The sequence below is a fragment of the Trifolium pratense genome, linkage group LG1, assembly GCF_020283565.1.
Source record: "Trifolium pratense cultivar HEN17-A07 linkage group LG1, ARS_RC_1.1, whole genome shotgun sequence".
Taxonomy (NCBI): Eukaryota; Viridiplantae; Streptophyta; class Magnoliopsida; order Fabales; family Fabaceae; genus Trifolium; species Trifolium pratense.
This window is the reverse complement of record NC_060059.1, coordinates 42,391,829-42,533,792: the sequence shown is the minus strand read 5'-3', so window position 1 is coordinate 42,533,792 and position 141,964 is coordinate 42,391,829. Positions and strand designations below refer to the sequence as shown.

Sequence of the window (141,964 nt, the reverse complement as noted above, 5' to 3'; positions counted from 1 at the left end):
TACGATGATAAATGCACGTAAAAAATAATACCTAAAAGAATCATTCAACATTAGTAACATCGGTCATTTGTTGTTTAAAAATGCAGTGGGGAATTTAGGTATTATTTTTTGTGAGAAATTGAGTTGGCTCATAAAAAAACTATGAGGGTCCAATGAACCTTTATTTTATTTTAATTTTTGAAGAATTTATTTTAATGCTAAAATAGCCTTCTAAATTTATTTCAAAATTACTTTACTTATTGGTCAAAAATATTAATTTTTTCCTTATAAAAAAAAGTTACTTTTGTTATTATTGTATTCTTTTACCCAAAAAAAAATTGTATTATATTTGTAGTCATTAATATATTCATGAATGCATGATAAAATCTGATGTTTTTTTCTTTCTTTTGATAGATATAGCAAAATCTGATATTCATGAACATGTTAACAAATAAATATCATAATAGAATGCTAGGGGGGTGGTATAATGGTGAAGAATTTTGGTAGTATACTAAAAGTCACGAGTTGAATCCTCAGCTCAATTGTAAACAAAAAAAAAATCATAATAAAATCGTGAAATTTAGGATAAAGTGCAACAATATTTCAATACTACAATTATCTCTATAAATATTTTATTGAAATTATGATTCTTAAATTAACATATTTATAAAAACATATGCAAATTAATATTTGGCTTGGGGTTAGGATAGGTGGATGTGAGGGTCATCACCGCTTCACACAAATTCTTAAAGGACTCGAATACAATTTTGGTCCTCATAAATTTATATGCTAATTTCTAACTAAAAGATTACTTGAGCAACAAAAACATCAAGTTGAAAATGTTTTGACAGAAGAACAAATGTGGCTAGTTTATTTTTCCATGAGACTACTTATATACTCCTGTCCTTTTCAAGAAGAAAATATAAAAGGTTTATTTTTATTTTTTTTTGGTTGGTTGAAAAGGTTTAAATTTAATTTTATTCTGAGTAAATATAATTATTTTTTTAAGTAAATCTTAGGGGAGGTCAATATAATTAGCCCTTTTTTTATCCAATCATGCAAATTTAAAAAAAAATATGTTTTTAGTCTTGTCGTGAGGTTATCAGGCCACATGACATTTTATTTTATTTTTTTATAAAAGAGAGGGACATGATTTTATTGGACCAAATATGATATTAGGGATTTAACAAAAGAAAAATAAAAAAAAATAAATGGGCGGATTCTACATTAAAAAAAAATTACAAGACTAATTCAAAAAATGTTATCAGACTCTTAAAACAAACACATTTAAACCAATTGGTAGAGATATTATGGTGTTGGTGGTGTGAGGAAGAAATTGAATCGAAAAATAATCTTCTTGTTTATTGTCCAATTGCTTAAATTGTTTGGTCAATGGTCCATGTGTGGTTTGGTGTTACGTCGGTGGTGCCTTTGACTATGTCCTCTGTGTGAAAGCTTCCTCAAGGTGTATGGGAAATGGAAACATGGAACAAAGGGTGTTCTTTTGGTTTGGCATGCTATGGTTTGGGCGCGATGACACGCGAGGAATGACAAAAATTTTAATGCAAACGTTGTTAAGAGGAAGAACTATTTGATGAAATTCAAATTTCTTCATGGAAATAGTTGGTAGCTAAGGGTCCGTTTGATTCGCTAAAAATAAGGGACTGGACAGGACAACTGTAGTTGTACTGTGTTTGATTGTAAAACTGTTTCAGAAACTGGACAAACTGGGAAGCAATGGACAGGACAAAAACAGAATTTTTTTGTACCTCACTAAACCACAGCACAACTTTTTGTCCGCAGTACAAGTTGTCTAAAATGCCAAAATACCATTTTATTAACAAAATATCGTATAAGACAAAAAAATGTTCAATATCCCAAAAGTTTGTTCTGTGCTGTTCTGTCTTGTACTGTTCTGTCCAGTACTTACCCTTTAACAAATCAAATACACCCTAAGAAAATTAGCGCTACATGTTTATTTTATAAATGATATATTTATCTTCTTGACGGTATAATTTGCTAGCTTTTGGGATATAGTATAGAGCTTAAGCTTTATTTTGTAGCTTTATCTTATATTTATCCGACAAATTGAGACGAGTATTACCTATACTTATTATATGATTGTAGGAAAAACATCTCTCATACTAATTTCATTATTTAGTATACTTCATATCTTGACTGTTAAAAAAACAAAAAACACGTTTAAACCAACAACAGAATAGTGGTTATTATTTTTTTGGCATTGTAAAAAAGTGGTTGATTTGTACCAAATCAAAATGAGTGGTTCTTGATATTTACTTTTGTCATTCTAGTCATTTCCTCGCGCGCTCTATGAATTTACCAAAATATCTCCATCCACTACTTAGGTAGCGGACACCCCCAAAACACCCTACTTTTATAGAGGACAAAATTTTTCAAAAAATTTCATTTTTATAACGTCCGCTACTTAAATAGCGGAAGAATAAAACGAAAAATGCGTAGGGCACACGAGAAACTGATAGGGTGATAAAAAGTAAATCTCACATTCTTATCAAATATAGATGTGTTGGGCCATAATATCCAATTCAAACGGTCCATTGGTCCAACCATACCAACTCGTCACCCTATCCTGTTCTATAAATACTAATGCAATGTTCAATCAAAACCCTAATTCCTAATTCCCCTTCCCTGTTTCATTCAATCAACCATCTATCTTTCTATTTTTCTCTATGTTTTCTTTCTAATTTGCCAAGTGATGAATCATTCGTATCATTGACTACTCAAACTTTGTTTTTGAGTGTGATGAGTACCAATGATGAACTTGAAAAGAATCTACATTTTAATAAATTAGGATTAGGCAGATTCTTCTCCAGTGCAACCTTGGTACTTATCAGAGTGCAATGAATAGTTTATTTGAATAGGAAGATCTGATGCTTCATTTTAACATTATAAATTTCCTCTTATGATTTTATTTATGTTTTTCTCCTAATTGTATTTGCAATTGTTTGTTTGTAAACCCTAGAAAATTATTTGATTTTCTGAAATTTTACATCATGTGTGAATGTTTTATTATCTTTGATATGAACTAAACGGTGTTGTGTATGATGAGAAATACCAATTTTACAGTTATCCCTGTCTGATACTGCAGTGCAGGTGCTGAAAATTTGTAATCTGACACATTGTTATTACATGTTATCAATTGAATTACTTGTTGATTTATTTAGTTTTTTGTTTACTTTTGGTTGCTTAAATTACATGTGTAATTGTTTTAAGTGAATGTTTTGACACATTTTATTTTATCACATTTGTTTTATACTGTCCAAGGGTTTTAGACAATGGCATTGGAGCAAAGAGGAATCTGCACAATTATTCTCAGCAATGTGCATAGATGTACATATGGTTTAAGCTTGGAACCATTATTTTCAAGCTTTAAAGCTATCCTATAATGGCTCTCAGCTTAGGCCAGATGTACACTTATACACCATGCATATGGTTTCTAGCTTAAATAAATATGTTGTCCTGGGTTGTTATGTCATATATTATATTTATATTTTGTAGATCAAACAGACCTTGGTCTTTAACAAGATTCCAAGTGAACACGAGCACCTAGTGGAATTAACTTATTAATGTAATGATTAGGAATTTCTTAAGTATGTGAGTCAAAATATAGTTGTATGTACAAACTGAGGGTAATATATATATTGACACACTAATGTTTCATCAAGTATATATGTTGATTCAGAACCAATCATTGATAGTAGATCAGAAAACAAAAGTTTGAAGTAACTAATCATTTCCATGTATATAGTTTAGAGGAATCTTAGTAGCCTAAGAAATGATGATATACAGAATAAGGTTTCTCATCGTTGAAAGATATAATTTTATTTCCCTTATTGCAAAAGAAATTTGTGTCAAAATAATTCTGCTTTGGAGAATCCTCCCTCAAAAGTTACCGATCGAAGGGGGAAGAACAAGAAAAAGGAGGGTATGAAACTATCAATGAAATTTGCTATTGACTAGTAATGCAAAGCAAACTCCAACAAAACAATTACATATTCAACAATAACAACTATTAAATAAATGGAAGACAATAATAAAAGAGAAATTTGATAGGTGCTGGAAAAGAAAATTGATCAATGATCACCACAACTATGCTAAATAACACCATTGCATTAATAATATACTAGTAAATCCTAGTGTCTTGTCCTACCTAAGGGAGCTATGCTAGGCACATACTCATGAACCCAGTATTTCTTAAAATTAACATCAATTTGAAATTTGCAAATTGTGTTGCCTTGACGGTCACATAATGTGAGGGGTTCTTCAATATACCCTCCAAAGAATTGAGCACCATTCTTCCAAAGACCGCGCAGAAGAAACTTCGTCGCAACTGGGCAAACACTGTACTTTTCATTCCATCCACTTTGATCCATTATCCAAATTTTCAAAATAATGCGATTTGGGAAGTTACACTGCAAAACATATGCAACATAAGCAAGGGAACCCTCGATCTCGGCAACATCATCCCATAGAAAGCTGTAATCTTCATATGAGAAGGCTGGCCCTGTAAGTTGTCCAAATTGATTATTTCGAAAGTCAAAGCATAGAATATTTGCGCCATTGTAATTGTAGTCGTCTGGATCGTTTGTAATCCAATGATAAACTCCGTTAACAAGAGTATTAAATTTGGAGTTATGTCGTCGTGTGATAATAGTAAAAGGAGGAGGATTTTGGGTAGGGATCCATGATTTAGTACTTAGACTATAAACTTCTGCTGTCATGTCATAAGTGGTATGTAGTTTAACAACTTTAAAGTCGGTGTTGTTGGGATCATCGGCACCAAAACCATACAAAGGTGATCCACAATTGAGGCGGGGAGTTGGAGGGATACGGTGGACCTCTCGAGTCACTGGATTCCACATAATTAACTGATCAAACCAACTACTATTAAACCTAAACAAGGCCTTGAGACAAAAAACGCCGTTTCAACTACCATATGATTTTATTTTTATGGCGTGACGGGCGTCGGAAAAGAAGAGGGATTTGATGTGTATTATATTGTCACTTGAGAGAAGGGTTACATATGGTTCTGTTTGATAAAATATGACATGACTGCGACGATCGGACATGTTCATGCGCCACTTTTTAAAAAAATTAGGAGTTTCAAAGAGAAGGTTCCAAGACTTTTGAACACATCTAAAACGCATCAATGATTTTGGTGGCAGCCATGCCAAAATCTCATTCTCTAAATCTATACCTAAACTCATCTTCTCTAATATTCCTACTATGCTCGTTTTTTCAAATGTTTCAATCGTTAAGGTTTTAATGGTGACGAGGAGTAATCAAATACCCCATAAAGTAGGAATGAATGAAACAAACTTAATTTTTATTTTTTTTTGACATAGAAACAAACTTAATTTTGATCTAAATCAAACTCAAATTGAACTAAAAGAGGACAATTAGTTGAATTATTCTATACATCTTATCTTATTTGGATAGCTATCACTTTTTTATAAACCGGATTTTTTTTGCTTTGAAAATAAATTTCGATTTCTAAAAACCGAAATTTACTCTGAATTTGTACTAGAAAAAATTCGGTTTTCGCGAACCGAATTTTTCTGCAAGGACAAAATTGAAATATTGGGAGTATAATAGAATCACGGAGAGTCACGAGAGAAAGCGTCTTAGAGAGATTCTCCCTCGTTGTGGTACATTTTCACTGAGGGCCAAGTTTGTTGCGATCAATGCATGAGGTTAAATGAGACTTAAAATTGATAAGCTTGAAGTCTCATTTTCAAACATTTCACAATAGCACGAGTACATGAATACATGTTTACATGGTATATATCTGCATTATGATATATTGTTGTTATTAACTTTAAGATCACTTGGTGTCACTTTTTGAGGACCAAAATGAGGGTTTAATTGTCATTTTTCACAGGATCCATATTTTAATTAAGCTGAAATTTTATTCTAGTAGGTATGACCGTAAGACAAACTTCCTTAAGTACAGTGCAACAGATCTATGTTATGTAAACACATTTATTTGACAAAAATACAATAAATATATTTTTTTGATTTTTTAAATATTTTTTGCATACCTTGTTTTACGTGTTTGTGAGTGGAAAGAGAGTTGTGTTAATTTTGTGTCTCAAAATTTGTGTTTGAATAACACACCTCATACTCTTAAGTATGTACAGTATATTGTGTATATTTTTGATAAAAGTATATTGTGTATACTCTCTCTGTCCCAAAATATAAGCAAAAGTTGGTCAACAAAAGTGAGTGTATTTGGTCCAAATCTTTAACCAAATACATCAAGTTTTTTTGACTCATTTTTGCTTATATATTAGGACGGGAAGTATATATATTGTTATTAGCGTCAGTTTTATGTATTAAATCTATGGTAACAAAGATTTTTTTTGTGTTTGACTCATTTATTTTTTTTTTTTCCTGTCAAAAAAACAAAGATGTTTTTTTTTTTTTTACGAAATGGTAACAAAGATGTTATTAGCGTCAATTTGAGAATTGCTATATGGTACGACACCTTTGTCGCGTAAAAAGAACGAATGTTGAATTGAATGCATTTGACATTAAAAAACACACCGCTTGAGTGCTATACTCTATTTTTTTTAACAAAAATATTACTCCATCAAAACCGACAAAGCTTTTTGGACCGAATCCTTGCAATACTAGGCAAGTATTCACTGTTGACCATTTGTCACTGTTTACCATCAGCAGTCATCTGTTTATGCAAGTGCAACCTATCATGGTGATTGATGAAAAAAGCTGGACTCAGTTTGAACTCGATTCTAGATCAAGAAAACTCATTTCAACTGTAAAACTTTGCCTAAAATATTTGCCCAGGAAAGTAGAAGGGAACGACAGGTGGCAATTATGGTGCTTTCAAGAACACGTGAATAGATTCAAAACTATGATTAACTTTGGGGTGGCCAATGTTAAAACGATGGGATTGATGTGGTGTAGTCTGTTAACAATTCATGTTATTTTGGGTTAGATTAAGTAGTGAGAAGTGGATTGCTGTTTTGGGTGATCAAATGGAAACTACCAAAGTCTAATAGCTTATTCGTGTGATTCCGACGAATTTACTGTCGTACCAAGTATCATTTTCCTTCCCGTCAATTTTTAGTTGATAGAGTTATTAGCGTCATATTAGAATTGTAGAAAAGTCAATACGAATTAATTAGTTTGATATAGCATTTTTCTTATGTGTTTTCGGTCAAACGAATTAATTAGTTTTAATATGTTTCTTTTTTAATATGTTATTTTTAGTATGTTATGTTATTTACCATACATGGCGAATATAATTTATCATATATACACAAACAATAATGTCAATTTTCTCATTCATATGCAATTGCAAAGTATCATTTTATGAATCAGAAAGAAAATACATAGAAATGGCTCACAAACATAACTTTTTCATGACAATCTTGATGGTAGTTCTTCTATTCTCAACAGGTATGTAAACAATTAGCAAAGAGATTAATATTCCTCCATTTATTATTTTCAATGTATTCATATATTTTGCAATAATTAATTATTTTATACCTCTCATTAGGTATTCACAAAACTGAAGCTGCTCAACCTGTCGAATGCGTTGGTACATGTTTAGGTGGTCTCAGTAGTTGTGAAGAGGCTTGCGCCCAAATTGGCTATAATGGCTATAAGAAGAATATGAAGTGTATCAATGATGTTACATGTTGTTGTCCTGACCCGATTCCTAGTAGTTAACTCTTGGAAAAAAATTATGCTTAATAAATTATTACTCTATGTTACGATGAAATATTAGTCAAAAAAAATGTTACCGTGAAATATTGAAATGCAATCATCATATATTATTGAGAGATTCTAGTTTTTATCCATTATATTGTTTTAGTATTATTATTAATATATTTTTTTTGGTTTATAAATGTTGTCAATGAGATTGAATTTAAGACATCGTGCATACTGCACAATATCCTCACCACTAGATCAAAATTCAGTGACTTTATTATTAACTTTTTTAGTTCTTTTTCTCAATTTTAAGATGAAGATTTTTTTTTAAGATGAAGAATTAACATGTCTATGTTATGTTAAAATTATGTCCATTAAAAATTAAAAACAAAATAAATTTTTTGAGAAGACAAAAAATCTCAATTGTTATTTTTATGGATTAAAATCAAAATTTATTATATATTAATGAAAAAAAAAACTTATTTAATATTTTAATTTTTTAAAAGCACTCCCATGACTTTGCTGATATTTGATTCCGGTAGGTAAAGGAAAGTTTCTTTAAAGTACAATTACAATTTTTTTTCTTTAATACCACTACAAACTTATTGAGGACTGAAATTAAAGAGATTTTTTCTCAAAAAGAAAAAAAAAGAAATTAAAGAGATTTCCTTCATATTTGTTTTGAATTTTGATGATAATAAGGGAGCTATGCTAAGGCATGTACAGTATTGTTGTGGCAAGTGGTTAAGTCATTGCTTAGAAAAGTGGAGGTTGAACACTTTATAAGTGAGAGGACCCATAAACCTAATACCTTAAGGTTTTGGGTAAGAGTGTGGTGTCCAACTCACTTGTGAAGTTGTTCTTGAACCCAATGTGGATGATCCTCCAACTGCCCACTCAAGACCCAACAGTGGTATCAAAGCCGATGGTTGTTGATAGACTCACACTTGAGGGGAGATGTTGGTATTTCAAGTGTGAGTTGAGTCTCACATCGAATGAAACAGTGAATGTTGAATGATTTATAAGTGAAAGGACTCATAAACCTAACACCTTAAGGTTTTGGGTAAGAGTGGTGTCCAACTCACTTGTGAAGTAATTCTTGAACCCAATGTGGATGATCACCAACAGGAATTTGATCAAATCGGCAAATTGTGTTGCCTTGACGGTCACGTGATGTGAGCACGTATGAAAATACGAAGCTGAGTTAATATTGTACACTCTTTGTTCCATCCACTTTGATCCGATACTCATTTATTTGCATATGCTGTTTTGCATAAATTCAAAAATAAGTCAATCCAATCCAAACACACCCTAAATCTTATAATGTTTCCCACAATGCAAGAACTAGTGTTTGCTTAAACCTCAAAATGTTGCCACAAGGAGATTTGAATTCCGCACAGAACGTTGTGCGCGCTAGGCCTGCTTCTGTTCCTTCCAGGGAAGGCAACAATACTTGCATTAGGGAAGACTTTCCCTAGCCAAGTCCTTCCTCAAGAGAACATTTGTGACACTAAGTGTGAAGATGTCACAAAAGGAGTAATCAATTGGACATTTTATTTCAGATGACAGACATTTTTTTCTTCTGCTAGAAAGCCAGAAATCAATTGTACCATTACAATATCTTATTTGCACTACAACAAGAGGCACTATAATTAATCAATGGCCAAAATAGTATAATTTTGCAGATGCTGCTAAGAAAAAAGAGCTACAAAATTTTGTGACTAATTTTGTGCTAGTTATATTCAATTGTTAAAGTGTGGATCCTATATACTTTTCCTCAGTCTAAACTCCTAAACCCACTTTTTATAGAATTTGTTTCAAATACATAATAAACTAATAAAGACATCATTTGTTGCATTTGTAAATGATAAAAACTATTCAATAATCAAAATACAATAATACAATAGAAATTTGTAAAGAAAATTGATCAATGGCCACAAATCTTGCATGTATTAATCATATATATATTGTCTTGTCCCTAAGGGAGCTATGCTAGGCATGTACTCATGAACCCAGTATTTAGTAAAACCAACAGGAATTTGATCAAATCGGCAAATTGTGTTGCCTTGACGGTCACGTGATGTGAGCGATCCTTCAAGATACCCTCCAAAGAATTGAGTACCATTCTTCCAAAGACCGCACAAATGAAAATGCGAAACTAAGTTAATATTGTACTCTTTGTTCCATCCACTTTGATCCAATACCCAAATTTTCAAGCTGACCCGTTCGGGTGAATTACACTGCAAAACATATGCAACATAAGCAAGGGAACTCTCGATCTCGGCAACATCATCCCATAGAAAGCTGTAATCTTCATATGAGAAGGCTGGCCCTATAAGTTGTCCAAATTGATTATTTCGAAAGTCAAAGCATAGAATATTTGCGCCATTGTAATTGTAGTCGTCTGGATCGTTTGTAATCCAATGATAAACTCCGTTAACGAGAGTATTAAATTTGGAGTTATGTCGTCGTGTGATAATAGTAAAAGGAGGAGGATTTTGGGTAGGGATCCATGATTTAGTACTTAGACTATAAACTTCTGCTGTCCCGTCATAAGTGGTATGTAGTCTAACAATTTTAAAGTCGGTGCTGTTGGGATCATCGGCACCAAAACCATACAAAGGTGATCCACTGTTAAGGCAGGGAGTTGGAGGGATACGGTGGACCTCTCGAGTCACTGGATTCCACATAATTAACTGATCAAACCAACTACTATTAAACCAAAACAAGGCACTGAGACAGAAAACGCCGTTGCAACTACCATATGATTTTATTTCTATGGCCTGATAGTAGAGGGATCTGATGTGTATTAGATTGTCACTTGAGAGAAGGGTTACATATGGTTCTTTTTCATAAAATATGACATGATCACTACGACAATCGGACATGTTCATGCGCCACTTTTTATAAAAATTAGGAGTTTCAAAGAGAAGATTCCAAGACTTTTGAACACATCTAAAACGCATCAATGATTTTGGTGGAAGCCACGCTAAAATCTCATTCTCTAAATCTATTCCTAAACTCATCTTCTCTGATATTCCTACTATGCTTGTTTTTTCAATTGTTAAGGTTTTAATGGTAACGAAAGAGTAACCTAGAAGCAGCACACAAATATATTAAATAACACATAAAAGTATATATGAATGAATGAAACAAACTTAATTTTGATGAAACTTACTTGAATTATTTGATGTACGGCGGAAGCAATAGGTTAAGCAAGAGCTAAACTTAGAATAATAAACAGACAAGTTGCAACCGCAAATCGAAATTTGAGAAAATCTTTATACTTTTTTTTTTCGAAGCAGAAAATCTTTATACTTTTTCAATCAAAAAGTGAACTCAAGGCTACAGTTTAGCTTATATAATAGAAAAAAAATAAAAATAACAAATCTAACTAAAATATAGTAAAATCAAATCTGCATGGAAAAATAAAATAAAAATAAAAAATCTAGTTAAAATAAAGTAAAATCAAATATGCACTGTTTTCGTTTACGTGCCGTTTAGTCTTCGATCCGTGCGGCCAGCCTTCCTACATCAGATGCACATCTTATTTTGATATGTATCAATTTAGATTCAAATAGATTTAAAATTTAGAATAATATTTTTAAATATCTTTGGAAGAGTTTAGATTTAAATAGATTTGAAATTTATATTTTGTTTAGAACTAATCATGAATAAAAGTATAATGAGAAACAACAAGAGAGAAAAAACATGAGTATTAATTTTCGGATAAAATATATCTCAAAACCAAAACATTTGCAACTCATTATTGTTCAATGGGGTCTTCTATTCCCTTCAAGTTAAAGACTTACTGCTTGAAATTCTATCAAGATTTTAAATTGACCGGATAAACAATTTTTGGAGTTGGTTGTTAAGAGGTCCACATCGATTGTGAGATGGTCTGAATATGTATTTATAAAGTTGAGACAATAATCACATTATAGGTCGTTTTGCAAGATGAGTTAGACAATCTTCACCTTTCAAGCAAGTCGGGTTTGTAAGGATGAATTATGCCTAATTCCTAATTTTAAGATGGTATCAAAGTCTTTTCACGATCCGCTGGGTCGTCTGCTATCAAGTTTCTGATCGAGTCATCCACCATTTATATCTGCGCCTCAAACCCAATAAAGCTGGACGCGAAAGGGTGTGTTAAGAGGTCCCACATCGATTGGAAGATGGTCAGAATATCCGTTTATAAAGTAGAGACAATTTTGACGCCAATTTTGTAAGGATGTGTTATATCCAACAATTTACTTTCCGACTTGTTAGAGTCATGCAATAAAGTTAAGGATTGTTGTAATATGAAATATGGAATTCGACTTCTATTGCAATGACATTCAATATTCTCAATAAACTTCTAAATTCTCGATAAACCCTAACCAGTATGTTAAGGTTGTCAAATGAATTCATCGAATTAACATCATATATGCAAGAACACAACAAATCATCACCACATTAATAGAAGTAGCGCCTAGGCTGAATATTTTCATGGCCAATTGTATCCCAAATTTAAACCCTTTTTGTCTCGTGTTTAGTGTTTATTAAGAATTTGAGGTTTTGATTTTTATATTTAGAAGATTGAGGTGAACATAATATAGATTCATGATATTTGAAACTATATTTGAGTGGACATTGTTTTAATTTAAGGAAGATGGCGAAGATTCACGAAAAATGATAAAGGTGATCAGGATGTATGTTCTTCATTTTTCTGGAATTTTTCAATTTTCAATAACAATGTATTTTAAAAAATAAAATCATATGATGTAGTTTGCCATATCAGTATTTTTTAATAAAAAAATGAGAAAAGTACAAGAGATAAAAGACCTAAACGGAAATATATATATATATATATATATATATATATATATATATATATATATATATATATATATATATATATAACTAAATTGTTATAAATAAATAAGATAAATGACCTATAGTGTAATTTTTCATATATAGAATATATAGATAGATTAATTTTTCAGTCAAACCAATTAATTAGTTTTAGTAGTTTTTTTTGTTAATAAACATTTTTAGTATATGTTATGATATTTACTATACATGTAACATATAATTTATTATATATAGACCGACAATATGACCAACTTTCTCATTCATATGTAAAGTATCATTTTGCAATTGAGAAAGAAAATACAAAGAAATGGCTCACAGAAATAACTTTTTCATGGCAATCTTGATGGTAGTTCTTCTATTCTCAGTAGGTATGTAGACAATATTTCTCCATTTATTATTTTCAATATATTCTTATATATTTTACAGTAATTAATTATTTTATTCTTCTCATTATAGGTATGCACAAAACTGAAGCAGAATGCATTGGTCCATGCTATTCTTCTGATGTTGGTAGTGTCGCTAGTTGTAAAAAGGCTTGCGAGAATAGAGGCCATCGGAGTTATACGTGTACCAATGATCATAAATGTTGTTGTACCGATATTAAGATTAATTTATAAGTTGGAAAAAAAATTATGTTTAATAAATTATTTCTCTTCGTTACAAAGAAATATTGAAATGCAATCATCATATATATTTTCAAGAGATTCGAACTTTTATTCATCATATATTGTTTTTATTTTATTATTAAATAATTTTTTTAAGTTCTTTTTCTCAATTTCAAGTTGAATAATTAAGAAATTCGATTAAGTGTGTATATAATATGATATCGTTAAAAAAAACACATCAATAACTTTGATGGCAGCCATGCCAACATCTCAGTTTTTTTGCTCTAATTAAATCTATCCCTAAACTCATATTTTTATTCCTACTATGCTCAACTGTTAGTGTTAGGAGGTTTTGAATTTTGATGATAATCAGAATCGACTAACATTAACTTAAGTAACGTAAACAAGCAGTCAATGAAACAAACATTATTTTTGAATAAAATCAATGAAATAAACTCAAATTGAGCTAAAAAAAGGTAAGTTATAAACTAATTTAAAATCCAATGGTAAACTCTGGGAATTTGTAATCTGAACCTTGACCCTTGCAATAATATTGCTAGTAATTATCAACTATGTTACCTTAACGAACAACAATTATATTTGATGTTTAAGTCACAATTTTTTGTTTTGATAATTTTGTTACATAAATATTTTATATACCTTTAACCTTAATTTAAATTTTAATTTGGGTCACGGTAATATCTCACATGATCCAGTATTTTAATTTTGAGTTAAATAAGTTTTAAGTTCTATTTTTTATTGGCTAAAAAACAAAAACAAAATATATTTGTCTACTAAAAAATTTCATTTTGCTTCTAGTGACCGATTTATATTCATGTTGATGTCAAAGATTATAGAACTTTTATGTTCAAGATATATTCATGTTACGTCCATCTATTATGTTAAACTTTTGCATGTTGATATTATGTTTTTTTAATCAACATGTCTATGTTATGTTAAACAATGTCAAAAACTTGTCAAAATTATGCCCATTAAGAATAAAAAATTGAGAAGACAAAAACATCTCAATTTTTAATTTTATGGACTAAAATAAAAATTTATTATATTTTAAAGACAAAAAAATTATTTAACCTTTAAATTTTTGAAAAGCACTCCCAAACTTTGCTGATATATATTTGATTCCAGTAATTAAGAAACGTTATTTTGTTTTTAATACCAGTACCAGTACAAATTTATTGAGGCCTGAAATTAAAGAGATTTCCTTCATAGTGTGTCTTAAAAATTCTTCATGGACAACTTTGCATATTCAATCACAATTTTATTTTATTTTTTGACGTGGAAAAAAAATTGTAAGGCTTATAATTTTTCCACAATGCAAGATAATTTGTACTACTGACATTTAGATGCGTTTAGCCAAAAAATAAATAAAAAATATTTTGGTTAATTATGTGAAACTTAAAGAAATTGCTGGAAATTATATCAAGATTTTAATTTGGCCGGATAGCAATTTTTTGTGTCGGATCTCAAACCAAGTTTCTTTAGGATGTGGAACAAGTTCTCAACACAGTGACCTCTCGGGAGACAAATGCCGGATAGCAATTTTTGGAGTTGACCAAAAGAGGAGTAATCACATAAGATGCAGATATGAAAAGCAGGTAGTACAGATCACAGTATAATTGCAGAAGAATATAAATAGATTAATTTTTCGGTCAAAGAATTAATTAGTTTTAATATGTTTTCAATAAATTATTTTAGAATGTAATTATGGTATTTACTATACATGTCAGTTATAATTTTTTATTTTTTTTTTGGTTACACATGTCAGTTATAATTTGACTATATATACACAAATAATATGGTCAACTTTTTCATTCATATACAATTGTAAAGTATCATTTTACAACTGAGAAAGAAAATACATAGAAATATGGCTGGCAAACAAAACTTTTTCATGGCAATCTTGATGGTAGTTCTTCTATTCTCAACAGGTATGTAGACAACTAGCAAAGAGGTTAATATTCTTCTATTAATCATTTTCAATATATTCATATATTTTACACTAATTAATTATTTTATTCTTCTCATTAGGTATTCACAAAACTGAATCTCGAGCTCCCTGCCCTGTTGATCTTGGTCCATGTTTAGGTGTAGGTGGTCTTATTGCTTGTGAAGATTCTTGCAAGAAAAGTGGCTATAAAAATTCTGACTGTAACGAGGATGCTAGATGTTGTTGTAACAATTAAAAAGATTAGTTAACATGGAATAAAAATTATGCTTAATAGATTATTACTTTTTGTTACAATGAAATATTGAAATAAAATCATTATATATATTATTGAGAGATTTGAGTTTTTATCCTCGTATATTATTTTTATTTTATTATTAATAATTTTTTTAGTTCTTTTTCTCTATTAATTTTAAGGTGAATAATTGAGAAATCATATTAAGTGTGTATATAATACTTTTTTTTGTCAAGTAATCTAATGGCAAGACTCGTGTTTAAATGTGGAAAAACATGAAATTCGGGGATCCAACTCCAACCACTCCAATAATGTCTCTGATAGTTATCATTTGTGTCACACTTATTAGACGTGTATATAATACTATGATATTGTACAAAAATGTATTATAATGTGAGTCGTTTAAATTGATTATTATGAAGGTCAAAAACATAAAATATTTGCACTGTCATAATCACTATTACATTTGGAATGATATTAGTTTTTCGGTGGGTCTTCAACGATTGATAATCTTGTGGATAAGGTGAAACTTTCCTGAAAATGGTTTCTAGGTAAAAACCTTGTTAGTCCCTGCACTTTCTATGAATGAGAGGTGCAACCTATATTATGTTGGTCCAATAAAGCGATGTGAGGATGTGGTGCATGGTTGTTTCTGGTTCTTGTTGAGCAGTATCTCTTGAGGTGTCCGCTCTTTGTTGACTTTTTCTCTTCCCTTTTTTGGTGGCTGTTTTGAGCAATTTTGTTGGTTTGTTGCTTTCAGGAGTTTGTTTTGGTGTTTGTTTTGTAAGTTTTTTAAACTTTTTAGTATTTCTAGTACTCCTACTCTGTATTCTAACTAATCTATCCGTTATCAGAACTGCTATATAGTACGAAATACCTCTCCAGCGAAATTCGACGAAACATTCCTAATGTTCATTTCTGTCACTCAATTTCTATGTTACAGTACAACGCATATTCTTCCCAAAAACCACCTTTTGTTTTAGGACACCGACCCAAAATTGATTCTACCTCAATTCAAAGCATCTTAAAGGCTTACACCTGTATAGTTGTTTTTTTTGACGCAGTTCATGATAACTAATTGAAAATTGGAATTATGACATACTAGTAGTATTGATTAAGATGCGTTGTATTATTTAATTTAATTTAATCTCATTTTAATTGAAAAATCAAGAGTATATAGCTTTCATCGAATTTTCGTTGGAACATACTTCGTACCACTAAGCATTTCCCATCGGTTATATATATTTATCTATTTGTCATTAAAAAAAATAACAAGATACTCCATGATAACATGCTTCTTAAAGTTTTTTTTTAATAAGATAATATTTCAAGTATAAGTATATTGTTTATATTTATTTTGTTTTTATTTTTGAAGGATTGTTTATATTTATTGTTACTAGCGTCAACTTTTAAGTATGTATATTAAATCTATGGTAACAAAGATGAAATATGCAATTCAACAACTACTGCGATGGAACTTGTCAAAAAAAAAAAAACTACTGCGAATGGAAAATCAGAAGAGTACTTTCTACTCATGGGGTATGGTATGGGTTAGATTCAGAGATACAAAATAGAGAAGCTAATAATGGAGGCTACTAGGGTTTCATAATATTACAATGAGATTGCCTAATTGCATAGTCTTACAATAAGAATATATACTAGGAAAATAGGTAAATTGAAAAGTCTAAATTACCCTTACTACTAACTAATAATAACTACTCTATATTATCTAACATCTCCCCGCAAACTCACAATGTCTTTACACGACATAAAGCATTGAGAGTTTGTCATACAAAATTAAAACCCAAAATAGAAGAAATAAAACCAAAACAACTAAAATTGTAATCAGCAGAAAGCAGCAACTAGCAACCAAAAGCGAGAACCATCCGAGAGAGAAGTAGCAGCCAAAGAGAGAAACCATCATCCAAACAGAAGGAGAAATCATCAGAGATAAGCATCAAAATAGAAGAGAAGTCAATAGAGAGAAGCATCCAAAATGAGTAACCATTGTAGAGAAGCATCAGCCAAACCGAAGAAGAGAACCATCAAAAGGAAGAACCAAACTAAACATAAAGATCATCCAATAGAGAGAGAACCAACCAAATAGAAGAACAAACAGAGAGGAGCAATCCAACAAAAGAGAAATCATCAGAGAGAAGCATCCAAATAGAACATCAGAGAGAGATAGGAGAATCAAATCAAACCAATCGAACATTCAATTAATCCAATTCAGTCCAAGCTAACCAAATTCAAACCAATCCAACAAACAGAATAATCAGTCAATAGAAAGAGAAGCAACCAAAATAGAAGAACAATCAGACATAAGACAATCAGCAGGGAGAGAAGCAACCAGACATAAGAAAATCAGTAGGGAGAAGCAATCAGACAGAATTCAAACAAAAGCATCATCAATGAGAAGCAATCGAAGAAATCATTAGAAAAGAGACAATCAGACATGAGAAACTATCAGAGAGAAGCAATCAAACAGAAGAATTGACAGAGAGAAGTGCAATGCAATCAATTAGAAGAAACAACAGAGAGAGACAATCCAAGATAAGAACCAAATAGAGATAGAACCAAATAAACAGAAGAAGCTAATGAGGGAGGATACCAATCAAACTAAGAAGAATCAAAAGGGAGAGAAGCAAATCAATCAGAAAGAGACCAATAGAAAGACAATCAATCAGAAGAAATCAAATTGTGAGCACTCACTCACCAAACAACCAAATCGTGAGTATTAAACCCACCAAACAAATAAATTGTGAGCACTAAACTCACCAAAGAAACAAATTCAAATGGAATTAAAACATAACCAACTCTACAATAATACTTGCAACAAACCGAAATTGCACCTAGAAATCACAACATTTCAACTCAAAAGCCAACTAAACTGTATCAAAACAAAGAACTTATACATCATGGAAAAACCAAAGAACCCCAGCAACATCGAATCAACTAAATCACCCCATCAAACTTATTAAGTCTTGTCCACTTAATGTTTAAGGAACTTGGAATACCATAGTGAGGCGGCCAGTGGGTTTCATTGAACTAAAATCCAAAACCAAGGAACAACAATGCAATTATCCAAACCATAAACTCCCAAGAAGAGAACCGCTAATATTAACGCCAAGCATAGACAAAGTAACAAGCTTCCAAAATTCCAATATTTTTCCTATCCCACAACCCAATACTTTCCTTTCCCACCACCGAACCATTGACTCTCCCTCTTACCTTCAACCACAACACTACCAATCAAATACTCCCACCAAAACAAATTCATTGAAACTAAATATAGATAAGGAACACACCTTCACAAATCTCGTTCTTCAAGCACGCGACGAGGAAGATTTGGATGTACAAAAATTGGTCGTCCAAATCAGAAACCAACAATCAACAAAAAATCTAACCACGAGAACCAAACCACAACCAATAGAATCAATTATAAGAAAACAAGGCAAACATTTTCCCAAACTCCTGGGAACTCGACAGCGGAAGCCACAAGTTGTCTAAGGAGGATCAAACCAAGCTCTGATACCATGTTAGATTCAGAGATACAAAATAGAGAAGCTAACAATGGAGGCTACTAGGGTTTCATAATATTACAATGAGATTGCCTAATTGCATAGTCTTACAATAAGAATATATACTAGGAAAATAGGTAAATTGAAAAGTCTAAATTACCCTTACTACTAACTAATAATAACTACTCTATATTATCTAACAGTATGGAACATAACAAGAATTAAAATCAATAAAGTCAAAATTATCAAATTTTCATTTAACAAATTTATTCAAAATTTCGTCAAAAAAATAAAATAAAAAATGTAATCAAAATTATTAATTTTTCGGTCAAACGAATTAATTAGTTTGAATATGTGTTTAATAAATTATTTTCAGAATTGTACCCAAAAAAAAAAAATTCAGAATGTTTTTTTTTTTTGTCAAGATTTTCAGAATATTTTATTATTTACTATACATGTTGGATACTTGCTTTATTCTTAATCATAAGCAAAAATCAATTTTTCAGATTAATTTAATAACTTATGTATCTGGACTATAATGTAGACCATATACATCATTTTCTCGATGAACTTAAAAAGTGAAATTTTTTTTTTATAATTAATGATGGATGGAGTATAATTTATTATATATACACAGAAAATATGGACAATTTTCTCATTCGTATTCAAAGTATCATTTTACGATTGAGAAAGAAAATACAAAGAAATGGCTCACAAACAGAATTTTTTCATGGCAATCTTGATGGTAGTTCTTCTATTTTCAATAGGTACATAGACAATTAGCAAATATGTTAATATTCCTCAATCTATTATTTTCAATATATTCATATACTTTACACTAAATTAATTATTTTATTTTTCTCATTAGGTATGCATAAAACAGAAGCTGGACGTGTAGTACAGCTTAAATGCATTGAGGTACATTGTTACGGTGTACGTGGTCCCTATCGTTGTGAATATGCTTGCACCGATCGTGGCTATCAGCATCATTGGTGTGATAAAACAACTAATCAATGTTGTTGTGCCAATTACCAAGATTAGTTAACATGGAAAAAAATTTGTTTAATTATTACTCTTTGTTACAATAAAATATTGAAATGCAAAAATCATTATATATTATCGAGAGATTCAAGTTTTTATCCATCATATATTGTTTTTATTTTATTTTATTAATAACTTTGTTTAGTTTTTTTTTTTCAATTTCAAGATGAATATTTAAGAAATTAGATTAAGTGTGTATATAATATGATATTGTTAAAAAGAAGAAAAAAAGTATTTATAATGTGAGTAGTTGAAACCGATTCTTATGAAAGTCAAAACATAGAATATAGAGTGATAAACTCCATTAACAAGAGTATTAAATTTAGAGTGATGTCGGTGTATGATCATAGTAAAATGAGGAGGATTTTTTGTAGAATCTATGATTTAGGTCACGTTTGTATTGACGTATTTTTGAGTCTATGTAAAACTATTTATGCAAATAAATAAGTTTATATTATTATAAGTTTTTTGAAATAGTTTATGAAAAAACAGTTTATAAAAATACAATGTTTGTCAGTTAAAACTTAAAAATTAACATAAAAATTTATTTATTTACGTATGTAAGCTATTTTCATACGATAAAAAATAAGTCAAATCCAAAAACGGCTCTTAGTACTTGAACCATAAAATTTTGTTGAGGCAGGGAGTCGGATTAAGTCATCAAAACAAACTTCTATGAAACCAATTTTCCAGGTTTCTACACAATTCAATAGTCTTTCCAAAAAGTAATCGTATAAAACAAATCTTTGAACAAACGGTACAAAAAAGAGTTTTAATTATGGATTAATACAACTTATTTTATAAACCAAAGTGTTGATAGGATAAAAAAAAAAACTAGGAAAGAAGATTATCATCCAGTTAAAAACTCAAATACAAAGAGTAAACGGTTTTTCTTTCCAGCAAATAAATGAGACTTACCAAACTAGCCTTCTAATTAAAATTGATTTGAATATAAGCAAAGGGGTATTCTTCCAAATAAAAAAAGGTGCGCATTGCTAATTTACACCTTAATATTTTTAAGTTGGTGTAATTAGCAAGCCCCATATATATAATTTATTATAATTTTTATTGTCTAAAAGAATTATATTTTTATGAAAATAAAAATGTCTAAATTATATTAGTTTCAAAATTATTCGAAATTAGTGGTGGACATCATCCACTCCAATAAACATGATGTTTCCGAGTTCAGTAAGATTATTGTTCATTGTAGAAGACTTTTATCTCTTTAACTCCTTCTGGTCATTATTATAAGTAAAAAATCACTTTTTAGGTTCATTGGAAAACTGATGTATTTAGTTCATAATATAGGCCAGATAAATCAATTTTTGGTCAAACAAATTAATTAATTTTTCGGTCAAACATGTATTGGACCATTTAATGAAGTTTATAAAATAGTCTTAAGATGAATAGAATATATAATAGATTAATTTTTCGGTCAAATGAATTAATTAATTTTATTATGTTTTTAATAAATTATTTTTAGTATGTTTTGTTATTTACTATACATGTCGGATATAATTTATTATATATATACGAACAATAAGACCAATTTTCTCATTCATATGCAAAATATTATTTTACGATTGAGAAAGAAAATACAAAGAAATGGCTCACAAGCAGAATTTTTTTATGGCAATTTTGATGGTAGTTCTTCTATTCTCAACAGGTATATAGACAATTATTAGCAAAGAAGTTAATATTCCTCAATTTATTATTTTCAATATATTCATATATTTTACACTAATCAATTATTTCATTCTTTTCATTAGGTATGCACAAAAGTGAAGCTAGACACGTAGTGCAACTTAAATGCATTGGTATATGTTATGGTATAGGTGGTCCTATTCATTGTGAAAAGACTTGCAAGGAAAGTGGCTATCAGCATTCTGAGTGTAACGAAAAAGCTCAATGTTGTTGTGCCAATTACTAAGATTAGTTAACTTGGAAAAAAATTATGTTTAATTATTACTCTTTAGTATAATAAAATATTGAATTGCAATCATCATATATTATTTTTATTTATTAATAACTTTTGTTTAGTTCTTTTTCTCAATTTCAAGATGAATATTTAAGAAATTAGATTAAGTATGTATATAATATGATATATTGTAAAAGAGAAGGAAAAAAAATTATTTATAATGTGAGTCGACGTTGAAGTTGATCTTATGAAAGTCAAAACATAGAATATAAGTGCACCCCATCGTATTCTCACTGTGGATTCTATAATTTTTCTCTAATAAAAAAATTCTCTTCGACTATTTCTTTCTCTTAGTCTTTTCCCTCTAGAATAAGATCGACTATCTTGTGTAAAATATAAGTAAAAATGAGTTAAAAAAATCTTGATATATTTGATTAAAAAATTGGACTAAATGCATTTATTTTTGTTGATAAATTTTTAATTATGGTTTTTGAAGGGATAGAGTATATATTATTGTGGGCGTTAGCCCTCTTTTATCACCAAAAAAAAAAAAAGAGAGTATATATTATTGTGTTTGTTCATGATCCTATTTATATGAGATCGAAGAGCATTGCTAGCATGCAAAATGTCACTTGTCATTTGCATGTTATCTTTTACATACATTTTTGCCACTTTGCATTTCATACAACACATCTAACATGTCACTTGTCAATTGTCATTTGCATTTCATGTGATACATCAAGTGTCTAATATGTCATTGAAATATTTTTTTAAAATCATCAATCAAAATCATTTTAACATTAAAATAATATATTTAAGTAAAAGATTTTTTTTAGTCAAACAAAATCATGCACGAAAATTTATTTATGATAATATTTATTAGGTCCTAATAATATTTTAATTTATTTATGACATTTTTTGTTTATATATAATAATATTTTTTTAAGGAATATATAAGTATAAAATTTGGAACGATAATGTTAGAAGCCCAAACCAAATAGGCCGGGCTGCGTTTGATCAGTGGAACGAGTGGATTGCCGTCCATAAGTTGCGAGGTAACGATGATCATGATGTTCCGCTTGTTAGCACCATTCGGTGGGAAAAGCCTCGTATAGGATGGTTGAAGTGCAATGTAGATGCAGCATTCTTTGTCGATGCAGGTAGGACCGCGATGGGTGCTTGTTTTCGTAATAATGCTGGTGAGTTTATGGCTGGATTTACGCAGTGGCAGCAACTTACTTTATCAACCGAGGAGGGTGAAGCATGGGCACTATTGCAAGCTATGAATGAAGCTAAGAGTAGAGGTTTTGAAAGCGTCCAGTTTGAAAGTGACTCTCAAGTGTTGGTTGATGCTATTCGTACCAAAAGGCGAGGCAATTCAGAGTTTCTTTCAATCGTTGATGAAATTATTCTTGTTATGTTATCATGTGTGAACTTTGAAGTTAAGTTTATTAGGAGACAAGTGAATTCGGTTGCTCACACTTTAGCTAGGGCGGCCAATTCCTGGACTAGTTTCCATAGATTTGAGATTATTCCTTCATGTATTGAACTTTTGATAATTAATGAAATGCAGTAAGTTTGTTTGGTTCAAAAAAAAAAAGGAATATATAAGTAATATTTATTAGGTCCTAATATATATATATATACATATATATATAATAATTTTTTGTTTTTTTTTAAAAAAAAATTGAAAATAAAAAGTCTAAACATATTAATTTAAAAATTATTTATTTGAAGTTTGAACTCTGGCCCATGCATATATAATGCAATGTCCCTATCAGTTTAGCTAAGATCACGGGACGAATTATATTCCTATTAAGTAGGCGAATTAATTACGATTTCATATTATGATTTGTGGTGAATGCCAAGTGTACTGGACCATTTTCTTTTTATAAGAGAAACTTCACCTGTTTAAAGTCATGAAATAATTAATGTATATGGTCTATAATATAAACCGGATACATTAATTATTCAATGAATTTATAAAGGTGAAGTATCTCTTATATAAAAAGGACCGAATGAAATAGTCTTCAAATAAATAGTATATAGAATAGGGTAAATAGTGTCATACCCCCCTGCAAAATAGGCGAGTTTTGCGTTACCCCCCCTGCAAAATATTTTTTTGAGATTACCCCCTGCAATGTCAAGATTCCTTGCGTTACCCCCCTGGCTCAACAAGTGGGCATATGACATGGGCGAATCTTGACGTGGCATGACACGTGGAAATTAATTTATTTTTTATTTATTTTTAATTGCCAACTTAGTAATTATTTATTTTTTAATTAAAAAAAAATGAAAAAAAACTTTTTTCTTTAAAGAAACTTTTTTTTTACGGTAACTTTTTTTTCAAAGAAATCTTTTTTTTTTAAAGAAACTTTTTTTTTTTAAAAAAAACTTTTTTTAAAGAAACTTTTTTATTTAAAGAAATTTTTTTTTTAATTAAAGAAACTTTTTTTTTTCGTTCCGTTCATATGCAGCGATTGTTATTCGTTTTCAATTTCAATTTGGGGGTTAGGGCAAAGCGATTGTTCTTGCGTTACTATGTGATTGCAGTTTTTTTTTTTTTGGTTACTCTATTATTATTAGTTATTATTATTATTATTATTATTATTATTATTATTATTATTATTATTAGTTTTTTGGTTACTATTATTATTATTAGTTTTTTTTTTCATCTTCATTTTTTTTTTTGTTACTCTATTATTAGTTATTATATATATATAAGAATTTTTTTATATATATATAATAACAACTTTTAGTCAAAAAAAAAAAATTTCTTTTAAGTAAGTTCATAAAAATGTAACAACTTTTAAGTTTTTTTTCATTTTTTAATTAAAAACCCACATTAATTAATGAGTTGGCAATTAAAAATAAATAAAAAATAAATTAATTTCCACGTGTCATGCCACGTCAAGATTCTTCCATGTCATATGCCCACTTGTTGAGCCAGGGGGGTAACGCAAAGAATCTTGACATTGCAGGGGGTAATCTCAAAAAAATATTTTGCAGGGGGGTAACGCAAAACTCGCCTATTTTGCAGGGGGGTATAAAACTATTTACCCCAAAATATTTTTTTGAGATTACCCCCCTGCAATGTCAAGATTCCTTGCGTTACCCCCCTGGCTCAACAAGTGGGCATATGACATGGGCGAATCTTGACGTGGCATGACACGTGGAAATTAATTTATTTTTTATTTATTTTTAATTGCCAACTTAGTAATTATTTATTTTTTAATTAAAAAAAAATGAAAAAAAACTTTTTTCTTTAAAGAAACTTTTTTTTTACGGTAACTTTTTTTTCAAAGAAATCTTTTTTTTTTAAAGAAACTTTTTTTTTTAAAAAAAACTTTTTTTAAAGAAACTTTTTTATTTAAAGAAATTTTTTTATTTAAAGAAACTTTTTTTTTTCGTTCCGTTCATATGCAGCGATTGTTATTCGTTTTCAATTTCAATTTGGGGGTTAGGGCAAAGCGATTGTTCTTGCGTTACTATGTGATTGCAGTTTTTTTTTTTTTGGTTACTCTATTATTATTAGTTATTATTATTATTATTATTATTATTATTATTATTATTATTAGTTTTTTGGTTACTATTATTATTATTAGTTTTTTTTTCATCTTCATTTTTTTTTTTGTTACTCTATTATTAGTTATTATATATATATAAGAATTTTTTTATATATATATAATAACAACTTTTAGTCAAAAAAAAAAAATTTCTTTTAAGTAAGTTCATAAAAATGTAACAACTTTTAAGTTTTTTTTCATTTTTTAATTAAAAACCCACATTAATTAATGAGTTGGCAATTAAAAATAAATAAAAAATAAATTAATTTCCACGTGTCATGCCACGTCAAGATTCTTCCATGTCATATGCCCACTTGTTGAGCCAGGGGGGTAACGCAAAGAATCTTGACATTGCAGGGGGGTAATCTCAAAAAAATATTTTGCAGGGGGGTAACGCAAAACTCGCCTATTTTGCAGGGGGGTATAAAACTATTTACCCTATAGAATATAGATAAATTAATTTTTCGGTCAAACGAATTAAATAGTTTTAGTATTTTTTTTCAATTTTTTTTTGGATACAATTAATAAAAAAAATTAGTATGTCATGTCATTTATTGTACATGTCAGATATAATTTATTATATATACTCCTTCTGGTCCTTATTATAAGAAGAAGTTCATTTTTTAGATTCATAAAATGTTAGATTTATTTAGTCAATAATATGGACCAGATACATCCCACACTCTTTGAATCTAAAAAAGTGAACTTCTTATATTAAGGAGCACATGGAGTAAAAAATAACATGGTCAACTTTCTCATTCATATGCAATTGCAAAGTATCATTTTACGACTGAGAGAGAAAATACATAAAAATGGCTCATAAACTTAACTTTTCGATGACAATCTTAATGGTAGTTCTTCTATTCTCAATAGGTATGTAGACAATTAGCAAAGAGGTTAATATTCCTCCATTTATTATTTTCAATATATTCATATATTTTACACTAATTAATTATTTTATTCTTCTCATTAGGTATGCACAAAATTGAAGTTGAAGCTGAACAGCTTAACTGCAAAAGCATTGGTCCATGTTTGGGTAAACTTGGTATTCTTACGTGTCCAGTGGCTTGCAAGAAAAGAGGCTATCACCATGCTCAGTGTACCTTAGATTTTAAATGTTGTTGTTTCTGAGATTAATTAACTTTGAAAACAATTATGTTTAATAAATTATTACTCTTTGTTACAATAAAATATTGAAATGCAATTATCATATATTATCGAGAGATTCGAGTTTTTACCGGTCATTTTTTTTTTTTTGACAAAATCCGTCATATATTTTTTATTTTATTATTAATGACTTTTTTTAGTTCTTTTTCTCAATTTCATCGAGATGAATAATTAAGAAATTAGATTAAGTGTGTATATAATATGATATTGGGAAATCGACGTGAGTCGTTGAAATTGATTATTATGAAAGTCAAAAGATAGAATATTTGCACATGTTGTAATGGTTGTCGTCTAAATTGTTTGTAATATAATGATAAACCCCGTTAACAAGAGTATATTAAATTATTGGTAAAGAAAAAAGTGATGTCGGTGTGTGATCATAGTAAGATGAGGGGGATTTTTGGTAGGGATACATGATTTAGTACTTAAGGCTTTCTATTCAATAAAAATTTATAAACCGTTAATCTTGATGGGTTTTAATAACACATCAAATGATTTTTAATTTTTTTAAAAATTTGTATGAATGATCTATATGATATAAAATTTCAATCAAACGGTAGATTTTGTAAAATTCGTATTCGTCATAATATTATCGATAAGTGATAGATTTTTTAAAATTTGTATTCGTCATAGTGTTATCGACAAGTGGTGCACCGTGCACCACTTGTCCCACTCTTTCATGATAGAACTCGCCTAACTTTTGTTTATTATATGGAAGCAAACAGTATATAATCCTATTTTATATTGAGGCCTAAATTGGGCTTAAAAATTTTATAATAATTGGACGCCTAAAGTCCTAAATTTAGTGGCATTACGAGAAAAAATGAATTTGATTTGTGGATCATTTTTGGTTGTGTGGTAATGAAGTATAAGAAGTGATGAGTTGATCTGATGGTTAGTTTCTATATAGGCATAGTTCGGTTAACAAAAACCGAATTATTAAGCGAGCGGTTTATAGCAACCGAATTTTCCAATCCTTCGATTCATAAAAACCGAATTTGCTGACTCAAAATTTTCACATTTTCGAGAGGCAAAATGAGATTTTAGAGAAATATAAGAGATACATGGAGGTCTAAAGAGAACAAATCTTTGCATTTTATGCAACACGTCATTGGTATTTCATGCGACACACCAAGTGTTTAATATATCACTTGTATTACATGTCACTTATCATTTATATTTCATTCAACGCATCAAGTGTCTAACATCTTGCTTGTTTCTCATGCAATATATGTCAAGTGTATGATCATGTAAACTACAAATTTGTCTTCAAATGTCTCATGTGACGATGGATGGACCCCATGCAAATGAGGTCAACTATGGTAATTACTCCCTCCGGTCCTTATTATAAGAGAAGTTTTCATTTTTAGATTCATTGTAAACCTAATGTATTTTAACAATATTATAGTCTAGATACATTAGTTTTACAATGAATCTAGAAAGTCAAACTTCTCTTATAATAAGGACTAGAGGGAGTAGTATGCTATGTCATTTGACTATTTTTAGTATGTTATGTCATTTACTATGCATGCCCGATATAATTTATTATATATACACAAATACTATGGTCAACTTTCTCATTCATATGCAATTCCAAAGTATTATTTTACGACTCAAAAAGGAAATACATAGAAATGACTCACAAACAAAACTTTTTCATGACAATCTTGATGGTAGTTCTTCTATTCTCAACAGGTATGTAGACAATTTGCAAAAGATTAATATTCCTCCATTTATTATTTTCAATATATTCATATATTTTACACTAGCTAATTATTTTATTCTTCTCTTCTCATTAGGTATGCACAAAACTGAAGCTGGACGATTTCCCTGCATTATTAATCTTGGTCCATGTGAAGGTTTAGGTGGTTTTATTAGTTGTGGATTGCTTTGCGAGAAAAAAGGCTATAAGAATTCTGATTGCGACGAAAAATGTTGTTGTTACTGAGATTAATGAACTTGGAAAAAATTATGTTCAATAAATTATTAGTCTTCGTTACAATAAAGTATTGAAATGAAATCATCATATATTTCCGAGATATTTGAGTTTTTATCCATCATATATTGTTTTTATTTTATTATTAATAACTTTTTCTAGTTATTTTGCTCAATTTCAAGATGAATAATTAAGAAATTAGATTAAGTGTGATTCGTTGAATTTGATTATTATGAAAGTCGAAACATACAATGTTTACACCGTCGTAATTGCATGTAGTTGTCTAGATCATTTGTAATCCAATGATAAACTCTATTAACAAAAATATATTAAATTTGGAGTAATGTTGGTATGTTATCAAAGAACGAGCATGATTTAGTTTTTTTTTTATGCAATTTAGTAAAGCAATTTAACACTAATTAAGTATATATAATAAAATGAAGTTTTCACTCCCGATCCCCCGCATTTCTTTTCTACCCTCTGAATTTTCGTTTTTGTTTTTGGGGGTACTGCAGTTTATACGAACCGAATTTTTTTGTCATGCTAAAAAATTTCGGTTAATATAAACCGAAATATTGTGTTCCAAATTTTTTCCCAAATTTCCTGCTTAAATTCTACATGAGACCCTCAACTTTCACAATTTATTTGAAATACTAAACGATGTCCGATTTGAGTAAATGACCACTCGTTGAAAAGATTAGGGTGTCAAGAATACAAATATAATTTTTATTTTGAGGGTTAACTATCCAATTGGTTCAGTTTGACCAAATAATGGGTACTGGTACAGAAACAGAGCAGAAACTTTTCTCAAACTTGTAGGTAGATTTTCTCATACTATACTTAATGAAATTTAACAATTCCGGTGTCAATCCTGTATTAAATGTTGTCTTCTTTACACTAGATTAAAAATCATTAGCATACAACTTATATTCTTTTTGGGGGTAAATTCGTGTTATTTCGGTTTATATAAACCGAATTTTTTTCCATGTTTAAAAATTTTGGTTCGTAGAAACCGAAATAAGTTGGCCAAATTTTTTCAAACCGCAAGGGGCAAAATGAGATTTTTGGGGGGTATAAAAGAAAGGCGGGTGGTCGGGAGAGAAAACTTCTAATAAAATATATTACTCGATCACTATTATAAAAGTTAAATATTTTCTTAAAAATTTCTCACTTCATTTAAAGCAAGTTTACTAAGATATTGGACTCAGGTGGTTAATAAGTTCTCCAAGACGAGTCGTTCGGTCTAATTAAAGTTTGATTATTGGTGGGAATTATTATTGTTCACATTTTACTTATCGCACTATCGAACCTTAGATTACCGGAGCCTCTTCATGCAATACACAAAATGTCTAACATCTTACTTGTATTTCATGCAACATGCCATTGTAAGATCATATAAAATGTTATTTGTCTTCGGATGCATAGGGGTCATGTCGCAATGGATGGACCCCACACACACACACACATATATATATATATATATATATATATATATATAGATTTATAATCAAATTTATTTAATTATTTATATTAAGTAAAATATTTAGTTATTATTTATAGTTTATATTTTAATTTTCAACTAAAATATTTATTTATTGTTATAGTTTATATTTTCATTTATAATAATATTTATTAGGTCAATGTACCCAAAAAAAATATTTATTAGGCCCTAATACTAATTTTTTGTTTGTTAATTAGAGTTTGAATTATTGATTTATTTCCTTTTTAAATATGAGAATTAATTTCAATTTTATACTCCCTCATGTCCTTAATATAAGAGAGACTTTGATTTTTAGATTCATTGAGAATCTAATGTATCTAGTCCATATTATAGACTAAATACATTAGGTTCTCAATGAATCTAAGAAATATAATTTCTCGTATATTAAAGACCGCATGGAGTATTATGGTTTGTGATGGTAAATGCCAAGTGTCCTAGACCATTTAATGAAGCTTATAAAATATTTCATCAGATCATTTTTATAAGAGACATTTTATCTTTTTAAATTCTTTGAATATTAATTAATGAATTTGGTCTATATTAATATAATTAAATCAAATATATTAATTATTCAATAAACAAATACATTATGTCAGATATAATTTATTATATATACAAACAATATGAGCAACTTTCTCATTGCAGTTGCAAAATATCATTTGACGACTGAGAAATAAAATACATAGAAATGGCTCACAAACATAACTTTTTCATGGCATTCTTGATGGTAGTTCTTCTATTCTCAATAGGTATATAGACAATTAGCAAAGAGTTTAATATTCCTCCGATTATTATTTTCAATATATTCATATATTTTACACTAATTAATTTTTTTTTCTCATTAGGTATACACAAAACTGAAGCTGGACAGCCTAACTACTGCGTTAAGATTGGTCCATGTTATGGTATAGGTGGTTTTATTAGTTGTGAAGTGGCTTGCGAGCATAGAGGCTTTAAGAATTTTAAGTGTACCTTAGATGATGGTAAATGTTGTTGTTATTGAGATTAATTAACTTGTAAAACAATAAAATATTGAAATACAATCATCATATATTGAAATACAATAAAATATTGAAATACAATCATCATATATTATCATATATTGTTTTTATTTAGCTTTCTTTAGTTTTTTTTGCTCAATTTCAAGATGAATAATTAAGAAATTAGATTAAGTGTGTGTATAATATGATATTGTTAGAAAGGGAAAAAATGTATTTATGTGTGAGTCATTGAAATTGATTCTTTGCGAGAAAAAAGCTATAAGAATTCTGATTGCGACGAAAAATGTTGTTGTTACTGAGATTAATGAACTTGGAAAAAAAATTATGTTTAATAAATTATTAGTCTTCGTGACAATAATGTATTGAAATGCAATCATCATATATTTTTGAGAGATTTGAGTTTTTATCCATCGTATATTGTTTTTATTTTATTATTAATAACTTTTTTTAGTTATTTTGCTCAATTTCAAGATGAATAATTAAGAAATTAGATTAAGTGTGTGAAAAATATGATATGGTTAAAAAGTGAAAAAATATTGATAATCTAAGATGTTGAAATTGATTATTATGAAAGTCAAAACATACAACATTTGCATCGTCGTAATTGCATGTAGTAGTTTGAATCGTTTGTAATTCAATGATAAACTCTGTTAACAAAAATGTATTAAATTTGGAGTGATGTTGGCATGTGATCAAAGTAAAACGAGGAGGATTTTGGGTAGGGGTCTGTGATTTAGTACTTCTTTTTTTTTTTTATGCAATTTAGTAAAGCAATTTAGCACACTAAGTATATATAATAAAATATATTACTCACTATTATAAAAATTAAATATTCTCTTAAAAAAATTTAACTTCATTTAAAGCAATTTTACTAAGACATTAGATTTAAGTGGTTAACGAGTTTCATAAGATGAATTGTTCGGGAGAATTCAAGTTTGATTATTGGTGGAACAATTATTGGTCACATTTTATTTATCGTACGTGTTGAGACTCATAGAATCATAGGGATGAAGATCATACTCATAAGCAAGATAGAGAGTATAAGAGTATTCATGCGGAAAATACTCATAGAAATTCATATTGAATGAATATAGATTGATATAAAAAATGAATAAAATGTAGAATGAAGTAGCTTGTTTATAAGACTATTTGGAGTAACTAACTCTCTAACTAACTTTCTAACCTCAAAACCAACTTAGTAAAGCTATCAACTAACTGTTATTGATTAACTAAGAATCTATATTCTTAACAGTACGGACTAATACATTCTAAAAAAATTGGAAGCCTAAAGCCCTAATTTTAGTGGCTTTATGGTTGGATCGGGCCTCTATGCATTTTTTTCACTTTATATTTTATGCAACACATAACGATGCAACATGCCACTTGTCATTTGCATTTCAGGCGACACACTAAGTGTTTAATATATCACTTGCATATATTACACGTCATTTATCATTTCAATGTTGTCATTTACTTAAATTTTGCCACTTTGTATTTCATGCAACATACCACTTGTCATTTGCATTTCATGCAATGCACCAGGTGTCTAACATCTTACTTGTCTTCACATGCACTATGGTCATGTCGCAATGGATGGACCCACATAATTTTGAAGGGATTAGAGTTAAAAAGTTAGCTACCATGACTATCTTTCTTTTTTATATATTAATATTTAAGATTAAGATAAGATAAAATTTATAATCAAATTCATTAAATTATTTATAATTTGTATTTAAATTTTCAATTAAAATATTTTAATTTGAGTTTGAATTATTTCCATTTTAAATATGAGAATTAATTTCAATTTTATATTATGGTTTGTGGTAAATGTCAAGTGTACTGGAGCATTTAATGAGGTTTATAAAATATTTCATCTAGTCATTTTTATAAGAGATACTTCATCGTTTTCAATTCATTGAATAATTAATGTATTTGATCTACAATATAAATAAAATATATTAATTATTCAATAAATCAAATACATTAATGTTAGATATAATTTATTATATATACAAAACAATATGGTCAACTTTCTCATTCATGTGCAATTGCAAAGTATCATTTGACGACCCAGAGAGAAAATACATAGAAATCGCTAACAAACAGAACTTTTTTATGGCAATCATTTGTCGGCCCATAGTGTAATTTTTCATATATATAGAATATAAATAGATTAATTTTTCGGTCAAACCAATTAATTAGTTTTAGTAGTTTTTTTTGTTAATAAACATTTTTTGTATATGTTATGTTATTTACTATACATGTAACATATAATTTATTATATATATATCGACAATATGACCAACTTTCTCATTCATACATAAAGTATCATTTTTACCATTGAGAAATAAAATACATAGAAATGGCTCACAAACATAACTTTTTCATGGCATTCTTGATGGTAGTTCTTCTATTCTCAATAGGTATGTAGACAATTAGCAAAGAGTTTAATATTCCTCCGATTATTATTTTCAATATATTCATATATTTTACACTAATTAATTTTTTTTTCTCATTAGGTATGCACAAAACTGAAGCTGGACAGCCTAACTACTGCCTTAAGATTGGTCCATGTTATGGTATAGGTGGTTTTATTAGTTGTGAAGTGGCTTGCGAGCATAGAGGCTTTAAGAATTTTAGGTGTACCTTAGATGATGGTCAATGTTGTTGTTACTGAGATTAATTAACTTGTAAAACAATAAAATATTGAAATACAATCATCATATATTATCAAAAGATTCAATTTTTTATCCATCATATATTGTTTTAATTCAGCTTTTTTGCTCAATTTCAAGATGAATATTTAAGAAATTAGATTAAGTGTGTATAATATGATATTGTTAGAAAGGGAAAAAAATGTATTTATGTGTGAGTCATTGAAATTGATTCAAACATACAATATTCGCACCCTCGTAATTGCATGTAGTTGTCTCTGGATCATTTGTAATACAATTATAAACTCTGTTATCAAGAATAATAGATTTGCTGTAATGTCGGCATGTGATCATAGTAAAATCCAGGAGATTTTTAGTAAGAATTTTGACTATAAACTTTAGTTTTTCCTAATCTACCCTTTCATAAATTGAGCTTATATGTTCATAAACTAATAAGAAAAAGCCACATGAGTGGATTTACATATGATGAATCAAATCTTCCATCATACCACGATATGATCCATCGTGGCCATGATGAGACAAAATTACACGTCATCATGGCCACGATGGGTGCGATGGACGCGCAGAAATAGCCCAAACCCAGCTGAAAAATTATAAATAGAGTCTTCCTCCTTCACTATTATTAATTCCAAAAACATTCCAAAATATTTAGAGACATTGAATATTCACTCTAGAGTTAGGAGAACTCTAAGTAGGAGGTAAGGAGGCCAAGGAACTCCAAGACCAATAAGGTTCTTTTCTTTCTGTCTTTGTAATTTATTTTTCCTAGTTTAGGTGGAGTCGATGAACTCCCTTACGAATGCTTGATTTTGTATAATTTGGGTATAAATTCAATTGTTCCTATTGAAACTCTTTTATTGTCTGGTTTTATATTTATTTTAATACCGATCACATTAGAATAAAATCTAAGGAGCTAGTGGATATCGGATAGGAAACGAAGCTAGTTATCCCGAACGAAGGAATGTGTGCTAAGGTCCAACATGTGACCATTAAATTCAGTATTTTGGGTCTTAGTATACGATTAGAACGAACAATAATTTCTACCTGAGACAGAGTTATGACTAATTTGAGGCACATGTAACAGCTTGTGACACATTGAGCCTTAAAGGTAATGATACCAAATCTAAACGAGTAATAGGAACCGACTGGGGCGAGGATATTTAAGTAGAGTAAAGGCAACCCTAACTAGGCTCTGAATAGTTTGTAATAGAAATAGAGAACGAGTGCTTCTGAACCTATTTTAAATAGTCTAATCCTGATAGAGGGGAACAAGGGAATAACCACCAAGCAGGAGTAAGGGATGGATTCGAAAACACTTAACCACCCCGCGTGGACACACACACACACACCATTTATTTTTATAGTCATTTATTTTTCTGCTCTTTAACTACTGTTATTTACTTTTACCGCACAACTATCTCTAAACAACAAAGCGAATGCTAAACTATCTAAATAACTAAGCGAAACTAGTAATTTTAGCACAATCCCTGTGGAGAACGATAACTTATCACTTTATTACTTTGTTGCGATTTTGTGCACTTGGAGCCACCATCAAAAGGCTTGATTATTTTTTTATCCTTTAACTAATTTTTTTGTTTTATTTTGATCCCTAATTATATCACCGTCAATCAAAACAAAAAGTGTATTTTTTCACCTTATCATCTTTCTATTATGCCCTCATTTTAATCCACCAATAAATTTCTATTTTTTTGCACACACTTTCTCTTTCCAATAAATTTAATATATTTATGTACCCAAAAAAAAACAAAAATTTAATATGTTATATACCAAAAAAAAACTTTAAAAAACTAACTTTATTCACAAAAAAAAAAAAACTTTAGTTTTTCAAATATATAGCATTAATTATTTTTAAAATACTTTAGTTTTTCAAATATATAGCATTAATTATTTTTAATGATATGAGTAATTGACAAAAGGTATAATTGACAAATTGTACTTTTAAAATACTAAAGAAACGCTAAATCCTACGTCAAAAGACACTTAAAAAGAATGGAGGGAGTACTATAGTTAAATATTAAAACGGACATTAAACAAAAAAAAATAAAAAAAAAGTTTAATGGATTTTCTCATAAAAGAAAATTAAAACGGTTTTTCTTTGCTCACAAGGAAGCTGGTGATCGAACCTACGACCTCTAACATACTACTCAAACTCCTCACCACCACTTGTAACTTAAATTAAATCGGTTGAAATAATAGCAAGTTCTCTCGTAAGAATTTTTTAAACCTAACAAATGATCTAAAATTTAACTCGCCCAAAGTTATCTGTACAAACATGACAATCATTCTGAACAAATTGAAATTAGCTTAATTTTCTAAAACATTAAGTTTCTTATCACTTTGTTTGTTGAGAATAATATCTAAATAACTTTTGAAAAGTTAAGATTTAAAAATATTTTAAATTTATTTTTAAAATAATATATCATTAAAATTTATGATTTATAGATTTGTTTTGAATTTTTTAGAATTTATTTCTTATTTTAAATATATGATTTAAAAATATATCTTTATTTAGATTTTTGTTCATATATAAAACTAGTGATGAAAAAGTTTAATAAGAAACAATAAGCGAAAAAAAGTTGGACTTCTTTGCGAGAAAAAATGCTATAAGAATTCTGATTGCGACGAAAAATGTTGTTGTTACTGAGATTAATGAACTTGGGAAAACAATTATGTTTAATAAATTATTAGTCTTCGTGACAATAAAGTATTGAAATGCAATCATCATATATTTTCGAGAGATTTGAGTTTTTATCCATCGTATATTGTTTTTATTTTATTATTAATAACTTTTTTTAGTTAATTTGCTCAATTTCAAGATGAATAATTAAGAAATTAGATTAAGTGTGTGAAAAATATAATATTGTTGAAAAGGGAAAAAATATTGATAATCTGAGATGTTGAAATTGATTATTATGAAAGTCAAAACATACAACATTTGCATCGTCGTAATTGCATGTAGTAGTTTGAATCGTTTGTAATTCAATGATAAACTCTGTTAACAAAAATGTTTTAAATTTGGAGTGATGTTGGCATGTGATCAAAGTAAAACGAGGAGGATTTTGGGTAGGGGTCTGTGATTTAGTACTTCTTTTTTTTTTTATGCAATTTAGTAAAGCAATTTAGCACACTAAGTATATATAATAAAATATATTACTCACTATTATAAAAATTAAATATTCTCTTAAAAATTTCTCATTTCATTTAAAGTAATTTTACTAAGACATTAGATTTAAGTGGTTAACGAGGTTCATAAGACAAATTGTTCGGGAGAATTGAAGTTTAATTGATTATTGGTGGAACAATTATTGGTCACATTTTATTTATCGTACGTATTGAGAATCATAGAATCATAGGGATGAAGACCATACCCATAAGCAAGATAGAGAGTATAAGAGTATTCATGAGGAAGATACTCATAGAAATTCATTTTGAATGAATATAGATTGATATAATAATGAATAAAATGTACAATGGAGTGGCTTATTTATAAGACTATTTGGAGTAACTAACTCTCTAACTAACTTTCTAACCTCCAAACCAACTTAGTAACCTATCAACTAACTGTTGATTAACTAAGGATCTATATTCTTAACAGTACGGGCTAATACATTCTAAAAAAATTGGACGCCTAAAGCCCTAATTTTAGTGGCTTTATGGTGGGATCGGACCTCTATGCATTTTTTCACTTTATATTTTATGCAACACATAACGATGCAACATGTCACTTGTCATTTGCATTTCAGACGACACTTCAAGTGTTTAATATATCATTTGCATATATTACACGTCATTTATCATTTCAATGTTGTCATTTACTTAAATTTTGCCACTTTGTATTTCATGCAACATACCACTTGTCATTTGCATTTCATGCAATGCACCAGGTGTCTAACATCTTACTTGTCTTCACATGCACTATGGTCATGTCGCAGTGGATGGACCCCACATAATTTTGAAGGGATTAGAGTTAAAAAGTTAGCTATCATGACTATCTTTCTTTTTTATATATTAATATTTAAGATTAAGATAAGATAAAATTTATAATCAAATTCATTAAATTATTTATAATTTGTATTTAAATTTTCAATTAAAATATTTTAATTTGAGTTTGAATTATAAATATGAGAATTAATTTCAATTTTATATTATGGTTTGTGGTAAATGTCAAGTGTACTGGAGCATTTAATGAGGTTTATAAAATATTTCATCTAGTCATTTTTATAAGAGATACTTCATCGTTTTAAATTCATTGAATAATTAATATATTTGATCTACAGTATAAACAAAATATATTAATTATTCAATAAATCAAATACATTAATGTTAGATATAATTTATTATATATACACAAACAATATGGTCAACTTTCTCATTCATGTGCAATTGCAAAGTATCATTTGACGACCAGAACTTTTTTATGGCAATCATTTGTCGGTCCACAGTGTAATTTTTCATATATATAGAATATAGATAGATTAATTTTTCGGTCAAACCAATTAATTAGTTTTAGTAGTTTTTTTTGTTAATAAACATTTTTTGTATATGTTATGTTATTTACTATACATGTAACATATAATTTATTATATATTGACAATATGACCAACTTTCTCATTCATACATAAAGTATCATTTTTACCATTGAGAAAGAAAATACAAAGAAATGGCTCACAAGCAGAACTTTTTCATGGCAATCTTGATGGTAGTTCTTCTATTCTCAACAGGTATGTAGACAATTAGCAAAGAGATTAATATTCCTCCGATTATTATTTTCAATATATTCATATATTTTACACTGATTAATTATTTTATTCTTCTCATTAGATATGCACAAAACTGAAGCTGGACGTGTAGAATGCATTGGTCCGTGTTATGGTTTAGGTGGTTTTATTACTTGTAAAGTGGCTTGCGAGAGAAAAGGCTATAAGACTTTTGACTGTAGCTATGTGGACCATGTGGCTAAATGTTGTTGTACCGATTAATAAGATTAGTTAACTTGGAAATAAAAAATTGAACAAACTTGAAAATAAATTATGTTTAATAGTATTACTTTTTTTTTTTTGGGTTTGGAATGAGCTGAGAATCGAACACGAAAACTATAGCGCACTCCCAAATTTCTTCACCGCTAGATCAAACTTAGTGAGTTTACTTTTCGTTACAATGAAATATTGAAATGCAATAATCATACATTGGATTCGAGTTTTATCCACCATATATTGTTTTTATTTTATTATCAATAACATGTTTTAGTTCTTTTTCTCAATTTCAAGATGAATAATTAAGAAATTAGATTATTCATCAAAAAAGAAAAAAGAAATTAGATTAAGTGTGTATATGATATGATATCAATTACAATATAAGAAAGTTATAGTACCTGGTAAAGACCAAGCTGCCCATGCTTGAAAAACTGCCACCTGTCCAATTCAGGGGTATTTGATGTCCAAAAACATTGAAACTGAACTAAGAGTTGAGGGAACTAAGCCATATAGCGGAGTAACTAAGCCGTTTTTGTGTTTTGTGAGACAAAAGGTAACTGATTCAATGAGCCAACCAAGCCATAGTTCAATTTTAACTGATCCAATTGATACTCAAGTCCAAACTTTATGTCACATCACACCTTTTGTGTGGAAAGAAACAAAAAATATGTCCAAAGCATCACTCTTCCTCTCAAATCACTTCTCTCACGGTAACCCAAGCTGAAAAACCTCTCTTCTCTCATCTTCCAAACAACAAGGTATGCTTCATCTTCTTCTTGATTTTTTTCATCTTCTTCTTGATTTTTTTCAAGCTATGCTTCATATTGTGTTCATATACTATATCAAATCAGTTACAAATTTCTTCAAAAAATCAAAACAGTTGAGATTAAAACAACAGTTTTCGTGGAATAAACTTATGATTCTGTGATTTTCATATGTTAAATCACTCGGATCAATGCTTGGAATGATAAAAATCGAACATATGTCGTGTTTATTGAAACCTCAACTGATTATTTTTACTCAAATATGTTGAGTCGAACTTTCGTGATGTTTTTATACTTATCTTCTTTGTATGATACCAAAAAATAACAAAGATCTATGGAAGGTGGAAATTTTTTTAGTATGTAGCTTGAACTCAGATGAAAATGTTTTCTTTTTCGTGTTTTCGTCAGGAGAATGGCTAGAAAATTCGAAAGTGTCAAAGACATCAATGACGTCAAGGATCTTTGGAAGATCTCTGTGAAAGTCAAAGAAAAATGGACGAACTTGAAGGATGGTAAATAGTCTATTGAACTTCTGGTTGTGGACGAGAAGGTAACCATTTACAGATATTAGTTTTTTACATATCCTCCAAGTGTTGATGTTTTAGTTACATGTTTGTCCAAAATAGACTGTTCAAATATTGAGTTACATGTTTGTTCAAAATCTGAAGAGAAATAAATTATAATATAAGAGAAAGTATGTGTTAAAAATTTCTGGAAATATATTTGGTCATCAAATTAATTTGTTGGTGTTAAAGTTTCAAAAATAACAAAAAATTGTGTTCATATATTTGAAGCTTGATAGAAATTTAGCAAGTGTACTAAATAGTCGTCAAGTAGTATAATAAAATCGTTCTCTCCGCAGGGATTGTTGTAAATCAATTGTAAATTGAAAACATACTCATGTAAATTGACATAAATTGTAAAAAGGGGGTTCTTGTTTGGTTTCAAGTTTAAATTTTAAAACTTTAGAATTTCTTTGGTGTTTAGATTGATGTAAGAAAAGCGATTGGTCCTTTTTGGGTCATCTAATTACTATTTCTCTTGGTAACGCCATGTATGATAACGAATTATTCAAATTAGTTTCATGATTAGATTAAATCAAAAATGATTATGCCCAATGTCTTGGTAACATAATCCTCTCCCTTGATCATCGATTCCTAATGTCTTAGGTAATCTATGATCAATTGAGGTTTACAACCTTTAATCTTTTAATCTCAATTAACAATCCAAAATTTCTTAAGTGAAAATTAATTGATCAATCGTTCCTAGATCGATGAGTTATTCCTATCGTCATAGTAAAACAAATCATTGCAATCATCATATAAGTCGCGAATTCATACAAAGCATTAAGCACAAAGAACAATCAATAGAAACTAACTTCGTAATTCATTAATCATTTCATATGACAATCACATAGTTCAAGATCAAAAGTAATTAGAATCACCTAAGGACCAATCATGAGAATTTAGCTAGACATTGCAAATTCAGAAATTACATCAAATAAAATGAAAGAAAGCATAATTACAAGAAGAATCTTGATGTGTTTCCACACTTGAATCCTTGCTTGGTCGCTCTTGATCCTCCAAAATCGCTCCAAATGCTGTTCTCAGTGTTTCCAATTCGATCATGATCCAGATCTGATGTTTCCTTTTTATAAAAATGATCAAAAGTAACGTTTTCCGCCTGAGGCACAGAATTTCCGCCTCAGGCGTAAAGAATTACGTTTCAGGCACAGCTTTTTCCGCCTGAAACGGCAAAACAGTGAGCAATCTTGGTTCTTCAGTGAAATTTCCGCCCCAGGCGGAAATAATTCCGTTTTAGGCGTAAAAATACTATACAATTCACCAATTTTCATTTGCTATCTTTCTTCGCATGTAGCTTCAAATCAATGTTTCATTCTTCATGATTTAGGTCAAAAACCTCTAAAAATACTTGAAAATGGTCTTTATTTCCATGTAATGACTAACGTCATCACAACCCCAAACTTGAACTTTTCCTTGTCCTCAAGGAATATCTCAATCTCTAGGAAAACAAAACACTACTTCAATTTATCTGGCTAAACAAACTCAAACCCAATCAAGTTAGACGTAATTTGCATGATATTTCAATGATCAATTTCGTCATGATTCAAGTACACACAGTTTCAAATTTAGGCAAAACAAAGAGCATCAAACAAAGATTGACCATACTTAATTTCTTCACACCCTCACCGACTCTCCTGTTTAAGGGTAATATAATCACTCAATCAACACATCATAACTAGACTACTATAAATTTGCAGACATTCTCAAAAATCAATCACCATGTCATGAGCACACACATTAGAGGACTTTTAAAGGTTATAACGTGGCCTGGTTAAAAGGTGGATGGTGGCTTTTCTGGTAAGTGAGTAAAAAAACTTGAAATTAGATACCACTGAGTCGAACAGATACAACACCCCACCCTACTTTGTAAGAATTTATACTTAGAGAACAATTTTCTTTCACAAAATTCCTTTTTGTTTTCAAGAAGATCACCATGATTATTTTTTTTTTATTATTTATTTTTTTCTTCTCTTTTTTTTTTCGATACTTCTTTTCTTGGTGAACTTTTGACTTTTTTTTCTTTCAAAATTTGGAATTTTTCTTTCATGATTTTTTTTTAGTTCTCTAGTATAGTATATCCACCCCAAACTTAAGTTGTTGCTAGTTCCAAAAGCAACCCCAAACTTAGTGTAATGCATTGTGCAAAAACCACTAAAGGTATCTAATTCTCCAAGAAAATCATTTTTTTTTTTTTTTTTTTTTTTTTTATTATTTTGATAACTTGGGTCAGATACAAACAAAACATTTTTTCTTTAGGCTCAAAAGGGGTTAAACAACGGATAAGCAATGATAAGGGTGGCTAGAACAGGCTCAAGGTACCAAACAAATTGCCTCGTGTGTACATCACAACAATAAATCAATTAAAGAGAACATGCGCAAATTCTAGAGACATAGCTAAGTGTGGAATTCTCATAATCATCAAAAGAAATCAGTGTTTGGGTTCAAAATCTCACAGTTTTTGCTGAATTAAACTATGGTCAATATTTGTGAGAGTCCCTAAGCCTTGCCTAAATCATCACTATGATGCATCCGAAACAATCAAAAACATCACAAATTCATATCACACATTTGGTCAACAATTTTGAATCTAAGATGATAGCCAAACAACTTTCAATAGTGTGAAGTTTTCAAAAAGACTAAAACATTCAAAGAAAACAAAACGACTAGCTCAAGTACTTATTATAGACCAACACCAAGCATGCAACAAATTAAACAAAGGAATCAAAATACACAGGCCAAAAAGAATCTATAGAGGAGAAGGACAGTAAAGGTGAATGGCACAAAACCTCAATCCTGCTCGGGCATGTTGTGATCATGATCAAAACGAGGCAGATTTCCAGGAAATTGCATTGATGAGGACCCTCCTTCATCTGGTAGGCCAGCTGCCCTCCTTTGGCGAATGTAGGTAGCACGGTTCATTTCATGTGTGGCCGCCATGCTCCTAACTCTTTGATTGTGAGCTTCATCAAAATCATGCATTGTTGGATATCTCGGATAGAAATATGCCGGGACTTGCTCCCGGTAACGCATGGATGCTTGCCATAAAGCGGATGAAGTGTCATAGTGGTCCGCCATATCAATGCCCTGTTGGGTGCTCATGTCCATTTTCCACACCATGTCAGCAAGAACATTCACATCAAATTGCGGAGCTGGAAAACCCTCCATCTCCGGACCTTGTGGTATGTCATGGGGCATCATATTTTCAACATTCTCCTCCCTTTCTTCACCTCCTCCCTCAATCGTGTAATCCATTACATCATCCACATCAGCAAATGGAATGAATGTCTTCCCGAAAGTTTTTCTTCTCACATCTCTCATAAAAGCCGTAGTGACTTTTCTAGGCTCTTCCATTTGATCATCATCAAAAGTAGCAACATTTTGATCCAGACACAGTTTAGTGATCAAACAGAGATGTGTTAGACTATATGACCCGGGATCTTTCTGGATCATTGCAGACAAATCATCACTCAGAATTTTGCCCAAATCTATGTCTTCACCTAACAGAATAGCTTGAAGTGCTAGCCCTACATCCATAGGAATCTCAGAATTGTTCCCACTTGGCTCCACGTTATTTATCCAAAATTCAGCCCAAACCCGTGGAAAATCTAACAAATGAGCGGTTTTAAACCGCTGGGGTGGGAGCTGTCTGGATGGTCTCACCCACACACTTCCGGGTACAGTCAGCTGAGATTTTAGAGCCTCACGCTTATCTGATGCCATGGTTGCCCTATTCTCACGTCGATGATTCAGAACACAGAATTCAGGAACATTAAAATGAAATATCCTATTTATAGTTTCCGGGGAGTAGTCTACATCTACCCCGCGTACTTTAGCAATCCGTGGTGACGAATTTTTCACTCGCCATGCATTACTCAAAAATTCTAATGCTAAAGTACGATTTCCAGACCGAAGACAGAAATTAAACTCATACCAATGCCTGTTGCGGAATTCTGCTTCAATTAAGGGCAATGCTAGCACTTCATCCGTGAGACGCTTTTCAGGTTTGAAGTCCTTACTTTTGAGAGTCTGGTACCGATTGTAGGCCGTTGGACGAACAAAACGTGACCGAGGAATTTCAGTCACAACCGGCGTTGGAGGAGGTGGTGATTGCTCTCTAGGCGGTGATGGTGGAGGAGAAGGCGAAGGTGACGGTGTAGGAGTTCGGACTACTCTCCTTTTCTTCACCACTTTTGACCTTGATTTTGAAGACCCAACTTCAACTTCTTTATCTTTTGAGGATTTTTTGAATATGTTCTTCATGGTGTGAAAGGTAAAGATTGAGAAGGGTGATGGGTTATGGGTGAGTGATGGAAAAGATGAAGATTTATGGTGTTTTTGGGTGAATTTTCGTGTAGGGTTTTGAAGGGTTTTTGATTTTGGGTTTTGGAAAAATTTGAAGAATTGGTTGTTGTTAATGATGGGTTTTGAAGAATAGAGTTGGATGGAAGAAATTTCGTGGGTTTGGTGTTATGGGTGTGAGAGAGGTTGTTGTTTTAATGGAGTTTGAAGGATTTGGGAGGTTTAGGTTCAAGAGGGGTTTGAGAATTTAGGATGAAATTGATGAAAGATAATGGGTGAATTTGTTGTGGTTGTTGTTTTAATGAAGGATTTGTGTTGGGTTTGAAGGTTTGGATGGTGGTTAATGGAGAATTTGTGTGAGGAAGGAGATGAAGTTTGAGAGAAAGGATAAGGTTTGTTGAAGAAGATGAAGTTTGAGAGAAAGAATGAGGGTTTCATGTGTTTCTCCGCCTAAAACGTGACTTTTCCGCCCCAAACGGCACATTTTACGCCCCAAACGGCAAAACAGAGGGCAACCAACATTTTTCAGACTTTTTTACGCCCCAGGCGGAAACCCTTCCGCCTCAAACGGAAAAATAAATGACAGCCACTTTCTTCAGTATTTTTTTACGCCCCAAACACCAACATTTCCGCCCCAAACGGCAAAACAGAGAGCAATGTTTTTTTCTTCAAACTTTTCCGCCCCAAACGGCACTTCTTACGCCCCAAACGGCACACAGAGAACAACCCACATTTTCCAGAATTTTTTTTACGCCCCAGGCTCCATTTTTTCCGCCCCAAACGTAATTTCCTGGTTGTACACTTTTCACACTCCTCTTTTTTTCAATTTGACCTGCAAAACACAAAAAATCAAAAGAAAAACTATTACGGTTAAATAAAACCTTGGGTTGCCTCCCAAGCAGCGCTACTTTTAGCGTCATTAGCTTGACGGTCTCGAAATCTCAAGGGTCTTCGAAAAGTACTGCCACCTTGTGGCGATTAAAATCTCCTCCCTTATAAAACTTGAGTCTTTGTCCATTTACTTTGAAAGATTTCTCCTCCTCTCCTGGTGTAGAAATTTCCACAGCCCCGTGTGGAAAAACTTCCTTAATGACAAACGGACCAGACCACCGAGACATCAGCTTACCCGGGAATAACCTTAAACGAGAATTGAACAACAAGACTTGCTGTCCTTTCTTAAACTCCTTTCTTACCAGCCCTTTATCGTGATACTTCTTTGTTCTTGCTTTAAAAATCACAGCATTTTCATATGCTTGCATCCGCCATTCTTCAAGTTCATTCAGCTTAAGCAATCTTTTCTCACCCGCAAGACCTGCATCAAAATTTAAAAATTTCACAGCCCAATATGCCTTGTGTTCTAGCTCAACCGGTAGGTGACATGCTTTGCCATAAACTAGTTGGTACGGAGAGAACCCCAAGTGTGTCTTGAACGCGGTTCTATAAGCCCAAAGTGTATCATTAAGCTTCATTGACCAGTCTTTTCTTGAAGTAGAAACCGTTTTCTCCAGAATTTGTTTCAATTGCCGGTTAGATACTTCAACTTGTCCACTTGTCTGAGGATGGTATGGAGTGGCCACCTTGTGCTTAACATTGTATTTCTCCAAGACATTCTCCAAGTATTTGTTACAAAAATGTTTGCCTCCATCACTAATGAGAATTCTAGGAACCCCAAACCGAGTAAAAATATTTTCTTTAAGAAACTTGACCACGGTATGAGAGTCATTTGCTTGGCAAGGAATAGCTTCCACCCATTTTGTAACATAATCTACACACACCAATATATGAAGGTTAGACCGTGAAGATGGAAAAGGTCCCATGAAATCAATCCCCCAACAATCAAAAGGTTCTACTTCGAGCATTTGGTTTAGAGGCATCTCATCCCGCTTTGAAACATTGCCGGTCCTCTGGCAATTATCACATCTTCTAGCAAATTCTACACAATCTGCAAACAGTGTCGGCCAAAAGAAACCACTTTGAAGCACCTTTGCTGCTGTTCGTGGACCACTGTGATGACCACCATATGGAGAACTGTGGCAGTGCCACATTATACTTTGCGCCTCTTCTTCATCAACACATCTACGGATCAAACCATCTTGCCCCACCTTAAATAGGTATGGATCATCCCAAAAATAGAAGTTAGCATCTCTAAAGAATTTCTTCTTTTGCTGATAGGAATAGTCCTCCGGAATTTCATTTCCTGCTTTGAAATTAGCCATGTCAGCAAACCAAGGCCTTTTAGAAACCATCAGCAATTTTTCATCCGGGAACTCTTCGTTAATGCACTTCTCTTTTGTGGTCACCATTGGATTTTCTAACCTTGACAAATGGTCCGCGACCACATTCTCCACACCTTTCTTGTCTTTTATCTCCAAATCAAATTCCTGCAAAAGTAGTACCCACCTCAAGAGTCTAGGCTTTGAGTCGCCTTTTGTGAGGAGGTACTTAAGTGCCGAGTGATCTGAAAAAACAACAACTTTCGATCCAATTAGATAAGAGCGAAATTTTTCCAAAGCAAACACTATTGCAAGCAACTCTTTTTCAGTAGTTGTGTAATTGATTTGGTTTTCATTCAAAACCTTGCTTGCATAATATATAGCATGGAAAAATTTCGCATGACGTTGGCCAAGCACCGCTCCAACCGCATAATCACTTGCATCACACATTAATTCAAAAGGGAGATCCCAATTAGGTGCAACGATTATGGGCGCGGTGACCAACTTTTCTTTAATCACAACAAAAGCATTCAAACATTCATCATCTAATTTAAATTCATTTTCCTTCACAAGGAGGTTACTTAAGGGCTTAGCTATTTTCGAAAAGTCTTTGATGAAACGCCGATAGAAACCGGCATGACCCAAGAAACTTCTCACTCCCTTAACATTAACGGGAGGGGGCAATTCCTTAATAACCTCTATCTTTGCTTGGTCAACTTGAATGCCCTTTGAAGAGATTTTGTGTCCAAGCACAATACCTTCTTTAACCATAAAATGACATTTTTCCCAATTTAAAACTAAATTGGTACTTATGCATCTCTTCAATACGGCATTCAAATTGGCTAAACATTTATCAAAAGACTTACCAAACACAGAAAAATCATCCATAAATACCTCGATTGTGTCCTCCATCATATCAGCAAAAATAGATAGCATACACCGCTGGAATGTGGCCGGTGCGTTGCACAACCCGAAAGGCATCTTCCGGTAAGCAAACACTCCAAAAGGACAAGTAAAAGCTGTTTTCTCCTGATCCTCTGGGTCTACCACAATCTGATTGTACCCAGAATATCCATCCAAAAAGCAATAATAGGCCTGCCCTGCAAGCCTTTCCAACATTTGGTCCATGAATGGAAGAGGGAAGTGATCTTTTCTTGTTGCCGAGTTCAACCGCCTGTAGTCTATACACATCCGCCACCCAGTGACGGTGCGAGTGGGTATCAGTTCATTTTTTTCGTTTCTCACAACTGTCATACCACCTTTTTTCGGGACCACATGGACAGGACTAACCCACGCACTATCCGAGATTGGATAAATCATACCAGCTTCTAGAAGTTTAAGAACCTCTTTCTTCACCACTTCTTTCATGGTTGGATTTAGTCTTCTTTGAGGTTGCACCACAGGTTTGTATTCATCTTCCATTTTTATTTTATGCATACAGAATCCGGGACTAATCCCTTTCAAATCAGAGATGCTCCAACCCATGGCTTCTTTATTTTCTCGCAAGACTCTAGTTAGCTTCTCTGCTTCCAAAGAACTCAACCTGCTGCTTATGATTGCCGGTTGTGAAGCATCTTCTCCTAAGAAAACATATTTTAAGTGAGGGGGGAGCTCTTTCAACTCCGGAATAGTAACTTTTAAGTCCTCCTTACCACTAACTTTCTCTTCCACAGCATACACATTTTCAAAATCTTTTTGTGCTTCTTCTTCTTTACATGATTCAAGTTGACGGAGACAAATTTCAATCTCCTTGTCCCATTCCTCTTCCAAATCATCGATGGAATTAACAATTACTCTTTCTAAAGGTAAGGATGGTGTTTCTTCCACTAAGACATCTTCTACCACTTCTTCAATCACATCAACCTTGTAACATTGTGGCTCATCATCATGGTGTTTCATAGCTTTGAACACGTTAAACATGACTTGTTCCCCATGTGTTCTCAACATAAGTTCTCCCATCTCAACATCAATCAATGCTCTTCCGGTAGCTAAGAATGGTCTACCCAACAACAACGGTTCTACATCTGCATCATCTTCCATATCAAGGATGACGAAATCCGCCGGAAAAACAAACTCCGCAACTCTTACCAACACATCATGAAGTACTCCGTAAGGATGTACAATAGAACGATCAGCTAAAGAGAGCTGCATCTTTGTGGGTTTTGCAACAGCTCCGGGTATCTTCTTCATCATTGACAATGGCATTAGGTTGATGCTAGCTCCTAAATCACATAGAGCTCGACCAACGGAGATGTTACCTATTGAACATGGTATTGTAAAGCTTCCAGGATCCTTCTTCTTTTGAGGAAGTTTCTTTTGGATTATGGCACTACATTCCTCTGTCATCTCCACTGTATCATCGTCAAGAGGTTTCCGCTTCTTTGTCATAAGTTCTTTCATGAATTTGGCATAAACAGGCATCTGTTCCAACACTTCAGCAAAAGGAATGTTAATTTGGAGATCATGAAGCATCTTCATAAACTTTTTGAATTGTTGGTGATCATTAGCCTTTGCCTTCTTCTTGCGCGGATATGGCAATTTAGCATGGACAGAATTTTCTTTCTCCTCTACACCCTTGCCTCTCTTTTCAACTAACTTCTCATCATTCTCTTTTTCAATTTTTTTCTCTTTCTCATCTTCAACTAACTCCTCTTTCTCAATCTCAATCATTTTCTCCAACTCATTCTCAACTTCTCCCTCATTCTCATTTTCAACTTCTCCCTCAACATTATTTTTTTCTTTCACTCCCTCAACACTAGACTCACTCTTTTTCTTCGTTACAATCTCAGGTGAAGGAACCACTCTATTTCTCAAATTAATCGCCTTGCAACTTTCATTCCTCGGATTATCCTTTGTAGAACCTTCAAAACCATTATTTTGAGTAGCCGCGAATTGCCTTGACAATTGCCCAACTTGAGTTTCCAAGTTCTTAATTGAAGCTTCATGATTCTTGTTGGCAATATCTTGGTTGGTTTTCATTTGATCTTGGCTAACCTTCATAGCTTCGAAGTTCCCTTGAGTAACCTTTATGAATTGAGTAAGTGTATCCTCTAATTGAGAAGGTCTCCTTTGTTGAGAGTTTTGTGAAGAAGATTGTTGTTGAGATTGATTTGAGTTTTGATTTCCTCCCCAACCAAAGTTTGGATGATCTCTCCAACCTGGGTTATAAGTGTTTGAATATGGATCATACTTTGGGTTGTTCCTTTTGAAGTTGGCTAGGTACTTTGCCTCTTCTGACCCTTCAGGAAAACATTGGCCATTAGCATGCCCTTGTCCACAAAAGTCACATTTCACTTCATTAGCTGCCATGACTGGCATTTGGGCATTAGGAGTGCTAGTGAGGTGTTTCAACACAGCTGCCATTTGAGAATTCATCAATGTAGATTGGGCCAAAAGAGCAGTTTGAGTATCAAGCTCTATCATGCCTGCCTTCTTCTTTGCACCACGATCATTTTCAACTCTGTACTCATTTTGAGCCATGGATTCCACCAACTCTCTAGCTTGAGTTTGATTTTTATTTTTCAAAGATCCACCTGCCGATGCATCTAGAAACATTCTAGTTTGAGCTCTCAATCCTTGTGTGAAATGTTGCATTTGAGTATGACTATCAAGCCCATGCTTAGGACACTTCTTCAGGCTCAGTTTGAATCTTTCCCAGGCATCATACAATGTTTCAGAGTCTCCTTGCTCAAAACTTGTAATGTCAGCTCTTCTTTCAAGATACTTGTGAATTGGGAAGTACCTATCCATGAACTTCATCTCTAGCTCTTGCCAAGTATTGATGGTGTTAGGTGGTATTGTGTCCAGCCAGTCTTTAGCTCTTCCAGTTAACGAGTACTTGAAAAGCCTTAATCTTTTATCTGATTCAGATACTCCTGGTGGGTCTGTATAGTCACAAGCTTCGTAGAAATGCTCCAGGTGGAGATTTGGACATTGTGTTTCTGCCCCTGAGTATTGATTCTCTTTGAGGGCGCTGAGCACTGAATTCTTGATATCAAATGACACATGATTTCTCGGTTGGAAACCCAGATTGGCAAGCTCTCCATTGTTTCTTTGCCCATAGTCACCTAACATCCTCTCAGGCACAACTGGTGGAGGTGGTGGTGGATTTTCAGCCATGATGTTGGCTTCGTTGTCCGATGTGTTTGGACTAGAAACCGCTTCTTCACTACTTTCTTGTGCAACACCTGCTAACCGGGCAGCCTCTCGGGCTAACCGAACTGCTTTCCTGTTTGCTTTAGCTGTTTTCTCTATTTCAGGATCAAAGACAAGTTCTCTTGCTACTCTCCTACCTTGCATAAACAACCAGAAAATACCTTAAGAAGCAACTGCACTACACAAGAATGAAAATGAAAATAAAATTCAGAACTTATATAAATTTTTTTTTTTTTTTATATATTTATAATTAAAATAAACAAAAACTTAATCAATAAAACAATAAAATGTAAAAGTATGACTCAATTGCCTTGTTGATTTAATCAACAATCCCCGGCAACGGCGCCAAAAACTTGATAGAAATTTAGCAAGTGTACTAAATAGTCGTCAAGTAGTATAATAAAATCGTTCTCTCCGCAGGGATTGTTGTAAATCAATTGTAAATTGAAAACATACTCATGTAAATTGACATAAATTGTAAAAAGGGGGTTCTTGTTTGGTTTCAAGTTTAAATTTTAAAACTTTAGAATTTCTTTGGTGTTTAGATTGATGTAAGAAAAGCGATTGGTCCTTTTTGGGTCATCTAATTACTATTTCTCTTGGTAACGCCATGTATGATAACGAATTATTCAAATTAGTTTCATGATTAGATTAAATCAAAAATGATTATGCCCAATGTCTTGGTAACATAATCCTCTCCCTTGATCATCGATTCCTAATGTCTTAGGTAATCTATGATCAATTGAGGTTTACAACCTTTAATCTTTTAATCTCAATTAACAATCCAAAATTTCTTAAGTGAAAATTAATTGATCAATCGTTCCTAGATCGATGAGTTATTCCTATCGTCATAGTAAAACAAATCATTGCAATCATCATATAAGTCGCGAATTCATACAAAGCATTAAGCACAAAGAACAATCAATAGAAACTAACTTCGTAATTCATTAATCATTTCATATGACAATCACATAGTTCAAGATCAAAAGTAATTAGAATCACCTAAGGACCAATCATGAGAATTTAGCTAGACATTGCAAATTCAGAAATTACATCAAATAAAATGAAAGAAAGCATAATTACAAGAAGAATCTTGATGTGTTTCCACACTTGAATCCTTGCTTGGTCGCTCTTGATCCTCCAAAATCGCTCCAAATGCTGTTCTCAGTGTTTCCAATTCGATCATGATCCAGATCTGATGTTTCCTTTTTATAAAAATGATCAAAAGTAACGTTTTCCGCCTGAGGCACAGAATTTCCGCCTCAGGCGTAAAGAATTACGTTTCAGGCACAGCTTTTTCCGCCTGAAACGGCAAAACAGTGAGCAATCTTGGTTCTTCAGTGAAATTTCCGCCCCAGGCGGAAATAATTCCGTTTTAGGCGTAAAAATACTATACAATTCACCAATTTTCATTTGCTATCTTTCTTCGCATGTAGCTTCAAATCAATGTTTCATTCTTCATGATTTAGGTCAAAAACCTCTAAAAATACTTGAAAATGGTCTTTATTTCCATGTAATGACTAACGTCATCAAAGCTCTATTTTTGTTCAATCGAAAAATGTGTTCGCGTTCAAGTCTAAAAATCTTAAGATATATGTTTGTTACAAAAAAGAATAAAATTGTACCAAATGAGTTGTACAACAAACTATCAAATCTGCTTATCTTTGAATTTCAGGGAGATGGCATATCCGTGTTCATTTCTAACGAGCTACATCATAAATTTGAAAATAGATTCTTATAACTGTGAACAACACTTACACAATGCAAAATTTTCAGATAACCAAAAATGATGACCAGACTGAGGTTCAATGGTGGAACTTTAGTTAAAGATGTCAATGTTCATCAAATTGCTGATCCAGTCACAAAGTTGAAACCTTTTAGTGAAATCACCATTCTTGAATTTCGTGAAGATTTTTTATATGGTATTTTTTAATGTTGTCTTGCATTTACATCTCACAATAAAAAAATATCATTTAACTAAATTATGTATTTGTATTCAGATGTTATTGAATTGGTTATTCACAGGCTATTGTTGGAAATAAGAAAGTTCAAGTTAGCCTTACTCTTCGAGACATTGGGTATCCTGCACCTTATGTTCTATATAACAATTTGTCACTCATTGTCGTATACTAAGGAAAATGGCCCTTGACAATTTCAAACACATGGAGTACCACTAAGTTTTTCATCAATGAAGAAGTTCCAGAAATTGTTCAGTTCAAGAAAATGTCTTTATTTTGTTGTTACTTCAAATTTATATATTTATACACATCTCTTGAACTAACTATTTACACATGTTAAATTATAAGCTTACTTGCCGGTATTGAAAGCGGTATATAGTTGATCGTTTTGCTGAAACTCCATCACAAATGATGAGACAATCATATGAAAGTTCGCAGTACATACCGCAACAAATATTCATGCACAATTCTGAGATCATGCCTCTGAGGAAAATTGTCCAACTACCACAGGTACTCCATGTTTGTTAGAAGTTTTAATTGAATCTTGCATACTTATTGGAATTTTACCAACTTATAACATTTACATCTATCTCATTATAAACTTCACTTTCATTTCATCATGCCAACATATTATGAGGATCTGAATACCATTCTTCGTAGAAGAATGCAAAAAACCATTATGTATACAATTCATGTCAAAGATGTAAGTTCAACCTTCATGGTTTTACCTTTTGTTGAAATATTTTTAACCATAGTTTATTGAATTCTCATGCTTATATTTATGCATCCTAACATGTTACAGCCTTATGGTGAAATCGATCCTTTGTGTTTGCACACAAATACTCTGACGAGTTAGATGATCAGTGACAAATTTATGGCTGCAATTACATGCATTTGGTTACTTGGAATCGCGATGTTAATCAACCTCGACTAACAACTGGATGGCAAGAGATTTGTGAAACTTTTGAGTTGCAGTATCATCTTCTTGGTTTAATCTATTATGGTGACAACATGTTTCATTTGGTTCTTAATCTAACTAAGGAATCATCAACAAATGAATTTCCATCATTTCACTCTATATCTACAAAACCAAAGCATCCTTTAACTTTTGAGATTGTTATTTCAAATGACCCTAATAGCACAAGACAATTAGTTGAGTATTATTCTTATTAGCTTAACTTGCACATTAATTTACATTCATTCTTCACTAAACTCAAATTTTTTTGTTTCAGTTTCTAAACCAACAGCTAGCTGAATACATTATTTCTTATCATGATTACTTGGTGCTTGAAGGACCAGTAGTTGAGCCAATTATGTCTCAAATCATCAGGTCAAGAGGTCCAAACTAAGTCACAAGGTATGAAGTAGATGCTTGGCAACAATTCTGCCTCGAAAACTGTTTCTCCAATGGAGATATTGTCAAGCTCACTTTCTTTGATCTTGAAAAGAGTAATAGAGTTGATGTTGATAGGGTTAGTCAGTAAATCTACGTGTCTTGATCCAAAATTTGTTTAGTAAATGTGTTTTAGTAATCAAAACATGTAATTAAGATTATGTGTTTTATGCAAGTTAGTAGGCTACTTTAGCAGAATCTTTTTTCATGTTTAATGACAATTCCGTACTTATGTTTCCTTAATTAAGAGGTTTTCATTGTTAATCAATTTTGGTGGCTTTCTGATTTTCTTACATCCATGTACAACCATCAACTCTCACCTATATTGATTTATTGTTGATGGAAAGTATGCATCGAATGGAACAAAAACTGGATAATAACCAGCAAATATAAACTAATATATTACAAACTTACTTTCACAAGCTGTGCATAGCAGGTTTACTATACAACCTATACCATAGCTCTTGACTTGCTTTTGTACCATAATAGTTAAATATAGGTGAATGAAAGTGATGTGTATTTAATGAACTCAACAACTTAGTGTATTATACAAGTAAACAATGAAAACCAACTCCCAAGACAACCTGCAATGTAGACTTATCATCATTTGTGTTCTCTTTTCATTTGTTTATTTGTTACCAAATTTCAATTGTCCTTCGTTTTTCATAATTTGAAATTCAAACCTTAATTTTTCCCACCACTTTTAAAAGTTTGAATATCATTCCCAAATTCAAATTTCAAATTTTAATTTTTGAAAACACACTTAAACATAATTCAGTTTGGATTGTCTTGTCCTTATAATAAACACTAGACTGTTTTACTAAAACAAACTTTAAATGTCATAGCAACTTAACAACAACAGATGGATCAAAACAAAAACTCAAGACAAAAGAGAAAAGATGTTATAGATAACAAGAAACAATGCACAAAGAAACCAAAACCTCCAATCTGTTCTTCAAACTTATCCAACTAAGTAATATATGTATTTATATACTTTAGTCTGAAACATATATTTCATATCTATTAAACTAAAAGGTTTATTTATTCTTTGACATGTTTCTATTTTTTCTTTTGAAATAATGTAGTTTATTTTTTTTTAAAAAAAAAACTGACAAATTACCAACTTTGTGTCAGATTTTATTCACTTCCATTTTGTTTGAGACAAGCAACATTATTAGTAAAAGACAAACTTAATTTACTTACTCTTTCATGTTGTCTTCTCATTTTCACAATTGTACAAAAAATGAATATTGTATCTTATCATTAGTGAATCTTATTTCACTTCATAAAATAATGTTCAATGGAGACTATTCTCATCCTTTATTAACTAAAGGTTGGAATAAATTGAAAAAATATTATTCAATGGAAGAAGAACACATTGAAATTGAAATTGCATACTATGGTCAAAACCTTTTTACCATAAAAAATGGTCAAGCAATTTTTGAGACTTCGAATATACCTCATTTTCATAGTCGAAGTACCGCTATTGATCAAACCATTTATTTTGATCAAAGCATTACAAGCAAATCCGTCTTGGTAAGTCCAACAAGATCATTAATGTCCATTATTAAATTTTTATATTATTTTACTTTTTATTAACTATGATTATTAACCTATATATCGTGCACATTATAAAAACAGATTTTGGATGCAAATATGGCGGGCTACATAGACAACAATGAATTTACATTTCTTGTGCTTTGCGATAAAAAGAGAAAAAAATGTGATGCAACCATTATGATATTTACTTCATTGGGATAAAAGGATTGAATGAAAATAGTGTGAACAATACAGATGGTCAACTTCAAAATGCACCTAATATTTACAATGTGACATTTACTTCATTGGGATACAAGGATTACAAGGTTCCAGAAACACATACCTTTGAATTCAATCTTACTGATTTCAACCATTGCATCCCAACACAAATTGTTAGTTTTACTCAAAACTATTTACTTTGCACATCTCAATTTTGGTTTTAAAATTGTATCTCATTTTTATTCTGTGTTTTTTCATCAATAACCTTCTATTACATTTGTAGACTTTACCAAATGAATTCTCAAGGTATGTTCGTGATTTCAACTTTAAAAACATCATCCTTGAAGTCCCACGAAAAAACAGCTCCAAAGTACACTTGAAGTATCCACAGAATCCTACATAAAATGTTCAAATTGTTGCCGGATGGAAAAACTTTTGCTTTGACAACAACATCGAATTCAAAGTTACACCTTAATTTCAAACAACTTTCTTATGTAACCTATCTAAATGTTTCATTATCAGTTCGGATTTTCCCCTTAGATGGCTCAATAATTAGACAACTACAAGTTGTAATTCAGTTAAAGTTTAATTTGTTGATTGAAGTATAAGTTGTAATGGAGTAGTTTAAAATTATATTTTTATCAACAATGTTTCAGGTTATGTAAGCAAATGTATGATTGACATTTTAAGTTTTTATTAACAATGATTTGTGTTTATGTTGCAATTTGTATTGATATGTTGCAATAACTTAGATGTTAATCATCTTTGAAATAATCATATTACTTAATGAATTAATGAATATGTAATTTCATTTTTTTTCAAATGTCAACTTATCAAAGTCTAACTTAACAAAATAACTCGTAACGTTACGACCCGTGCGATAGCACGGGTCTATTACTAGTTGTTATAAAAGTATTTATAATGTGAGTCGTTTAAATTGATTATTGTAAAAGTCAAAACATAGAATATTTGCATCCTTAGTAGTCGTCTAAATCGTTTGTAATTCAATGATAAACTCCGTTAACAAGATTATTAAATTTGGCTTTATGTCGGCATGCAATCATAATAAACGGAGGAGAATTTTGTGTAAGGATTCATGATTTAGTACTTAGACTATAAGCTTCTGTTGTCCTGTCATAACTTGATGATTTAAAAATATTTTAAATTTATATTTAAAATAAGATATCATTAGAATTTATGATTTATAGATTTATTTTGAATTTTTTAGAATTTATTTCTTATTTAAATATATGATTTAAAAATATATCTTGTATTATATTTTTTTTATACATAGAATCTTGTATTACAATTTATATAAAAAAAATATATCTCAAAACCCCTATCACCTTTGAGTAGAGAGCTCAAACATGAGGGCGACCGTTTGCTATGGACAGCATGCTTAAGGGATTCAAATTTCTTACCGCATTAACCTGTTAGTCGTTCGTTAGGGACAGTTTGCTTAAGGGATTCAAATTTCTTACTGCATTAACCTGTTATTTTTATTATTAAATTATGAAGCTCCCACTCTCACTGCTATCAAGACAAATTTTCTCTTCCACCCATGCTGGTGCATCAAACAATGAAAAAAAGGTAAGTGGTTCACCCTATGCTTACATAAGATGCGGTATATGTTTTGATTTAAAAGCAGATTCTGATATGTTCAAAAGAAGAAACTCTAAAAGTCATGTCTTCAAAAGAAGTAGTAATAGCTGCAACCACATCTTTTGTCTTGATTGCATATGCAAATATGTAACCTTTCGGATAAAAGATAATTTGGTTAACTGTGTGACTTGTCCAAGTCCAAATTGTTTTGTGAAATTGAAGCCAAAACATTTGCAGCACATTTTGCCTAAACAAGTTATTGTTCAATGGGAGTCATTAATTTGTGAATCTTCTAGATCTATTCCCTTCAAGTTAAAGACTTACTGCTGGAAATTATATCAAGATTTTAAATTGGATAAGCAATTTCTGGAGTTGGCCAAAAGAGAAAAGTGGCAAAGATGTCCAAATTGTTATTTCTATATCAAGAAAAGGGGTGGATGTAAACACATAAGATGCAGGTGTGGATATGAAATATGCTACAGATGTGGGAAAAACTGGAATGCAGGTAGTACTATTGATCACAGTAAATGCAGACGGAAGTAGTTTTACTTGCATACTTGTTAGAGACTTAGAGTCATGACTCATGCGTTGTAATATGGAATTCGACTTCTATTGCATTGACATTCAGTATTTAGATTCTATTTACATTTGATTTGCTATTTCAGTAGTTTTTTTATTGTGACTTGTTTATCTTGAGAGGACAGAGGAGCTTGCATCGCAAGTTTGTTATCACTTTTATTCATCAAAAAATTTAAAAAGAAAATTTAATGATAAAAATCAACTCAAAAAAGGTTATTCTCCTTATAACTATTATAACTAAATATTTTTTAACTTAAAAAAAGAAAAGAAAGGGTAAATAGTGTTATACCCCCTGCAAAATAGACGAGTTTTGCGTTACACCCCTGCAAAGTATTTTTTTGAGATCCCCCTGCAATGTCAAGATTCCTTGCGTTACCCTGGCTCAACAAGTGGACATATGACATGGACGAATCTTGACGTGGCAGCACACGTGGAAATTAATTAATTTTTTATTTATTTTTAAATGTCAACTCAATAATTATTTATTTTTTACTTAAAAAAATGAAAAGAAAAAAAAAACTTAAAAGTTGTTATATTTTTACGAACTTACTTAAAAGAAAGTTTTGTTATTTGTTTTTTTACTAAAAGTTGTTATTATATAAAAAAAAATATAATACATTATATATATATATATATATATATATATATATATATATAAAAAAAATAGCAAATACAATAATAATAATAACTAATAATAATAGAAAGAAACAACTTTTTTTTTTTTACGGAAAATAGAAAGAAAGAAGATAGAAAGTTGGGTTTCATTCACGATGAAAATAGATTTGCCCTAACCCCCAAATTGAAATTGAAAACGAACAACAATCGCTGAATATGAACGGGTCGAAAATGAAAGATTTTTTATTACAACTTTCTTTTACCTAGGTTCGTAAAAAAAAAGTTTCTTTAAAAAAAAAAGTTTTTTTTTCATTTTTTTAATTAAAAGATAAATAATTACTGAGTTGGCAATTAAAAATAAATAAAAAATAAATTAATTTTCACGTGTCATGCCACGTCAAGATTCGTCCATGTCATATGTCCACTTGTTGAGCCAGGGGGTAACGCAAGGAATCTTGACATTGCAGGGGGTAATCTCAAAAAAAACATTTGCAGGGGGTAACACAAAACTCACCTATTTTGCAGGAGGTATAACACTATTTACCCAAAAAGAAATGTAGTAAAGGGAAAAACAGTGGTACTACATACGAGAGAAGAAAATGTACATAGATATATCAATTCTACATGTGAATTAGATAGTTCATTTCATAGCAGGGTTCAACTGAAGATACAAGGCTCTACAATTATTCCGTCTTAACCACAAGATGCATTAACCAAGCCTATTAAATGCCATGCATGCGCCGCCGCCACCACCACAGACCATTTTTGCAGGTCGAACGGGTTACAAGTGACAGAAATATGGTTTAAATTGCCATTTCCTCTAATCCTAATTATAGGAATGACACACTACAACAATAAGCTTTCACAAATGAAATTTACATTACCTTATTTTCCTCCTTGTTCGACTTTAGAATTCATAATTGACCCTGAATTATGTATTGCCCGTCGAGAGAAAAATTTCTGGGATCTACTTTATTGTGATATATCGATTTGTACCATGTTTGGCCCAATGGTCTTTAAGGTCAACCGGGTGTGAGAGATCATGCCCTTCAGCTGCTAGCCGGCTAAGCAGTTTATTGAAAGCACTTCCACTCATTTTTCTACCACCTACTCGAGCATGTCTTTTGTTGGGCACTGCTGGAAGCGGATACACCGATAAATTGGTTGTACAACAAGCAGATTGCCAACCTCCATTGCCCCATTTGTAGCACTGTCTCAGAACACCAGTACAAGAGCACACTGGTGCTGGCATGGTTGAATCATCGTATGCAACTTGGTTCAATGCAAAGTCCTGAGGTTTCCAATCAGCCTTTGAGACCGGTAACTGCTTGTTAAGATCATCACCTCCGTTTATAATTTCTTGACTACTCTTCCATTCAAGTGCTTCGTCGTTGGCAAACATTGTCTTGTTTAAATCCTCACCCTCTTTCTTGACCTTTCTAGTAGTTTTTGGAGTCTTCTTGTTGGGTGAAACAGACTTATTTTCCTTCGGTCGTTTGGCCCGCCTAGGTGGCTTCCCAACCTCTGAAGGAATGGGTGCTTCTGGGAGGGCATTGGTTGTGTGCAATTCGCGTGTTCCGTAAGAAGGATCACCCATAGTAGGCAAATGGTTTACCTGTTGCTGTTGCGGCAGATGATGTATATGCTTAACTCCCCGTGAGATTTGACATCCTGGAGGGCATGATGACATACCGCCGTTGGCCAAAGCATTTTCTCGAAACTGAAGGGTTGCGATTGCATTATCTCTTTCCATAAGTGCATTATTTCGTTCTGCAATTGCAGTATCTCGCTGCAGGAATGCCATGTCACGTTCTGCAAGTGCTGCCTTTTTCTCAGAAATGGCCAGATTTCTTTCTTGAATGGCTGCATCTCGTTCAGCCATGATTGCCATAATCTGTTTCATGGAAGGATGCTGATGCTGATGTTGTTGCATCAACCACTGCAATACAATTTTGAGAACAACATTAGTAGAGAAAGCACGTTTCTTAGGGGCTTATTATATGCATCATTTTTAAAAACTATTATGTTCATGCAAACTTCAATTCATTTTTTAGCAGAGACGTATTTCTATATACCTGTCCCTGAGCAGATTTATATTGATCTGCTTTGTGCCTTCCATTTTCACGATCGTCCATCAGAATTAACAAATAATAGTAAAGCTAAAGATTGACTGTAAGCCTCCTAAGCCCGCATCCAGCTTGGTTAATCAAGCAATAATTTGCTAGAAGTCCTGAATATCAATTAAGGAACTAATCATATTTTATATTGACTTAATTAGAGAATCAATTTCCTCCTCTGTGTTTCTTGAGGCCTGGAGGGATAAGGAAACTCTTCTACCAACAACTCTAACAAAGAATAGAGGTGGAAAAGGTTATAATGCATACGATGCTTAAACATAGAGACTATGCACCCGGTGACTGAATCATAATCAACTCTTGAATAAAATTATCCCTACAGAAAAATACAATTTGAGTTGGTCTACAATGAAACTGTTAAAAAAATTGCAATAAATAGCAGTTATAATAAAAACTCAAATTTAAAAACTCAATGACTATCTTTGATGAAGGAAAAATAGGGAATCCCAGAGACAACCACTATTTGTGCATGGAAACAATGGCGTATTGAAAATGAGGGCAAATTACTAACTATTATCGAGAATTAATAACATTTTTATTGAACCAAAAAGAACATGAAAGTGCCACAGTTACTATCCTAACAATAACCAAGACGAATAGAGTTCGGTACATTATATTGAGTCTTGACTATATAGCATTTATAAATTTGATTTCCAAACATCCATGTAAACAGTTATGATCAATCAATCAGGAAAAAGGGAGAGAGAAGGCATAATATCATACTAGAAAAATAGAGCAATCACGCTAGCTGTGATCATGATTTGATCCAAAAATGCTAAATTGATTAGTATAGCATAAAATACCGGGAACAACATTGCATAAACGAGGAGTATAAACAACAATACGACTGACATTCTTTTTAATTCACTTCCAATTACACAGTACATGAAGATTTCTTACACCCTGTTGCTAAACTTAATCCATTGATAGGAAAAGAAAGGTTTCCACTCTCAAGTACATTGTTTTGTAGCACATTATCAGCTTCCATCCCATGTATCATATGTTTGGAAACGTGGTGAGGTTAGACAATTTCGCAGTGGAAATTCACAGTGATGGCTGAAGCTACAAATAGGAACTGATTTTCACAGTGAACATTGCACTGGAACATGAGAATTGGCGTGCCACCATGTTTCCAAACATATGTGTAATACGTTAATTTTCATAACAGTCAGTCAATGACAGTTGACCTAGTCTTCGCAATTAGAAAATTTTAACGAAAACAAAGGACATAAACATTAAGCTTCATCTCATAAAACATCGAACAACAACTCTAAACACCCACACGGAAAAACTAGCAATATAGCAGCATCAAAAACAAATGAAAAATGCCAAACATTACCATAGAGAACAACCTGAAAAGTAATAATTCTCGAATCTAAAACACGAAAACTAACAAAAAGTCATTCATAACTGAATAATGCAATTCTCAACAAAAAAAAAAAAAAACAACTAAAAGGGGCAAAACCGCAAAAGAAAAAGAAGATGACTTAGTCAAGGTTCTGAAACTGTAGTCTAACTCATTTGTTCTAATCTAAAAGAAAATTCAGAAAAAGCTAACCTAATAGATTATTGAAAATCCATAACTAAAGTGGATAAAGCAAATTTTATGATTATTTCGCTAAATCTCAGAATATATTTCTCTCTGTACTTTCAACTACGAAGTACGAAGGTCAACGAATCAAATTCAAAACGAAAACACATTTTCGCTATTTTCTCAAATTTTGACAAAAACCAAAACCCTACGATCTCATCAACCACAGTCAAAACCCCAAATTTCCAAAATCAACAAACAAATTCTCAAACCCAAAAGCTTAAATTGAAGAAAAATAATCAATTTATAAACAAACGATGAAGTTTGAACAATAATTGCAGAAAATTGGAACTAGTAAGTAAAAGCTAAAAATGCAAGTGAAAGAGAAAACGAGATGAATAATCGAAGTTAGTGATAAGAAAAGTAGTGGAATGAGATGAAGCTTACGAGAAGAATAAGGAAGATAGAGTGAAGTGAAGATGATGAAGAAGAGTGAGTAGAAAATTAAAAACCCTAATTTCCGCAGCAGAAGAATCAATAATGATGTACGGTTTGGTAGTTTTTCCCACTTCTTTTTACCTGTGCAGTTTTCTTTGTCTCTTTTCTCACTTTGGGATTTTTCTTTTTCTATGTTTTGTTTTGTGACTTTATCATGACTTGTGTGTGTTTTTTCACTCTATTTTTTAAAATTATTTTAACATTATTTTTAAGCACAAAGAGACAAACATAATTTTATTTTTAGAATAAGACAAATATAAATTGGCTATTGTGGATATTTTATGTAGTTTAATGTGGTAGAAGGTTTCAAATTTTTTTAATAGTCTAGTAGTTATAATTTTATATTTAAGATGAATAAATTTAGAGTTATAATTAATCGTTAGTAGTTTTAGTGGTATTGATGCTGGATTTAGAATGGAAGATCACAACTCAATCCTTGTAACTGTGATCACAAATCGTTAGTAGTTTGTTAACTAACTTGAACAAGGAGTTAGATGAGGACAGAACACATGTTATGTGTGATTGTTGTGGTAATATTGAAGAAATTTGCTTTCATATTCTTATAGATTGCTCTTTTTTTATGCCTTTTGTGTATGAACTATGAATGTGGGGAATAAGGAATTGCATGATGTTAATTATTCTAGATGAGTGCATTGATGCTCCGTAAAAAAAAACACAAAGAAAGGAATTGCATGATGAATTGATTTATTTTTTTTTTTGACAAAACATGATGAATTGATGTTAATTATTCTAGATCAATGCATTTGGTGCATCGTGTTATCATTGTTATGATACACTAAGGTTAATAAAAAAATTACAAAGAAAGAAAAAACTAAAATATGAAAAATTCTACCCCAGCAATTTAGTAGGAGATATGGAAAAGAATAAAAGTCATGAACGAGTGGTGAGAGAAAAGACAACCTACATTGATTTAGTAGTTCTTAAAAATTCAATAATTTGTACATTGTCCTTTTTTGGAGGAGTTAAATATCTTATAGTTTAGAGAAATATTTTATTACTTGGCGTAATTATTTGAAGAAACTGAGATAATGTGTGTGAGAGTTACTAGATGGATTATTAGATAATGTTTAAGTTCAACAACATATGACACGGTCTACAATATTAATTTGTTCAGGTCATTGAATATTTCAGGATAGACTATATACTCAAACATACATTCTCTCAACACACTTTTTTCTATCAGTTGAAATTTATATGGCATTCATTTCAACCTTACTGGAAACCTTATGTCCATATGGGGGAAAATGTTCCGTAATCAACTAAACAAACTAAACTCTTACTAGAAATATTGCATTGTCATTAGATATATCTGGATCATTTAGTTAAGATTAGACAATTTAAATTTTCAACACAAATTTCATATTTAAAAATAATAAAATTTTAGTTTTAAAATTAATAGGAGGATCCAAATTTTCTAACTAGATGCAATCAAACCGTGTAAAATCCAATTCTTGAAATATTAGTTCAACTTCAACATATTAGTTCAAGTGTTCAACAACTAAAAGTCCAATATTATTGTACAAAAAAAAAGTCCAATATTCTATTAGAGGAAAAGTCCAATAGTATCATTTTTCTTTTTCTTCTTTGGGTAATCTGAAAAGTCCAATGTCTAATCAATGCCATAAGAATATATGAACAGTAAAAAAAAAAAATGAATGAATTATTTTAAAAATATATAATTTTATTTGATAAATAAAAATAGCAATTCTTATTTTATTTTTAAATTGAAAAAGGAAAGTGATTTGTTTTTTTTTTTGCTTTTGTGTTCACTTATCAGGTTAGCGAAAACTAGAAGATGTGCTAAAAGGGGAGAACAAGCGGTAAAATACTCACAAAAGAAACACAAAGTGTCCACGCTGGCAATCCGCAACTCATCAAAATCAACCAATAAGAAACAAGCACACGGATCGAGATTAATATTTCTGATTAAAAAAATAATTAACCCACTCATATATAAACACTTCTATTCGTTCACAGTCTTCGCTTTCTCTCTCTTCTTCCTTTCTTCGAATTCAATTCCGATTCCGATTCAATGGCTCGTACTAAGCAAACCGCTCGCAAATCCACCGGTGGCAAGGCTCCAAGGAAGCAACTCGCCACCAAGGTAACAATCTTCCTCCGTTCTCAGCGTTTCGTTTCAATTTCATCGATTCAATCGATTAATTTTTTCGCGATTTTTGTTTAGGCTGCTAGGAAATCTGCTCCAACTACTGGTGGAGTCAAGAAGCCACATCGTTACCGTCCTGGAACCGTTGCTCTTCGGTAATTTTCATTTTCACCTAATTTTTGTATACGATTGTTGATTTTTAGGGTTTCGGTGTATTGAATTTTCGATTTGTGTAATTTTCAGTGAGATCCGTAAGTACCAGAAGAGTACTGAACTTTTGATCCGTAAGCTTCCTTTCCAGCGTCTTGTTCGTGAAATTGCTCAAGATTTCAAGGTAATTGATGCATTCAATATCAATTTTGTGATTCACCTTTGTGAATTTTGGTTTGAATTTTTCTGAATATTTTTTTGATTTTGTTGTTACAGACTGATCTGCGATTCCAGAGCCATGCTGTTCTTGCTCTTCAGGAAGCTGCTGAAGCTTACTTGGTTGGATTGTTTGAGGATACCAATTTGTGCGCAATTCATGCTAAGAGGGTGACGATCATGCCGAAGGATATTCAGCTTGCTCGCCGCATTCGTGGTGAACGTGCTTAGGGTTAATGATTGATATGAATATTAGTAGTATTTTGGGATTATGATTTAGTGTTTATTTGAATTCTATGTTTTTCTTTTATGCGTTGTATAGTTTTGAACCATAATGGTCAAATTACAATTGAAGTCTATGCAACTATTTTCTTATTTTTACATTTGTTTTCTTTCTTGATTTGGTTGGGATGATTCTATTGATCTTTACAATTTGCGATGCGTTTGTTTTTTTGTTTCGTTCAATTGCCAAAAAATTTCTGATTCTTAGCAACACTTATTTGTTGCTTTGTTTTCTAAGAAACTTGTCATTGTTAGTTCTTGGTAAAATCAGCGAATGCGTTCATCTTTTATTCAGATAGAATCTTTTCTTTGTACTTCAAGCGAATTCCTATTATTTTGAAATCCTGGCATTGAAGGTTTAATCAATGAACGGAGAAATATCTTGTAGAATTATGTGAGTTGAAGGTTTGTTACTTAATCGTAACAGTTTCTTAAAAAGGAATTGCTTAGAATTCTTGTCACATTTGTACTTGGCCATCGTAACAACCATAAGCAGAGATCACCAGTTTTTATAGAAAAAGCTTATAAATAATCTTAGGAGAATCTGCGATCTTGAAGTATAATTTCAGTTGTACTATTAATAAGCAGAAATCACAATTTCTAACAAAAATCTTAGTCTTCAGAGAATTGGACACATAATTCATATTCAGCTCCAGGGTACCAGAAGTTTCATCTCGTATAGTAGTGGTAATTGGCTTGGTGTGTTTGCAAAATATTTAGGAGCTTTTGTTGCTTTGTCGGGAGTGAGAAATTGTGGGAGCATGCATAAAGAGGGGTGCTAAGCCTTGGATTTAGATATTGGTACATTTGTCATACACATTTCATGTGATCGAGACAAGTGACTAATAGTACTATGGGTCATTCATTGGTATAAGATATTCTAAGATTGATGGAGTTTAATCGGGGAGGTGAGAGCTTATCATTCTTAATGGTATAAGTCAATCAATGTGTGGATGCTTTAGCGAATATTAGTTGTTTATTGGAATACGGTATGATTTTTTACGAGTGTTGTTTGAGTTAGATTAGACATTTGTTTGTATTTTATGTTATATGAATTTGTACCCTAGCGGTTTAGTAGGAGGTATGGAAAAGAACGAAAGTCATGAACGAGTGGCGAGGGAGAAGACAACCTACATTGGTTTAGTAGTTCTCAAAAATTCAATAATTTGTACCTTGTCCTTTTTTGGAGGAGTTAAATATCTTATAGTTGAGAGAGATATTTTGTTACTTGGCGTAAGAGTGCTTGAGAAGCGAGAGAATGTGTGTGAGAGTTAATAGATGGATTATTAGATAATGTTTAAGTTCAACGACATATGACACAATCTATTGTATTAGTTTGTTCATGTCGCTGAATATTTCAGGATAGACTATATACTCAAACATACACTCTAAATACACTTTTTTTTTTATTTGTTAAAATTCATATGACATTCACTTAAATCTTACTGGAGAGTGAAGAGGGGAAACATTGAGTCTAGATTGGAGAAAATGTTCCTTAATCAACTAAACAAACTCAATTCTTACTAGCCGTTAAAAAAAAAAAAACTCAATTCTTACTAGAAATATTGCATTTGCTATGAGATATATTTGGATCATCTAATTAAGATCGAACTATTTAAATTTTCAACTCAAATTTCCTATTTAAAAATAATTAAATTTTGATTTTAAAATATGGACAGTAATATGATAAGTGCTCAATTTTAGTTATAATGTTTGATAAATATGAGCACTTACCAATACTTTTATGATGAAATCTTGATTAAAACCCCTTTTGGTGTAAATATAAACATTAAATCTAAAAGGAATTGATCCCAAGGCATTTTTGTTAGGAATGGCTAGAAAAGCAGGTTTTGAAGCCTTCGCTCAGCGAAGCCATAGCGAGCTACAGCGAACTAAACCAGTGGACAAAAGGTCCATGACGAGCTTCAGCGAGATTCAGCGAGCAGGACAGCAAACTCAACGTTCGCTCAGCGAAAGATAGCGAGAGATGGCGAGCACAACCCGGGAGGAAGGGTCTGTTAGCGAGAGATAGCGAGCATCGGCGAACAAAGTGATGAGTCAAGCCTTTTGCTACGTGTCAAGAAACCCCTGGCTTAAGTAACCAGTTCGCTCAGCGAACGTCATTTCGCTTAGCGAACTCCTCTGTCCTGAAAGTCTATAAATAGAGCTCAGAAGCCATTTTCTGATATATAGTTTTTGTAATAGTTAAAAGAGACGAGTAATATTAGTTTTAAAGAGTTCTTGAAGGTGGATTCATCATTATACTTGAGAAATCAAGAGATGTTCTTCATCCCTTTTTCTTGTAAGTTTACTTTTATCATGTCTAGCTAAATTCCTTTGTTGTTGGGATTAGATGTAGTTATTTTGTGAACATGTAGTCAATTTAATCTTAATATATGTGTTTTCTTTATCAATCATTATAAGTGTTATCTTGTTTTAATTGTCTATTTCTAAAAAGATTTGAACAACATAGATATATATTGTTTGAATCAAGAGTAAAAGATAATCACTTATTAAACTTCAATGTTTAGACATAGATGTTGAGTTTAGTAATCACGTCAAATATCAGATCTTAATGCTGTTATGTCGATTAATGATTCGAGGCATCGAACGTTGGTAGATATAATAGATTTCACGGCGTAATCCGGATACGGATACGATCGATGTGTGATATGTGATAATAATGATTGGTAAATGAAATATATATAGTGAGGTTGATTGATACATGCTAACGAGATAATGAATCTAGTCCCGACAACCTTTTATTATCCGAAAGTTTATCACGCACTTTTATCGCAATTTTATGTTACGAAACCAAATCAAAACAAACCCGCACTTAGAATCATGGAATTTGTGTATGTGCAATTGATATCACACTAGTCCCTGTGGATACGATATAACGAAAATACTTGCTTTTGTACTTTCATCAAATGGCGCCGTTGCCGGGGACTGGCGTTTGATTTTAGTTGTTTAATCGCAATTTCTATCGTTTTAAGCAATTTTGTACTTTTTAATTTCAGTTACTATTCGTTATCTTTTGTGCACGCTAACTTGTCTGGTTAGGTTGTTGTCCTGTTTATGCGAGGAAAGATTTCTGCAGAGAATTTACTGTTTGATCCAGAAATCGAAAGAACAGCTCGAAGGAATAACAGTCAAAGAAAGAAAAGGAAACAATTAGCCAAACAAAAGAGGCTGCAAGAAGAAAATTCTGCTTCTATTTCTTCAACATCCTCAATAGCTGAAGAGATGGCTGAAGATCCGCCACGTAACGAAGGTGCCGGTATGAGGCCATGTCACAACAGTCCACGAAGGCTTGCTCATCTTACAAGACCTCCCAGAGGTGCAAGACAGACGGAGATGAAAACCGGTCTCTTGCAACTGTTATATGCTAACCCTTTTACAGGTTTATCACATGAAGATCCATACAATCATTTGGTGAAGTTCTATGAAATAGCCGGTTCACTTGGTGCTCCTGAAGCGGAGGAGGAAGCGGTGTTCATGAGAATGTTTCCACATTCATTGATAGGAAAGGCCAAAGATTGGTACCTTGATTTACCAGCACAAGTCATGACAAATTGGAATACTTTGGAAGAGAAGTTTCTTGATCGGTTCTTTCCGCATCACAAGTTCATGGAGTCAAAGACATCAATCGCGGTGTTTTCTCAAGGCTCCAATGAAACTCTATGTGAAGCATGGGATCGATATAAAGCAATGCTGCGTAAATGCCCTAATCATGGATTTGATGAACTAACCCAAATTCATATTTTTAGAAATGGTCTTTTGCAGGATTCAAAGCTCCTTTTAGATGCAACAGCAGGTGGTTCTCTCTTATCATTAAGTGCTGCAGATGCTACGACTATCATTGAGAAAATGTCACTTAGTGATCGACAAAGTGAACGCAGCAAAACTCAAAGGAAGCCTGGGATTCTTGAACTTGATCCGTCAGATGCTGTATTGGCTCAAAATAAACTTCTTACCAACACAGTGGAGGAGTTATCCAAACAAATGTCAAAATTGATGACTCTTCAAGAAGGATCGGGGAAAGCAAAGCAAGTAGCATCATGTGAATTATGCACCGGAAATCATCCAACTGGTCATTGTCCTCCATCTCATGAAGAGGTGAACTTCATGGCAAATCAACAAAGACAAAGTCAGTATCCGAATAATACTGGCTATCAAAGGGGAAACAACTCAAACTATGGTCAAGGTTGGAAACAAGATGGTGGCTCAGCAAATAGGCAAAGACAATATGAAAGCTACAGTCAACCACCGGTGCAACAAACTCAAAATTCAAATTTGGAAGAAGCTTTGAGATCATTCATAGAGATGCAGACCAAACAGAATCAACAACAAAATGTGATGAATCAACAACAAAATCGGTTTGTGCAAGAAACCCAAGTCTACCAAAGAGGCAATGATGCGGTGTTAAGAAATCTTGAAACTCAGATTGGTCAAATAGCAAAAGAAATGGCCAATAACAACAATCAAGGAGGATCATTTGCAGCCAACACCGAACCGAATCCAAAAGAACAATGCAAGTCAATTACAACAAGAAGCGGTAAGGAAGTTGGCAAGGGAATAGGTGATAATTTGAGGAAGGAAGAGGAGGTTATGAGACGAGCAGATGAAGAGGAGGAAGGAGAAAGTGAGAATGAAGCAGAAAAGAATAAAAAGGAAGATTTAGTTGAAAAAGAAAAAAATGAAAAAACAGAAAAAAATGAAAAAAATGCAGAGAAGGGAGAGAAGGAGGTTGAAGTAAGAAAAGAAAAGAATAGTTTACCTCAACATCTGCCATATCCACATGCTCCATCAAAGAAGGATAAAGAAAGGCAGTATGCAAGGTTTATGGATATCTTTAAAAGATTGCAAATCAACATTCCATTTTCCGAAGCCTTGGAGCAGATGCCAACATATGCAAAATTCATGAAAGAAATCCTTACCAAGAAGAGAAGGTACAATGATGATGAAGGTATTCAACTTGATGCAAGCTGTAGTGCCATTATTCAACGAACTCTTCCGACTAAAGAAAAAGATCCGGGGAGAGTCACGTTGCCGGTTACCATTGGTAATGTGAATGTTGGAAAAGCCCTTATTGATTTAGGGTCAAGCATCAATCTTATTCCTTTATCGGTGATTAAACGGGTTGGTGGTCTTGACATCACACGTACAAGAATGACATTGCAACTTGCTGATAAATCCATCACTCGTCCGTCGGGAATGGCTGAAGATGTTCTTGTAAAAGTTGATAAGTTTATGTTCCCTATAGACTTTGTGGTGATGGACATTGAAGAGGATGATGATGTTCCGTTAATTCTTGGAAGGCCATTCATGAAAACAGCTCGTATGATGATTGATATTGATGACGGGGTGATGAAAGTTCGAGTTCAAGATGAGGAGGTTAGTTTTAATTTGTGGGAAGCTATGAAGCATCCACATGAGAAAGATATGTGCTTCAAACTTGATGCAACTGAAGAAGCCATATTAGATGTGAGGAAACAAGCACATCAACCTTCATCACTCGAACAAGCCCTAACTGAAAGTTTTGAAGCACTTGATCCTGAGAAAGAAGAAGAAGTTGAGAGTTTTCTGAAGCAGCTGGATGCTTTAAAGGAAGTAACTCCTTTAGAAGCAAAGATTGAGGAGCTTAAGAAAGATGAAAGACCGGGTGAAGTAAAGCTTGATTTGAAAACATTACCATCTCATCTCAAGTATGCATTCCTTGAAGAAGGAGAAAAGAAGCCGGTGATCATTAGCAACTCATTGTCAGCTGATGAAGAAAAAAGCTTGATTCAAATTCTGAAAGAAAACAAAGAAGCAATCGGGTGGTCTTTATCCGATCTCAAAGGTATTAGTCCATCTTATTGTATGCATAATATTATGATGGAAGATGATTACAAACCTGTTGCTCAACCTCAACGTCGATTGAATCCAACAATGAAAGAGGTGGTGCGAAAGGAGGTAGTGAAGTTGCTTGAAGCTGGCATGATTTACCCTATTTCTGACAGTACTTGGGTGAGTCCGGTCCAGGTGGTCCCGAAGAAAGGTGGGATGACGGTAATCACAAATGACAAGAATGAGTTGATACCGTCAAGAACAGTCACAGGTTGGAGGATGTGTATAGACTACCGGAGACTCAACAAAGCAACCAGAAAAGATCATTTTCCATTACCATTCATGGATCAAATGTTAGAAAGATTGTCAGGTCAAGAATTCTATTGTTTTTTGGATGGTTATTCGGGGTACAATCAGATTTCAGTCAACCCCGAGGATCATGAAAAAACAGCTTTCACGTGTCCTTTCGGTGTTTTTGCTTATAGAAGAATGCCTTTCGGATTGTGCAATGCACCGGCAACATTTCAACGGTGTATGCAAGCAATTTTTTCTGACTTGATAGAGAAATGCATCGAAGTGTTCATGGATGATTTCTCCGTATTCGGTCCGTCATTCCAACATTGCTTGAAGAATTTGGACACCGTACTGAAGCGGTGTGTTGAAACGAATCTGGTTCTTAATTGGGAGAAATGTCATTTCATGGTGACCGAAGGTATTGTTCTTGGTCACAAGATCTCTTCCAAGGGTATTGAAGTGGATAAAGCAAAGGTGGAGGTCATTGAAAAGCTCCCTCCTCCGGTAAATGTCAAAGGAATCAGAAGTTTTCTAGGTCATGCCGGTTTCTACCGAAGATTCATCAAGGATTTCTCAAAAATTGCCAAACCATTAAGCAATTTGCTTAATAAAGGTACGTCTTTTACATTTGATGATGAATGTTTAATTGCTTTTACTGAATTGAAAGAAAGATTGGTGACTGCACCCATAATCATAGCACCCGATTGGAAACTCGAATTTGAATTGATGTGTGATGCTAGTGATTATGCAGTTGGTGCAGTCCTTGGACAAAGAAAGAACAAAATTTTTCATGCTATACACTATGCAAGCAAAGTATTAAATGATGCACAAGTTAACTATGCAACAACCGAGAAAGAATTGCTTGCTATAGTGTATGCATTTGAGAAATTTCGTTCTTATTTGATTGGTTCAAAAATTGTTGTGTATACTGACCATGCAGCTATCAAGTATCTGATTACAAAAGCTGATTCTAAGCCGAGACTCATTCGGTGGATGCTTTTATTACAAGAGTTTGATCTTGAGATAAAAGATAAAAAGGGAACAGAAAACTTGGTAGCTGATCACTTATCAAGACTTATAAACAATGAGGTGACCAAACATGAAAGTGAGGTTCTTGAAGAATTCCCCGATGAAAAACTGCTTATGGTGCAAGAAAGGCCATGGTTTGCTGATATGGCTAATTTCAAAGCATCCGGATTAATACCGGATGATTTCAATTGGCACCAAAAGAAAAAGTTCCTCCGTGAAGCAAATCAATATGTTTGGGATGATCCTTATCTGTTTAAAATTGGAGCTGACAACCTGTTGAGGAGATGTGTTACCAAAGAGGAAGCCACGAGCATCATGTGGCATTGTCATAACTCACCATATGGAGGTCACTATAATGGAGAAAGAACAGCAGCAAAAATTTTGCAGTCAGGATTCTTTTGGCCGAGTTTGTTCAAAGACACTTATGAACATGCTCGGAGATGTGATAACTGTCAAAGAATTGGTGGAATTTCAAGGCGCAATGAAATGCCACTTCAAAACATGCATGTTGTTGAAGTATTTGATTGCTGGGGTATTGATTTCGTTGGCCCTTTTCCATCATCATTTTCAAATGAATACATTCTTGTGGCAGTAGATTATGTGTCTAAATGGGTGGAAGCTATTGCGTCACCAAAAGCCGATGGCAAAACGGTGATAAAATTTCTAAAAAGAAACATTTTCACTCGTTTTGGAACTCCTCGTGTGCTTATTAGTGATGGAGGGTCACATTTTTGCAACTCTCAACTAGCCAAAGCACTTGAGCATTATGGAGTCAAACACAAAGTAGCATCGCCATACCATCCTCAGACCAACGGACAAGCAGAAGTTTCGAATCGTGAAATAAAGAAAATTCTGGAAAAAACTGTGTCCGCATCAAGAAAAGATTGGTCATTAAAGTTAGACGAGGCATTATGGGCATATCGAACTGCTTTCAAAGCACCAATAGGCCTTACACCTTTTCAGATGGTATATGGTAAGGCATGTCATCTTCCGGTCGAGCTTGAACATAAAGCCTATTGGGCTTTGAAATTTTTGAATTTTGATGAAAGCCAAGCCGGAGAGCAAAGAAAAGTTCAGCTTCAACAGTTGGATGAATTGAGATGCCAAGCTTATGAATCTTCTAAGCTGTACAAAGAAAAGGTCAAAAGCTATCATGATAAACGGCTTGTCAACAAAGAATTCAGGCCAGGCCAAATGGTTTTACTTTTCAATTCAAGGTTGAAACTATTTCCGGGGAAGTTGAAATCAAAATGGTCCGGTCCGTTCAAAATACATGAGGTGAAACCTTATGGTGCAGTCGTGTTAGAAGATCCAGCAACAAATGCAACCTGGACTGTGAATGGTCAAAGGTTGAAACTCTATTTTGGTGGTGAATTTGATCGTGTCACTACCAAAATCCCACTTTCCGATCCTTGAAGCTCCAAAAAGAACGTCAAGCTAATGACGTTAAACAAGCGCTTGTTGGGAGGCAACCCAATTTTGTAAGTAATTTAATGTTTTAGCATGCATAATATAATTTTGATGGTAGGAACATGTTTGGTGTAAGCTGTGCCAAAGGATTCAGCAGAATTTTTTTCTGGTATGGTTCGCTCAGCGAAACATTTTATTCGCTCAGCGAAGTCTGCGAATCCTACACTTCAGTTTTAAATGGACAGCTGGCCCAAAATGTTTCCACCTCACCACCCACTACCACAAACACGGTTTTCAAAACATTCCAAACCCTAAAACAACATTCTCCTCCATCTTATCCTCTCATTTCACTCAAACCTCTCCTCTCCAACTTTTTCTTTCACAAAAAATTTCTTTCTACTCTCAAACAAACACCCACTCATTCATTCATCACTTAGTGCATCCTATCTCTACATCACTACTCAGGTATGAAATCCTTTTCAACTCTTACTTTCTTAAAGTTTCAAATTCATATTGAAAGGTGAATATTTATGGTAGTTTTGCACAAGTTTCTTAGGAATAGGTTTGAATGCACTCTACATGTTAAGATTTGAATGAGTTTGGTTCCTTTTATAAGGTTTATGATGATTGAAATGTTTAGAATGCTTAAAAATCCAGATCTAGTGATTTACCATGTTTTCTGCAAAAATTGTGTTCGCAACCCTTCGCTTTGCCTTCGCTTAGCGAGCGCCTGCGATTCTGAGAAAAAATTTCATGTTTGATTTCGCTGCGCCCTCGCTAAGCCAAGGTTTACGAACCTGAAAAATTTGTTTTGGCCAGCCTTCGCTGAGCCTTCGCCGAGCGAACACCTGCAGAACCTGCAACTATTTTTCTTTGATTGTGCCCTGTTATTGTGTTATCTAATTAGATTTTATTTCAGGAAATGGCACCAAAGAAGCCTTCAGCTGGTAAGAAGCAGAAAACTATCGCAAGTTCTTCCCACCAACCACAAGATTGGGACATGAACCGATTCAAGGGTCAAGAACAATTTGAAAGGTATAAGGTACTTGAAGGGCGAAAAATCTGGAGTGAAAGGAACTTTGAGATCTTTGAGCATGGGGATTATGAGAAGTTTGAGAGAATTGTTCAACTCCGGGGTTGGGAAAAAATTGTACACCCACCATCTACCTACAACCCCGTCATAGTAAGGGAGTTTTATGCTAATGCTCTCCCAGAAGCTGATGAACCTTTTTCCTACACCACCATGGTTCGTGGTCGCACCATCCGATTCGACCGCGATGCTATCAATGCATACCTTGGCAACCCTTTCACATTGCCGCACAATGAAACACTGTGTGCATACCAAAAACAACGGAATCGGGGAACTTGGGATGTGCCATCCATGAGGAGTAAGCTGCTTCGACCAAACACTGACCTCATCTACAATGCAACCCAAACACCTTTGCGGGCAATGCGAGAGGATATGAAAACCTTTACTGTGCTGCTGTTTAACCTTGTGTTGTACAACATCCAGCCTAACTCCCACCCTTCAGATGCCCCAATGAACATTTTAGGCCTCATCCATTACATAAATGAGGACTTGGAAATTGATGTGGCGGGAATAATTTCTAGATGGATGAAAGAAATTGTTTTGAGTGGCCACACGGATAGGGCACTTAGGTCATCCAAGGTAAAGAGCACGAGTCCTTTAGGTTTCCCATGTCTCATTATGGGATTATGCTCGGCCAACAGACTGCATCTTCCTCAGATTGGGAATGAGGAAATTCCCACTATCAATGATGATTATGTTGACCGCTACTGCAAGCCGAAGAGGAGAAGGGCACGACAACCACCGCCACCACCACCTCAGCCACCTACTCAACCAGCCACCTCCGGATTCTCTGATCAAAATTTTTACAATTTCTTTACTCATCTATATGATCAAAATGATGCAGGGTATAGAGCAATGAGTGCAATGCAGCAGTCCTTCTACAATCAGCACACAGGGCAGTCGGTGATGACACCGCAAGATTTTCAAACCTATGTTGCATGGCCTGAGGACAGGCCTACTTTCATTGGGGGAGGGATGGCACCAAATGCTGATGCTGGTGAAGAAGATGATGGTGGTGAGGGTGATGCAAGCATGGAGGGGGAGGATGAAGAAGAAGCAGATTCAGATGATGACTGAAAGCTCACCAAAATGAGTGAAAATTTACAAGCTTTCAGTCATTTATTTCTTTTACTAGTTGGTTTATTTAGTTGTTTTTGTTGTGAACAAATTTAAATTGTGTTTTATGTGGTTTTGTTAAGCTTTTGTATCATGAACATGTGGTGTGGTACCTGACAATGTTTGAGACAATGTTTTTTGGAAGTTTTTAAGTTTAATGTTTAAATATTTGGTGATAAGTTTTTTTTTAGTAGTGTGAATATTGTAAATAGTTTTTTTGCAAACAAGCTCACATGATTAGGAAAAATCTGAAGTTAGGTTTGTGGTAAATCAATGATCAAGCATGTTGAAAATGTTTTGTGAAACTTCATGTCAAAACTTCTTGATTAGTCCTTGAAATAAGCTTAGGAATCTAGCATGGTTTTGAATTGTGTTGATTGTTCTAAGATGATTTTCAATATTTTTGTTGAACATGATTGAAGCTTGTGTTATCAACCTAGCCGGGTGAGAATGTGTGAACTTTCCATTGTTTACATAAATTTTTGAGAGCCAGCAATGTTGTGTGCTCATTTGATTTTAACTTAATCTTGCTGTCACTAATGTGTTTGATATTGTGGATATGATCAAGGCCCTGTTTCATTTTGAGTGATAACTACTTGGCCAAACTTAACCTACCTTGTGAGATAGTGATCTTTTGTGTCCCCATTTGAGCCTTAAATTTTGAAAATTGTTTGTTTCATAAACCCTGAAACCAAAAGAATGGAAAAACAACTACTCTACCCTTGTCTTAGGATAGGAGAGCAATTGTATTTCAATTAGGGTCATGTTAAGATCCAAGTTGGGGAGAAGTAGGTTACAAATGTCATAAAAATAATTTGGAAAAGTAGTGGATTGGGTGATTGAAAAGAGAAAAATGTTGAAAATAAAAGATTGACACAAAAAGAAAGAAAAAGAAAAAGTTGTGAAAAAGAAAGTGTCATTGGAAAGAAAGAAAAGAATCACCAATGAAATAGGGGAGAAAGAAAAGAAAGGGAGTAAATGAATGTGAAATTTTAAGTTGAATTTTCTGTAAGTTTTGTATTGCTCTCTTATTCTTGAGGCCTTTTGAAATCCAAAGAAAAACAATGATTTTTTGTAGCCCAGCCCCGTTACAAGCTTAATAAAGTCCTTAGTGATCCACAATTGACGACATGTTTTGTGACATTGCTCTGATAAATGTTTGAATTGAATTGTTGCATGCACTTTGTTTGGATTGAGTGAAACACTTACCTTTGAGTGATATTTTGGTGAGACATTTTTGATAACACTTGAGTCTTGATTGTTTGATAAAAATGTGGAGAATTTTGCTTAGACATAGCAATCAATTCATGATCATGCTTTGTTCTTTTGAATATTTTAAGGAATAATCTTGAGTAGGCATTGTTTTACTCATGCTTAGGAAAAGAAATTTCAAAAACTTTGATTGATTACAAACCTTTCCTGAGATTTAAAATTTTGAGCTTGTTGAAATATTACCTTTTGTTTGAGGACAAACAAAGTCCTAAGTTGGGGAGATTTGATAAGTGCTCAATTTTAGTTATAATGTTTGATAAATATGAGCACTTACCAATACTTTTATGATGAAATCTTGATTAAAACCCCTTTTGGTGTAAATATAAACATTAAATCTAAAAGGAATTGATCCCAAGGCATTTTTGTTAGGAATGGCTAGAAAAGCAGGTTTTGAAGCCTTCGCTCAGCGAAGCCATAGCGAGCTACAGCGAACTAAACCAGTGGACAAAAGGTCCATGACGAGCTTCAGCGAGATTCAGCGAGCAGGACAGCAAACTCAACGTTCGCTCAGCGAAAGATAGCGAGAGATGGCGAGCACAACCCGGGAGGAAGGGTCTGTTAGCGAGAGATAGCGAGCATCGGCGAACAAAGTGATGAGTCAAGCCTTTTGCTACGTGTCAAGAAACCCCTGGCTTAAGTAACCAGTTCGCTCAGCGAACGTCATTTCGCTTAGCGAACTCCTCTGTCCTGAAAGTCTATAAATAGAGCTCAGAAGCCATTTTCTGATATATAGTTTTTGTAATAGTTAAAAGAGACGAGTAATATTAGTTTTAAAGAGTTCTTGAAGGTGGATTCATCATTATACTTGAGAAATCAAGAGATGTTCTTCATCCCTTTTTCTTGTAAGTTTACTTTTATCATGTCTAGCTAAATTCCTTTGTTGTTGGGATTAGATGTAGTTATTTTGTGAACATGTAGTCAATTTAATCTTAATATATGTGTTTTCTTTATCAATCATTATAAGTGTTATCTTGTTTTAATTGTCTATTTCTAAAAAGATTTGAACAACATAGATATATATTGTTTGAATCAAGAGTAAAAGATAATCACTTATTAAACTTCAATGTTTAGACATAGATGTTGAGTTTAGTAATCACGTCAAATATCAGATCTTAATGCTGTTATGTCGATTAATGATTCGAGGCATCGAACGTTGGTAGATATAATAGATTTCACGGCGTAATCCGGATACGGATACGATCGATGTGTGATATGTGATAATAATGATTGGTAAATGAAATATATATAGTGAGGTTGATTGATACATGCTAACGAGATAATGAATCTAGTCCCGACAACCTTTTATTATCCGAAAGTTTATCACGCACTTTTATCGCAATTTTATGTTACGAAACCAAATCAAAACAAACCCGCACTTAGAATCATGGAATTTGTGTATGTGCAATTGATATCACACTAGTCCCTGTGGATACGATATAACGAAAATACTTGCTTTTGTACTTTCATCATAATATTAATAGGAGGACCCAAATTTTCTAACTAGATGCAATCAAACCGTGTAAAATCCAACTCTAGAAATATTACTAGTTCAATAACTAAAAATCCAATATTCTATTTCTCGATAAATTCTAATAGGGACCACTTCATTAAGTGGTTCACGGTAAAACAGTTATGAATAACATTATAACGAATACGAATTTTACAAAATTCACCGTTGGATTGAAAGTTTATATCATATAGATCATCCATAGAAAAATTTAGAAAAATTGAAAATTATTTAATATGTTATTGAGACAAATCAAGATTAAATGTTTATTAAATAACGTAAATCTTGATGAGTCTCAATAACATATCAAATGATTTTCAAAAAAATTTAAAAAATTTATAGATGATCTATACGATATAAACTTTCAATTCGTGAATTTCGTAAAATTCATATTCGGTAGATCACTTGTCCACGATGGACCACTTGTAAAGATGGTCCACCGTAGCATTAACCTCTACTTCTTTAGAGCAAAAGTCCAATAGTACTATTTTTCTTCTTCGGGTAATCCGAAAAACCCAATGTCTTATCAATGTCATAATAAGAATATATGAATAGTAAAAAAAAAAAAGAATATATGAATGAATTATTTAAAAAAAATTATAATTTGATTTGATAAATAAAAATAGTAGTAATTCTTATTTTATTTTTAAATTGAAAAAGGATAACGATAATTTTTTTTAAGAAAAAAAGATATTTTTGCTTTTTTGTTAATTTAGCGAAAAATAGAGATGTGCTAAAAGGGAAGAACAAGCGGTAAACTACTCACAAAAGAAACACAAATTGTCCACGCTGGCAATCCGCAACTCAACAAACTCAGCCAATAATAAACATGCACACGGATTGAGATTAATATTTCTGATTAAAAAAATGATCATGACCGTTGAAGCATTCAAAGTCCACGATCTCTCTATCTCTCTCATCCCAAATTAAACCGACCTAATCATAATTAACCCACTCATATATAAACACTTCTATTCATTCACAATCTTCATAATCTTCATTAGAGTTCTTCGTTCTAATTAATCTCTCTCTTCTTCGCTTTCTCTCTCTTCTTCCTTTCTCCGATTTCGATTTTGATTCCGATTCAATGGCTCGTACTAAGCAAACCGCTCGCAAATCCACCGGTGGCAAGGCTCCAAGGAAGCAACTCGCCACCAAGGTAACAATCTTCCTCCGTTCTCAGCGTTTCGTTTCAATTTCTTCGATTCTATTCGATTCAATCGATTGATTTTTTTCGCGATTTTTGTTTAGGCTGCTAGGAAATCTGCTCCAACTACTGGTGGAGTCAAGAAGCCACATCGTTACCGTCCTGGAACCGTTGCTCTTCGGTAATTTTCATTTTCCCCTAATTTTTGTATACGATTGATGATTTTTAGGGTTTCGGTGTATTGAATTTTCGATTTGTGTAATTTTCAGTGAGATCCGTAAGTACCAGAAGAGTACTGAACTTTTGATCCGTAAGCTTCCTTTCCAGCGTCTTGTTCGTGAAATTGCTCAAGATTTCAAGGTAATTGACATTTTCAATCGTTCAAAATCAATTTCCTGTTGAATATTGCGATTCACCTATGTGATTTTTTGTTTGAATTTTTTCTGAATATTTTTTTGATTTTGTTGTTGCAGACTGATCTGCGATTCCAGAGCCATGCTGTTCTTGCTCTTCAGGAAGCTGCTGAAGCTTACTTGGTTGGATTGTTTGAGGATACCAATTTGTGCGCCATTCATGCTAAGAGGGTGACGATCATGCCGAAGGATATTCAGCTTGCTCGCCGCATTCGTGGTGAACGTGCTTAGGGTTAAGGATTGATATGGACATTAGTATTTTGGGATTATGAATTAGGGTTTATTTGAATTTCATGTTTTCTTTTATGCGTTGTATAGTTTTGAACCATAATGGTCATCTTTAACAATTAGCAACAGACAATTTAATTGCTGATTAGTTTTACTTTTTGGAATGGAATTGTTCAAATTACAAATGAGTCTCTGCAACTATTTTCTTATTTTTACATTTGTTTTCTTTCTTGATTTGGTTTGGATGATTCTATTGATCTTTACAATTTGCGATGTGTTTGTTTATTTGTTTCGTTCAATCACTGACAGTTTCTTAAAAAGGAATTGCTTAGAACTCTGTCACATTTGTACTTGGCCATCGTAACAACCATAAGCAGAAATCACCAGTTTTTATAGAAAAAGCTAGCTCAAATCTCCAAAATTTTGAAAATAGAAAAAGTTCATAAAAAAAATCTCCAAAGTCTATTTGTAGATTTATTAAAAACAACAAAATTTGTAGATAGTGTTAGAATTTGAGAATATATTTTATTAACATTGTTGACATTTTCTTGTATGAGTATTGGCATAAAACAATCTTCTGATTGATCTTAAACATCTTCTGTATAAATCAATAGAATGATATCCTACAACAAAAATGTAGCATCGTCTAAGTTGCGGGAGAGGTTTGTTGTTCATTGTAACCCTATTTAAACCTCGTGAAAATCCAATGAACGATATCCAAATTCTCTTAAAAAATTGAATTAAATCAGACATTCTACCATTGAATGTTAAAATAATGATGACTAGAAAAGTTGAACTATTCTCCTAAATATCATTAATAGGGTTTTCAAAGGGACTATTCTATTTGTACAGCTATGATGAACACTCACTTATGTCTGCACCAAGACCATCTCTACAGAAAAGTGTTATACATGGAGTTGGTTTTGTTATCATAAAGCTAGTAATAAAAAAATATTCAAAATATTTTATTAGTCTACAAAATAACAAATAAAAGTTTCATGAATGGCAAACATAATAGATTATAGATAAATGTATATGTGGTGAAAAAATTAGACAAAACAAAGATTGCCACATCAGTCAAATCAGTGTAACTTCATATCTCACAACTATGCTCCTAAGAAATCCCCGTAGCACCAATCAGGTGCCACATCAGTCAAAAGAACAATAACATAAGCTCAGCAATCTCTTCAGAAAAAACTTCAAGCAACATAAGTTACATTACAGACTTGTTAACCACATCCTTGCCTGAAATCTCCAAAATTTTGGTATAGAAGTTCATAAGAATAACTCCAAATCTGTATATAGTGTTAGAATTCTTGTAGTAGGAGTATTGACATAAAAACAATCTAGAAACATTGCAAATAATCTGAAAAAATTGTGATTGAATAAGATGATTTTTATTGATTGATCTTAAACATCTTTACAGAAAATCAATGGAATTCAAAAGCGATGAGATGATTAATGTCTCTTTCAACATAATGAAAAGTCTGGGGCCAAATCCAACAACAAAAAATGTAGCAGTGTTTAAGTTGAGGTTGAGTTTTGATATTCATTGTACCTTATTCAAACCCCTTTTTTGAAGATTCATAAAATGATATTCAAATTTTCTTTAAAACTGAAATAAATCAAAGACATTCTATTTTTTATTTGTTAGTTACTTGGTTTTGCTTAAAACAATAATTATAATATGATTTATCGTCTTCACTATTTCATGTATAATGCTTATTGGAAGTTTCAAAAAATCAATGCAGTTGCAATTTATACTGAAAAATTCCTTAGCAGCTAAATATCTAAATTTATAACTGGACACAGCATTTTACATTTACATTAGTTGCTCAATTGATTGAACTTCATGGAGTTAAAATTCAGTACCACTTAAAATATGGGTGAGGTCAGAAGACAATAACATAACTGAGAATTTGACCTAGTGCCCTAGCCAAGATACTGAACTTTAATCAAGCACAACAATAAAACAAAGATTCATAGTATATGTTCTTACCACAAACCAGCAATATATGATGTTACACCAAAGGGGAATAATTTTAGAAAGCAGGTGGAACGACAAAAATTATAATAAGAAAATAACATCGTTCAAGATTTGTCATTTCTAAGCTCCGATAAACATAGAATAACAACCAAAACTGAAATGGAATTCAATTTGATAGACTACAAAACAAAAATTTAAACTGGTCACAAATACTTAGTATTTAACGGGAGCAAGGATTTCGAGTTGTGGAGCAAGCCTCTCGTCTACAATCTTCTCGGCCTTAGCCCTCAACTTAGTGAGCAGCTTCTTCTTCTCATAAGCCAAATGAGCACGTTCCTTCCTCTTCTTCTCCAGCTCCTTGATGGTGTCATAGTAGTTCCATCCAACCTCTGATGACAATTGTCCAAGCAAGCAGTATTTGTGTCCCTTTTGAAGCCTCAACACCCTAATAATTTCATTCACTCATGAATCAGTATTCAAATTCAATATAAAAACATTTAAATTCAACAACCACAAAAATCAAAAACTTACTTAAGAGCATCAGGAACAACCATCCTCTTGATCTTATCATATGGAGGAGGAATTCCCTCGTAAACCTTCAACCTAGCAAGGGCAGCTTCTCCACGCTTTGTCTTGTGTGGAATCATTCTACCATAAACACAAAACACATCTCAAAAACCTCCAAAACATGACACACTCAACAACACATTCAAAGAACAAAGAAACAATGACATTCAACTTTAAAACAATCCATCCTAAAACAAATAATCACTTCAAAAACCCTCCAAAAATAGACATTTTATATAGTCACACAACAATTCTCAAAAACCATTCAAAACATAATAGAGAACTCGATGACACATATATATTTGTAACTGTAGTAGAAAACATTGATTTTGAAAGAGAATTGATTGTATAAAATGGATTCTGGCTAAAAGTGAGTTGAAGGTAACGAGATTAATGCTTAAAACATTCATGTAAAAGTGTCAAACAATAAATTTGAGTCTAAAAATCAATTCTAGAATCAAAAGCTCTAAATTCTAGACAACAAATCAACTCTATTCTAGCTTCAAGTTAGAATCAATTCTTGATGTCAAAATCAACCCAGAATAAAACCACATCGAAGATCACCAAACCAATAATTAACAACCTTACAAAGCAAACAATTAAAAACCTACAGATCCAATAAAAATGTGTTCTTTTAACAATAATAACAGTTTCTAACAACAAATTTCAACAACAGAGTGATCAAATTCAACAACCTTACAAAATGCGATTAATTCAAAATGAGTATTCCAAATTCTCAAGCAAAATGTGATTTTTTTTCCAATAAAAATTAACAAAGCTAATTAATAACAAATTTCACAGTTCTTATTATTGAATTAACCAAATTAAACAAAACCTAACAAAATGAAATATACAAAATGAGATTAATCAATACCAAAACAGAGTGATTAAGTTCGTAATTAACTAACCCACGAACAGTGCGCCAAAAGATCTTGGAAGGAGCACGAAAGTGAATAGGACCATGAGAAGGTTGAGTGTTCATACGCTTACGACGGAAACGCATATATTTCATCTTCTGTCTAACGAGTCCACCGGAGACTGCAATTTCTTCACATCTAACAAGAACAACCTTCTGACCATTGAGAAGCTCCTTTGCTACAATCGAAGCAAGACGGCCGAGCATGTGGTGACGAGCGTCGACCACGACTCTCTTTGCGCAGACTCCTGATCCAGACACCATTTTCGCGGCGGCTTGATTTGTTCTCCGGGGATAATTAGGGTTTTATGAGAAACGAGAGAATGAATGAATGAAATGATCGTTTTATATAGTTATTGGGTTCTTTGTAATTTGGTGTAAGCCCAATATCAATTTTTTTCATAACAGCCCAACATGACCATTTTGGGTTTTTTTTAAATAATTTTTGTATTTTTGAAGAAACGACAAATAGAGTCACTAAGTTTAGTCTAGTAGTAAGACGTTTTAGTAGTATGCTAGAGATCTTGGGTTCCATCTACAGCTCCATCGTAAACAAAAAAAAAACTGACACACAACTGTGAACTTTTTTGAATTTGAATATGAGTCATGATATTTAACTTAACAATATTAGTATCTAACATGAACTTTTTTGTTAAGTAATTTAGTGACTAAACACACATATTTTAAATGTGGAGAGGTAGAGAAATCGGGTTTCAACTTCGATCTCTTAAATAATATCATTGGTAACTACCACTTAGGAGGGCTAGACAATAACTTTATAAACTAACTGACTAATATAAAGGACATGAGGCATTGTTACCGTGAACATTTTACATGGTAAAATCAATAAAAATATTACAAAATATTACTTGTGTAGCTTTTTAATATTTTTTTGGTATTTGTGTAATCAATCTTTCTAACATTAATTTTTTTTTTTTATATTATCAAATGTTATGTTTGTTGTTTTGTACTTATAACAAACACTTTCAAATATTTTTTATAACAAATAGTTTTTTTTTAAATTTATCAAACACTTTTATTTTACTCTAATAATTTTTCAGCTGTTAGCTAAAAACTAACTTATCAAATATCAATTAACTTATATTTTAATTTTACTAACGGTGCCAAAATCTTCGTTGTTAAAGCCACTAAATTTGGTTTAGTAGTAAGAAATTTAGGTAGCACGCTATAGGTTTTAGGTTCGATCCCCAATTATATTGTAAACAAAAAAAACAACCTGCATTGTTATAATTGTTGTTGCCATCACTCTTGTTGGTAAAACTTAAACATGTTAACATTCTCTAAACTTAAAAACACAAATATGCGTGGTAACTGGTAAATGATGTCGTGCGCCCAACCTGTCGTGCTATATACCACTACACATTTTCAATTGTTTTTTTTTGGTAGTTTATGCAAATAAAATGGGAGCAAGTTATAAAAATTGTTTCATGTACAAAAAAAAAAAATGTTTTTATCAGGAATTAAACTCGGGTTCTTGTAAAGAAGTTTATTAACCACTTGAGTTTAATGTCTTGGTTAAAGACAATTAACTATAGACCATTCATTCCTTAGATTTCAAGGCACCATAGTAATTGATTTAAAGTCTAAGTTCATTGACTTTGATTCAAATTTAAGCAGTAAAAATTATGGTGCCTAGCTCATAAGCAGTAGATTGTTACAAAGTTCATATGCGTTGCCTAGCTCATTTGTGGCTTTATTGTTCTTTTGTTCTGCCGTAGCCTTTTTTGTATTCCTTTTGTTCTGCTTTATGCTCTTATAACATATCTTATGTTATATGAGTTTTGTTAATAAAAGTGTTCTTTGCTACTCAACAAAAAAAAAAAGTATGTAAAACATATGAGGTGCCAATATTGACAACAAAACAACCTTAGTTGTTTCATCATAGTAGGGCTTGGTCTACCATTAGTTGTTTCATCTTAGTCACATTTAATCCAGAAAAACATTAGTTGTTGGCAATGACTTACTTGGTGCTTTAGGGTGATGAATTTGGACATTAGAGAATAGAGATTACCATGTTAATTGTAATTTTTTAGTTGGATGTGCTTTAATTCCTTTTTTATGCTATACAAAGATTTTGATCGCATTAACCATAACAACTATAACTACAATTTTATGTGGGGACCAACCTCTACCACAAGTTTCCCAATTAATCTATTGAATTTGAACTTAACCAATTCAAAAGATTTAAGCATAGCTCAATAATATGAGCATAAAATGTGATTTCAATCTCATGTATTTTTTTGTTTTATTTTGTAACTAAAATTTTAAATTCTTCAAATTTAAGTCCATTTTTTGAATTTTACTATTGGTCTTTACACCTTTTGTTCAAATACTTTCATGCATGATTTCACAAAAAAAGAGAAGCTTTAATGCATGAGAAATTGTAAATGACGGAACCTTAAATATATCAACTATAATATATATAAAAAGAAATATGAGCATTTTATATAATGGTAAACCAATCATTTGAATAACATATACACCTTTGATTAAAAAAAAAACAACAACAAAGCCCCTTTAAAATTATAAATTTATTCTGTAAACGAAACCAAATATATTTATTTTGACAATGTATAAATGAATTTATCATTTACCACATCGTTACATTTGAAAATCAATGAATTTGCACCCAAACACCTTCACTTGGAATTTCTTTATGAACCACAAATAGTATATAAAAACCAGGAGGTGCAAGAATGGGTGAACCGGGAATTGTAACTTCAATTGCATACTTGTTTTTTTCCACATTAGCCACTTTGCCTGACTCCAACACCAACAATCTTTGATTCATGGAGAATGAGTGTGTATTAAACGGCGGCGCCAACAATGTAACTTGTACTGCATTAAGATCCAATGCTGCTTGCACCTCGAATTGAACCTCCAACTTTTGACCGTATTTTTGTGCTGGAGTAGGAGACACAATCCTCGGACGAATATTTGCAAAGATAGGTTCGAGGTAAGTAGGCGAAAAAGCTTCAAGACTAAGTTCAGTTGGAAATAACACATTTTCAAAATTATAAGCACGATGAGGGTTACTACCACCAACAAGAACTCTCCCATCACGAAGCAAAATAGCAGTAGAATGATACATTCGGGGTGTATTAGACGGGTTTTGTGATTCAAACCGTGCCCCAATTGGGTTATTGGGTTTGTAAATAACCGGGTTTAAAACTGGGTTGCGTCCGGTTTCCCACCCGGCTGCACCCGCAGCTGCTCCATTAATAATCAAAACTTCACCGTTCGGAAGTGTTATCATATCACCCATGAGTCTAGCCCCGGGCATTTTCTCCAAAACCCATCTTGGATTTGGATCGGTAATTTTAATTCGGGCACAAGTATTCAAAGCTCCGACAAACTCGTTCTTTGCTACTTTTTGAAAAGCTCCTTTTGGAGCTCCACCACAAATCAAAACCTCAGCTTCTAAGTTTCTTGCTTGGAGATTTAATGGCAACAATACCGCTGAACCAGTGCTTGGATAACTCCTAGGTTCCCCACCTGGTATTTGTGGAAATTGTCTCACCACGGCATTCTAGTTTTATATGGTAAAGAAATTAACAACATCATCAATAGGACGTAGCAAACATTAAAAATAAAAGAAAACAAAAATTTGTTGACACATGGTTTTGACCTTTGAGAACATGCATTAAAAGTAGAACGTTACAAAGTATACGTCACATACAAAACAAAACTAATAATAGAAACAAAAATATTTTGGTCCATAAAAAAGTATACATAGAAATTTTTATATTGAATTAAAAGTTAAAGGACTCTACCAAAAAAAAAAAAGTTAAAGGAGGTAAGACGTAAAAAAAATAAATCAGAATTTAAGTCTTTTTACACCTCTTTTTAAAAATGCAAATTTTATCAATTAGGTCTAATTTTTTTTTTTTTACAATCAATTAGGTCGTCATTTAAACAGTAAAAAAATACGAGAATCGTGAGTTTTTTTTTTGGTTAAATAGTGTAATGGTAAGACTCACACATTTACATGTGAAGAAACGTGGAATTCGAGGTTCAAATCCCGGCCACTCTAATAATATCTCTGGTAGCTATTATGTGTGCTACACGTATGAGACATAATTAATGATGAGTTTTTATTTGATGAAAATATCATTGATAGTTATAAGAGAATTTGATAATGTTTTAACAACAATATGAGTTTAACATGTATGAATTTGGCCTCTTCAATAGTATATATACTACTAGGTGAAAATAGAATGAGTTTTTCCGCTAGATTTTGGTTCATAATTGGACTAAAACTAATACTATAGTACTATTTTAGTTTAAAAGGAAGTAGCATATATAATTAACAATGGAATAGCAAAAAGTACCTTAGTATAATCAAAGAGGATAGCTCTGTTGTTAGCAAAGATGAAGAGGTTGCCATCCACATTGAGAAAAACAAAAGGGTACAAATTATTCTCTGCACCAGGTTCATTGGTCTGAGCCAAAAATGGTAAGTTAATTACATTTGCACCACCGTTTTTGGGGTAAAACTCATAGTTGAATTGTTGTCTACCGCCGATGATAATTTGACGGCCGTCCGGTAGAGCATGATTGGTAGCATACCATCTCCGAGCACCAAGTTCGCCTTGAATTTCCCGCCAATCACAACCATTACAAGGTTCAAAGATTCGAACATTGCGGTCTCCATCGTTGAAGCCACCAGTTTGGATGAGTGTTCCGACGGGATTCACTGATCCGGAAGAACACCAAACATCGGTTTCAACGAACAATGCACGGAAAGTGTTAGATTTTACATCATATTCGACTGAATGAGCTGTGCAATCGTTTCTAACCGTGGTTTCTCTCGGGTCGTGACGACATTTTCCATTGGGTAAAGGAAGCTTTGATAAGCCAAAGTCAGTACGGTCGAATATGGCAATGCGGTCGTTGTGAAGAAGTTGCATGTGCATGGCTACAACGCCGATGCTTTTTTGGAGTACTCGCCATTGTCCACCGGCTGCGGCTACCGGAGATGTGATGATGGTGGCTATGAGAATTGGAAGAAGGAAGAGGAGGTAGGTGGTGGTCATTGTTGCGGATATAATCAAGATTGTAATGAAGTGAAAACAAATTACAATTTGTGTTTGTTGGTGATATTGGCTATAGCTCAAGGGGGTTTAAATAGTGTATGGCTGGATACCACATGTGACTCATGTCACAATTGTGATTGATTATGACGTTAACTAATTAGCTAGTTTGTTGATATGTCTTTGGAGAGAAGATAAGGATGGTGTATTGGATTGAGATTTTATGAGATAATTTTGGCAAAAAAAGTCTTGATGATTTTATGAGATTTTGTTGGATTATATTGATCCTATTTTTATGTATAAATTCATATATATTTTTTTTTTTATTATTTTTGTTGTTTTATTGTTATTATTTGTGTTTTGTTCCTATCTATAATCTGTTTTATTTCTATTTATAATATGGTTATTTTAAGCCTATCACCTTTTTATTGTATTTATTTTATATTCTTTCTATATTTTTGTTTTTTATACTTAAATTACAATGGATGAATGAAAGATATAAAACTTGGAATTTTTTTTTGTAGTAATAATAATAATATGACAAAAAACTTATTGGATTAGAATGAGATTATTTGTTAGAGATTTGTTTGTTTGTTTGATGAGGATAAAGAGGAAGATATTGTTGTTTGGGAGATTATGTGAGAAAATACAGGGATACGAATTACCTTCTTCAAGATTTAGTTGAGAAATATAACATAAATTTAGTATAATATATTTTTTTTTCAAAAAAAACAAATTATGAAAATTAGTGGGCCGACCTATCGGGCCATGTAGGCTTTTGCTTATCGGGCCGGGCTAAGCGGGCCGGACCATGGAGTTAACGGGCCAGGCTGGGCAGGGCCCCTCAAGGCCGGGCCAGGCCGGACCGGGCCGACCCCTTTGACAGCTCTAGTCGGTTTAATCAAGCATTCAATCTCCATGTCGTACAATTGAAGTGGATGTAGTAGCGTAATTTGGAGTAATATACAGTTGAGATTGAATGATCGTAAAATTAGTTTACATTGTCCGTACATATACTATTTTTTCTAATTTTATATTATCTATCAATAATTACACATCGCTATATTTCACGTTTTGTCTAATACGCACAAGAGAGGGAGACACCACATTCTCCACCCAACAATTGGTATCAAAGTTGTGGTTCGGCTTGATGGGAGAGCGGGAGTGGATCCTAGTATTGAATCAACTATAGAGTGTGAAAACTCACATTGGGGGGAGAATGTTGAGTTTCAAGTGTGAGTGGTTAAGTCTTACATCGAGTCATTGACTATGTACACTATGAAAAAATTGTTGGATTTATAAGAGAGATGACTCATTAACCCATTGTCTTAATGTTTTGAGTGGAGATGTGGTGTCTCATCTCTTGTGGTTCTGGTCCTTCTGGAGCATTGATCATATTGTATCTCACGAGCTCCCCCAAACTCCCCAACATGAAGATGCTCTTAAATCCCTACATTAACGACTTTAGAAGGATTTGTGTGTAAGAGAGAAATAAAAAAGTTTAGTCATCTAGTTCAGTACTTTGTCATAATAATTTAGGGGATGTTGTACTGAGTTAGAAGATAGGAAATCATCATACATGGTTAATGGTTAATTAAAAGCATAGAAATTTGACCCAAAAAAAACATAAACTCGACGGTCAGCAATTTATAAGCAAAGTATTTTAATTTTTAAAGAAGTACATGCTCTAACTGAAAACAGTACAATAGAAACATTTTATCCTTTTTCTAAACAACCCATTGAAATACACTAAATCAATCATTATTATTAATTACAATTTTAATTTTTAAAGTATATCACAATTTTACATCACGTTGCAGTAGCAAACAATGTTCTTTGTGTGGCAAACTTTTGATTGCTAGTTAGTTGAACTTTAATAGTGATATTTTTGCAAGTCTTTCATTAGTTTTTCGTGCAAATTATAAATTAAACTTTCAAAATTCAAGATTTGAACAACATTTTTTTCCTTACAAAATAATGATAGTATGATACTGACTACTTAACAAATTTCAACGGTGTTAAATATTATTTTTGACTTCTTCAATTGTGTTCAATATATATTTTTTTGGCTTAAATGCAGTTTTACCCCCCCTATTTTGAAAAATGCGGAATTTTACCCCCCCTATTTTAAAATGCGGAATTTTACCCCCCCTATTTTATAATTTGTTGGATTTTGCCCCCCCACCAAAATTTTGCACAAAATCTGCTTCTGAGCCTCAAGTTCAAAGCTACGCACAGAACTCAATTTGGATCAATAATTCACCAAACTGGTACCGAAACGACCGCAATCGAGTTAGTTTTCCACAGAATCAAACTCCACTAAATTTGGAGTTACAGAGAGAGATTAATTACTGTTTTAGTAAAGGTCTGTTCAAATTAATTATCGTATGAAACTACTACTGGTATTCTCGTCATTCCTCTCACCCTGTAGCTCATTTTTTAATACTATTTACATGTATGGAAATCTAACGAAATTACCCTTGTTGGCATTTCAATTTCGTCGAATTTGGAGTTACGATGTGTTCGGTAGACGATGTTGAATTTGAAGATCACAAGTAGATTTCTGCAGAATTAGTAATTGGACAGACCTTCACTAAAACGGTAATTAATCTCTCTCTGTAACTCCAAATTTAGTGGGGTTTGATTATGTGGAAAGCTAACTCGATTACGATCATTTCGGTAGCCATTTGGTGAATTATGGATCCAAATTGAGTTGTATGCGAAGCTTTGAAGTTGTGACTCGAAAGCAGATTTTTTGCAGAATTTTGGGGACATACCTTCACTAAAACGGTAATTAATCTCTCTTTGTAACTCCAAATTCAGTGGGGTTTGATTATGTGGAAAGATAACTCGATTACGGTCATTTCGGTAGCCGTTTGGTGAATTATGGATCCAAATTGAGTTGTATGCGAAACTTTGAAGTTGTGACTCGAAAGCAAATTTTTTGCAGAATTTTGGGGGACATACCTTCACTAAAACGGTAATTAATCTCTCTTTGTAACTCCAAATTTAGTGGGGTTTGATTATGTGGAAAGATAACTCGATTACGGTCATTTCGGTATCCTTTTGGTAAATTATTGATCAAAATTGAGTTGTGTGCGAAGCTTTAAAGTTGTGACTCGAAAACAGAATTTTAGGGGGGCAAAATCCAACAAATTATAAAACAGGGGGGGTAAAAGTCCGCGTTTTAAAACAGGAGGGGTAAAATTCCGATTTAATCAAAACAGAGGGGGCAAAACTGCAACCGACAACACACACAAAAATACCGAAACATAAGTTTTTCCTGATTATAACCCTTCATGGGTGGTTGAGTATGTCTTATGTGAGTGTTGAACAAAATATATGAACAAAATATATGATTATGACGATGATGATGATGATGCTGCTACGTATGTGGCTACAAATTTTCGTCCATCTTAAAGAAAAATGCAATAAAGAATTGAGTCTAATTCAACCCTACAAAATAAGTTTGTAAGGTAAAGATTGCTCTCAGCGCTATTGAGTTTGAGGCGCGGATATAAATAGTGGATGATCCGTTCAAAAATCTGATAGCAGCTGGCCAAACAAATCGTCAATCAGGCTCTGATACCATGTTAGAATTGAGTATTGAGTCTAACTCAACAACACAAAACCAGTTTATAAGATAAGAATTATCTCTTACTTATAAACTCTTATCCAAGCCAACTCATCTAAGACTTCTCAATACAGTCAGCAAATCATAATCATAATTTTTTAAATCACGCTTTATGAATTTGTTTCCATAAAGAAACATACTATTTGTTTTCAACAGTAATAAATAAACAATTACTTGCACACTTTAAAAACAAACTCTTTTCTTTTCAAATTTAATTGTACATTTCCAACACGCCAATTATCGAGTGAGACAAGACTCTTATCTCCTTCAAATTATATGGCAGCTAAAAATCTCTATTTATCTTCCAAAAAATACTATTTTATTAAGAAAGGTTAAAGATATACTAGAATAATAATATAGACGTCAATTTTTTATACTAAAGTTGTTTTAATATATGTTTATTTGTTGGTTGTGCTTGAATAATCAATCCATCACGTTTTCAAGTCTGTGTGGGCACACCATTATTTTTCTTACTTTTCTTTTTCCAAATGGAATGCACCACTATTTTATTAATGAAAAAAAGAAAATACTTTTACATTTTTATATACAAGTGTAAAGAAAAATACAAGTGTAAAGAAAATAGTTAATGCATGCATGTGACTAACCATTTGACTAATATAGAGTGTATCTTATAAAAATGACTAAAAGGATGTGACAGTGTTAACGAAATCTCTTAATTAAACATATAGTATCATTTCGAGGTTTGGTTATTTTTTTGTTTGTGTAGACGAAGCTACAAAATAACACGTAAAATAATTGTGAAATTCTAAGTTTAAAAGAAAATATTCAACTTAAGGGTTTTAATATTATCGTTTTTTTTAACAGCACATTGTCAATTGATTTTTTATTTTATTTTTTGACGCACATATTATCGGTTGATTTAAGTCTTTCGAAAATATGCAATTTTTTATATATTTACAACGGAGCGAAAAATCAAACTCATAACTTCTAGCATACTCAAACCATACGCAGGTTTGATTTATTAGATGAGTAGTGTGTATATGAAAGAAACTAAGTATATGAATCGGGAGAGACCAAATTTCTTAATTAATGTATCTATATTTTGAGCGATTAATTAAGCCTAGATGAAAAATAGAGTTAACTGTTAACGTGTAATAAATTCATTTTCCTTTTATTGGCTTGTCTTGAATCTCTTGATTATAATGATAAGCTTGTATATATATACACTCATCTAATCAAAAAGTGTCATATTGTTTTCTTTGGTTACAAAACAATATATACATATCATTTTAATTAGAAAGATGTAACTATAAGGTTTAAGTCTAAATCAAACAGTTTTTCTTTGTCAAGCACTTATAATTCTAAGAGATTAAGTAGTTTCTCAAGGCACTTTAATTTTTGCTAATCGGGCTTTCGATTTAATTAATAAGTTATCCAATATTGTATATAGTTGTTGGTTTGTTGCACTCGTTATGATTTGCAAGGACATCTTGGATTAAATATTTGTGTGTTGTGAAAGAGCTTTCTTTAATCTAACTATTGTGAATTAATTATTTTCATAAATAATTAATTTGATTAATATTAGAAATTAATATTCTAATATAAATTAAGTAATGTTTGTTAATTGTCACAAGAATTTATACTGTAGAGTCATAAGTCATTGTCTTGCATGCACATTGCCATGTGGCTAGTCTCAGTCACCAACTTGGTCTTATGCTCCACAGCGTTTAATTGCATGATATAGATAGATATAATTAAGGCTTAATTAGTCTATTGTTCTCTTAAAGATATTTTAGGTTTTATAATAGTCTTTTAAAGAGAAAAAAAGGTTCGGATTGATCCCTTAAAAAAAAAAGGTCCGGATTGATCCCTTAAAGACATATAAGTTTGTCATATTGGTCATTTTCGTTAAATTTTAACTCCAAATATAACAAAAAATTCCAATGATTAAAATTTTAAAAATTAATAAGGTTTTTGGTGGACCACTTACACTTAATGACATCCACTATTCAGTCAACTAAAACTAACGTTTTTTGTAAAAAATTGACGGAAATGACCAATGTGAGAAACATATGTGTCTTTAAGGGACCAATCCAGAATTATTTTTTTTTAACGGACAATTGTGAAACCTAAAATGTCTTTAAGGGACCAATAAACTAATTAAGCCTATAATTAAACTAATATAAACAAGAGTAATATTATAGACAGGAGCGTCTCCGGGTTTTTGGAGGCTCTGTGCAAAATATAAAATTTGCCTCTTAATAAAAAAATATAATTTTTTTAAAAAAAATATAATTTTTTTTAAAAAAATTGTCGATTTAAATTGTATATAATATAAAAAAGAAAAATCATTCTTATTCTTGTAAATCTATAATTTATCAATATTAAACCAATTGCATTAAATCAAATGGGAAAAGAAATACAAAATAATTATCTTTGTATATAACATCAAAAAAGAACATCCTAATCTAAGGTTAAATTTTATGCAAAAATTAAAATAGACAAGAACTATATCTACGAGTATAGATAACTAATGTATTGATACTCATATGATATTTTATGAACATTAACAATATCTAACTATTATTTTAGAGCCTAAAAATTAATCTATTAATATACATTTGATATTTTATAGGTATAAATAATATTATAAGACCTCGAAATTTTGAGTTGAGGACCTCAAAATTTTGAGGCACGATGTCGTCGCACATACCGCACATGTGTTGAGGCCGCCACTGATTATAGATAAATGAAAAAGAGAGAATATAATACGCGTTATTATCGCAAGACCGACAATCAACCGAGTCAACTCAAATAAAGTTTTAAATTTGATTGATAATTTGTTAGTTGAACTAAGTTCATGAACTAAATGAGATAAATTTAAGCTGAAAATTAAATTCGTTAATTAAATGAGCTGAAGTAGTCAAGCTCTTAATGGATCTTCCATTATTCATTTTTCTAATTAGCATGCCTTATCTCAGTGCTATTAAAAACATTGCTTACTTGAATAAATTAATTTGGACACTAGGCAATTACTTATGACATTTTTTTTTATGAGTAAAAGGGGCATAACCCCTACAAGAGAAAACTAAAAATCTAGGAAAACTAGTACAAACATTGTAAAGAGTTCTAAGGAAATAAACCCAGGAATAAAATTAAAGATATTAAAATTTATCTCTAAAAACATGTTGCCACTCAATCAAATTTGAGTTCTGATGGATTTGGTGAATGTTTTTCACAAGTGTGCGGTGTGCCTTGAGGGTGAGTAAGAGAGTAACATTTTTTAAACATCTTGATAGCAATCATAGAATCAGAATACACTTTAAAGGCAGTGTTGGCAAATGCTTATTTGAGTAGTGAAAAGTTTAAAATGCAGAAAATACTCTATCAGTAAGCAACACAATTTAACATGCCTTGATCTTTGATTTCACATACTACTGTTGTGAACAGAGTAAGTTGTGCTACTGGGTATATTCCTTTGGTAATCATCATTCCTAAAATTTACTAATCAAGTTTAAAACAGAAATTTGGTAATATTATGCAAAAAAGAAAGTCCTGGTAGGTTTACCATTCTTGAGCTAAGAGGTGTATAAGACTTTGTATCAGAAATTTTAATATTATGCACTGTAGCTCTTAAATTAATTTGAATGTCATTTGCTATTTCAAAATCATACACTAAATAATCATGCATGTATTTGATTCTTGTGTGTTTACTCTGTTAATGTTAACTTGTTTTGTTCTATTTGGTTTTGGTTATGCAGCAATTCGGCGATTGAGTTAAAGAATCATTCTACCTTGAATGGAAATGCTGTGTTTTTTGTGTTTTGGTGGTTGTTGTGAGTGGTTCAAGTATTAATATTTTTGTTAGTTGGACTTTCTTTGTATGAGTATCATCTTACACATCATAGGTTCTGTTTACAAGTGCTACAAATCCATATGCATGTGTGACTGTGTGGGATTTTGTTTGCTCTCCATATGCAGTGTCACTTTGCATCTCCTTGTATGATTGTATTGTTGGTTAATCATAGGAGAAAACATGATTTGAATCTCTGTCATGTACTGGCTATTTAATCTATCATTCTCTCTGTCATGTGATGAAATTGATCATGGTTATGGATTGGAAGCCAAATATACTTGACATTCGGTCCTCTTTGCCAATTCTGTTTGATTTCCTTTTGAAAAATTGATATCTGTATCTATATGTGTAAACACAAATTGCCTTTGATTAGAGAGCATAAATTTGTATCAGAAGCACAATATAGATGGCTATGTCCAGCTGAAATTTGCCAAATTCTCACTAATCAGACCAACTTTCAGATTGCTTCTGAACCTTCATATATGCCTCCAAGTATGATTCAGTAATTCTGATTCTAAATAGCTTCCCTTTCCTTCATTCGTTAGGACAAATGGTTTATTTATTGAGCATAATATCTTATTGTAGTTCTTAATTATGGTGTTTTGGATAACATTAGGCAGTTCACTTTTGCTATTTGATCGGAAGGTTACGCGATACTTTAGAAAGGATGGTCATAATTGGAGGAAGCAAAAAGATGGAAAAACTGTCAGGGAAGCTCATGAAAGACTAAAGGTACGCATACATAAAATAAATTCTACCTAAGCTTACAATCTAATTAGTATCTTATTACAACTTTCATCTAAATGGTGCTGCAAATTATGCTTTGGGAAGTAAACTGTGTTTGATTGAATGGTTTGGTTGTGGCGAAAATACTGGTTTTAAAGTTGACATAACTGTTGCCATAAAAATGTTACCCCGCTTTAAATAGGTGTGGCAAAAGTTTCATTTAACCGTGGCTAAATCTCGCAACGCAAAAAATTACTACATATCGATTTACTTATAACGGCATAATAGAAAAAAAATGACGAGTTTGACAAGTAATGTTATGAGAGATGACTCGGATAAGGTAAAGTCTATTGATTATTTATGTGGTTCATTGAAATATTTACTTGATTGTGTCTCTCTGGAAGCTATCATTAGTGACTTGAAGGATTGAGTCAACAAGGCTTTGCTCTTGATTTCTCAGTTTAACCATTGTTGGTTTCAATTTTGCAATCCATAATTGATCAACCAATTTTCTGCCCAAAATACTTGCTCATTTGTCAGTATCTGCTGGGGTCTGAAACTACAGTTTTAAATTATCAATTTCATATTCAGTTTTATCAGGAAATGAAAATGTATCTTGAAACCAGGAACAATAGTTGTGTTCTTATCTTACTGTAAGATAAAACAATCATTTTAAAATTGTTACAGGTTTTAGTTCACGGTCAAACTGGAGAGGAGGTTAAGTTGGAGTTGATCCTGCGAGTTGTAGCTGATGTTGGTTTGATTGTAAGTATTGCATCTATCCATTGTGCCATATTTAATTCTCTACGGGTCTTCTCACTTTTATCTTCATAATACTTTGTGTGGGGATGTTGATAAGTGGATTGTGTATTATCTCTTTACTAAGCATGATAATTTTGAGATTTCGGGGAAACTAAAATATTGATTTTACTTACCATGACTTTATTGAAGATTGTGAAGAATAGTGGGGTGATGTGTTGTAAAGCTTGAGTTGTTTCATTTAGTTTCTTTGGATTGTATAAATCATTTTTTAATATGGTGAACAAAAGTTGCTTATTACTATTACTCCTAGTGAAATTCCTTAGCTTTAGAGGAAGTGAAAGACTGCTTTGTAGAAGGTTTTACTTCTGCAAATGTTTTCATTCAGCTGCTCAAGATCAAGTTAATCATGTTGCAGGGACTTCCAAATGCTGGGAAATCAACACTTCTGGCAGCCATTACACTTGCAAAACCCGATATTGCCAGTTATCCTTTTACAACATTAATGCAAAATCTTGGTCGCCTTGCTGGTGATCCCAACTTGGGAACAGGGATGTATTCATCTGAAGCAACATTAGCAGATTTGCCTGGTCTTATAGAAGGCACTCACTTGGGAAAGGTATCAATAAATCCATATATATTACTGTCAAATGTCTGTCTTTTAAACCATTGAGATGCTAATTATTAAATATGAAATCTTCTTTTTATCTTTCAGGGTCTTGGTCGCAAATTTTTGAGGCATCTAAGGAGAACCCGGCTATTGGTCCATGTTGTTGATGCATCTAATAAAAACACTGTAAATGACTACAGAACTGTCAGAGAAGTATGTACATTGCATTTTATAATTTAGATTCAGGTTTTTTGTTGGCTCAGCAGCTTTAATCGAAGTTGTTGGCTATTTAGTTTACACCCTTTAGACTCCATTTTTTTTTCCCGAAGAAGCAAACATTAATAATATATCACCAATAGTCACTAGCACAAGGTATGCTAGGAATATACATAGTTTATGCCACTGCAAAAACGACGCAGAGGACATATAAGATTTATCCCCGTAAATAGAAAAACCAACACACCTCAACACACAAAAAATACTAAATCAAATGCTTAGAGTTAGAAGGGAGTTTCAAAATGTTAAAAATCCTCTCAACCCTTGATAGGATATTCAAAATTTGAAATTTCAACACATCTAAGATTTAGTATTCATGTTCACATCAAGGGTTTAATATACATAAAGTACTTCGTGGCGAGTCCAACTTTTCTTGTTGGAATTTGCATCTCTCCCTCGTGTTTTGAAGTTTTTATTCTCGCTCATTCTCTCTCCATACTAATTCTGTTTTGCAGGAGTTGCGCATGTATAACCCCAAGTACCTCGAACGACCATACATTGTTGTTTTGAATAAGATTGACCTGCCAGAGGTATGTAGTTTCCTACTACTAACCTTTATTGTGAGTTTGAGTGTATCTTTTAGTTTCTTATTTATCTTGTAAAGGGAGGCTCAGTGCACAAGGCTCCCATCATTGTGGAGTTTAGTGACTAGTAAGGGTCATACGTTTATAACCGGGGCTCGGTGTCTAGATCTAGAACCCAGGACCACCTTGGCACTAGGCATCTACTTTGCCATTGCACCAAAGCCCACCCTTTCCTATTATTATCTTGTAATATGAAAAATAAGTCTTGCAACAAGCATATTCGTTAATTTTGTTTTCAGGTTATAGATAGGCTTCCAACATTGACTCAAGAAATTCAAAGAATTGGCAGTGATGGTGCAGCTTCTGAACCAAAACCAAGCTCTGAAGTTTCTGCTCAATTATTGTCCGATGAAAATGATACAAAGGAAAAAACACTTGAGGATTATCCGCGACATCACTCTGTTATTGGAGTTAGTGTTATGTAAGTGCTTGATGTTTTATTTCATAATAGTATTTATTTTTACTATGTTTTGTGATGAGATCCTCATCAGTCGCTATTTTTAAAGTCTTTTTAATTAAGTTTTTAATATAATTTTATTAGTTTAGTGTTTAAGTTAGAGTCATTTTAAATAAATTGCAATTTTTGGTTTATTGTGTCAATTATGTCTTATTCTCTATTAATATATATTTTGTGTAGCTTTTATTTTGTGAAGTTACTTACTCATTGTCTAGTGTGTCATGTGATGAGAAAATGAGAAAGACTTTCTTCAAGCTGGGCCAAAAGAAAGCAAGCACGGGCCTTATGTTTTGAGTTGACCCGATCCAAGAGAAAAGAAATGGAATTGACTTGTTTATAAAACAACACACAGACTTGAAAAGGAGAGAGCTGCGCAGGAGATCAGGCCCAAACGGAGCAGGGCATCACGCACACTGCACACATCAGGAACGGAATTGGAGAACGGCAATAGCGCAACAAGCAGGAGCATCATATGTTATCTGGTTTTATTTTATTCTTTATGTTGCTAATTGTCACAATTATGTCTAGCTAAATTTTCATGATTGGTCTTTAGGGGATTCTAATTGTTATTTTTCTTGAACAATGTGATTATCATATGAATTGATATATGAATTACGAAGTTAGTTTCTTCAATTATTCTTTGTGCTTAATGCTTTGCATGACTTGATCAATTGTGCAATGATTTTAATTATTTGTTTTACTATGACGATAGGAATGAATGATTGATCTAGAAATGATTGATCAATTAACTTTCACTTAAGACATTTCGGATCGTTAATTGAGATTAAAAGATTAAAGTTTGTAAACCTCAATTGATCATAGATTACCTAATACATTAGGAATCGATGATCAAGGGAGAGGATTATGTTACCAAGACATTGGACATAATCAATTTTGATTTAATCTAATCGTGAAACTAAATTGAGTAATTTGTAATCATACATGAAATTGCCAAGAGAAGTAGTAATTAGATGAACCAAAAGGATCAATCGTTTTTCTTCCATCAATTTGAATCCTAAGTTATTTCTAAGTTTATGATAAAAATCCAAACTAAGTTAAACTCCCCCTTTTGCATTTTAATTATTAATCCTAAATTAATTTAATTGTTTTGTCGAGATTGGAACAATCCCTGCGGATACGAACTTTATAAATTTTATTACTTGACGACTATTTAGTACACTTGCTAAATTTCTATCAAGTTTTTGGCGCCGTTGCCGGGGATTGTTGATCAATTTTGACAAGCCAATTTATTTTACTTAGGATTTTTTTTTCCTGTTATTTTCATTTTATTTTTGTATATATGCAATTTTCTCTTTATGTCTTTTTTGGTTTATTTTGCTACTAAAAATTTTCTCTAAGTTTTGTAGCAATGAAATGGATTGATAATAGATTGGTTGATTCCGAAGAAATAGCTATCATTTGTTATCAACTATGTTTACTATCTTATGAGCAAGAGAGGTTAGATGCAAAGATTTCAAGATTGAAGTTGAGAAGTGATTTTTGTGGAGCGAATCATCACAATGAATATTGTGAGGAGTATTGTTTGAATGAAAAAGAGCGCGAACTGATCAACATTGATTACAACTTTCAACTCAAAAAGATTTTGGATGCATTTTTGAGGTCAAATCAAGGTTCATTTGATGGATTTGAAGTTGAATGTGGTAATCTTGTTGAAAAGGCAAATGAGTGTGATAAGTTGGTTGAGATGGAGATGAAACATCATGCTATTGGAGAAGAAGAAAAATGGAAAAACAAGAAGAATGACATGAGAAGAGTAAATCATGTTGATCTCTATGTAACGTTTGAGTCTCAACCAATGGAGTCTAAAGAGAAAAATCTCTTGCAAAAGAAATCTCATTCTTCTCCAAGGTGGGAGAGTGCTTGTTCCAAAAGCTTAGTTGTTGGAAGATGGGAACATTTGCTTCTCTATGCTAAGTTCATGGAATTCTTAACCAACAAGAGGAAGAAGAAGGATGATGTGTTCTTGCTATCATTTATGCCACCCTAACAGTGGTTAAGGCGTCAAGCTAATGACGTTAAAAAAGCGCTTCTTGGGAGGCAACCCATGATAGGTAACTCGGTCTTTATATTTCTTTTAATTTTTGCATTTTATTAAGTAATAAAAAGCATTGTTGAATGAATTTGTCACTACTCTATTCTTATCTGTTTGAGTTAATATTTATGTGTGAGTTGATTTTGAGCATTTAACTATAATGTGCTTGTTAGTTTGTTCTCCATCTAAGTAGTAACTGTCAACTTACATTATTGATTGCTCTTTGGTTATATTAGTTTGCTGATGATTTTTTGAGGAAATGATTTCTGTTTGTTTAGCATGATTCCTAATGGCTCTAATTCTTCTCTGTTATCCTAACTGTGAGGACTTGAGCCTAAACACTTAAATTTCTTTCTTGACTATGTGAGTTCCACGTCTCTCCTATTCTCTAGAATTTGCTTGAATTCTCTTGATTGATTGATTGCGATGAATAATGCACCGAGGCACGTTTTTGTGAGCTTGAGCCTTTGTAGCCTACCTTTGAATATTATTATCCCTTGCTAGCCCCTTTGAGCCTTATTGAAAGAAAAATATTTTGATCTTACTTCTTTTTGCAAACCACATAATTTTTACAAAAAAAAAAAGAAGATGATTTTCTTGAAGTTGATCACCTAACTTGTGATTTGAGCACAATGCTCATCATTAAGTTTGGGGTTGCTCTTGGGATTTGCAACCTATTAAGTTTGGGGTGGGGTACTAGAGAACTAAAAGAAAAATATTTTGAAAAAGTTTGTGAAAAAAAATATATGAAGAGAATGTCTCTCATGAAAAGAAAGGAAATGGTGAAAGAAATGAAAAATAAATAAATAAAGAGAATGCAAAATGCATAACACCATGTTTGGAAAAAAAATGAATATAAAAAAAATTTGTCGAGGGACTTCTTTGGGAAAAAAATGTGAGCATGGAATGAGTTCACACACTGTGAATTCATTTGCATGAGGAAAAAAATTGTGAAAACTAAGTTCTCTAGTATGAATTTGATGATTTTGGGGGGATCAATTGATTTGTCCACTTTTGTTTGAAATATGTGATCTTAAAAGCTTCAAGTTTTTCTACCTAGTTTCCCAAAAAAAATATCCACCCTTCAATAATCCTAAGCCACGCTATAACCCGAAAAGTCCTTGAAAGGTGCATATTCATTGTATGTCGATCAATTTTTAGAGTCCTTGCAAGCCTATGGTAGAAAGGTGTAGATTGTGTTGATTGAGTGTATGTCCCTAAACACTTGAGAGAATTTTAGTGAGATTGTGTGAAAAGAGAATTGAGCTTGATGGATGAATGTTGGATGAATTGTTTTGAATTTCCGATTAGTTGTTAGTAGATGAAAGTGACCGTGAGCATGATAATATTGTAAAATGACATGTTTTGTTCTTATTGATTACGGAGATAGATTAACATGAATGTTTGGTTTGGTGTTTGAGGTTGAGTTGCACTCTTTTGAAAGCATTGTTCCTTGAGGACAAGTAACAGATTAAGTTTGGGGTTGTGATGAGATCCTCATCAGTCGCTATTTTTAAAGTCTTTTTAATTAAGTTTTTAATATAATTTTATTAGTTTAGTGTTTAAGTTAGAGTCATTTTAAATAAATTGCAATTTTTGGTTTATTGTGTCAATTATGTCTTATTCTCTATTAATATATATTTTGTGTAGCTTTTATTTTGTGAAGTTACTTACTCATTGTCTAGTGTGTCATGTGATGAGAAAATGAGAAAGACTTTCTTCAAGCTGGGCCAAAAGAAAGCAAGCACGGGCCTTATGTTTTGAGTTGACCCGATCCAAGAGAAAAGAAATGGAATTGACTTGTTTATAAAACAACACACAGACTTGAAAAGGAGAGAGCTGCGCAGGAGATCAGGCCCAAACGGAGCAGGGCATCACGCACACTGCACACATCAGGAACGGAATTGGAGAACGGCAATAGCGCAACAAGCAGGAGCATCATATGTTATCTGGTTTTATTTTATTCTTTATGTTGCTAATTGTCACAATTATGTCTAGCTAAATTTTCATGATTGGTCTTTAGGGGATTCTAATTGTTATTTTTCTTGAACAATGTGATTATCATATGAATTGATATATGAATTACGAAGTTAGTTTCTTCAATTATTCTTTGTGCTTAATGCTTTGCATGACTTGATCAATTGTGCAATGATTTTAATTATTTGTTTTACTATGACGATAGGAATGAATGATTGATATAGGAATGATTGATCAATTAACTTTCACTTAAGACATTTCGGATCGTTAATTGAGATTAAAAGATTAAAGTTTGTAAACCTCAATTGATCATAGATTACCTAAGACATTAGGAATCGATGATCAAGGGAGAGGATTATGTTACCAAGACATTGGACATAATCAATTTTGATTTAATCTAATCGTGAAACTAAATTGAGTAATTTGTAATCATACATGAAATTGCTAAGAGAAGTAGTAATTAGATGAACCAAAAGGATCAATCGTTTTTCTTCCATCAATTTGAATCCTAAGTTATTTCTAAGTTTATGATAAAAATCCAAACTAAGTTAAACTCCCCCTTTTGCATTTTAATTATTAATCCTAAATTAATTTAATTGTTTTGTCGAGATTGGAACAATCCCTGCGGATACGAACTTTATAAATTTTATTACTTGACGACTATTTAGTACACTTGCTAAATTTCTATCATTTTGTCCTTCATAACATTTCACACACGCGCTAAAGGTTTAGACAATCTATGTCATACTTTTCATAGAACCCCAATGTCCTAGGTTAAAATTTCATGTTGTCTCTTATTGCAGAAAGCGTATCTATCAAGATTAACGAGATGTTAAAGGAAATAAGGGCTGCTTTAAGGAAGTGTGTTGATTCTAATGAGACATTGGCTTCCAGTGTGCCATCGCGAGATCTTGCAGTTCAACAAGACTTAAGGCTTTCTGGCAAAAGCTACACATAACTTGGTTTTTGTGTTCATTTGGCTTTTATCAGAGAACCAAGATTAAGAAAATTGCTAGTTGGTTTTAGAGAAAATACTAATGTAACATGATGAGACGTTGTATGATTGACATGTAAATTAATTATATCAGTTGCAATAAAACTTTAAAAGATTGTTGTAATATCCACAGCTAGATATATACCAAAGGAAATCTTGTACTCTATTTGTAATGTTAATATTGTTGATACTGATATATTGTTAGTACAAATGAAACACCATACTCTATTGAATATTGAAATATGCACATTCAGGCTAATGTTTTCATTTAGCTTTTGGATACCAGTAGTTTTATGAAATGGTAGCAACGCCAATTCATGGATCATTACATGTAATGTGAATTGTTGATATGGTAATCAACTATATTTGCATCTGTTAGCATTTTATTGCAAATTTGCATGTAATTTGAACATTGTACAACTTACCTTAAACTGGCAAACAAAGTTAGTCAATGAAAAAATCAACACTCCTAGGAATTGGGAGTCATGCATTGTGACTGCATAGTTGCACATATCTTTGCCGTTCGATTTTGTGCAAATTTTGAATATTTAAAATTTTCAATATTTAAATTAAAATTTGAACCTTTGTCAAAAAAAAAAAAAACTTAAAATTTGAACCATTTTAAAATATCAAATTTTTATAATTTTTACTATTATACAATTAAAAATATTAATCCTCAGCATGAGTGAAACAACGGTCAACTGTGTCAATCAAATTGGGACGGAGTAAAAATGGAGAGGATCCCTGGCACAACACATCATGTAGTCAAACAGTTATGGCCGCACACAAGTTTTTTTTTTTGAAACATGGCCGCACAAAATATTGCTTCATTTGTCAGCATCAAAATTTTCCAAAATCACGGGGGGTTGAATCTTTCATCTAACCAACAAGAGGGTTGTGTCAAAAAAAAAACCAAGAGGACAGAAGTTCACCAACATAAATGACAGACAATCATACTAATGTGATTCTAAAGATGAAAATTAACAATTGTGAGAAGACATACAAGAAGACAAAGTTCACCAACATAAAAGACAGACAGTTCTACTCATGTGATTATGAAGAAAACAAATCACTGTGAGAAAACACATCTACTTAATGACCTCATAAATTGACTGGCTTAGTTTGGGTTTTGCATTTTTATCACTTGTGACATGCCTTAAAAAACTATAATTTAACATAATTTATGGCAAAAAAATTGGCTAATTAAGTGGGAGCCATTTTGATAGTTATCATTCTCGCTGCTGTGACTCGAACCGGCCCACACCGCATGTTCTTAAATTTTTGAAATAAATTAATCTCAATTAATCTTAATTTTCAACCCACTACTTAATCTCAATTTTAATTTTCTTACTTTTAAATTATGATTTTACTCCCCAAATTTTAAAATCTTTGACTTTTCATCAATACATTTTAAAGTTAAAGTAGTTATTTCTTCTAGATTCTATATTTTTTTATTGTTTTGTTCCTATTTATATGCATCGATTCATATATAATTTTTTCATTTCTTTTTCTATAACCTTTTTCTTAAACCTTATATAATCTTTTTATTGTTCTTTTCTTTTCTATTTTATGCATAAATTCTTTTTTTTTTGTTCATATTTTAATGCATATTAAAGAGTAAAATTACAATGAAGGATACACAATTTGAAATGTCATTAAATTTGATAAGGAAAAATTAACAAACTTAATAATAATTAATTTTATTATATTATAGTATAAATTATTATAGTATAAAATAGATAGTTTTGATGTTGTAAATAGTGATATGCTTATGTGACAATTTAGTTGATGATATCACAAGTGAATTAGTTAATTAATAACTAAATTCTATTTCATCAAAATATATTCTTCATGCGGTTCTTTTTAAGTATCATTAACGTCGGATTTAGCGTTCTATTTAACTATTCTTTTGGTATTTTAAGGTATGATTTGTCAATTGTACCACTTGTCAATTACTCCTATATTTTTCAATAAAACTACTTAATGCTATATATTTAGAAAATTATTTTTTTTTCCAATTTGTTTTGGTACATAACATATTAAATTTTGTTTTTTTACATAATATATTAAATTTATTGGTTCAAAAAAATATATTAAATTTATTGGAAAAAGAAAGTGCATGCAAAAAATATGAATCTATTAGTGGATTAAAATTAGATTACAATATGAAAATAAGGTGCAAAAATACACTTTCTCAATTTGATGTTATTATTCTAAATTGACACTAAAAAACAAGTGAAAAAAAGAAAAGAAAACCAACATACTAAATAACACTGCACGTATATGACAAACCTATAAATTAAAAATCACCAAGATGGTAAATATTTTGCCACCCTACCGGTTACTCGCGCGCTCTACGACTTTTCAATTTTAAACTTCTGATACTTAAGTAGCGGACGTTATAATTATTTTTTTTTGAAAAAATAACATCCGCTACTTAATAAAGGTAGGATGTTTTGAGGGGTGTCCGCTACTTAAGTAGCGGACAAGGTTATTCTGGTAATTTTGTTGGGTGCGCCATAGAATCGGTAGGGTGACAAAAAGAGCTCTCTATATAATGTGGATCAACTCACATACAAGTATTGGGCCCAAAAAGTAAACAAAAGAAAAACTTCTATCCACACTCCTTCAAGTTACTAAAAAGATCAAACATTGTTCATCATCATTATTACTACCCACACCACTGCTACTCCCGAGGGTGAGTGACTGCTTCGGGTTACCGTGCGAGCGAGAGCATAGCATTTCCCCCTTTACAGTACGTCACAAGCCGTTACTCTCTCTCTCTCTCTCTCTCTCTCTCTCTCTCTCTCTCTCTCTCTCTCTCTCTCTCTCTCAATTTGCGAATCACCAGAAAAGCGTCATCGCACACCGCAGGTACCTCTCTATCTCTCTCCTCTTTTTCTCTCTCTATATTTATATATCTATCTATATATCTATTCATTTATATTTTTATTTTATTATTTTATGTGTTAGAGTGTGTGTATTGTTTTTTTCCTTTCTTAAATTATGTTCATCACTGACCTACAATTTCAACACTATACTTATTAATTAATTTTTTTTTTATATCTTCGATTAGGGTTCCGATTTTTCATTCAACCGCGAGTTTAACTCTCTGATGATACAAAAGTGTAAATCCACCGCATAAAAGGAACGATTATTTATCAATTTTCAATATTCACTTGAAAACCTAGGGTTCATATACCAATGGAAGATTTGAGGTTAGGGACAACGAAGAAGAAGAAGAGATCTAAACCGATTGAAATTGGTTTTGATTCTGATAATGATGAACCAATTGGTTCATTGCTTAAGTTTAAGAAGAATAAGAAGGCTGAGAATTCTAGGGTTCTTGATGATAATGATACTTTGGCTAGTTTTAGGAAGAGGTTGAAGGGTCCAAAGAGAGATCATGGATCTGAAACTGTGTCTGCTTTGAATGTTTCTGTTGAGGGTTGTGATGATGATGGTTTGGTTGAAGGAGGATCTGGGAGGAAGGATGAGGAAGGGGTGGATTTAGGTGTTGGTGATGATGACATGCAGGTGCATCATTCTTCTGATCAGCATATGGAAGAATCGTTGTCTATGATATTTAATAAGTCACAATCTAGTTCTGTTAAGAAATCTAGGGCTGGGTTAGGTTCAAAGAAGAAAAGAGGGAATCAGAATGTGGATAGTGGGTTGGAACATGGATGCAATAGTTTGACAGAAAATGTTGATTCTGTGATTGAAAGTAGATCTGGATCTGCTTTTGTGTTGAAATCGGTTGAGAGGAATCATGAATCTGATATGTTTTGTTCAGTATCTGCAATGGACGATCAAAAGGGCAGTGATGACTATTTTCAAGAGGAGAAGGTGAAGGGTATTTGTGATTCAAACAATCCAGATGGGTTGTCGTTTGATCACTCTAAACGAATCATTGACTGCGATGGAGATAGGCAGCAATTGTCAAGTGTACATGTCAAAGATGTTTGTGGCGCTTCTGACGAAAAGGTTGCATTGCAGGAAAGAATGCTAGATAATAGTTTGAATCAGCGTTCTGCCATGTTACAAGATGTTGAAATAATTGATACTGCCTCTCCATCTAAACTGGGGGAAAGGGTATGTGGATTTTCCGAGACTGGAGAGCTTGAGAATAAGTTAACCGATGAAATAGCAGAAAAACAAGTGTGTAATGGTGCTTCTGGAATGTTTTCCTCAATCAATGGAGGTATAAAATTGGAAGCTGAGTTTGTTTCTGGTCAAAATTGTTATGATTACAGTACATCAGATACAAATGCTGAAGTTCAAGATGTTGTTGTAGGCCGTTCACCTGAAAAACATGATGCAATTGTCAGTGGTTGTTTATCCTCTATTGTCCCTAACGGCGCCAATGAATCTGAATTTATTGTCCAGTCGAATCACCCAGACAAACCTTTGGAAATGTGTAATATTCCAAAAGACTCCACTGTTTCAATTCTGAAATGCAGCTCTGTGTTAGATCCAACTCAATCTGATGGATCCTCTATACAATCTTCAATTCCAGATGAAAATGGAAACATTGCAGAATATAATGCCTCTGTGTCTGATTTTACTGACAATGGTGGAAAGATATCAGGCATTCCTCGTGCACCACGAAAGACTAAAATGAATAAGCATGGCGACATGACTTATGAGGGTGATGCTGATTGGGAGATTTTAATAAATGATAAATCCCTAAATGAAAGCCAATATGGTGCTGATGGTGAACCTACTCTTAGAACAAGAGGGAAGCAGGACTCCTCTTTGAATGCTGTTGAGGACTCTGAAAATGTTGCAGTAGCGGCAGTATCTGCTGGGCTGAAAGCTTGTGCAGTTGGTCCAATTGAGAAAATAAAATTTAAGGAGATCTTGAAGCGAAAAGGTGGTCTCAAGGAATATTTAGATTGCAGGTAGAGTTAAGCTTTCAAATAAGTCTTTGTATTTGCTTGCAATATTTTTTTTTTTTGAAATGTTAGGAAGCCTGCAACATTTTGGGTTTAGCTGGCTAATCTTGAAAATTAGGATCATGTAGACTTTTGCTGTATGTTTTGGATCACAGATGTACTTTTATAATTGGGCAGATGAATTAAAAATAAAAATAAAGGGAAAAGTAAGCACACACATTTTATTAGATGCCTGTTGGGTCATTTTTCTTCTTTCTCTTTTGCCATTCTCTGTTCCGGAATTTTATATTTGTTAGTGCTATATTGTTTTGTGAAAGGGCCTCACTCTTGTATTTAGCTGGAAATTGAAAATTTACAGATGCATAATTGCATATAGTTGAGAATTTTCTATTGGGTTGTATATTATATAGTTGAGATCCTTTGTACAGTATCGTTCAAAATTTATTTGCTATAGTTTTTCATGGACAAATTTGAGTAGACTTCTTCATCACTACTTTTCTTTATTTTAAAAAAGTTTTGCTGGCAAGCCCATCTCAATCGTTTATTCTTCTATTGTGATACAGAATAACTACCATAACTTTTTTTTGACAATAAAATAACTACCATAACTTGTTTTATTCATAAATTGGTTATAGTTTTGTTTAACATATTACTTTTTGTATTATATCATACTATTATTATCACTCTTTTCTTGCTTGATTAGCTGCTATCTTCTGATTTCTTCTTTTGGTTCTGGGATATTAGTTTTCTATTGTTTTTATGCGTTCTCATCTCTTTTAAAAGTTTGTAATACAATCTTAGGAACTGGAATGAGCATATTGCATTAGCCTTGTTGATGCTATGCATGTGGCTTATAATGGAAACTGGATAAGCTTTATATTGGGCTACTTTTTGTTTCTGAATCTAACTTTAGCCAAACTTGACAACTTACTTACACCTCTTTTGAACGGGGAAGCCTGTTGTAATAAGTTCTAACTCATCAAATTCAATGCGTTGCAGGAATCAGATCTTAAGCCTATGGAGCAGTGATGTTGCACGTATTTTGCCCCTTGCTGAATGTGGAGTTAGCGATATCCGTTCCGAGAATGAAAATCCTCGTACTTCTCTTATTAGGGAGGTCTATGCATTTCTTGATCAATATGTACGTTTGTTCACCATGTTGTTTAGCCACTGAAATTCATTTCCTTTGCTATTTTACTTTTACTACAAAAACATATGGATGCATGTTTATTGGGTTTATTAATTTGGAATGCATTTCCTTTCAGAAAAAAACATACTAGTGTTTATTTTCTAGTACAATTGAAAACTTAAAATGATAAGATCGTTTTGGCAGGGTTATATAAATGTTGGAGTTGCCTCTCAAAAGGTGAACGTTGAGAGCAGTGCAAGACACTGTTATAAACTTGTAAAAGAAAAAGGATTCGAGGAAAGTTCTACAGCTTCGTTGGCCGGCTCTGAAGATGGCGTTTCTTTTATTGTTGGTCAGGCTAAAATGTCATATGCTTCTATGGATGATAATGATGGTCTAGTAAAGGATTTTGAAGACCTGACAACTGAAGCTACAGAAGGCACCATGCTTGTTAATGAAGCGATGATGGATTCATCAAACATGGCACAACATGAAAGAAAAAATTATGATGACCTGGAAAATGTTGGGATTCAGGATGGCGACAGTGGAATTATACATTTCAATGCTAACAGTTCTGTTCCTTTGTTTAAGCTTCCCGATTGTAGATTGACTTCTCTTGTTGCTACAAAGCAAAACAATGAATCTAAATGTGTTAAACATGCCTTAGGTGATACTCTGCAGTCTGATTTAGAGACTAGAAAGAGAGTGATTATCATTGGTGCTGGCCCTGCTGGGCTAACTGCTGCTCGCCACTTGAATCGTCAGGGGTTTACTGTAACTGTGCTTGAGGCTAGGAATAGGATAGGAGGTCGGGTATTTACAGACCACTCATCTCTTTCTGTCCCTGTAGATCTTGGTGCTAGCATTATCACAGGTGTTGAGGCTGATGTGGCCACTGAGAGAAGACCAGATCCTTCCTCGTTGGTTTGCGCTCAGTTGGGCCTTGAATTGTCGGTGTTAAACAGCGACTGCCCACTTTATGACACAGTGACTGGACAAAAAGTTCCTGCAGATATGGATGAAGCATTGGAAGCTGAATACAACAGTCTTCTTGATGACATGGTACTGGTTGTTGCTCAGAAAGGTGAACAAGCAATGAAAATGTCTCTTGAAGACGGTTTAGAATACGCCCTTAAGATTCGCCGCACGGGACACTCTAAAGGCAGTGAAGAAACTAAGCAAAGTAATTCTGCAGATCGTCCATTTGATTCCAAAAGGGATGGTGCTATGGAACAAAATTTTGATGAGATTTTGGATCCTCGTGAGAGGAGGGTTATGGATTGGCACTTTGCTCATTTAGAGTATGGCTGTGCTGCTTTGCTTAAAGAAGTTTCTCTTCCTTATTGGAATCAAGACGACGTGTATGGAGGATTTGGGGGACCTCATTGTATGATCAAAGGAGGTTATAGCACTGTTGTTGAGTCTCTCGGGGAAGGGCTTGGTATTCACTTGAACCACGTCGTAACAAATGTGTCATATGGTATCAAGGAACCTAGCAAGAATAATAAAGTCAAAGTTTCTACATTGAATGGCAATGAGTTTTTTGGAGATGCTGTCCTCATTACTGTCCCACTTGGCTGTTTGAAGGCCAAAACTATACAGTTCTCCCCCTCTTTGCCGGAGTGGAAATGTTCTTCCATTCAGCGTCTTGGCTTTGGAGTTCTCAATAAAGTGATTTTGGAATTTCCTACTGTGTTTTGGGATGATGCGGTGGACTACTTTGGGGCAACAGCTGAGGAGAGAAGCAAAAGAGGTCACTGCTTCATGTTCTGGAATGTCAAGAAAACAGTAGGGGCTCCTGTCCTTATAGCATTAGTGGTTGGTAAGGCAGCCATTGATGGTCAAAGTTTAAGCTCTTCTGATCATGTGAACCATGCATTGAAGGTTCTTCGAAAACTCTTTGGGGAGGCTTCAGTTCCTGATCCTCTTGCGTATGTTGTGACCGATTGGGGCAGGGATCCCTATAGCTTTGGTGCTTACTCTTATGTTGCTGTTGGAGCATCAGGAGAAGATTATGATATCATAGGAAAACCAGTTGATAACTGCTTGTTTTTTGCTGGGGAAGCAACCTGCAAAGAGCACCCTGATACTGTTGGTGGTGCAATGATGAGCGGACTACGGGAGGCTGTTCGCATAATTGACATATTGAACACCGGGATTGATAATACTGCAGAGGTAGAGGCATTGGAAGTTGCACAGGGACAATTGGACACCGAAAGGAATGAAGTTAGGGACATAATAAAGAGACTTGATGCAGTTGAGCTTTCTAAATTGTATAAAAACTCTTTTGAGGGTGCTCCAATCTTAACCCGGGAAGCTTTATTAAGGGAAATGTTCCTCAATGTGAAAACCAATGCTGGGCGTTTGCATGTGGCCAAACAATTGCTAAGTCTTCCTGTTGGAAACTTGAAGTCCTTTGCTGGAAGTAAGGAGGGGCTAACTGTTCTCAACTCCTGGATACTGGTACTATTATACTGCGTGACGCCTTATTCCGAAAATATTTTGTATATTTTTTCAATGATAGTACATGCAAGTTATTAAAAAGCTAAATATCTTAATCTTATGATTATAGAATATTTATACATTATGCCCTTCATTTCCTATCTAAACACAGGACTCGATGGGCAAGGATGGTACCCAACTTTTGAGGCATTGTTTGCGTCTTCTTGTGCGTGTGTCGACTGATCTAGGTGCTGTACGCTTATCAGGTACTAGTTATTTTATTGTGTATATGAATCTACATTAATCTATTCCCACAAATGCATGAATTTACATTTGTCATTTTGCTTGATCTGATCGAATGTTTTGAGGAATACATAAATTGGTTAACTGACTGGTCCTGGTTTGGATGAAGTGAGAATAATTTATCCAGTATATGAATGTCAATCCTAGTATCTTTTCTTATGATTATCCATTCCTATCACTTGATCAGCCTAATGAAACTATAAATGATCAAGCGGAAGATATATTTATGCTCATGTAGTTTAGTCTGTCCGGATGGAGTCATGTGGATATATGATGTAAACCTTTCTTCTATTGGGTGCAGGAATGGGGAAAACAGTGAAGGAAAAAGTTTGTGTACATACTAGCCGTGATATTCGAGCTATAGCTAGTCAATTGGTCAATGTATGGCTTGAACTTTTCCGCAAGGAAAAAGCTTCAAATGGGGGATTGAAGTTATCAAGACAAGCAACTACTGTAGAATTGTCAAAGAGAAAATCTTTAAAGGATTCAGCCTTGGGAAAGCCTCCTCTAAGTATACATCAGGGTACCGTTGAGAATAAAGGAGGCTTGCTGAATCCTCTATCTGCCGGAAGCAATTCACCTTCCAACACACATGCGAAGAAATTGCACAGCAAACAAGGAAGACAACAATCAGCATGTGACTCGAGGCATGATGTCTGTTCTTCTAGGTCCCAAGGTTCAATAGACAAAATACCTACTAAGGAGGAAAATAATCACTATGCTATGTCTGAAGAAGAAAAGGCTGCTGTAGCTGCTGCAGAAGCTGCCCGTACTAAAGCAATTGCTGCTGCTAAGGTTTGTTTTTCCTGGAATCTTAATTTCATCAATCGATTTTGCTTATGAAGATTAGTTGCTATTGACAAGCTAAATTGCTTAACCACTCCCCTTGTATGTATTTGCACTAATTTCACAATATGACGAGTTATTAGGTGAACTATAATGTTAATATGTTATTGTACTGCTGGGAAAAAAGTCTTGCTGTGATTCAAATTTGTTTGGTGTGAGTGAAATTAAACAATTCTTATTTTAGCTGCTTAGGTCCCCTTATTTTACAACTTATATTCAATATTAAGTTTCGAAGTATTCCATGTGAAGTACAGGCATTAGGCATAATTTATGTTGGAAATTTGCAATAGTTTATTTTATTTAATATGCTAAGTAATGCCTCCCTTCCCTATTTGGCTTTTCTTAAATGATTTAATGGTTCTTGTTCTTTGCAGGCATATGCCTCTGCAGAAGCTAGGTGCAGTACACTGTTACAGCTACCGAAGATACCTTCATTCCATAAATTTGCTAGACGGGAACAGTATTCACAAAATGATGAGTGTGATAGTAGAAAAAAGTTGTCTGGTGGTTTTTTTGGAAGGCAAGATTGTGTTTCTGAGATCGATTCTAGGAATTGCAGAGTTAGGGACTGGTCTGTTGATTTTTCCACTGCTTGTGTTAATCTTGATAATTCTAAAATACCAGTTGACAACCTCTCACAAAGGAGTCATTCAAATGAGATCGCCAGCCATTTGAATTTTGGAGAGCGTTCAGGAGAAAGTGCTGCCGTGGACAGCAATCTATATACAAAAGCTTGGATCGACACAGCTGGTGATGGGGTAGTAAAAGACCATCTTGCCATAGAGAGATGGCAAGATCAAGCAGCTGAAGCTGATTCTTATTTTTCTAATCAAAGCATTCATTTGAAGGATGAGGAGGATTCAAATGCCTATTCAAGGTTACCCAGCTGGAAACATGATGGTGTAGCAAATGAAAGTTCTGTTTCCCAGGTTACTGTAAATAAGGAGGAGGCCAGCAAAGGTCATTCTCGAGGAGCAGATCATATTAAACAGGCTGTTGTTGACTATGTTGGATCACTACTTTTGCCCCTTTATAAGGCTAGGAAGCTAGACAAGGATGGATACAAGGCAATAATGAAGAAAAGTGCAACAAAGGTAATTTTTATCTTCCACTTTGCTTATCGTTTGTGTTTGCTAAATTAAGAAAGTGGTGGTGTGATTTGGTAGCTAGGAGATTATAGGCAATAACTGATCTAGAATACCATCTTACGTGACATGGTTTTATTTCAGGTCATGGAGCAAGCAACGGATGCAGAAAAAGCCATGACTGTTCGTGAGTTTCTAGATTTTAAGCGAAGGAATAAGGTACCGTTTTTGTTATTTTCTGTGTCATAGGTTGATCTACTAATTCCATGGCACTTCTCCAAGATGCATCCTTAATAGAAAATGTATTCATCACTGATGTTAACCAATTTACTGCTTGGACTCCATCTTCTTGGGGTCTGGCTGCAAAGTTAATTAATTTATTTTCTTTTCCCTTTTTTTTCCATGATTGTTGTGCCTATTTTGCCAACGGTAGATGCTTCTGACATTCTCTTAATTGTTCTCTTCATCACTGACATTGGTTGAGTGCCTGAAACATGCAGATTCGCTCCTTTGTGGATATATTGATTGAGAGACATATGGCAACAAGACCGGGTAGAAAATCATAATATTTTTTAGTTGCATGGCCCGTACTTTTTGTGCTTCTACACAAGGTTACTCGAGTCTGGTTCTTCTTACAATTCTCGGTTTGGGTGGTCGTGAATAAATTCTCATATGAGCATTTCAAGCTTCCAATATAAATGATCCAGAAGCTGCAATAGAAGAAACTTATCAAAGTTCATCGGTCCAAATCAAGTGGGCTCTGGAAAATTGCTGTCTTGGCAACCATGAACAGAATAAAGGTGACAGATAACAGTTGATCGATCCGAATCAAGTGGACTCTGGAATTTTGTTGTCCTGGCAAGTGACAATCATGAACAGAATACTAAATTATAATGGTGGATTATCTGCAAACTCGGTGCATACATCAGTTGGATCTTTTGGGTGACCTGCATTGGCAGATTTGATGATGATAAGAGATTGCAGCCATCTGTCCTTATTACTTCATCTTTCATTGAGGTTTACGCCTCCATGGCTGAAATCTTAGACCCCATTTTTATTAAAGGGGTTTCCAATGGGAAACACTGACCTTATCAATTCTTCTAATTGTACAGCGTAGGATTGTTCTTAGTGATGAAAAACATACATAATCCATTTCCATGTTCTTCGAGAAACACTTTTCTTCTTTATGTTTTATATCAATCTCTGACTCTTTTCATTCTCCAAAGTGGGAAGAATGTCACTTTTGTAAAGATACTTTGTTGCACTAATCATTTTCTTCTCATTCGTGATGCATGCGAGTACCCTTCCTATTTATAGTCGAGTCAGCTTCCAAGTTTGTGCTTCAAAAAATTAAATAGAAAATTCACATCCTTAGCAACTGAGCCTGCTACTTAGCTATAATTATGGTTCATAGGATTGTGCCATGAGATGCCCAACAGCACAGGTTTATGTTATGTGCAAGTCATTGGTTATTGTTCAATCATGTCCGTTCTCTTGTGCTGATTATTGCTTACCCTTCTTTCTATGGTTGCTAGGCTGAGAGATTTTGTGAATCACTGATGGGATACATACTTGCCCGGTGATTTGGTGTTCTATTGCAACTCTTACTTTCACAACCAATTTTAAGGTGCCCACTGTTTTCATAATTTTTTGTCCAATCATTCTGATGTGCCCCTGTTGGTGTTGAGGTTGATGACCTTGTTATATTTATATTGCTTTTTGTTTCTGCTGCAGACTGTCTCCACACCAGCAATATGTTAATTGGATTAAAAAAGTATTGCTGCCAGGGAAATTATATTCCGTTGGCCATATCTAGGGGTGAGTCCATTTTTGACATTTTCAACAATTACCCATCATATTGGTTAGATACCTATTGTAAATGATGGTTACCGAGAATTTGCGTGGTGTTTACTAGTCGAATGTCCCTAATTGTCGAATGAGACCCTATTATAAATGCTGGTTACCGAGAATTTTCGTGGTGACCCTAATTTTTAGCGAAATTGTTTTGAAGTGCCTGCATACACCCAATGGAAAATTATCCTTATTTCTATTGTGGTTGCACTTATGGTATGGTATTGCTTTCTGCCATCTCAACAGTCATTGGACAGGGACAAGATCGTATGATTCATGTTGAGTTGTTTTATCTTATCATCTTGTTACAACCATTTTGGCTCAATCTTGCTAAGGATTAATGATGCATTCCGTGTTCTCATTCAATATATAAACCTTTACTCCAGGTTGCACTTGATTATATTGGAAAAAGAGGAGCAACTGTAGGTGTAACCAAAGAAAAGAGAATTAAGTGAGTTGAGTTGTAAGAAATACTTGCAACTCAACTCACTTAATATAAGCCAAGCTCATCAAAGTAAACGAGCCTTACAAAGTTAACGGCAGCGCTTATTAAGAAATTAATTGTATCGATAAATTATTAAAAGTTCTATGTTATTTTTCCACAATTATCCCGTCAATTATTGATCCTTGAAGAAAGAAAAACAAATGCATGTTTCCCAATTGTAAATTAAAATTGATACTTTGTAAATAAATTATTAATGCATGTGAAAATAGAATAACACACAGCTTTGTAGGATTTGAGTTGAGACGAAGTTCCGACCATCCCTCTGAGAAAACAGAACCATTGGCTTTGTATCATTGAAATTTCATCATCCATACATAGCGTATTGAAGAATTTTCCTGCCGGTAGAATATTTTTTAATTGGAAATGGTCAACTTACTACCAAAATGATTTTAGGCTATATACCATATGGGTGTGTTTGTTTATGCTTTAAGAAAAAAAAAAATTAGAGATTTTGAAGAAAATCTAAAGCTACTTTCCGTTTGTTTATGATCATAAAAATCTATATTTTTTTATTGACTTCATTTTGCACATGATTTGTGATTTGAAAAAAAGAAATAGATTTTAGAAAAAGCTATTGAAAATAGCGTTTCATTTGAAGGAAAAATTGATTTTTTTTACTAAAATGAATTTTAAAAAAATTTAAAAAAATTCGAAACAAACACAAGCAAAATAAAAAAAAAAAGATTTTTTTTAAAGAAAATAGTATTTTTTCCTAAAAAAATCTAAACAAACAGGGCTATTGTGAATATTTGTCCGCTTAATTTCCATCCCAATTTTATTGGGAGCACTTGTATATAACTATTGGAGGATACAACAGGCACGGGCACAAAACCAAATACATGTCTGAGACATGGCAGTTTAAAAAAATACAAGGTACATGCGCGTCAATAAAAAATGAGTTTCTTAATATATATAAGAAGATAAAACTATGTTTTTTTGAACTAGGACAAAACTAAGTTGTTCAATTCACAACACAAAATCACAATAAAAGTTTAACAAAATCAAATGGTATTTGGTTACAACAAAATACTGAAATAATGTTAAATTATTATATTAATGTATGAGAAAGTCACATATTTCACCTGCACCAAAATAATAAGGAAAAATGGAGTACTGAACCAAGTACCGGATACGGGAACTTCACCGTTTTCACTGTTTTCCATGTACCCATACTTAAGATGTTGACAGCCCTGCTAAATTTTTTAATAGATCCATTCTCTTTTAATTACATTGCCAAATGCTACAAGGTATTGATGGAGCTATTTGTTACAGGTTTGTTTCTGGTGTATTTCTTGAAATAGAATTGGTAAGGAAAAATCCTTGACATATGAAAGGAATGTCATTGAACCTACTTGCCTAAATGACTTTTCATTTCCCAACATTTAAAATGATCTTGGTGTCATTTATCAGTCTTGAGAAAACAAAAAATCAAATTCATACATCTTCAGATGCCACCGGCGATTCACCTTCGCGAGATTAAGATCAGTGGTTTGTCTCAAGCTTACTCATCAGGCACCTTTCTTCTTTATAGCTTTGACCTCTTTCGTGAGCATTCTTGGAGCTATGGCCATAGCCATTAGCTCTTGGAAGAGCAGTTTACAAGCATAAGGAATGAAAACCTGCATAGACAATCAAAAGCCAAAAACAGAAACTAAGAATTCAGCACTAGGAGAAAACGCCTTGGACTTTAATATGGACTATAGTGCAAGAGAAGATAAAGATCTTTCACCTGAACAATGTCAGTTTTGTTTTTGCAGCCCCTACACTCAAAAGAGTTCTTTTTTAGATTTGCTATAGCAATTAACCCACAGCGTTCACACACATGGACCCTATATGCATCACTTTGATCAAACAACCTTTCCTTAAGGAAGTGAGCGGCTCCATGGGCAATCATGCAATCACGTTCCATCTCTCCAAATCGAAGACCTCCATCACGTGACCGCCCCTCAGCAGGTTGCCTTGTAAGAATCTGCACAGGACCTCGTCCACGAGAATGGATCTTGTCATCAACCATATGCTTCAACCTTTGGTAATAGGTAGGGCCAAGGAAAATCATGGCACTGAGACGTCTCCCTGTATGACCATTGTACATTGTCTCAAAACCACGCATTTGGTACCCACATTTGTGTAGCGCTTTGCTGATATTGTCCACCTGGATTACAGTAGTAAACAATTATCAGAATATTAAAAACGAGTTAAGAAGTCTTGAACTTGATCCAGAAAGAAAGAATTCTACCATGATATTTTTTTCTACCATCTTTCCATAAATTACATTTAAGAGCATAGTTAAGCTCTCTATTTAAGTGGAAAGGTAATAACTACTAACAAGATGCAATAGGGGCAGCTGAAAGTAGCTTACTTATGCAAGCAGTTTTTCAATTTCTAACAAGTATTGGATGAAACAAAAAATTGGATGAAAGAATGCTACTTACAGTAACATCTGTAAAGGGAGTTGCATCTCCTTCTTTTCCCATGTGGGCTGCTACCTTCCCCATGATACACTCAATAAGCTGACCAATTGTCATTCGGGAAGGTATAGCATGTGGATTGACAATAATATCTGGAGTGATGCCTTCCACAGTCCAGGGCATGTCTTCTTGTGTATATGTCATACCAACTGTCCCCTTCTGACCATGTCTACTACTGAATTTGTCACCAATCTGTGGTATTCGAACAGATCTCACCCTTACTTTCACGAATCTCAATCCATCAGCATTTGTTGTCAACAGAACCTACAAAACAGGAAACAAATAAGTCCGGAAGCAAAAAAAGTAAAGCCAGGAATTCAGGATTTTGGTAGATTAATATGCTCTGCATTTTAGATGTAGTCATTTTACTTTCAGAATGTAACTCTTATTTTGTACCTACAAACCTCCCCTTTCATTATGATTTCATGTATAGACTCAAACTCAAATTGTAACGCATCAAAGTAAATATATATGATAGATAAAACTTACTTGATCAACAATTCCAGTTTCACTATGGCGTAAGCTTATGCTGTGATCACGTTTTGAGTAACGAGCAGCTTGTCCTTGAGCTTCCTCCTGAGATAAAGGAGTGGTCTTTCCAATAATAACATCCTCACCAGACACTCTGGTGCCCTGTTTCACAGAAATAAATTGCTACATTTAGTACATATTTTAACTGTTGGACATGTTCAGGATGTTTCAAAATTTATGCTTACAGGTGGAGCAAGACCATCATCATCCAACTTATCGTAAGAACCATGCCTCATACCCTGCAAAACAAAACTAGGTTATAAACTACCAAATAGCAAATCAACAAATATAAAGAAGAGACAAAATTTTCACCATGGTGTTAGCTCTATCCGGCCGACCAAAATCTTCTTTGACAAGGGTTCCCATTTTCTTCTCTTCATCTCTGTAAAAGTTAAACAATGCAACAACACATCATACAAAAATCACAAACACGACAATAAAAGGAATGAAATTTTTATCATTGGGGAAGCAAACTCACCTATATGAACGGAAAAACAGAGACCGGAAGAAGCCACGATCTATTGATGATTGGTTCATGATGACAGAATCTTCTTGATTATAACCAGAATAACATGAAATGGCCACAATGGCATTCTAAGGCACAAGAGGGTAAATATATCAGAACACTTAATTATCAACATAATGACAAAATGATTTAAATAAAGGAGGTCAAAATTTACAATTCCAGCAGGTAGTTGACGGAAATGAAGATGCTCCATAGCTCTTGTAGTGACCAATGGCTTTTGAGGGTAGTATAATACATAAGCCAAGGTATCCTAAGCAATAACACAAAAGTATCAAGTGGAATCCAGCATCAAGTATAGCACACTAAACACTTTCAATCATATAAACAAGTAAACAATACCATTCGAAACTGGTAGTTGGTAACATATATTCCCATTGCTTGTTTTCCCATTGCAGACTGATATGTGTTACGAGGGGACTGATCGCACCACCAAAGGTAAGAAATTAGTTGCGTATATTAATCAAAATGAGTACACAACAAAATACCATATTTACCTGGTTGTGGTCAGGAAATGGTATGATGGAAGCACATACACCCAAAATCAGTGATGGATGGATTTCACAGTGAGTGTAAGTATCAGAATATGCTTCTTCTGGATTGAGCCTTGCTTGAACAAGATCCTGTTATATATGAGATATATTTCAATTTCAAGTATATTAATAATTATATTCATAATTGATTTACATATCCATGATTTGCATTAATGTACTAATAAAGGGTATACACTTAAGCAAATCTAGAATTAAAGTACTGACATTAATGGTCATGGAAATCATAGTAGTCTCTTCCTCTTCTGTGTCGATATATTCTATAAAGCCCTTGGAAACAAGATCATGCCATCCACCATCTTCAGGGGACTCCTGAAGAAATGGAAAAACAAGTTAAGCAATTTCCGAAACAACAAATACAATGACTCCTCAGATGTACTACAAACTACTCGCTACTTACCCTTTGTTGCAAGGAATGAATGTCCTTTTTCTTTATGAGAAGCCTTTGTTTATCCACAATGAATAAAGGACGACTGCAGCGACCATAATCTGTATATATGCGGAGTTCTTTAAGACGGATATCTCTAACAACCCCAACTTCAGTATTAACATCAACCTGCACGATATGAAAGCCATCAGCTGACTGAACTACAGTTAAAACATATCATGACATGAAAGCAGTAAGCAATCACATCTGAGCTTGTTGGCATTTGATTTTTTGAAACAGAACAAAAGAAACGGATGATAGTTATGCCTTTTTGGTCAAAAGATCTCATTTTACCATTTATCCTTTAATAACAGTTCATCCATGCACGAATTCTTTCCAAATATCTCACGCCAAATATTATCTTAGTAAGGCCTTGCTAAAGGACCTCGTTAAGAGGTCACGAAACAGAAATCATGAATCAAGAAATATAGACTACTTACTAAAAAATTACATCATTTAATGCAGTTCACTAAAATCACTGCATTTTCCAATGTACATTATATGTACATTGTGATATTTTCATTATTTTGGGGGAATTGCTATATTCCGACAGTTTTTACCCGACGGCTTTTTAGGCTGTCAAAAGAATGAAAACAAAATCAGAAAAGTAAAATGAATAGTTACCCGACGTCTCAGCTTTCTCAATGTTCTAACCAACATATCCGGATCACGATGAATACCCATCCAGCAACCATTTACGAAAATTTTTGTAGCTTGGGGAATCACCGCAGGAGAAATTTCCTACATGGAGCAAAATAAGCAAATTTACACAAACCATACAGAGAAAGCAACAAGATTATTAATTTTATGCAGGAAATAACAAGCACCTCAAAATTTTCTGTGCCCCATTCTTCTAAAAACTCCAGAATAGGATATGCTGCTGAACCAACTGTTATGTAAACCATCAAGGCCAGATTTTTCACCAGTCCACAGGCCTACATAATATTCCAATCACACCCATAAATACCACAGAGAAAGATGAGTTCCTCTTAGAACTAGTAATATAGGAAGCTTGCAAAGAAAAATACTGACTTGTCCTTCTGGTGTTTCTGCCGGACACATCATTCCCCATTGTGAATTATGAAGCTGCCTTGGTTTAGCCAACTTCCCTGAAATAAAAGAGAAACAATAAAATTACAACTTCGACAAACATAATTTATTCATAAAAAACCACAGTGCCCGACCTGTGAATCTAAATTCCTAAAGAAATAATTGAGAACATGTTACCATATTCCATTGATTGTATCAATTTATTAATTTATGCAAACAATATGTGAGGGGGAGAGAAAAGATCGAAGGCTGGGTCAGGTTCGACTAGTATAAGCCAAGCAATTACCTTCACGTCCTATGGGAGAATTCAATCTTCGCAAGTGTGATAATGTGGACGCGTAAGTTAAACGATTCAGCACCTGAAGCAGAAAGACAAAAAGTTAAGTTGTTAGTGTTTCATGTCCTCTTTAGAAGACAAGGAGCACGATTGTTTAAGTGTAAAAGTAATTCATATTCATACCTGCGACACTCCAGCTCTAGTACCCGCAGCATTTGCTTGCCCCCAATTACCAGTAGCAAGTGAGTATTTAAGTCCACTTGTGATGGTTTTTGCTTTGATAGCAAATTGCAGGTTAACATCCTTCCCATTATCAACACACTGCACCATTCATGAGGTATAAGGGTAAAGGCAATGAAAAATAAATAAATATTACAACAAATGTGCTTAAAAGTAGAACAGACCTTCTGTACATAACCCCTGACATCTCTAGTTAACTTTCTGAATAGCTGAATCACAAATTGTAGGAGTCAGAAATTTAAAAATTAAAAATACCAAATAACAAGACTGATTAAGTAAAATAATATCAAATACTTGAGAAACAAACCATTCTAAAGAGACCACCAAGTAAAGGACCCGCCAGGTCCAGCCTCTTGTTTCCGTAATGATCCCTATCATCTTCAGCCCTCCGCCCAAGTGCACACAGAAGTAGCCGGTGAATGATATATCTGTGGAGCAATGATAAGCATAATAAATACTAAAAAAATAAAGTAACAAGATAAGACATGTAACACACTTACCCAAAATAGTACGCTTTTTTTGTCTCGCAATACTCTCCAACACCAACATGTGGAAGCATCTCCTTTTGAAGGATGTCCTTTGCATACCTGCAGATTATGATACAATTGTAACAGTTGCTTCATAATGGGTGCAAATAAATCATTCTTATTCTTACAGAAATACAACTCAACTCACTTAATTCTCTTTTCCTTGGTCACACCAACAGTTGCTCCTCTTTTTCCAATATAGTCAAGTGCCACCTGGAGAGTGAAATTAATGTATAAGCAAAATAAAATCACCCTATACAAAATTCATGAAGTATCGAGAAAATTGTGTGCTAAACGATGCAATATTTCCCTAATGAACAGTTTTGAATCATCTGAACTTATAGGGAGATGAAAATGAAACTGCAAAATCATATGACAAAATATGGAAGAGAAATGCAGTAAGATAAAGAAATTTATATTGCAATGTAAAAAAGGAAATGTGAAGAATTTAAATTACAACTCGATGACAGAAGACTTAATTAAGAGCTAGTTTAGATAAACTTTTGCATGAGTGCTTATAGGGAAAAAAAAGGTTCCAATAATGTTGCAATAACCATAACCATTAACATGCTACCAAATAGCTTCTATAGTAAGTATATATTGACTTCTGTACCTCAATTTTTTTCATATTGAAATACTATCGTAACCTGAAATACTATCGTAACCTAGAAACTAATCCAAACTAGGCCTAAATTCGATTTTAAAAAATATGTAGTATGGGAAAAACTGACTACTCCAGCCCCTGAACAATCTGAAATAAATCTGGATTGTATGATGATCTCACTTGAACCTAATAAAATCTAGACAAGCAATCAATCACCATTTAACTGTAAGAAAATAATACTATAACAATAGCAAAACCCACCTGTTGATTTTGTATCACAAATGCTTCTTCCAGGGAAGGACGAAGCAACTCCATCATTTGAGTATCCGCAAAGTCATAGCATATATGCTCAAGAATATCCTTGTCAGCAACAAATCCCAATGCCCGAAACACAATAATGATAGGAATTTCGGTTCGAATGTATGGGAGTGTAGCTCGTATATACTGTCCCGAAGAACCCTGGTAGGAACAAAAATGCATATAAACTTAGACATTGCACAAGACATCAAAACATATGCATTTTGACTTGCCACACAGCACAAACTACACAAAACCAACATAAATATACAACGATTTTCATTTACCCCTTTAGCACTAGCCCGAGAGAGCATGCGCACAAACATAGTGCTAGGTGGTCGGTTTTGGGACTCCGCCATCGACCGAACTTCACCCACATAAGCATACTTGTTAGGCTGCCTCTTCTTGAAGACATAGACATGATTGGTGCTCATCTTCTCCTGAGCAATGAGAACCTTCTCACTGCCATTAATTATGAAATATCCTCCTTGATCATACGGGCACTCTCCAAGCTCAGTCAAATCCTTCTCTGAATTCTGAAATAATGTGCAATAACTAGACCGCAGCATTATAGGAACCTAACAACAAAAAATTAGGTAAGTCACTTCGAAGCCCAATCCAATTATATTTCACCATTAAATCACATCATAAATAACTTAAAATCTTATTTATAGCATGAAAAGACGGTAAAGTACAATATAATTATAATTGGCTATGTAATATCAATCTATAATCATTAAAATAAGGTTCCAGCAAATCTATTCATTGACAATCTCGATGATGTAAATAAGAAAAAAATGCCACAACCAACAAAAAGGCCTAGTCGGAGCTTATCACCGAAATAAACTTGTAATGAAAAAGGGCCCAACTCCTAAGTACAAGTTTAAGCTTATCATTGGAAATGGAACAAACCGAGAATGACTTCTTATAGGACATGTCAATTACTCTAATAAACATATCCAAATACTAATACTAGTATAATAATTGGTTATAAACTCTTCCAAACACTCATGTTTGGTATCACAATGAGTTCACCAAAATCGCAATGACTCACTTTGATTCTGGCAAACAACAAGTTCACCAAAATTGCAATGACTCACTGTGATTCTGGCAACCGACCCTGGTACCAAGCATGCACTTAATCATCTAGTAAACTAAAATTGAGAGGAAGAACGGGCACCTTGCCGATGAAAACTTTAGTAAAATCTTGAGTCTCGGTAACCTCTTCACCATCATGTCCTTTCTTAATAACCCTCTTAGAAACATCAACATACAACGGAGCTGAGTAAGTTAAATTCCTTAACCTAGCTGCCTTAGGAAACAAAGTAGCAGTTTCTCCATCCGATTCCGTCATCATCGGCTTACTCAAGTAAATCTGACCAAAACTTATCTTGTAAATCGTCTGCAAACAAAACCAAAACCAAATTAACATACAATTACAAACCCATTTCTCAAAATTGATTTTCTGAACAATCTACTAAAACCAGCTTCTCAATTGAAGCAATTTCTACATTTTTTTTTCTTTCAGAATCCATTTTTATTGAAATCTGTAACAACTAACAAAAAAATGAAATCTTCAAAGTGATTATTTCAGTAAGTGCTTTTCAACAACAACAGCAACAAAAATCACATTTTTTTCTTTCTTTCAGAATCCCATTTTATTGAAAATCAGTAAAAACTAACAAACAAATGAAATCTTCTAAAAGTGATTATTCCAGTAAGTGCTTTTCAACAACAACAGCAACAAAATCAAGCTTATTACCTCAGCAAAATCAGATTGGTGACCAGGATTATGCTGAGATTCAGGTCGAATTTCAATATCAGCGGATTCATCAACAATTTCTTGCATAGTGTTCTGAATGAACTCATCGAATGAATCCAATTGCTGACGAACTAAACCTTTATCTTCAAAATAAGCTGAAATAACTGCCCAAGCATCTTCTTGAGTAATTTCTTCATCATCATCTTCTTCATCCATTTGTTGATCGTATTCATTTTCATCTTCCAAATCCATCATCATTTTTTCAAGTTAATTTGTTCTAAATCTCAAATTCGAAGTTCAAAATTAGTTTATAATTTTCTGGTAATTAGTTAGTGTTGTTTTTGAGTGTTTTTTGCGTAAGAATTTGAAGGAAGAAAACGAATTGAAAAGGAGTAGAAAATGAAACCCTAGCACAGACAAATACCGAAGATTTTGGGTCTGAGTTCAGCGATGGAATAATGCGGTGCTGCTTTTATAATGTAGTAATTACACTATGCAATGACAAAAGTACCCTTGGAGTTTGATTTATGCGATTTTATGTGTGTTTTTATTACCTTGGTTATATTTAAGTTTGCGTATATCTTGACTGAATTCATGTAAGATCTTAAATATATTGTTCGTGGATGTAGATTTTACGGCACTCGTTTGATTAAAATCGGACGATTTAAATTTAAGAACAGTAAATTTAATACTATTAAACAAATATAAAATATGCATGTGTTTTAATTGTTCAATCTTGATTAAATGGTTAAAAATATCGTGATTGCATGACTGAAAAAAAAAAAAGAGAGACTATACGTAATCTATTTCCTAGCAATAATAATGAGATCTATAATTTAATAGATATTTGGATAATGACAGTGATATCTAGATTGTTTACTTTTAAGATAGGAAATACAACATTATATTTTTACGTTTATCGCGCTTTATCCAATCTCCTATTATTTCTGTTCCATATTTTTCTCTCATAAATATTCAAAATTAGAGTAGAGTTATTATGTCTTTCGCGCCAAAAAAGTAAGCAATCTTCTTTCGCGCCACTTAAACTGATAACTAACTTACAATCAGAGTTAGTTAGTTGGTTATACGAGTTACTTATTTTTTTGGTAAACGGTTATACGAGTTAGTTGCATTTAGTTATGAGTTATGCATTTATTGTCCCTATATAAGAATATGTACGTCATCTTCTTTTGAATTGAATAAGAGAATCGCCATTTTTTTTTGTTGTAATCTCGCTTCTTTCTCTCGAATTCTTAATTAATTCATTTCTTACCTTTTCGAATTTGAAAGTCAAATCTTAATTTATATTTATTTTGTTTTTTTATTAGGTAGAAAGCGTAAGTTATGGATTTTTTTAGAATTTTTTCAAAACAAACCAAATTAACTGTATGTAGGGTATGCTTGTTTTGAGAGAAATGTAGAAGAGAGAAAGAGGGACGGGAGAATAAGAGGAGAAATAATGAGTTCATTCGGTTTGGAACAAAGAAACAGAAAAGAGAGACCAAATTAGTGTGGGACCTACACATTTTTTCTTCTTCTCAAAATAGCGAAGAAACCAAAGAGAAATGTCTTTCCTTTTACTTTTCCACTTTTGCCCCTATTTCTCTACAAACAATGAAGACCGCATCATCTAATAGAGAATCTTGGTTTAGCATAGCAATGGAGAAAGTGGCCGATCTGGTGAACGTAGCACACAGTCATGAACATAAAGATTTCTAGTTCAATTATTGACTCATTGGTTCGACTAATAATCTCGTGCTTGGTGCTGTAACCAAATCAATCCCTAATCTGATTTTTGTTAATTTGTCTATTTTTGGAAAGTTGATTAAACTTATACCCTCACCCTTTCCACGATTTTTTGACAACTGGCACTAAAAATGACAGTCTTAGGTAGACAATGAACAACCACATCCACTTGCTGTCGAACAAACTTAGCAACAAAATTATGATTTAAATCTAGAATACATTTAATATTTTAACCACAAATGACACTGGCCTTCGAAAGGCCAACGACTCCGAATTAGGTCTCTACCTCAAACCGTTGCTACTACTTGTCTTGTCTCAGGTAGGTCAATTTCTTAACGGCAGTGCTTTGAATTCCACTCCTCCCACCTCAGCTGAGAATTACTACAGCTTTATTGTGCATTCAATTGAGTTTGATTCCAAATAAGCATCAAATTCTAATCTCCTTTCCTTGCTTATGTTGTGCAGTGTCACCTCACCTCTATCCTCCTTCAATTGTGCTTGTGTTTTTTATGCGTAGTCTTTGGAAGAATGGTGATCAACTCCAAGGTAACACACTTTGCCAATTTCAAATTGGTGTTTACTATACTAAATTTTGTGCCAAGCAGCTCCCTTGTCAACCTAACTAGCTAGCTAGATATATACTATTAGTAGGATCAAGATGCCCTGCAGTTTAAAATCACAAGGTTACACGCTGTTTTAGATCTCATCCGTCCATTTCAGATCGGTCGGTTCATATTGCATCTATACAAAATCAGTCCAAATCAATCTGAACCATTCAGATTAGATCGGACGGTCCTGATTTAACACATCGTGAAACTGCGTGAAAAAATTAATGCAGGAAATCCTGTTCCATTAGTACATGCAATGGTGTTATTTAGCATCTAGGTGTTGTTTATTATACTATATATGATTAATTCATAAACTATATGTTGATTGCATATTTGCATTATTCTTTTGAAAAACAAAAACTGGAAATAGCTACCCGGGACTAGCAATATTTTGCCAATATTCACTATCGTCCATGTTAACATCATATTTTTATGGAGTTAACATTACTTTTTGGAGGTGGCATTTAGGGTGCACAAATGTTAAATTTGTGCACCATACACAAGTTTTATTTTGACCATTAGATTAAAAGAAGAACACGCTTTTATCATGATCTCTCGATATCAGATCTCTCACACTTTCTCTCTCTCTACATCCTTTGCTCCTCATCTCCCCCCCACCACCCACCAACAACAAACTTTCCTCTGCACCATTGAAATCACAAACTCATCCACCATCACCACCACCCAATCCGACCCTCCACCACCATCACCCAGTCTCCCACCCTCCTAACCTCGACACTATCGGCATTACCTCCTCCTCCACCACTAGATTTTCACTTTTTTTTTCTTCAATCTCAAACATTAACAAAAAAAAAAAGTTGAAGAAGAAAGAAAGTTTTGAGATTGAAATTTTTTGCTGTTCGAAAGAACCAAAGGAATATGAATTTAATTGGCATGAACAGTTGTTAAATGTTTTGAGATTGAAATCTTTGATTTGTGCCTTATTTTGGTCAAAATTTTAAGCAGTGACTTTTGTGTTCTTTTCGATGGATTAAAGATGAAGAAGAAAGATGATGAATGTTTGCAGTTTTTTTTTTTGTTACAGAATGTTTGCAGTTTAAATTAGTTGAGTTATTTTATGTTTTTAATAAATAAAATTAATTGATTAAAAGTAATGTCCAGATTATTCATTAAGTAGCTACAAAAACTCTAAATTGCAATACTTTTTTTGTGATAATTTCTGATGGAATATACTAATTCATCAGTTAGCTAAGTAGTTAGAAGTCAGTTTGTTTTGTTTGATCCTAGGTAGTTAGTTGGTTAGTCTAACTATCAAAAGTTGTTAGGAATTAGTTAGGCCAAAGGTAGTTACTTGTAGCTTAAGTAACAAGCATAAATACACCTTAGTGTATCAATTGTAATCAACTTTTTGGCCCCTATTGTGGATGAATAAAAATTCTATTCTTTCTCTTATCCTCTGATCAATTCTTGTGATTCATTGTTAAGAAATTCTGTTCATCTTGTTCATATGCAGTCTTGCAGAAAATCTGCATTCTTGCTCATAGTCAAGCCTGCGTGCCTGACTGAGCATTAGGCCTAAGCCTGCGCGCCTGTGTGCCTGTGCCTGTGACTTGTAAATCAAGCATTCTTGCTTCTGCTGCGCCAACAATTGGCATCAAGAGCCTGGTTCAATCACAGGACAAGAGTGAATTGTGAAGGAATCAAGTGGAGAAACACAAAGTGAAGCTGTGTAGATTGATTTCTTGAAAATTCAAGATGAACACCCAAGGTTTTGGTACAAACATTCTGATTCTTGATGGAAAGAATTGGGATAGATGGAGTGCAGTGATGAAGTCCTTATTTGGAGCACAAGAGTGTCTTGAGGTAGTGGTGAATGGATACGATGAGTTGGGAGCAAACCCAACCAATGATCAGAGAAACACATACAAAGAAAACAAGAAAAAAGACTGCAAGGCTTTATTCTATATCCAGCAGAATTGTGATGCACAGCATTTTGAAAAGATTTCAAAAGCAACTAAGTCCAAAGAAGCTTGGGATATACTCGAGGGTTACCATGATGGTGGAACCAAGGTCAAGAAAGTGAAATTGCAGGCCTTTAGGAGGCAATATGAGTCTATGGTGATGGAAGAGGATCAAAAAGTAAGTGACTTCTTCTCAAAACTTCTTGCACTTGTTCATCAAATGCAAAATTGTGGAGAGAATGTCACTGATGAAATGATAGTAGAGAAAGTGCTTAGATCCTTAACTCCAAACTTTGATAATGTGGTAATAGCTATAGAGTATGTGAAAGATACAGCTACAATGAAAATTGAAGAATTACAAAGTGCTTTGGAAGCACATGAGATTAAAGTTCTCAGTAGGGGTTCAGAAAAGAAAGAACAACAAGCCTTGCAAGCTCAAACCAACAAGAAAGATGATGGTAACAAGAATTTCAAAAAGAAAGGAAAGGGTAAAGCAAAGTGGCTCAAGAGTCAAAATTCAAAGTCAGATGACAAAGCTGAAACTTCAAAGGGAGGAGGCAATGTCAAAAGTCAAAACAAGAAGAGGAATTTTGATAAAAGCAAGGTAAAATGCTATAATTGTGAAAAATTAGGTCATTTTGCTGATGAATGCTGGTATAATAAAGATCAACAAGAAGCTAATGTAGCTGAAGACAATGATGCTAAGGCAGTGTTGGTAATGGCTACTACTGGTGATGAAACTCACAGAAATGAGGAATGGTTTCTTGATTCAGGCTGCTCAAACCACATGACACCTCATAGAGAATGGTTGACTAGTTTTGATGCAAGCAAGAAGACTAGCATTAAACTAGCTGACAGTAGTGAACTGGCAGCAGAAGGTACAGGGAAAATTGTGTTCAAAGGCAAAACAGGCAACACAGTCATCATAGAAGATGTGTTCTATGTCCCTAAGATGAATTGTAATCTCATTAGCATAGGACAATTGGTGCAGAAAGGTTTCTCAGTGACTATGGAGGACAATTCATTGAAGCTGTTTGATTCAAAAAGGAACTTAGTGTTGAAGTCTCCTCTGGCAAAGAATAGAACATACAGATGCAAGATTCCAAGTGATAGTGTGATGTGTTTGTCTTCAAATATAAGTGAACCAGTTGAAGAAATATGGCACAAAAGGTATGGACACTTGAACTATAGAAGTTTAAGAGATTTAAATTCTAAAGAACTTGTATATGGCTTGCCTAAGATCAGTGTGAAGCATGCTATATGTGATATCTGCATAAAGAGCAAGCAAAGCAGATTACCTTTTGTGAAGGAGATGGCTAAGAGAGCAAATGCAGCCTTAGAAGTGATTCATTCAGACATTTGTGGTCCCTTTGAAGTGCAGTCATTGGGAGGAAGCAAATACTTCATTACATTTGTAGATGAATTCACTAGAATGATGTGGATATTCACCATAAAGCTGAAGAGTGAAGCTTTATCAGTGTTCAAAAGTCTTAAAGTTTTAATTGAGAAGGAGAGTGAGAAATCAATTAAAATTTTAAGAACTGATGGTGGAGGTGAATACACTTCAAAAGATTTTGAAGATTACTGCAAAAGTCAGGGTATAACTCATGAGGTTACAGCTCCTTACACACCACAACACAATGGACTAGCAGAAAGAAGGAATAGAACATTGCTGAATATGGCTAGGAGCATGATTAAGCAGAAGTGCCTGCCACACAAGTTCTGGGGTGAAGCAGTCACTACTGCTGCTTACATCTTGAACAAGTGTCCTACCAAGAAGCTGAAATCAGTACCTGAAGAGGCTTGGTATGGAAGAAAACCAAGTGTGAAGCACCTCAGAGTGTTTGGTTCACTATGTTACAAGCATGTGCCAGATGCTAGAAGAACCAAACTTGAAGACAAAAGTGAAATAATGATACTTATAGGGTATCATCCAACTGGTGCTTACAAGCTATACAACCCTGTCACTCAGAAAGTTCATTTCAGTAGAGATGTAATTGTGAATGAAAATGAGAAGTGGAAATGGGAGGAAGAGCCAGTGTATAGCAGTGAATCACAGTCAACATTCATTTATCCAAATTCAAGTGATGAATCAGATGGAGGTGAAAACTATGATGAAGGTGAAACAGTCAATGATGTTGATCAAATTCAAGGTGCAGAGACCAACAGTGATATGAATCTCTCAAGTGATGATGATGACAGGATTCATATGGTTGGAAGAACTCAGAGAACAAAACGTGTACCTGCTAGATTGAAAGACTGTGAAGTAATTCAAGACAATGCAGTGAATAATGAGGGTGACCTTATTCATTTTGCATTACTAGCTGATTCTGAACCAGTAAATTTCAAAGATGCTTTGAAAAGCAATGTGTGGAAGAAGGCTATGGAAGAGGAGCTTAAGTCAATTGAGAAAAATCAGACTTGGAAGCTAGTTGCCTTGCCAGACAAGAAAAAGAGAATTGATGTGAAATGGGTGTTCAAAGTGAAACTGAACCCTGATGGCACAATTTCAAAGCATAAAGCAAGGTTAGTGGCTAGAGGTTTCTTACAGAAACATGGTATTGACTACAATGAAGTGTTTGCACCAGTTGCTAGGATTGAAACTGTGAGGTTGGTAGTAGCACTGGCTTGTAAAAATAGATGGAGAATGTACCATTTGGATGTCAAGTCAGCATTCTTAAATGGTCCATTGGATGAAGAAGTATATGTAGCTCAGCCACCAGGTTTTGAAATCAAAGGAAAAGAGGAAATGGTGTACAAACTGTACAAAGCTCTATATGGTTTAAAGCAGGCACCTAGAGCTTGGAATAAGAGGATTGATCAATTTCTTATTCAGATTGGATTTAAGAAGTGTACAGTGGAATTTGGTGTTTATGTTCAGAATCTCAACAATGAAGATTTGGTCATAATTTGCTTGTATGTAGATGATCTTCTCATAACTGGTAGTCAAAAACCAAAAATTGAGAAATTGAAAGGCAAGTTAAAGGCTGAATTTGAAATGACTGATCTTGGAAAGCTATCATTCTTCCTTGGAATGGAGTTTATTGAAGTGCAAGGTGGAATAGTGATGCATCAACAAAAGTACATCAGTGAACTGCTTGATAAGTTTGAAATGACTGAGTGCAAGCCAATTTCAAACCCTTCAGACACAAACTCTAAACTAGATGAATGCAAGGATGAAGAGGGAGTAGATCCTACACTATTCAGACAAATGATTGGATCATTGAGGTACTTGTGTAATAGCAGGCCAGATATCTGCTATGCTGTAAGTGTAATCAGCAAATACATGAATAAGCCTAAGAAATCTCACATGAATGCAGCAAGGAGAATTTTTAGGTATGTAAAAGGTACAATGAGGTATGGATTGCTATTTCCTACTGGTTTGAAGAATGATTGTGAAAGCTTGAGTAGCTATTCTGATTCAGATTGGGGAGGAGATGCAACAGATAGAAGAAGCACATCTGGATATGTGATGCTATACAATGGTGCTGCAATTGCGTGGTGTACCAAGAAGCAGCCAGTGACTGCTCTATCAACATGTGAAGCTGAATATATTGCTGGCACTTTTGCTACTTGCCAAATGGTTTGGCTTGACTCTGTGCTAAGGGAACTAAAGTGTGAACTGCAGAAGCCTTTGAAGCTTATGATTGACAACAAGTCTGCAATCAATTTGGCAAAGAATCCAGTTTCACATGGAAGAAGCAAACACATTGAGACAAGGTTCCACTTCATAAGAGAGCAAGTTATGAATGGAAACATTGTATTAGTGTACTGTCCTACAGAGATTCAGCTTGCAGATGGTTTCACAAAATCTGTGAAACTTGACAGATTTGAGTTTCTAAGAGAGAAGTTAGGACTTGTTAGTGCTTAGCCAACTTTGAATTAAGAGGGAGTGATGGAATATACTAATTCATCAGTTAGCTAAGTAGTTAGAAGTCAGTTTGTTTTGTTTGATCCTAGGTAGTTAGTTGGTTAGTCTAACTATCAAAAGTTGTTAGGAATTAGTTAGGCCAAAGGTAGTTACTTGTAGCTTAAGTAACAAGCATAAATACACCTTAGTGTATCAATTGTAATCAACTTTTTGGCCCCTATTGTGGATGAATAAAAATTCTATTCTTTCTCTTATCCTCTGATCAATTCTTGTGATTCATTGTTAAGAAATTCTGTTCATCTTGTTCATATGCAGTCTTGCAGAAAATCTGCATTCTTGCTCATAGTCAAGCCTGCGTGCCTGACTGAGCATTAGGCCTAAGCCTGCGCGCCTGTGTGCCTGTGCCTGTGACTTGTAAATCAAGCATTCTTGCTTCTGCTGCGCCAACAATTTCAAGTAGAAAAAACTATGATTCATGAATAAAAACAACCTCTGTTTTGTTTTGCTTCTGTTGATTTTCTTAGGATGGGATGGGAGATTCTGGAGACAAGAGAGGGTGAGGGTGAGGAGATAAAGTTCCCGAGGAGATGAGGAAAGAGAGAGGATGGAGTTGGACTTGGATTTGACTGGGTGTGAGAAAAAATCTAGTGTTGATAGACCATAGAAAAACTATATTCCTTATTTGATCTAATGGTCAAAAATAAACTTATAAAGTTGTGCATCCATGCACAAATTTAACAATTTGTGCATTGTAAATGCCACCCTTTTTGGATGCCTACTTCTTCAGTAATTTTATTATTTAGATAATTTTGGTACTCTATGATAACATTTTTTTTACGGAGGTACTCTATGTATGATAACATAAGAACCAATTTTACTTTCCATAAATGTATGCATGTACAACTTTATGTCAAAACTAAGTTTCTTATTTTATGGTTTGAAAATTAAATATAAATATTGAGTCATGAAGTTAATTAAGAAAAAAACTATATCACAAAATGTGGGTTAAAAGTGATTATCATCACATAACCTTTATTATTTAACACTTTTACAAGCAATAAAAAAAAAGAAAAAGAATCACGACCACTTAAGAAAAGTTTACACATGGGTCAAAAATCAAAATCAACATAGCATCACCTTGCCCTCTTTGTAGTTCTCAACTCTTCAAGCTCTTTAGAGTCAATATATTTTTTTCTTCTTTAATGGAGCATGATCGAACTCAGGCCCTCATGCATACTACTACACAAATTCCTCACCACTAGACCAGTCTAATGGCTTAAACCAAGTCTAGTGGCTTTCTTTAGAGTTAATACATGAATACGCAGCATCTACATATTATCAAGAACTAAAATAAGTAAAAAAACAACAATTATTTACTAAAAAATTATACATTTAATATAAAATACAAGTTTTAAATTTCTTAACATATGTAAATTTGCACATGATAAAAAAAACGCTATATATATATGTTAGTTTTTTCTCCTTTGCCAGGACTTGAACCTGGGACCTCCTGCTTTTTAACAGTTGAGCTACCCATCCCACCCAAGTTTTTGTTTGTCTTGATTTCCATGTTAATACTCACATTGCCTTCTATATATATTTATTGTTCCATAAATTGTTAATAAATGGTTATTCAAATAACACACCTCAAAAATAGATGACGAAAATATCTGAAGTTTGTACAACGATTTTTTGAAAAAAATGTATTGCATGACCATAAACCATGGTGAAAGCTCCTGATAAGATTTCTTTAGTTCCCATAAATCTCTTCGATAATTTTATTTTTTTCCCAAATTATGTTAATTTCTTTAGTTATAATTTTCAAGTTCAACGTCAATCATTACTAAACCAACAAACAATTGATTTTCTCAAAGTTATTGATTAACATTTTGATTAATGAGAGATCAATTACACAAAGAGTTGGAATATTCTGTTTTTGAAAAGTACCAATTAGGACATGAGGAGGAGGTTGGACTTGCGTCATTGCCCGCGTAAGCTTCTTTCTTCTTCACTTATCTGTTAGTTTAGAGTAGCAGTTAATTAAAACTCAATTTCACTTTAACTTCTTCTTCTTCAATCTTCCAATTTTCTGTAATAATCATTTCCAATCACAACCAACTAGCACTAAAATCATACACAAACCATTTCCTTACTTAGTTAATTAATTTGTTAGGTAGTAATTCTATGAACACAATTCGATCTCGTTGGTTAACAAAAATGGCGGCAGAAAACACTGGAAAAAACAGCCTCGAATCTCACGGTTTCTGGCCATTTCTCCGCCGTTGGATCCCTACTTCCACCGACCACATCATCAATGCCGAGAAACGCCTTCTTTCTCTTGTCAAGTATAACTAACTAACTAACTAACTAACTATGCTAATGTCCAATTATTCAATTAGTTCATTAATCACAATCACAAACCCTAATTTCTCAATTGATTTTTAATTATGATTATTTATTTGATCTTATGAGTATGATTGTTTTAATTAAATTATAATTATGTATTTTATTTTGTGTGGCAGGACTCCGTATGTTCAAGAACAGGTGAATATAGGATCTGGTCCACCAGATTCAAGAGTGAGATGGTTTCGTTCATCTAGTAATGAACCGCGGTTTATTAACACCGTTACTTTCGACAGTAAAGATGATTCGCCTACGCTTGTAATGGTTCATGGATATGCTGCATCACAAGGTTTCTTCTATCGCAATTTTGATGCTCTTGCTTCGCGTTTTAGAGTTGTTGCTATTGATCAACTTGGGTGAGTGAGCTTAAATTTTTGTAAATTTGATTTGATTATTAAATCAAAGCACTTTAGTTTAGAGGATAGAATGCAAAACTTAATCGTTGATTGAAAAGTCGGCAACTAGCTAGTTGTGATGAAGTGACTATATGAACATATGTATAAATAACAATTTGAGTTTATTGATTATGTAATGACAGTGTAAAAATATTTTATGAAGTCATCCATTCATATCTCACTTTATGATATCATTTTGTAAAGTTTCTCGATCAATATCTATGTGGTGAGATACGAATGGATGACACTATCGGTGCATAGTCATTAGACTATAATGTAGTAATTAAAATTGTGGTAATATATGTGTGTGTGTGCGCGTAGATTAGTTACGTTGAAGTTGTTAAAATTTCAATGGGTGATTTTCTGATTATTTTGGGCTTATTTGACATAGGAGGTGGTGTGTAAGTCTAATTGTAGACCGTGTTTTACTTTCACTTTTTTTGCAGTTGGGGTGGATCTAGCAGGCCAGACTTTACATGCAAAAGCACTGAAGGTGAATGCTAAAGTTTAGTAATATGAAATTGTGAAAGTTCTTATCTTGTTGCAAACCAAAATGCTAAATTTTTTATTGATATTGTGTAGAAACCGAGGATTGGTTCATTGATTCTTTTGAGGAATGGAGGAAAGCCAAAAACATAAGTAAATTTATACTTCTTGGGCATTCTTTTGGTGGTTATATTGCTTCCAAATATGCGCTTAAGGTAGATTGCATTAAAATGACTTGTTTGGTTTTGTTCTTTTTTTCAAAATAATAATAATTATTGTTCTGATATATCTCTTAATATATATGTGTAGCACCCAGAGCGTGTACAACACTTGGTTTTGGTGGGATCTGCTGGATTTTCGTCAGAAACAGAGAGGATTACAAAGTTCTTATCAACATGGAAGGGATCAATCCTGAACCAAATATGGGAATCCAATTTCACACCTCAGACAATTATCAGGTAAGATTACTGTATCACTATTTTTTTCTATCATTTTATGTTGGGAGCCTTTCTTTTGGTATTTGGACAGAATTTCCAAAACCGGGCAGAATTGAATGAACAAGAGAATGATTCTATCTAGATTAAAGATTCAAAAGGAGAATTATCTGAATACTTTTTTGTTACTATATCAATTGAATGAGATATTAGGATTGAAAGAGAAGATACAAAAGGTATACAATGAAAGATGATAGCCTTGCACTCAAGGCTATCCCAAAGCAGCACTCTTCTTTCACACTAAAGCTATCTCTAGTCACTACATTTAATTATTCAAAAAATTATCTCTCCCCTCTACCCTAGAGGGCTGTTTACAGACTTTCTATGAATAACCGATATAACTCTTATCAACCACCTAACATACTTATCAATTAACTTCTTAACTCCAACTTCTCCTAACAAAAAACCCTTTGTTCTAAGTCCTAACATTTTATGTATAATCTAGTAATTTCTTTAGTAACAGTTTAGTTTGCCTTGAGCTGAGATGTTTGTATTTTATAAGACTTCAGCTATGATGGCGTCATCAGAAAAAAAATATGTTCTGTTATTATTTAAGTTCTTTTGCTCACATTTGGGTATCACATGTTTGCATGAAGGAAATATAACTAGCCAATCATTCTCTTTGGCTGCACCAAACACACTTTTTATTGTCAAGCAATTTGGGCTCCTCCATTTACATGGTCATTCTCATAGTATTTTGATGCACTAAATTGTTGTTTATGTAATCTCTGTTTAATATTTTTTTCACATGTATTTTGCGGCAGAGGTTTAGGTCCTTGGGGTCCTGATCTAGTCGCCAGGTATACAAGTGCTAGGTTTATCCAATACTCAACTGGGGAACTGCTGACAGAATCTGAATCGAAGTTACTAACAGGTACGGTGAGATAACTCATTGACGTGACTTAATTATAAGTTGTTAGAGCATATTTCTAATTTTTGTTTTTTTTTCTTTTCTATATTGAAGATTATGTTTATCACACGTTAGCAGCCAAAGCTAGCGGTGAGCTGTGCTTAAAATATATTTTTTCATTCGGAGCATTTGCCAAGTCGCCTCTTCTACACAGGTTTGGTGATCATCCTCCTACTATTGATTGGTGAATTAACAATTCATTCCTACACTTCTACATCAAAATATTTTATCTTCACCTGAATGGTTGTTATTCATAAATGGAGCACTACGTATGTGATGGACTACTCCTTGAACTTGTATTTCATGGAGAATCATTAAATGAGATAAAAATCAAAGCTTGTGAAGCCAAGTCATGTCAGTGCATGACTCATTCCTAGTTGTTCAATGTTGAAGTTTATTGTATTGGAACGGAAGGTATTCTTGCAAATGTTGAACTAGAGTTCAGTTAATAATAAAGGAACTCCTAGGAAACTATCGAGAAAGATACCACGAGGCAAATTGAAGCCTTTACAGTTTGCAAACTCTGTAAAATATCCATAATTCTTAAAAGGTCTGGCTAAGTAGTTTTCCACTGCCATGCCACATGCTATTTGCCAATGGCTTTAACTAAGCATGTCAACAATTTATTTCTCTATTCATTCAAACATTTATTCTTCTTTTACTTGATGTACTACTAATGCTATGTGTACTCTGAACTCTGTGTGTGCAATGTTTTTTACCTCCATTTCTCTCTCTGGTTTGCAGTGCCTCAGAGTGGAAAGTGCCCACCACTTTCATATATGGTTTCAACGACTGGATGAATTATGAAGGGGCCCAAGAAGCTCGCAAGCATATGAAGGTTCCATGTGAAATCATCCGGGTTCCACAGGTATAATTTTCTCCATTTCCCAAACAGTGAAGCCATTTCAATATTATTTGAAGTGAGCTAATAAACTAAATTGTTTGTTGCAGTCCGGGCATTTTGTGTTCATTGAAAACCCATCTGGCTTCCATTCAGCGGTATTTTATGCTTGTCGAAGGTTTCTTAGTCCTGATCCCGACAGTGAATCCCTTCCTGAAGGGCTAACATCTGCATAGAGTATAAATATTTGAATGCTGTCTGTAAATATTGTATCTCATTTTTTACGAATAAATTCTATAATTTAATCAAGCCTTGTCCTGGTCTTGCTTAATGGCATTACAGTTGTAAGAGCAATTCAAAGAAAAGAAACCTGTAATATAAATTTGATTAGTGATATACGTCCTAATTAGAAGGTATGTGATATTCTTTTATTCATTATTTTTGTGATAGATATGAAAATTTCAGAATCAACAGCAATGTAAACACTTTTAATCGTGATTTTTTCTACTCTGATGACATGCTCCTACCAGGTTTAGTGTAGGGGTTGATGCAAGAAATCTGTGTGAAGTGGTCATGATTGGTAAACAACATAATAATAATAATAATAATAATAATTTACTTGCCTCAAAAGGTAGTAACTTATATTGGTTGAGTTCCGTTTTGGTCACGTGACCACGGAAAAATATCT

General features: G+C 33.1%; 11 protein-coding genes, 1 long non-coding RNA gene, 1 other non-coding gene and 1 pseudogene across 27 annotated transcripts; 7 read left to right on the top strand and 7 right to left on the bottom strand.

The window, feature by feature from the left end:
• The first annotated feature begins 3,051 nt into the window (after positions 1–3,051).
• On the top strand, positions 3,052–3,140 carry LOC123903392. The gene has a single exon (XR_006807968.1). It is a non-coding gene; the product is annotated as a small nucleolar RNA R38 (small nucleolar RNA).
• Positions 3,141–4,151: 1,011 nt separating this feature from the next.
• On the bottom strand, positions 4,152–5,225 carry LOC123894428 (annotated as a pseudogene).
• Positions 5,226–9,461: 4,236 nt separating this feature from the next.
• Positions 9,462–10,867, bottom strand: LOC123887093 (F-box protein At1g11270-like). Its single transcript, XM_045936379.1, has one exon. It carries the CDS (start codon positions 10,719–10,721, stop codon positions 9,648–9,650), a length of 1,074 nt encoding a protein of 357 aa, XP_045792335.1. The 5' UTR covers positions 10,722–10,867; the 3' UTR covers positions 9,462–9,647.
• A 36,153-nt stretch (positions 10,868–47,020) lies between these two features.
• LOC123894415 lies at positions 47,021–50,834 on the bottom strand. The gene is made up of 2 exons (XM_045944418.1): positions 47,106–50,834; positions 47,021–47,044 (listed from the first exon to the last, which is right to left on the bottom strand). The coding sequence occupies exons 1-2, from the start codon at positions 50,832–50,834 to the stop codon at positions 47,021–47,023; spliced, it is 3,753 nt and encodes a 1,250-aa protein (XP_045800374.1).
• A 1,397-nt stretch (positions 50,835–52,231) lies between these two features.
• On the top strand, positions 52,232–54,355 carry LOC123887087. The gene is made up of 5 exons (XR_006801342.1): positions 52,232–52,612; positions 52,716–52,915; positions 52,997–53,351; positions 53,451–53,800; positions 53,881–54,355. It is a non-coding gene; the product is annotated as an uncharacterized LOC123887087 (long non-coding RNA).
• Positions 54,356–59,180: 4,825 nt separating this feature from the next.
• On the bottom strand, positions 59,181–62,904 carry LOC123887069 (protein BASIC PENTACYSTEINE6). Of its 3 annotated transcripts, XM_045936355.1 has the most exons (4): positions 62,709–62,904; positions 60,980–61,046; positions 60,671–60,825; positions 59,181–60,534 (listed from the first exon to the last, which is right to left on the bottom strand). In XM_045936355.1, the coding sequence occupies exons 3-4, from the start codon at positions 60,728–60,730 to the stop codon at positions 59,563–59,565; spliced, it is 1,032 nt and encodes a 343-aa protein (XP_045792311.1). In that variant the 5' UTR covers positions 60,731–60,825; positions 60,980–61,046; positions 62,709–62,904; the 3' UTR covers positions 59,181–59,562. The 3 variants fall into 3 exon arrangements, with proteins under 3 accessions (XP_045792311.1, XP_045792304.1, XP_045792319.1); XM_045936348.1 differs by having other exon boundaries at positions 60,671–61,046; XM_045936363.1 differs by lacking the exon at positions 60,980–61,046.
• A 1,821-nt stretch (positions 62,905–64,725) lies between these two features.
• On the top strand, positions 64,726–65,634 carry LOC123887052 (histone H3.3). Its single transcript, XM_045936329.1, has 4 exons — positions 64,726–64,884; positions 64,966–65,042; positions 65,131–65,221; positions 65,314–65,634. The coding sequence occupies exons 1-4, from the start codon at positions 64,813–64,815 to the stop codon at positions 65,482–65,484; spliced, it is 411 nt and encodes a 136-aa protein (XP_045792285.1). The 5' UTR covers positions 64,726–64,812; the 3' UTR covers positions 65,485–65,634.
• Positions 65,635–80,050: 14,416 nt separating this feature from the next.
• Positions 80,051–81,088, top strand: LOC123887041 (histone H3.3). The gene is made up of 4 exons (XM_045936319.1): positions 80,051–80,244; positions 80,337–80,413; positions 80,502–80,592; positions 80,706–81,088. The coding sequence occupies exons 1-4, from the start codon at positions 80,173–80,175 to the stop codon at positions 80,874–80,876; spliced, it is 411 nt and encodes a 136-aa protein (XP_045792275.1). The 5' UTR covers positions 80,051–80,172; the 3' UTR covers positions 80,877–81,088.
• Positions 81,089–82,828: 1,740 nt separating this feature from the next.
• Positions 82,829–84,682, bottom strand: LOC123887032 (60S ribosomal protein L13a-4). Its single transcript, XM_045936309.1, has 3 exons — positions 84,336–84,682; positions 83,392–83,508; positions 82,829–83,305 (listed from the first exon to the last, which is right to left on the bottom strand). Exons 1-3 carry the CDS (start codon positions 84,605–84,607, stop codon positions 83,074–83,076), a joined length of 621 nt encoding a protein of 206 aa, XP_045792265.1. The 5' UTR covers positions 84,608–84,682; the 3' UTR covers positions 82,829–83,073.
• A 2,103-nt stretch (positions 84,683–86,785) lies between these two features.
• LOC123886944 (aldehyde oxidase GLOX1-like) lies at positions 86,786–89,563 on the bottom strand. The gene is made up of 2 exons (XM_045936212.1): positions 88,696–89,563; positions 86,786–87,893 (listed from the first exon to the last, which is right to left on the bottom strand). The coding sequence occupies exons 1-2, from the start codon at positions 89,398–89,400 to the stop codon at positions 86,979–86,981; spliced, it is 1,620 nt and encodes a 539-aa protein (XP_045792168.1). The 5' UTR covers positions 89,401–89,563; the 3' UTR covers positions 86,786–86,978.
• Positions 89,564–96,006: 6,443 nt separating this feature from the next.
• Positions 96,007–100,893, top strand: LOC123886961 (probable GTP-binding protein OBGC2). Of its 12 annotated transcripts, none has more exons than XM_045936228.1 (8): positions 96,007–96,443; positions 96,754–97,340; positions 97,465–97,580; positions 98,262–98,339; positions 98,752–98,952; positions 99,049–99,156; positions 99,675–99,749; positions 100,043–100,893. In XM_045936228.1, the coding sequence occupies exons 2-8, from the start codon at positions 97,193–97,195 to the stop codon at positions 100,226–100,228; spliced, it is 912 nt and encodes a 303-aa protein (XP_045792184.1). In that variant the 5' UTR covers positions 96,007–96,443; positions 96,754–97,192; the 3' UTR covers positions 100,229–100,893. The 12 variants fall into 12 exon arrangements, with proteins under 12 accessions (XP_045792184.1, XP_045792179.1, XP_045792198.1 ...); XM_045936242.1 differs by having other exon boundaries at positions 96,072–96,253; positions 97,242–97,340; XM_045936278.1 differs by having other exon boundaries at positions 96,081–96,253; positions 96,754–96,828.
• A 6,975-nt stretch (positions 100,894–107,868) lies between these two features.
• On the top strand, positions 107,869–118,037 carry LOC123886919 (lysine-specific histone demethylase 1 homolog 3). 2 transcript variants are annotated; one of them, XR_006801309.1, is made up of 11 exons: positions 107,869–108,158; positions 108,361–110,188; positions 111,182–111,323; positions 111,516–113,774; positions 113,926–114,019; positions 114,358–114,851; positions 115,277–115,996; positions 116,132–116,206; positions 116,488–117,431; positions 117,523–117,614; positions 117,722–118,037. XR_006801309.1 is itself a non-coding variant. In XM_045936193.1 (9 exons), the coding sequence occupies exons 2-9, from the start codon at positions 108,489–108,491 to the stop codon at positions 116,551–116,553; spliced, it is 5,550 nt and encodes a 1,849-aa protein (XP_045792149.1). In that variant the 5' UTR covers positions 107,920–108,158; positions 108,361–108,488; the 3' UTR covers positions 116,554–117,754. The 2 variants fall into 2 exon arrangements, 1 of the variants encoding a protein (XP_045792149.1); XM_045936193.1 differs by having other exon boundaries at positions 107,920–108,158; positions 116,488–117,754.
• A 1,317-nt stretch (positions 118,038–119,354) lies between these two features.
• On the bottom strand, positions 119,355–128,057 carry LOC123886934 (DNA-directed RNA polymerase II subunit RPB2). The gene is made up of 25 exons (XM_045936203.1): positions 127,601–128,057; positions 127,019–127,240; positions 126,126–126,416; positions 125,803–126,000; positions 125,086–125,150; positions 124,911–124,997; positions 124,718–124,838; positions 124,575–124,619; positions 124,354–124,491; positions 124,180–124,252; positions 123,876–123,952; positions 123,671–123,778; positions 123,468–123,584; positions 122,817–122,972; positions 122,624–122,728; positions 122,363–122,488; positions 122,208–122,285; positions 122,023–122,118; positions 121,821–121,936; positions 121,655–121,724; positions 121,528–121,581; positions 121,301–121,444; positions 120,776–121,075; positions 120,073–120,495; positions 119,355–119,962 (listed from the first exon to the last, which is right to left on the bottom strand). The coding sequence occupies exons 1-25, from the start codon at positions 127,856–127,858 to the stop codon at positions 119,852–119,854; spliced, it is 3,579 nt and encodes a 1,192-aa protein (XP_045792159.1). The 5' UTR covers positions 127,859–128,057; the 3' UTR covers positions 119,355–119,851.
• A 9,675-nt stretch (positions 128,058–137,732) lies between these two features.
• LOC123886953 (probable 1-acylglycerol-3-phosphate O-acyltransferase) lies at positions 137,733–141,711 on the top strand. Its single transcript, XM_045936219.1, has 9 exons — positions 137,733–138,092; positions 138,270–138,506; positions 138,992–139,038; positions 139,128–139,246; positions 139,341–139,489; positions 140,290–140,399; positions 140,490–140,589; positions 141,180–141,303; positions 141,387–141,711. Exons 1-9 carry the CDS (start codon positions 137,932–137,934, stop codon positions 141,510–141,512), a joined length of 1,173 nt encoding a protein of 390 aa, XP_045792175.1. The 5' UTR covers positions 137,733–137,931; the 3' UTR covers positions 141,513–141,711.
• The last annotated feature ends 253 nt before the right edge of the window (positions 141,712–141,964 follow it).

Coding starts and splice junctions, on each gene's coding strand:
- LOC123887032 (XM_045936309.1), bottom strand. CDS start 84,607: ATGGTGTCTGGATCAGGAGTCTGCGCAAAGAGAGTCGTGGTCGACGCT. Junction 83,509..84,335: donor TTTTGGCGCACTGTTCGTGG/GTTAGTTAATTA, acceptor TGTTTATGGTAG/AATGATTCCACACAAGACAA. Junction 83,306..83,391: donor GTTGTTCCTGATGCTCTTAA/GTAAGTTTTTGA, acceptor TGAAATTATTAG/GGTGTTGAGGCTTCAAAAGG.
- LOC123894415 (XM_045944418.1), bottom strand. CDS start 50,834: ATGCAAGGTAGGAGAGTAGCAAGAGAACTTGTCTTTGATCCTGAAATA. Junction 47,045..47,105: donor AGCCCTTAAGTAACCTCCTT/GTGAAGGAAAAT, acceptor TTGTGATTAAAG/AAAAGTTGGTCACCGCGCCC.
- LOC123886961 (XM_045936228.1), top strand. CDS start 97,193: ATGTGTAAACACAAATTGCCTTTGATTAGAGAGCATAAATTTGTATCA. Junction 97,341..97,464: donor ACCTTCATATATGCCTCCAA/GTATGATTCAGT, acceptor GGATAACATTAG/GCAGTTCACTTTTGCTATTT. Junction 99,157..99,674: donor ACTACAGAACTGTCAGAGAA/GTATGTACATTG, acceptor TCTGTTTTGCAG/GAGTTGCGCATGTATAACCC.
- LOC123886934 (XM_045936203.1), bottom strand. CDS start 127,858: ATGATGATGGATTTGGAAGATGAAAATGAATACGATCAACAAATGGAT. Junction 124,620..124,717: donor TTGGTGGTCTCTTTAGAATG/GTTTGTTTCTCA, acceptor TTTGTGATTCAG/CTATTCAGAAAGTTAACTAG. Junction 122,286..122,362: donor CATTTCCTGACCACAACCAG/GTAAATATGGTA, acceptor TGGTGCGATCAG/TCCCCTCGTAACACATATCA.
- LOC123887041 (XM_045936319.1), top strand. CDS start 80,173: ATGGCTCGTACTAAGCAAACCGCTCGCAAATCCACCGGTGGCAAGGCT. Junction 80,245..80,336: donor GGAAGCAACTCGCCACCAAG/GTAACAATCTTC, acceptor ATTTTTGTTTAG/GCTGCTAGGAAATCTGCTCC. Junction 80,414..80,501: donor CCTGGAACCGTTGCTCTTCG/GTAATTTTCATT, acceptor TGTAATTTTCAG/TGAGATCCGTAAGTACCAGA.
- LOC123887052 (XM_045936329.1), top strand. CDS start 64,813: ATGGCTCGTACTAAGCAAACCGCTCGCAAATCCACCGGTGGCAAGGCT. Junction 64,885..64,965: donor GGAAGCAACTCGCCACCAAG/GTAACAATCTTC, acceptor ATTTTTGTTTAG/GCTGCTAGGAAATCTGCTCC. Junction 65,043..65,130: donor CCTGGAACCGTTGCTCTTCG/GTAATTTTCATT, acceptor TGTAATTTTCAG/TGAGATCCGTAAGTACCAGA.
- LOC123887069 (XM_045936348.1), bottom strand. CDS start 60,730: ATGGACGATCGTGAAAATGGAAGGCACAAAGCAGATCAATATAAATCT. Junction 60,535..60,670: donor ATAAATCTGCTCAGGGACAG/GTATATAGAAAT, acceptor ATTGTATTGCAG/TGGTTGATGCAACAACATCA.
- LOC123886953 (XM_045936219.1), top strand. CDS start 137,932: ATGAACACAATTCGATCTCGTTGGTTAACAAAAATGGCGGCAGAAAAC. Junction 139,039..139,127: donor TACATGCAAAAGCACTGAAG/GTGAATGCTAAA, acceptor GATATTGTGTAG/AAACCGAGGATTGGTTCATT. Junction 139,490..140,289: donor ACACCTCAGACAATTATCAG/GTAAGATTACTG, acceptor ATTTTGCGGCAG/AGGTTTAGGTCCTTGGGGTC.
- LOC123887093 (XM_045936379.1), bottom strand. CDS start 10,721: ATGAGTTTAGGAATAGATTTAGAGAATGAGATTTTAGCGTGGCTTCCA.
- LOC123886944 (XM_045936212.1), bottom strand. CDS start 89,400: ATGACCACCACCTACCTCCTCTTCCTTCTTCCAATTCTCATAGCCACC. Junction 87,894..88,695: donor TCCTCTTTGATTATACTAAG/GTACTTTTTGCT, acceptor ATATAAAACTAG/AATGCCGTGGTGAGACAATT.
- LOC123886919 (XM_045936193.1), top strand. CDS start 108,489: ATGGAAGATTTGAGGTTAGGGACAACGAAGAAGAAGAAGAGATCTAAA. Junction 111,324..111,515: donor ATGCATTTCTTGATCAATAT/GTACGTTTGTTC, acceptor TCGTTTTGGCAG/GGTTATATAAATGTTGGAGT. Junction 114,852..115,276: donor AAGCAATTGCTGCTGCTAAG/GTTTGTTTTTCC, acceptor TGTTCTTTGCAG/GCATATGCCTCTGCAGAAGC.